Here is a 118,189-nt window from a genome sequence, read left to right on the forward strand (position 1 = left end):
AATATGTTCAGTAGCTGAAGGGAAAAAAAAAATCCTTATATCTCAGAATTTATCCTTGCTTTTGTGTTTCTTTTATGACATGAGAAGTGATCAATAAGATCTTGTTTAGACTGTTTCAGTTTTTTGACTTTGAGAACTGTGGGGCCAAATCTTTTAACTCCTCATTTGTGTGCTTAAGTGAAAACAGTCCATGATAGACCCAGACACTGAAGCTGCTTCTTTTTCTGGATGTCCCTTTTATTCCACAAATTGTGCTCATGACAGAATCAAGCTGTGGAAACAGAAGAAGGGCATTTATCTTAAAAACAACTTGTCACACAAAGATGTCATCACTGCATCCATGACTTAATTAAACTTAAATAACATGGAAATTCTTCTGTTTTCAAGTAAACTAGGATGGTGGAAACTTGGATTCAGGTCTCCTTCTTAACAACAGAAGTGTTAGCTTTTTTAGCTTTCCTTTCAAACACGCCAGAAGTACTACAGGACAATGATTCTTCCTTTGTCCTTCATATTTCTTAGCATTTTTCACTATCAAACATTGACTACACAAAATCACTTTGATCTTTACTTGGAAATATTTGAGGCAGATTGGTTTAATTCCATTTTGCCCTGCACAAAGTTTTCTCTCTCAGCCCTTGCTCTGTGTATGCACATCTTCCTCTCAGCTCTCCAGACCAGAAGTGCCAGTTGTCATGCCAACATAACACATTTGCTGCTCTTGTATTCCTATGATTTTTGCTGTCTTTTTTGGTGGCAGCAGCTGACAACCTTTTTTTAGAAGCACAGGCATATAAAGTTATCCTCTTGTATTTTTTTGCATGTAAATAGCTGCAAAAATTATGTAGTTAACTAAGGTATAATTTGATCCATTCCAAAACACACCCAAGGAAAGTTTTCCTGCTGACATCTAAAATGAATATTTTTGGATAGTACACCAAAAAGCTGAGGCAATTGCATGTACAATGCACAGATTGATACAGGAAGTTGAATTTTGCTATGAGAAAATACTTGTTCTGCAAATCCAGTTTGCACTTGCAAGTATGTTTGGACAATTTGGTGGAAAATATTCTGTATGTAATATCCTTGGAAACCTTCCTACAGGGATTGTGGCAGCTGAATTGCCAAAAGTTCCACAAATTTTTTAACTTTATTTTTAGATTAAATTTTATTTTTCTGCACAGTTCTTTCTTCTTCTTCATAATCATATTTTGGTAATATTTCTAAAGAAAATGAGTCTACACATTGGTGGAGATGTATCATATACAAAATGTTTCATTTTTCTTTCATGCATTAATTTATTAATTTCAGGTAAAAGTTTTATTCTTAATTATATATAAATATAATAATATTTCTAGGACTAGTAATTGTTCATTAATATTTTTTTCCCAATGGTTGCATGGTTTTGGTAGCCATAAGTCAAAAATGAACAAAATTAAGGGATGTTACCAGGTGAATTTTTCAATTGTTTTCAATTGTAATAAATGTATAAATGTAGAAAATTGTTTCAAATGTAATAAATGCTTGTGGTAGGGAAAAAAAAAAAGTAAATGCTTGTGGTAGGGAAAAAAAAAAAAAAAGAAGGATAACAACAACAATAAAAATTTCCAAACCATACCAAAACTTGAAAATTAACAAAAAAGGGCTGAAGGAAACACAGAGTGAAAGATCAGATGTATAATTCTCATATTGTCATTAATCTGGCATTTCCAAACATTTGAAGTCCTATATTTTGAATAGAACAAAGTATTGTTTTAGAATACTTTTCTATATGCACCTAAGACTATAGCCAGAATTTTTTAGTGAAGGTATGTCTTCTGTGTATTTTTACATTACTATTTCACCACATTTCCCTGTAAAATTGTTCAAGAATTTAGTTGTGGACAAATATTGAAAAATATTTGTAGAAAGCCAAGAATAAAACCACAATGAGCATCGGTGGACCATCAATATTTTAGGCGTGCAAAATTACCCAAGTAATTAAAATCCAGAATAAGTCACAATCAATGGATTGTGAATCAGGTACGGCAGAGGAATTACAAAAATACAATGCTAAGATTGTTATGCTTAGTTAACTAATGCATTGCAGAACTTTTCAATCCATTTAGGGTTGATTCACAAAGAAGAAAATGTTGCAAAAAGTCTCATATAATTATTCATTCCTAAGTGTTGGCTGGGCATTTCAGGGAGTAGACATTTCTTTTCCTTACAAACTTTGCCTGCCTGACATCCTATCAAGGTCTTGATGGCAGCAGACAGGCTCACTTGATTTGATTGTTTTTCTGAAGAAATTACATGCCTCTCTCCCAGCACAGCCTGCAAAGGAGACACACACCAACTCTCTGTGATTTTTTACACCCTTGCAGGGAAGTACCAAAAATATGAAGTTGTCATTGTACATTTCCCAAAGTTTATTTTTCCTCCTCAGAGGCAGGTATGCTAAAGTAGTACAGCAGTGGGTGTCATGACAAAGAGTGATGGACCATGGCAGGGTGACTTTTTTTTGTTTCTTTTTAAAGAATGTTCATTTTATGTCTTCCCATTCATAGTGAGGGCCCGAGGACAATTCTGAGCTCAGGTACAGGGTGATTTACATGTTAGTGTGGCACAAGCAGGCAGCAGTCACAACCACTTATTTATTCTGCTCTAACTGAAATGGCATAAATATGCCTGTCTTTCACTTCTGACATTCACTGGTTGCTATTCAGGGAATAAAGGAACAAGAACAAAACCACCAAGACCAGACAGAGCAAAAAGCCTTGTTGGCAAGGTTATCCATGTCCCTGTCAGCCCCATGGAATATCCAGCAGAAAACAGCAGCAATATTTATTTATTTATTTATTTTTAATTTGTTTGTTTGTTGTTTTGCCCAATACAGAGAAAAAGCTCATGATCAGAGCTCAAGGTAGCAGGATGCCATGGGGGAGTTGCCAGGAGCTGCCCAGCCCACAGACTCCCATCACCAATGGTACTGGTGAAGGAAACCTTTAACACATCAGGAACGACTACAGGGCTCTGCAGGGTATAAGGAAGAGCAAGAGGGGGCCAGGGTTGTTCTCCAGATTTTTGGAGTGTGTTAAGAACAATATGATGCAGGTAATGGCTAAGAACCGTCGTATATACATTTTCTGAAAAAATCCCTTTGCCCAGGATTTTTCTCCTGGGAAGCTGAGAAGCCTCAGAGAAAAAGGAAAACAGTTATGATCTCATTTGCTTCTCCTCTGTTGTGCTCACATGTGGAATGTGTTTGGAGACTGTTTACACACAGGTGATTGTTTCATTGGTTTCTGGTGAGTTATTTTGACTCATTGGCCAACCAATCCCAAGCTGTGTCTGGACTCTGGAAAGAGTCACGAGTTTTCATTATTATCTTTTTAGCCTTCTGTAAGTATCCTTTCTGTATTCTTTAGTATAGTTTAGTATAGTATTCTTTAATATAATATAGTATCATAAAATAATAAATTAGCCTTCTGAGAACATGGATTCAGATTCATCATTCCTCCCTGCCACAGGTATCCCTGCAAATACAATAAAGAACAAGCAAAGCTTTGTTGAAATGTAGTTAATTTCCCAAAGTCCCTTACAGTTTGGTTCAGCTGTTCCATTTGGGCTGTTCAGAATATCTGTGTGAGGCTGGTTTGATACAAGATCTGTCTGTGGGAGGTACACACTCACCTGGAGGTCAGGCAGCATCTCAGATGGCACTAAATGGTCACAATTGAGCAGCTGGCCTGAGCCTGTATCCCAGCAGATCAGGCTCTCTGTGTGAAATGAGGCTGATCACCTAAGAGCTTTTCAGTCATGTGATGTGAGGATAAAATAATATTTGCTAGATGACTGTCCTAATAGGTGAATCAGTTAATTAAATTATCTGAAATATATTTAAACTTTTTTTTTTCCTTTTTAACTTATTATTGTACATTTTAAATAGACATTAATGGTTTCTTTACAAAACTGAAGCACTGTGATAACTTACAATTTATGTCAGAACACTAGAGTAATTTTGGTCCTTTGATATGTTTCAGCTTTGACTGACAAACACTCAGCAAATTTCAGTGAAGTAAGGATGTGAGGATATGTCAGAGCCTGCCCAGGCAGCCTGTTTCAAAGCAAGGGGCAGGCATAAGCCCCCATTCCATATTAAACTTTTCATCTTCAAAATCTGGCAAACACAACCCTTGTACTTGACTGCACAAAAGGGAGTTTTCCTGTCAGCAAACAACACCCTCTGTGGGTTCCAATTACTTGAGAAGAAGCAAGACAGCTTGGCAGTCCACTGTTCTTTTGAAATTCTTAGAAGCCAGATGTCAGGGAACTGTACTTTAGCAGCCCTTTTACAGTTCACTTTATATGTCAAATTCTAATTATGGGTCACATTTTAGCATCTTTCAGAGGTTAATACCACTGCAGAGCATAATAGGCATATGTCAGTGGGTTATCAAAAGCACTAAAAGTATTTCATGACAGCTTAGCATGCAGGCTAGAAAAGATGTTACCTTCAGCCAATTTTTCAGCTAGTAAACTTAAGAAACAGCACTGACCTCATTGGAGACAGACTGAGTCCCATTTGCTGCTAAAGTGCCTTTTCATTTGTCTGCTGTGTGCAGAAACAGAGCAGCTGTGGGTGCTTGTGACACACTCTTGGTTAACCAGGATAAAAATGCAAAAGTAGCTGGGGGCTTTGTCTGCTCATTAGCTTTAAATTTGTTTCCCAGAGGTAAAGTGTTGCCTTGGAAGATTTTCATTTCTATGCTTTATGGACCAGTTTTTGTTGCTCCTCTGAAGAACAAAGCTTTCCTCATGGTAAAAGTGTCAGCACACAAGTAAAACAACTTGCAGTTTTGGCATTGGCTTTGTTTCTTGCCAGTTAATGGGGAAAAACTTATCTCAACAGCCTCTTATTATAAGCTTGAGATGTTCTGAAATTAGAAATAGAAGTGAATTTTACATGGCATGGTGAAAGATTTTTTCCATGGAGGATTTTTTGTTTTCAGAATACTCAGGTTTCTTCATGATTGCTTAATTTCTCATGCCTTCTCCTTTTCAATTTAAAGTAATAGTCTCCCAGAAATAATTGACAGAAATATTTAGTTACATAGACCCATGACTTATTTGCCATTTCTTTTTCTCTTTTTATTTTTTAAAACCAAAATATGTTCTTTTCAGTGTTTCTAACTATAAAAGACATTGCCATTCCTTTGCAAGCAGACCAGTAGAAAAAAATTGCTAATTACAAAAACTAGAATGGAAAAACGGGTGAATTTTTTGGTTTTGCTTATTTTTTTGAGGTACTGGGTCTTACAAATCTTGGAAAATAAATAGGTATCATCCTTTTGAAGATGACAGCCTCTTAGAGGCCCTGCAGTGCCTGAGCACTGAAGTAGATTAGAATGCAGTCATGCATCATTTAATCTAAGTTCAGCTATGATAACATGGGTGATTAATGCAATCTAGTCATCCAGGCCCAGCTATAGTCAGGGCATGTGGAAGTGCATTTAAATAATTCATCCCCTCTCAAGAAAAATGTCTAAAATAGTTGAAATTAATCACTCTTTGGAAGCACAGATCTCCCACCATTGCCTACTAGCCTTGACTCCTACTATAAAGACCTAAATTTTAAATGGCTGAAGTTAGGTGAAGTGAGTTTGGACTGGAAATTCATCTGATTCCTCACTTTGTTGTTTGATAACTCTACCTAGTAGTCCTTAATCTCTAATAAATCAGATTCTTCTCACTAGAAAAGGGCTTGTCTAAATTATCCAGCTCTGGTATAATAACAGTGTTATATCTGAGGGCAAGCTATGGCAGCAGGATGTCTAACTGCAATATATTATATGTAACATCACACATTGGGATAGGGTCTGAGCGCTATTGCTGTCACCACAAATTTATTTACCACTCTTGATTGCATCAGACTCAGTAACACAAAAGTTAAGAACCAGTCTTTGATACCTATTGTAATGCTATGGAAAAGTAGTAATCTGTTTCAAACCCCCAGCACAGTAAAGTGTATTTAAAAAAATATTCACAATACCATTTTCAGTTGAAAATTCTGATTTCAGCCCTGTGAGCAAGTCCACTAATTTCTCACAATATGACTGTAGATATCCCAAGCACACCTCAAGGGGTGAGTGCATGGTTGTTGCCCACATGTAACTCATGGCTCTTCACACAATATATTTCTAAACTCAGTAGCTAGATCACAGAAAGGCACACTAATTTTACAGTTTGAGCCAAAAAATCTCCTGGGAGAAGTCACAGATTGAAGTGGACACCTATGAAGACACAGAGGAAAACTGCAGTCACCTAGGGACAGATTGTCTGAAGGCAGTTGCTGCTGCCACATGAAGGAAAAAATCCAAATCCCTATTCACAAAATTAACTTTTCCTGAAGCTCCCTGCTGCATTTGCCGTGTCTTCCCTATTGCAGCCAGCATGGCAGAGGCTCTGCTGCCAAGAATTTCTTTCCATCCTTGTCCAAAAGCCGCTCGTCCACCCGGCTTCCAGGCAGAAAAATACCATTCAAGCAAATAATTAAAGACACCATCATTATGCATAAGCACAGGGGGGCTGAATGCAGTTGCATGGCTTGTTTTGCATAGGCCCTGAGAAAACTGTGATCCTAAAGATTACAGTGAGCAAGGAGCTGATTTCAGTCTGGATCCTGCTGTTAAGTTAATTAGCCTTCCAACCAAGAGAGAGCTTGAGAGGTTGATTTAAAAAAAAAAAAATTACATCTGTCTGCAGTGGGTACTTTTTTTTTCATTTCTATGCACAACTTCACCCTTCTCTTTTTTGTCCTCTTTCTATAATAATATTGACATACCATTTTCAGATTCATGTTCTTAATAGTCATTTAGTTTCTGTCTGTTAGGGAGATATAAAACTCTGTCTTGTTTTGCTTGGCTTGTTTGTTTGGGTAGGTTTTGGGGGGGTTGTTTGTTTGTTTTTACCTAAGGCTGGTACTAATTGGTTTCTAACTTTAAGAAATAAAAGAAACCTTCAGTAAATCTGGTTTTGTATTTTCTATTTATATATTGTATTGAGAAGAGAAGGCAGCTCCTCAGACCTGAAGGTTTGTTAGATTGTGGTTGATTGGCATCCTCACACATGATTTAAATATTCTTTTGTGCTATCTGTGTTACAGATAACACAAAATAGTGTTATCACAATGGAACTGGAGCAGAACTATAGCAGTTTATTGGTTTGTATTTATTGACAGAGTGGAACGGTGTGTTTATTCTCTTCCAAGCAAAACCAATTATTTTAAAAACAAAATGTTCTTTCCTTCTCTTTTCACCCATTTTTCTCTAATACTTTACTGTCTTTCTTCTGAGGAAATTTTTGTTGTGGGTTTTTGTTTCATTGTGGTTTGTTTGGTGTTTTTTTTAAATTAATCAGTATTTGAATTTCATTAGCTACATTTTAAAATATTTCTGTCTTGCAAAAACTATCAAAATGCTTATAAAATTACAGGGAAAATAATCTCCACATCCAAAAATGTATTACTTTTTCTCACAAACTAATCCATTCTTTTTTTGATGTTTATTTGAAACCTTATTCTTCATTCAACAAACTGGTACCTAAGAAAAAAACAAAACAACTGAACAAAACCAACTGTTCAAATCTTTAGGTGACACTGTGCAAACTGAAAAAAGGCCCCTGGTTTAAACTCCTCTTGAGGAGTGTATATTTATTTGGAGAGCCAGGCAAAACCAAGGACTTCAGAAGTCACTGGTCTCTTCCTTTCAGGTGCAATCATTGTATATATGCCAACAAAAATATTTGTATTTCTTAGGTGGGAAACCATCCCAGCTGTGAAGCTCAGTATTAATGCACCTGACAACTTTCACTCAAATAACTAAAGGACCAACACAGTTAGAATTGCTAATGTTTGACAGAGATTAATGCTGAAAGATGAGTAAAGTTTGCTCAAATTTCCATCAATGTGAAATAGAATCTTCTCTTTTTTCCCTCCTCAGAATATTTTCATGTAACATTTTCTGATATTTAATTAACTGTTAATGATAGCTAAATCCAGGGGTATTTCTGCCTCTGCCAGCTAATTATGTTACTCTAATTTTTGCTTCCAAGAATGACACATCTCCTGCTTATTGTGGGGGGTGTTTTTGCCATGTTCTCTTCTCAGATTTGAAGCCTGGGAGGTTAAAGGAAGATCCTAATTACACCCTCCAGGGTAGCCTCATTTGAAGGGTAGGACCAAGAGCTTTGATTTCAGGTCACTCCCTATGTGGCTGCCTTTAAAGTTCATCTAAATTAACATTCAGTGATATTTTTGGCAGCTTTGACTGCCAGGAAAAATCATTGCAGTGGAATAATAATGCAAATAAACTTTGCATAGTCCCATTAAATCATTAAATGCCACATTGTTCTGAAATGGGGATGACATTTCCTTATTTCTAAAGCAACTCTGCTCACGGGCAGTTTGATGGTGTTAATGCTGGTGACAGAACACAGTAACACTGGAAAAAGATACTAAGGGGTCCTAGGGCTCCTATGATGCCTGCAGATACATGAAATTACTCAAAAATACAGACATAAAGGCATCATAAAATAATTTTACTGGGCTTTTTCAAGTGTGTTCAAACATTTGGTCCAGATTATCAATGTTACTCTGTTTTAAATTTGTCATCTTTCCATTCAAAGCAAAAAAGAAAATATTACTCAGCTGTTATCTGGAGAAAACACTTTAGCTTTTAGACGTGGGGATTTTTTTATTTATTCCTCCCTATTTTTATCCTCAACAAATGTGGAAGAAAAACATTTTTACATATATCATACCATGCACTTGACTGTATAAATCCTAGAACCAAAATAAACAAAAAACCCCCATCTATTTTACTTTTAAACACAGCTCTCTGAAGTCAAAAGATTTATTCTGAGAAGAAGGCATATTCTTAAGAGATATGAGGGCAGGACTGCATTCTTCTCATGAACTGTTTAAATGTTTGTTTAAAAGAGGGGGGAAAAAAGAAAATTATTAAAGTATGAAAATTTAAAAAACAACTTAGGAAAATCAGTGAGAAAATCTCACCATACCAAAAGAAAAAAAAAAAAAAGGCCATTCCTAGGGGAGTAAGCAGAGAGAACTTTTTCTCCAGCTGCAGTAGAAATACTTCTTTGAAGGAACATTCCTTTGCAGGACCTTTAAGAACAGCCAGAGTTTAAATGGCCTTAACATTCATTCAAACTGATTGAGACAGAATAAAGGAAAAAAGACCTTATGTTTATCATCACTCTCTTTTCCTGAATCATGAGTAGGGCACAGAAAGAAATGGCCTCATGTTGCACCAGGAGAGGTTTGGACAGGGGTTTTAGGGAATTTTTTTGCCAACAGGGTTGTTGAGCCCTAGAACAGACTGCCCAGGGCGGTGGTTGGGCCATCACCCCAGAGGTATTTAAAAGATCTGTAGATGTGACACTTAGGGACAGGGTTTGGGGTGGGGTTGGACTCAGTGATCGGTACTGATTCTACAACCTCAGGTTTTCTGAGATTCAACAGTGTAAGCACAGAGCTGCAGATCAGAAAGGCAGGTCATAGAACCACGCAGGGATTTCAGCCGGTGTTTCTAGCTGTGAGGAAAAATATTCTCTACACTCCCAGTGAGAGCAGCATTTCCCTCCCAAAAGCAGTTCAGAGCCTGGGTGAGTGTGACAGCAGCGAGCTGGGCAGTCAGTTCCCTGTTGAACACCTTCTGAAAACTTCAGCCTGAAGATTTCCAGGTGACTGTTTGCAAATCATGCCTTGTTCCAGACTTTCAATCCCCCAGCACTGGTATGTCTTTTCCTTACTCATTTTGTGTTTATCTTTCCAGTGTTGAATCATGTCCCTTGGGTTGTGATGGTTATGATTTTTTTTTTCCCATTTTAATGCCAAGGCACAGTTTCACCCTTATTCCCAGTGCCCTACAGCCAGCTGACAGCCCTATGTGCTCAGTCTCTCTTGCTGAGAAAGAAAATTTGATCTGTAAACTTGGTGAGCTGGATACAAGTTTTAAACTGTTGACCTATTTTTGAATGAAGGCAAACTGTAAATATTATTTATAACCCTTGCAATTAGAAAAGGGAAAACATTCCCCTAATGTCAAAAATTATCCAATATTCAGAGTGAAGCTATGTATCCAGGAGAGTCACTGGAAATTGGAGCAAGCTGTATACCTGTCCACTCACACAGACTTTTGAGGTCTACAAACTGTGGGTAAGATATTTTTTTCTGTTATTTTCACTTATTTTTGCCTTGCAGTTGGAAGACTGAAATCAAAAGCTCTGAGAAATTCTAGTACCCACCATGGGGAATTAAAATCTCTTTTTGTCAGAAAAAAACAAACAAAAGAAAAACTTCTGAGGGTTTTTAAAGTAGACATTGACTTATCAAAATTTGAGAACACTGATCTTGTATAAGGCTGATAATAGCAGTCTGACTACTCACAGAAAATGATGCAAATTAAAATGAAAATAAGTGTTAAAAGCAGTTTATGGTCACCTGCAACTGACTGACATTTTATGGACCACTCATGAGCCATCAAAATTGCATATGCTTGCATTATATTATGATTTCTGAGGGCTTGAATGAAAAAGTCAATATCTGGCTAATCCACTTGTGTTTGTGGGATGATGCTGAGCAGAACTGTGTAATAAGTCATGAGATCCAGATTTACACCAGAGATCTGTGCTTCTGTAAGCATTTGACCTACATTTGTACACAAAGCCAGAGACACACCTTCCCAAAATCTTTGCTGACGGGGGAGTATAGAGGCTTCAGTGAACCTTAGATTATTTGACTCTGATCCTCAGCCTGCTTGACCATGAGCCATCCTGCAACACTGCCTGCCCTGTGTGGCTAAAGAATGAGAGGATGCAAACCAGGGAGAAGTTGCACAGCTGTTCTGATGACACACTTATTCAAAATAATATAGATAAGGATGTCAATAAAAAAATAATTACCAAAATAATTACCTTCAGATCTCACAAGGTTATCAAAGCAGCAGGTATGCACAGGCCTTTGGAATTTATTGATCTCTGTATCTCTTAGTGCAATTCCATACCTTGTGTCAAGGTACTTCCACCTCTCAGTCTTGTCATGTCAATGTCTGAGGTAAGGTACTGAGTAATAAAATTAATATAACAACTGAACTGTTTCTAACTAGCTACTAAGACCACTCAGAACCATATATATTAGCCACGTGAAATGACTTTTCTGAAGAATATATCTACACTTTTAAAACCAGTTTTCTGTGAACATTAGATGGTTGATCCTGCCATGGTCCAAAAAGTAGCACACACTTTGGGCTGAGGGTTGTACTTAGATGCTTCACCCAGGTATTTCCCACAGCTGCTGTGCTCCTCCTTCACACTCCCTAGAGTGAGATGATGAGTGCAGCAGTGCAGTCCCAAACCACCTCACATCCTTATGGAAAGGGAATTAGAATCCTCCTTGCTATAGCAGAAGCTCATCACAGAGTATAGGTCTGCTCATCTATTCCATTCCATTGCCAGCCACAAACAGTGTCCTTGAGTTCCACTGTATTTGTCTAATTCCTAAGGCTCGTTGATGTCAGTACGTGGTATGAGTATGAAATCAAAATCACCCCTTATGTGTCTGAAAAACCAGGACATTCTTAAATTAGGCAGAGATTTCTCTCATGAGTGGCATCAGTAACAACCTGTTCTCAGTGCCATGGAATGCCCAAGGCAGCATTGCCAAAAAACGCGCACGGAAAATTACCTCAGTGGTCAAACTCAGCCACTCAGAAGCCTTCAGGTCTGCAATATCATTCAAACTGACAGAATAAAAATGTTTGACCTGATCTGTCACATTACAGCACTCCACATCTATTTATGACTGTCTGACCACATCCCATCGGACAGCTTCTCATGCCTCCAGAGATGCCAGGAAGTCCCACATTGTTTCAGGGTGTTGATCCTGTGCTGCTGGAAGAGTGGCTCTGAAACACAGGCACAGGTATTCACCTGAGAGAAAATTTTAAAAAAGATGTGAGGTTCAGAGAAGCAGGAGCATTGAAGCAACTCAACTGATTGTTTATGAAGCAAAAGCCTATTTTCAAGTGTAACTGAGAGCCAGAAATCCAATCCCTGTTGACTTTATTTACAAAATGAAACAGGATTTTCAAAACAGTGCCTGTAAGGAAATTTCCTCCCAAATTCTGATTTCTTGTGTTGGGAACTCCCCATGTGTGGAGACGCGAGGCTTGACTCCATGTTTCTCAGAAGGCTGGTTTATTATATTATGATATTTTAATATATTTATTAATATATTTAATATAATATATATTTTATATAATATTTATAAATATATTTATATTTAATATAATATATATTTTAAAATACTACATTAAAACTATACTCAAAGAATAGAGAGAAAAGATTCATCAGAAGGCTTGAAAGAACAAGAATAGAATAGAATGCATAACAAAATCCTGTGACTGCTTAGAGCCTTGACACAGGTGGCTGTGATTGGTCATCAGTTGAAAACAATCCACATGGACCAATGGAAGATGCACCTGTGGCATTCCACAGCAGCAGCTCCTCAGGAGAAAAATCCTGGCAAAAGGATTTTTCAGAAAATATCATGGCTACATTCTTAGGTCACCAAAACTGCCATTTGCAATAAACAACTAGTGCTGAGAGGCAATAGTCACTTAGAGTTGGACAATAGTCTGAGGAAACCTGATCTTTTTCACCTGCAGGCAGCAGCCTTGCAAAAAGTGCACACATTTATGGGGCCCCAAGGACAGTGGTGTTTGTCTGGTCCAGCATGTTTTTCAAGGAACAAAGAATCCTGTAACTACTTCAGCCTCAGGAAATTACTGAACCAAGCTCTTGTTCCCTCTGCTCCCTTGTTACCTACCTTTCTCTTTCATTAAAAACTTGTCAGCTCTCATGCCTTAAGACATGGAGAATCTGGGATGTGGGATTCAACAGTTCCCAAATGGGCAAGAATGCTGTATGAAGGGGTCCTCTCCCTGTGCTCCTCAGCCATCTCAAACAGAGCTGATGTCAAACCAATTGAAGGACAAATTCTCTTCCTATTCTGGAAAAAGAGAAAAGTGTGCTGTTTTCACACTCTTTGGAAGCTTAGCAATATCTTTGGCACTGGTTACAATAATGCAAATTGAGTTGGATTCAAATTTGGCTCATGCCTGGGGGGCAAAGAAGGAGAAAAGGAAACACCCACCTGTAAGCAAAAGGTTCTCACCCAGTATAAGTTAGTTTGGAATTGACACAGCTGTCATGTTAGGACCAGAAATCATGGGTACAAAAGCCAAAATTGCAGTGAGAGACATCTCTCATCTTTGAATTCTTTTGATAAAAAACCATAAATATGAACTACCAAAAATAGTGTGTATAAGCTTATGGTGCAACTGGGAAAATATCCACATTGTAAGGGGGAAAAAAAAGGAATGAATTCTTCAAAATTCTAGTTCAGACATAATCATGAGAGCTGCTAAATTATCTATAAAAGACAGAAAAATGAGGAATCATTTTTATGTAGTTCACAAATTGTAGTTCACCTCCTTCTCAGTTTCCAAAGAGTTAAATGAAATGTTCTTTTAGCTGATGTACAAAGGCTAAATACACTCTCATTCTGAGTCTCTGCACCTCTGCTAATGATATTAGTCCTCCTAATCTACAAGTGGTCAGGTGGTGAACTCAGTACATTTGAATCTTTCTCAGTGGAGAGCACTTGAGAACAATTGTTCCTAATGCTAGCCTGGTTTTGTTTTTCTGAACAAGGAAAGAAAGTGAAAAGAGAAAGAGAAAGAACAAAAGAAAAAGATGAAAGAGAAAGAAAAAGAAAGAGAGGAAGAGAAATAATGAAAATAAAAAGGAAAAAAAATAAAAAGGAAAAGAGAAAGATGAAACAGGATTCATCCTTCAGATTCTGTGAACTAGGCAGCAAGAAAGGAAAGAAAGATAAGTAGAAGCCTGTGCTGTTTAATCTCATTGCTTCAAGTCAGTCATCAGTGTGTGACTTTCAAAGCCTTCTTCTCATGAAACAGATATTCTCTCCTCTTTTAATTCTAGAGGGAAAATCTGAGTTTTGCCCACTCAGTGAATTCATAATATGATAAACAAATATTTAGAATCTCTGGATATTTTATGCTGATCCTTCTCTTCCTAAGGACAAAATAAGCAGGATTAAACTATCTCTAAATATGAAATCCCTGGGGGAAGTGTTTACACTAAGAAGTGAACGTGAAAACTGACTAGCAAGATTAAAACACATGGAATCCTTTAAGAAATGGATTGCAGAAATAATTATTAATGAAAATAGTTGATTGAGGTTTTATACCTGCCAGCCTGGCACATTTTCCCTTGTCCCTGGAGGAGATTTAAGCAGAAATGAAGAGAGAATCAGTCTTTACCCAGCCATGAGGAGGTAAGCCACCACTTGAAACAAAGGTGAAGAGCAAACCGACTTGGTTTCTTACCTGGTGTTGCTAAGGCACACATTTGCCTTTTTCAGCACTTTCTACAAGTAATTTCTCTCCTTCTCAAACACAAACCTCTGCAAGACATAGTGTCTGGATTTGTATCCAATATAAATAAACATTTAAAAAACATTTTAAACTGTGGAAGGGAGGAGAAGGACTAAGAAGGGCTTATTGCTGAGTGCCATTAACTTGCTTTAATCAGCCACAAACTGTGGATTTTAGACTTCCAGTTCAAACACAATGCTGTTTAAAATTATCTTACTTTGTTTCTTTACCACTGTTGGTACAATTATATGGCGTCATTGCAATTTCCAGCTTTCCATACCTATAATACACTGAGATTCATGTAAATTCACATGCACACACACACAAAAAATAGGTTACACATAGTCTCTGATTCACACATAAACTAAGCTAAAATGAGTGCTTAGGTAAAGAAGGGCCACGAGGAGTGAAATTTAAGAGTAAATGAAGGCAGCAAAGTGGGTGCAATGTTAAACTGAAGCTGAGCTCAAGGTGATAGCCTGGAATTTTGCTGAGTTTGGAAAGCAAGAATGGAGAGTTCAAATATAAGGCAGTAAGTCACCAAACTCCTTGAGGCACTTTAAATAAGAATTTTTGCAATGGAAATGAAAATAGTAATGCCCCTTCTCACGTGGGTTTTGAAGATTTGACTTCTACAAAAGCTTTCCCATAGAGATGTTGCTCTGGTGAGTTCAAAATAAAAATAAACGTGCTGACAGTCTTACTGTCAGTTCTGATTTTTTTTTCAGGTCACCTGATTTTCCTTTTTTTTTCTTTTATTTTTTTATCAAATATTCTTGGTTTAGTAGTGTGACTTGTCCAAACAGCATACTCACAGCTGTAGCTCCCAATAAAATTGTTCACATTAGGCTTGAGCCAAAAGAAAAAATAATCTGTGAAGCCCTGTGCCCACTTTGAGTAATTGCACATTTGCCTTGCAAATCTGATTAGAATTTGAAGTATGACAGATTAGGATTCAAATTTCATCTTTTCCTGGCTCTCAGTATCTGAAATGAGTGTCTCTGCTCTTCAAGAATCCACAGAGAGTCAAAATGGAGCAGCTCTTGTTCTGCTGCAGTGTCACCAACAGATGGTCTATCAAATATTTACACTTCTAAACCAATTAAAGCTACCACCAAGTGCTTTTCTTGCTAAAGCACTCTTTATAAAATATTATTGAGCCATCTCTAAAAGCCAAGCACATAATTAAACCCTTTGCATTGGTGCAATATGCCTGTTCAGTCCTTTGGTCCTCCTTTAAGGTGTGATATACATCCCATCAGCCACATGGAAGATTCAAGGGCTCCCAGCACATATGGTTTGCTATTTAATCTTCCATAACCAAGACAAGTGTCCTCCTGGAAAAAAGGAAAATACATTATCATTAAATCACAGTTTTATAAGCATGTTGTTAAATAGTTTAACAGTCTGTCTGTCACAAAGGAATAATCATGTATGGATATGAAACTCTGAGGAATAGTTTCTATCCAAATATTGAAGGAAGAAGTGAAGGGGAATAATTTTACTTGTTTCCATTTGCAAGATTTCTGAGATCATCATATGGTAGGACTGAAGAGCAGCAATTAAAAATGCTTCAAGTGGTAAAAGAAATTGTTTTACTTTTAAAGTAAAACAAATGCAGCCATAAATCTGTAGTGCTAGTATTACATTCTTACATACAGTTTTCCCCCAGCCTGAGAATGCTACGGTTTAATGACTGATTTTTTAAAACCTGCCAATAATATAATATGATGTCACTATGTTTCCATACAGTTTATTTCAAAGCTATGCAAAGACTAAATTGGACTCATGAATGTGTTTGATGTAGGTCTGGCCAAGATCAGGATGGTCTGGAAATATTTTGGACAAATTTAAGCTAACAATCCGTCAATCACATCTGTCCACTGGAGAGTGAGAAATTATATTTTCCTCAGATCTATCACCTGTGCATTCACAAACCTGCATATGCCATGAGTATGAATAAGTTTTCTAAAGACTATTTTAACTGGTAGGTGGTACCAATACCTGTTTTCTCTTCATTATTACCTTTTATTATGCACAACCACACTGTTGTCTTCCCTTGGATTTCTGCTTGTTATTTTGGTTTCCTCCTCAGCCTTGCCTGCCAGTTCACTTACCTTTACCTTATAGAAACATAGGTTTCAGTTTGGGAAAAAAGGATTGCATGGATTTGATAGTGACATATTTAAGGAGATCTTGGAAGTTAACACAGGGTTGAGTCTGACCACTGAGAATAGCACAGGGAAAGAAGTAGGCAGAAAAAGCCTGTTTGTCCTCTGCATCCTAGGAAGTCAAATAGATCACACCCAATTCGCACACCAATTGAAGTATGACTTTCCCACAAGGTTTTTGACAGCTTTACAAAACATTTATTACAGATTAGAAAGATTAATACCCCTACTTTAGCAATTATACATCATATATATCCATTTCTGCAGGAGCTGATCCTGCTAAGACCCATATTTTCTGTTTTAAAAAGGATTTTAAACATTCTGAAGAAGCATTGTCTACTCTATTTCAAGTGTTTTCTGTGTCATCCTGATTTATCTCAATTGCCAAAAGCAACATCAATTTTAGCCCAAATTAGACTTTGTTTTTTTCCACTCTTTTAATTAACTTGGTCATCTTAGCTATTTCTTTCAGGAGCTAAGACTATGCCCAGAATTCTTTGAAGTGCCACTTCTAATTATACAAGAAACACATTTTTTTGCCTTTGGGTCAAAATTTGGGGCAAAGGACGTGCCTTCTTTCTCCATTTCAGAAGGGGGATATGTCAGTTCAGGGGTTCACTTGCCTTGGGTATCCATTCTCTTCACCAGCTGTGAAAGCATTGCTGCATTGCTCACAGCCTTGTTTATTTTTAGAAGGATATTGATGGCTTGAAAGCTCTTTGGGGGGAAATATATATCCATGAAGCAGCATTAAATACCCACCATATCTTCTCTCAAACTTTGCAAGGCTGTCGTAGATTTTGGCACCTACACAGATTGTTCAGGTGTATAGACAGCTGTGGCTCTGCCAGTCCTTGGGAAAAAAGGTGGAAAATATATTATTGATAATATAAGAATATATTATTGATAATATGAGAACCTTTAATTGCTGTTGAAATTCCTCCCTATCAGTCAATGCACCATGAGTGATTCACATTGACCAGAGAATACCATTACCAGACATCTGAGCTGGACTTTTTGGATTATTCTGCAACCTAAAATGAAACCCAGAACAACACAACACCCCACATCATAGTGGGTCTGGCAAAAAGACCATATGCTTTTTTTGATCTGATGACATGAATTTCACTAACTTTCTCCTCCACCAGGATCCTTTGTCCTTTAAATTGCAAAATCTTGTTTTAAAGACAAAATAGGTACATGGTGTTTAAGAAGAAAAACAAAAATGTTGTTTTCTGGTTGTTTTTTTTATAGCAGTGAGAAGGAACAAGAGTTTTAGAAAGGGTTTTGGTTCTGATGTCCATTTTAACTTAGTCACAGAGTTGATAAAAACAAGAAAAAAAACCCCCAAAATTACTGGCAAATATTTTCTGTAATTTATCCACTTATTTGCTGGTTTTTCCTTAAACTAAATTTATGAAAAGACATTTTGAAGAAAGCATCACAAATATTTCTGTCTTGTGGCTGTGTCTTAGTCACTCATATCTCTGTTCAATTCCAGCAGCAGTAGCATCCCTGCCAAAAAGTTTATCCCCTTCCTTACCACAGTCTCTCCTCAGCTCAGCCAGCCCCTTTTAGCTGGCTGAATTAAAAACAAAATCACTAAAGTATTTCTCAAATATCTGAAGAACATCAGGACTGTTCTCACCTTGGTTTCTGATCAGATAATTTTATTTCTGTTTAGGAGTCTGTAAGATACATGATAATTCTGACACTGGATGGATCTGCCACTGCTACCTTCAAAATCTTTGTCAGTCAAGCAGCTAAGGTGTCTAAAAATAGAGCTTCTCATGTATAAATCAACAAAAAGACAATAATAGAAAAAGAATAACTGTTTATAGGTGTGGGGGGCATAAATTAGGGAAAAGATGTTGAAGTAACTTCAATATTTTTAATCATAGGGATGTGATACCAACCCAGACACTGAATTGCCATGGAGAAGGAGCTCTCCTAGGCACTGATTTGGAACATGGAAATCATATGCTTTCCTTCCACTAACACTTTCAAGAACAGCATGACAAAATCACTGCCTGGAACATCCTTTTCTTTCCAGTCTTTCAGCTCAGCTGACTTCTAATTTTCACAAGCAGAAGTCTCACAAGCAGCAGCCAGAGCTGTAAGTAATGCAGACCCAGAAACACACACTGCTCATTTCTGGGAACATTCCTTCCGTTGGCAGCAACGCTTCTGTCTCTTACCCTAGACAGCAAGAAAAGAAAATATCTTTCTCATATAGAGGCATAAGTCAGGTCATACCCCTGCCTATCCCATTGAGTATTTGTTGCTGGTACATATATTTCAATTTTACAGCAAGGATGCTCTTATTGAAGGTTAACCAATGCCACGTATGAAGAAAAAAATTAAAAGTATGTAAAGAAAATTGAAAAGAATTTATAAAAGAAAAAAAAAGAATTTGACTGATGTTGCGATATCAGGTTTTAAATTCCACAGGATTTTACTTATTTAAGAAAAAAGCTACAGCCAAAGCAAAGACATTGGAAAGCCAAGAGGCCAGAAAGTAATATAGACCATCTCATAATAACAATGATGATAAACTTAGAATACTACATGGAAATACAAAGTTTTATAGGAAATGACCATGTGCTCAGGTGTTTTCTGTCTCTTTCTACTATTCTTTGACATACCAAAGTTATGTGTAAAAAAACCCAAAAGGTTTGTTGGCTGATTTTTTTTAAATAAGTGATATTTTAAATAAATAATTTAAATCCAATTTTAATGAGGGAAACTGAGATTTTATCGTAAAATATGTTGTCACATTTTAGACCACTCCTTATGCTGTTACAAATGCGCATTTCCCCAGCATGAATAGCAGTTGAACAATCTACATCAAAATGTAGAACCAGAGTTTAGTGGTCCTCAGACCTGGGATTGGAAGGATTTTTTTTTTTTTTGAGACTTGAGATTTCTGTGATTTTGGTTGAGCATTCTGTAGCTATTCCTCATAATTGTTGGGACAGCAAGACCCTTTCCTACTCTTTTTTATCCTATTTTCACTTTCTTCTTCTCTTTCTTCTAAATGAAATTGTTTAGCTGGGAGTTTAACTAATACATCTCTTCATAATCAGGGTCATTTATAAGACAAGGTGGAAATAAGGTTCAGGACTGATTTCCAGCAGAGAGCTTTTTTGCTGTGGTATGGTTTCTCCTGTTGAGTAATGACTCCTTGGAAAAATGTTTGGCAGAGACAGCCTGCATCACATCCCTGAAATTACTGGGATGGAGAAGAAACAGATGCTGTGTTACAAACAGGCATCCACTTTTGTACAACGATGAAGTAGAACCAGTGTTTCACTAATATTATCATCTGATAAACCACATTTTAGGAATCAGAAGGAGCATAAGATCCTTCATGCAGATCATAATTAAGTAAATCTGCTGAACTTTAATATCCCTATTCCTTAATCAGCATGTCATTATACTGTTGACAGATAAGGATTTGAATGCCCAAATTTGCTGCAAATGGCAGAATTGCCACAGATGGCAATCGGCATTTTCATTTCTTTGGTGTTTTGAGACTTTCTTGCCTGAGGATTGCATTATGGACACATTTGATGCATTTCTTCTATTGTTTTTTAGTTGAAAGAAAATTGGACTATTAACAGCATGAGAAAGGAGGGTCATTAGATGAGTTGAAATTATTAAGGAACATATTTCTCCTAAGTGAATCATACTTTGAATTATGAAACAGCTAGTTCAAAAAGACTAGTGACTTATCTCTTCCATTTAACTCTATATTTTTATTGTCCCAGGAATACAATGCTCTTGGATAATCAGTACAGGTCATTTAACATACTTGAACAGATGACAATAAAATTTAACATGTGCCTGAGCAGTCTGTCCAGATTTTCTTTTCCCTTTCCATAAGATAAGTTTGATTTACCTATGAAAAATACTTTCCAAATGTCAGAACAGATTTTAAGTGCCACATAGTTTCAGCTGCCTCACAATGCCGGGTGAAAAGATGGTAAGACTCCCTTTCACTGGTTCAGGTGAGAGCCAGGAAGCAGCAGACTCATTAGCTGGGTGTTTAATAGGTCTCCAATGGAAGATGTTCCCTTAATGTAACCTCACTTAAACCTCAACTTTCAGAGGTTTCCTGACCAGGCTGGGCTGTGAGAGAAGCCCCAGAGGCTTTGGAAGCTCAGATCTCTCTGAGGAGCACAGGATCACTGGCTAGAATTGAACCCCCAAGGACTGATGTGCCTCAAGCCAGGAAATGGCACTTTCTGAGTTTGAATTATCAATTAGGGATGATTAATATTGCAATTAAACCAAAAATATATTTTTTTATGTAACAAGCAGAAGCAGAAGGGATATGATAGTGGTTAGCATAAATTATTGTAGATAACCAAACATGCAGGCACTGTGTTTCTGGAAAAGACTCCAGAATACGATAAACTCCCTTCCTTTGTTCTGAAAAAGCATCAAGTACATCTGAGCCGCAGCTGACAAATTTGTCTTAATATGTTCTGTAAACGATAAGAGATTCAACATTTCTACTTCACTTCTTGCAGAACTTTATTTACCTTGGGTATTTTCTCAGTAGCTAGTCTGATTACTATTTGTTGCAAATTCAACTGAATTTTTTCTAGTCCTGTGCCCAGTAAACAACAGATATCTGTCTTCTCTCTAACTACCTTGTATGTATTGGAATGCTATTAGAGAATAAAATATTTTATGTATCAGAAGATGCATTTCATCTAATTGCTGAAAATATCTCATAATCTTGCGGCTGGAAAGAAAACTAATACTGATATTAGCATTATTTGACCACAGCCCTTCTTCAATGCCATTGCTTTCTTCATAAAAGAGAGGGAATGCTAAAAAGACCTGCTACTGCATTCACATCTATGTTTATTTTAATTTTTATTTATATGTATATACTTTCAACAAGGAACTCGCAAAAACAAGGAAACGTAAAAAGAGCTCTAAATACAACTGATACAATCTGTCAGATAAACTATCACCAGGGAACACTCTCTGAGATCTAAAAACTGAACATATTGGGAATTACAGACATGTGTGATTCTGTTAAAAAACAAACAAACAAAAACAGCTGAGAAAGCTCATATTCACATGTGATTTGGAGAAAACCAGAGTGCTCAGCATAGTTGGCAGCATCTCACTTGCTGGTTTACAGTGAGTACATTAAAAAATTCATGCTGCATTTATGCTGCTGGCTCTGTTCTGGCAATATGTTTCTAAGCTTCAGAGATCCACCAAAGAAAAATAATTTCCTCTTGTGGACAAAAGATGAACTCTTCTGTAAGGGTTTCCTGGCATCAAATTGCACAGAGGGTGCAATTTAAAGCAAGGTAAGTTATTTTTCTTAAATTAAATACAAGTCTACCCTGGGTTTTCATGAAATAGAAGAAAAACTTCAGACATCCAACCCAAGCATCTGTTTCCACCTCTTTTTTAGTAGGGGAGTTGTTATAGGCACAGTTTTGTTGTCTTGCTATTATTGTATCAGCTGAAATCATAACAGAAGAAGCTGTATGAAGAAACTGGCCATAAGCTAATGAATAATTAAGTTCCTAGCATGTAATAATTTTCCTGCTGATGTTCACAGAGGAAAATACTGATAAGAATAATTCAGCTTTACAGACCAGGAAATAAGCTGATTGCTCACAGAAGTAAAGGCACCTGGAGAATGGAAAATGCAGCTCTTATCTGAGAAGGCAGAGCAGGTGTAGTGAAAGACCTGGAAGCTGATCCTGCTGTAGCCAGCAGTTCCTGTGAGCAGCAAGCCTGTCCATCAGGGAACTGGGCTGAAATAAAGAGTGAGGTGGCCTGCTTTGGGTGTGTGAGGTGAATGGAAATGAAAACAAGGCATTCTCAGGGATATCTAAATAGGAAGCAGATTGACCAAGTATATTTACCTTTCCTTTGTTGCATATAGTTGCCTCAAGTGGCACTGAGTGAAGAACCATCCCTGGTGATAATCTCCTGCAAGTGCAGCAAGAATAATCCCCTCCAGTGCTGTTCTTTGTCACTATACTTTACAAAAGAGAATTAGGAAGGTTCTTTTTAACCTTTAAAAAAGTAATTTTGCTAACCTAAACAGCTTAGCATAGAATAGCATTATTTTTATATTTAATACCAAAATGAATGGTTTCTTACAACAACTTCGGGTTTCTTTAAAGAAGAAAATTACGTATGTTAAGGCTGATTTTTTTCTAAGAAGCATTTTCATTGTGGAAGTCTAGTAATTTTAAATACATGAAAAGTTTGCATTTTCTCAAAAGAAAAGGAAATATTGTTTTTTAGTTTAAGTAAAATGCTTTTTCTCCTTCTTATAATTTTTCTTTTTGTTAAAAAATCAAGCAGGGCATTTTCACTGTCTTGACTTGAACTACTTTTATAGATGTCAAGTCCTTGCATAGCCAATGAATTGAAAATTTTGTTCTTTTACTACCATATAAGTTTGAGTCAAAAAGTTGAAAGTTCAGTTTTCCAAGGTTACAGTGTGGAAGTCCTCTCCTCTAGACCACTGACAATCTGAAAAGACAAGAGAAATCTCCCAGTCCTGTTGGCAGCAATGGCAAGGAACAACTCAAATGTCCAAAATGTAAGGAATGAAACGGGACTCATTCTACCTCTTTCAGTTCAGAAGAAGAAGATGAGAAGAGAAACACCACAACAAGCATAAATGTAATCAAAAATGCAATGATCTTGCAGAAGTTTCACATATTTTTTTCCCAAGGTACAGTCTGACTTGCATCTGACCCTCTCTGTGGGCTGACTGAAAGTTTCAAGAATGATGAAGCTTGAAGGAATCTGAGAATTCAAAAGATTTTTTTCTAGCCAGATAATTTTACCACTTCCTGACAAATAAATATCAACAATCAGTCATATTTTAGTTCATTCAGGTATTAGCTGCTTGGTCAATGATGATTTGGTTATATAATTTTCAATAACGTATATACTGTGATAAATTTTTTCAATATATTTGAAAAGACTAGATACTTTTGGCAAGACTAGATAATGCTGTTTCACTTCAAAATCACTGGTAAATTTACTTGCTCTCTGATGTTGATGACAAAGGTATGGCCCTAAATACTAATGTAATTAACAAATTCACAGTAAAATTTTGCCACCAATCTGATTTCATATTTTTCTCTACACATATCTAGCAACCCCATTTTCTTCCCTGAGAACACAGGCTGTAGTTGTGATTAATTCTATTTTTTTCTGAAGAGTTTAGATTTTCTGAAGAGTTTAGAGGTTAGGAAGACGAAGTTCTCCCTTGGCTTTAATGGAAATGGTCTTGGAAAGATAATTCTGCACCACTGCCGTCACTCTCCCTTGAGTCTGGAGTGAAAGGAGATAATTGAGAACTTGGCCTAGGAAGTGTTAGCAGAAACTGAACAGGAATGAGTTTGGGAGGTGCTTTTTTTCCTTTCACAAAAAGAATGGCTGTCCTTTACAGACCCAAATCACCCAGTTTTACTAAAAAGATATAAAGATCCAGCTGCTCATTTGTCCTGTATAGCCACTTACACTAATGTCACTGTCACATTTTCTGAAAAATCTCTTTGTCCGGGATTCTTCCCTTGGGAAGCTGAGAAGCCCCAGAGAAAAATGAAAACAATATTATCTCATTCACTTCTCCTGCGTTTTGCTGCTGTGGAATGTGGTTTGGAGATTGTTTATCCAACAGGTGATTGTTTCATTGGTTGCATGTGAATTGTTTTAACTTATTGGCCAATTAGGGCCAGCTGTGTCAGACTCTGAGGAGAGAGTCACGAGTTTTTGAGTAGTATCCTTTTAGACTTCTGCATGTATCCTTTCTGTATAGTTTAGTATAACATTAGAATAGAATAGAATAGAATAGAATAGAATAGAATAGAATAGAATAGAATAGAATAGAATAGAATAGAATAGAATAGAATAGAATAATAAATTAGTTTTCTAAGAACATGGAGTCAGATTCCTTCCTTCCCTATTGACATTGGGGAACCCAGCAAATACAAGGCACTAGGACCAAACAAACTGGGGGTGGGTGGGGGCAAACTGCCTATTTTCAGATCCATTAATATTTATGCCTTTTTAATGCTCACTTTGTGTATTTGTGAGACTTTGTGCAAATGCAGCAGGACATGCCCAGTTGTGTCCCAGCTCTGCAAACACACAGGCTTTGCTGCAGCTTCAGCAGGCTGTAGTGTGCTTATCTAAAATCAAATATCTGTGTCACTGACTGCTGGCTCGGTGCCTTAGATAGCTAAAATAATGGATATTGTTTAACACCTGCCATTTTCACCAAGGGTGATTGTCCTTATAATTAAACAAGCACTCCACTATGAAAGCGCTTATTTCAAATACCTTTCAGGAATTTGTTTTGTCATCTTCTTCCATTTCTTTCACACTTGCCTTGCAAGCACTACTTTGGAGATTGTATAGAAAATAATTAGGAGGTCTTTATTCAAAAATATCAGTAAATAGACTTAAGAATGGTACTAAACAGAAATAAACACATTTTTTCAGAAGACTTGATATTTATAAAGATTCTGCTTTTCCGTTTTGCAAAGTTTTTAAAGAATAACCCTTTATTTTTTTAACGCAGTTTGTATTTTTTTTACTCAGTTAATAGCCTGGCCAACAACAGTCTCTGTAGAACACTAATTTGTTTTGCTTAAATGGTTTATAAACACCTGATTCCAACTTTAGAAACTAATTAGTGAGCTGGAGATTTTTCATTAAATGGGCCATTTTTTGATATCCAAAGCTGTGCTGAATCTAAATGTCAACATTTTTTCTAATTATGAAAAACACAAAGGGATGTCATGGGGTTAGGAAGCATATTGTGTCTTAAACTGAGATAAAATAACAGGCAGTGTATCATTCAGCCACATATTTTCTTGTTTAATAGTACCAGAAAAACTCATGATTAGTTCTATTTTCTGGAATAGAAGAGTTTAGGGATTAGGAACGGTAAAATCTCTTACTCGGGTTTAATGGAAATGGTCTTGCAAAGATAATCCTGACCCTATGCCATGGCTCTCCCTTGAGTTTGGAGTGAGGCAAGGTAATTGAAGTCAGGAGCCTTCTTTTCACCAGGCTCCTGGTATCCTGCAGGGCAGGATGTGACCTGGGACCCACCATGGCACTCATCCAAACCCAGGCTGGAGTGCTCACAACAGCAAATAACTTGAGACAGCCCACCCTGCTCCTGCCCTGGCTGTCTGAAAAGGGCCAGCAAAATGCTCTGATAGAGTCAAACTGCTCCTGTTCCTGCTGCTGCCATGCACTGCTCCTGCTCCTGCTGCTGCTCCTGCCAACCAGTGCCTGGACCTGCTCTGCCTTTATTTGCTCATGCCTGTATGGGACATTCCCCTCTCAAGCAGTACTTTTCAGTTTGTCCTTCAGACCTTTTTTTGTCACACATATCCATCATCAAGTTTAGTGATTGATTCAGATTGATTTTCCTTCATCTCAGAGTTAACTCCTTCAATGATCTTCTGACAGAATGGCTTATGAACAATATTTATTTAAAAAGAGAAGTGTAAGTGAAAAAAAACCTTGAAGATTTTTTTCTTTTTCTGTTAGGCCTGGCTAAAACAGCTGCAGGTGGGAAAAAAAAGAAAACAAGAAAACATCTAGGAGACAAACTGAGATGCTCTTCTATAACCCACAGTGTTTGCCTATTAAAAAAGTTCAGATTTTCTGATCTGAAAATTCTGATACAGGATCTACACAGATTGACTAAAGCTTGAATTTCAACTCATCAATGCTTTCACAGAAATACAGTTCATTGATAGTGGATCATCTGATGTTACTGACTCATTTTGTGGTGTAATTCAGAAAGTTGCTTCTTAATACAGGAGAGAAGTGGTTTTTATATAGCACTTCAGCTCTGTTCCACTGATAATTTGTTTCAGGGCCCATTAACTCCTATGGGAGCTTTTTCAATGATTTTTAAAACTGACATAATTCAAAAATGCTAACTTCAGCTTTGACAGCTTTTGAGGTTTTAGGAAAAATAGTTTGTTGATGAGGCAAAACCAATGATCTCTGATAAAATGAAACTACATCAAAAAGCCTACTTTCAGGTTTAAAATGTTAGTTCTAAGCTTTCCTGTTCTTTCTTTCTCTCAACAGAAATGACGAGAGATCCCAGAGCCTCAGCCATTGCCCTTAAACTTCATTAGAACTGATGAATCTCCACAAGTTTCTTCCACTTTGTCGAATATAATTCCAGGTAATTATTAAAATATTCTGAGTAGCTCAGCTTGATACATTCTGCAGTGCAGCACTTCAGAGTATCCATCATTCTCATGGGATTATCTTTAGCTTGTCAGTGCCCTTATCAGTCTCACCAAGTGAGAGACATTAGGAGAAGTGAAATGAAAGTCTCTACCTGAGCAAAGAGATTGTCAAAATGCAACTTGGTGTCCCTTCCATCAGTTCTCACTGAATAGAAATAAATATAAATAATGTGAATATTCTCAGGAATTTTTTTAAGCCATGGCTTCTAAAATCTGTCTGACGCACAGCCTTTCCTGTGACAAAAAGAATGCTTTTTCATTTGGGATCAAAGCAGCCAGATGAACTAGAAAGTTATTTCTTCATCTTCTTTATAGTCCAACCAGATGAAAGAGTGGAAGAATTAGAGATGCCAATATTAAGTAGCTGAAAGGCAGATTCTGTTTATCACCACTTGTGGCCATTGTCCAGTGAAGATTAAAAGCTTAAGAATCACCTTTCAGGAATAAAAAGAAGATATTTCCTAGCGATTCTTGTGTCTTTGAGAGAATGGGAGGTTTAACCATTTTTATACAATCCATTTCTGTCGAGGGGCACATGAGAAAGAGGATTGCAAAGACTTTGCAGACTCCAGCTCTTAGACTGGGGAGAATCTGTCCTGAGTTATGATTTACACTGTAGGAGTCCTGTAAGCCTGCCAGTAGGTCTATTTGGAAACATGCCTGATATATTACCTTATCAAAGCTTCTTGAGAGACGTCCAGCCCTGGCTCTGCCTCTGGACACCAAGGTGTTCAGGCTGAGGAAGGAAAAAACACCAGTTTCCTTTCGTTAAATATTTTTATAATTTTAATAAAAAATAACAATACCCAAGTCTGCACTAGGCAATAAGACAGACATACCAATGAGAGGAGGAGATGGCATTGAAGCATTGCCAGCAACACAGAGATCTCTATGTGCATACAGAGGGGAATAGAGCTAATTTGTTTTCTTTCCTGTCAGATTTACAGATGCACAACTCCAAAAAGAGCATTGTATGATAGAAAGTTTTGTCAGGGAACTGACAATGGAGTGCTCTATAAACCCTTCCAGTGTGTTGATAAGGGCATTGCTGTGAAGTGTTCCTTCACACCACAGACACCTTCATTGCAACAGTTGGCCCAATATTGCCAAGGAAAAATTGTTTATTCACTGCTAATTGAACATTAGCAGTGAATAAACATCTTCTGTGTTTACACCCACCTATCATTCCACAAGGACCACATGTTTACTTCTGAGACATGTATAAACTTAATTCACTGCTTCTTGTTTCAGGACGGGATGAGTGGTTGTTAAACACAAAATACAGCAGTAGCTGATAAGAAATGAAATTAAGAATTATATAACCAGCTGAAATTATCACCTCTGATTCTGAACATATTCTGCTACTGGGCAGTGTATGAAAGAAAGTGTCATTCACTCCATACAGAAATTTTAAATATGGAAGTGCTAGTTCAAGTTTTATTGTGAAGTTTTAACTCTGGTTTAGCCCTCTTAGGGACATATTTCCATCAGAAACATGAATTTCTAAATGGTGAAGCAAACCTCAAAGCAGGTTTATCTGTTTCATTGTTTTTCTTTATATAATCCCCCAGAATTATGTTGTAAAATGTAGGCACACATTTTATGATAATCTGTTAAAATAAGCACCATTCCATTATTCACTTGTTCCTCTGTTCGTGCACAGATTATTTCTTTGAGCAAACCAGCTCTTGAGGATCACACAGAATGACACATCTGCAAGTCTGGCCTTGGCTTTGTTTTATTAATCCCCTGACATCCCCGTGATATTTAAATAAATGATATTCTATATGCCTTATACCAAAATGTGCTTGTCTTCCCCAGAGCTGTGCTCAACCTCCACAGGTTGTGTTCAACCCTGACCATGCCCACTTGTGATGGAAGGCTCCACCCTGCTCCACTGTAAGGCAGTTTTGTGTGGAAAATATTGCAGGTCCTGGCTGCAGAGGGCAAATCCTTCCACAAGCTCACTTACAGTTTGCTGCAGCTTAGAGAGCAACTGAACCACTGCTGTTTTCTGCTGAACTGCCAAAGTTCATTGCAGAGTAAAGCTGAGCTGATCTATTACAAGTGGCTTGACCTGGGTGAACTAGGAATTCACTGCTAAATTAGCACTGATGCTTTTGAATATCTGTATCTCAAACATCCATTTTCAAATGTATGAACTTTTCTCAATATCCTGTGTATTGTGTGTCTTATTTTTCTGACCTATTTGAATGCACACCAAATTCAATTTGTAACCTTTCTAAAATTTTCTCTTACGTTAACAGTTTGGAGTTTTTTTCTCTGCTTAACAGCATATGTTATAGCTATTTCCTCAGCAGTCACAAGGGGCACAGTATTCTATGTGTCTTCATAATGGTAGGATTCTTAGTAAGAAAAATTCTCCAGTCAAAGGTTTAAACAAATATTTTACATGAGATATATGGGTTTCTCACACTGATCTTTCAAAGTTGTGTCTGTACTCATCGCAGTAATATATTTCAAGAAAACTAAAATCAAGCCAAACACATACTTCTTAAGCTTTACAGCATCTTATCTTCTGTGTGCTCTTTATTCCACTCAGAGGTATAAAGTGCAGCTTGCCTACAAAGAGCTTCCACCAGTGCCTGAGGTGTCCAAGTTCAGTGACACCAAATGAGCTGCTCTACATTTACACTTCTTTGGTCTTTGTATGGGCTATGAGATGAACACACCTCACCTCCTGTCTTGTGGCTTGTATCACAAGGATATGATGAACACAGCACTGTACCATTCCCAGAGTAGCTTTGTTGGCTTTTCTAAGCACTAAACACATCTCAATAATCTTGCTGGCAGTTGGGAATTTTCCCTAATGACAAACAGCAACCACTAACTTGCAAATAGAACAACAAATCTGTTAGCCCATTGCATTTTGAAATTTCCAAATGTCCATTTTCCACCACCTGCTCAACTGTGCATTGGAAGAAATCAGCTTAGATAAAGTTTAGGAGAAGGAAGGCTTCCAACTGGCTTGACCAGGTAGAGATGCTGCTCAGATAATTTTTTGTTCAAAAAAATTTGGTAGTCCAGCCATAAATCCTCTCACTCACCTGCTGCATACTTTGGTATCCCCAGACCCAAAAAAATTAGTTTTAAGCAAGAATAAAATAATATCCCCTTCCCTGCTAATGGTTCCTGCACAGCCATAGCAGCAGCTCTGGGTTCCTCAGCAAGTCTAAGCACAGAGGCCCACACAGTTTGGCTCTCAGTGTACAACCAGCATTTGGATACAGACTTATTACAGTACCTACAGCTCCAGGACACCTTTTGATAGGATATATCTGCTTTCAAATGTTGGTCTTATTTTTTTCTTTGTATATGGTGAGTTATTACAATCATAACCATTTGAATTACCTTTTCACCACATACTTTACCTCTTTGAAGGTAGAATTCCCATTTGAAGAATAAATTCTAATTATTTCCTTTTAAGAGGAGTTAACTAAATGATATGAAACCTTTGAAAAAGCCTTCCCCCCCCTTTCAAAGCACTGACTGATAACATCCTTATGTGAGCTTTTTCCCTTTAATGAGGAGCCAGAGCTATCTGAAAAGGCATTTGGGAAACTGCATGTGCAGAACAGGAAGAAAGGAAAAAAAAAGGATACATTTTCTTACTAACCCAAGTAAATATATTTTTAGGCAAGATAGAGAAGAGGTTTCCTGGACTAGCTGCAACACATTCCTTGCTGCAGCAGTTTTGGGATTCTTATAGGCAACCTTGGCAATGAAATATATATCCTGTAAATAATATATCGATTTTGCTTAATAGAAGACCACTGGAAAAAATCAAGCAGGAAAGCAACAGCTGGATGTGGATAAATTGCTTCCAAAAGAACACAGTGCGAAGGGAAGGGAAGGAGAGGATCCATGGCAACAGCTTCTTTCTGTGCTGCATCTCCCAAAATTAGAAAACCATTTTGCCAGTGCTACAAACAGGTGAATCAAAACTATAAAAAAATATTTGTAAGGTATTCTCATCTCTGGAAAAGAGGGTGCTAACCACACCTGTTCTTCTGTGAAACATATTTCTCTCTATGCCCAAGCTTAAGAGGTTGGTCTGTGAACAAAAGGAGCCCATTACTCTGGCCAGAGTTTAGACTGGGTCTGCTGGAAACTTCAACCTATCTAAATCACCACATGGAGCTCAATCCCTGAGCTAAACATGGGAGTAGACAGTTATTGCATAAAGATGGATTTTCTCTGAAAAGCGTTGGATCTAAATAAATAATACTTGGCTTTAAGAGAGCTGTCTGGTCAGTTGATTGGCAGCATGCTACTGTTTCTGCACAGAAGTACAAAACAGCACTTAGACCTGCCCAGACAATCTCAATTAGTGCCTGGCCACTGCAGCCCAGGGCTCTGCATCAGTGGGAGAGACACAATGTTCCCCTGAGAAAAAACAACAGACCTCTCACCAAGACCTTAGGAAGCAGATCAACAAGTATCAAAGGCGCAGTTAGATGATTAATAGGAGTAGCAATTGATTGCATGCCAATATTTTGCTTTAAAAAGTAGTGTCTTTTGTCTATTGTGATGATAAATGAGCCAATATTAATAAAGGAAACACGGAGTAACAATAAATTCTTTAGTAAGAGTAATAAGAGCAAAATAAAAGATAGACCTACTTTATTATTCAGCCAGGTGGAGAAATGATAGCTGATTGTGCTGTGAAGGCTGAAGTGTTCAATGGTATTTAAAGGAGTCTTCACACAAAGGATGGCCTAATATGTTTGTTTTTAACAAGAAATATGCAAAAAAAAATTAGATGGAAGAGGTATGGATAAAGGTATGAAATAAACTGAAAAATCAGACCTGGTGAGCTTCACCTGGCAGGAAGAAGAAGCAAAAGGGTGTTCTTGGATGGGGACAATGGCAAAGACCTTCACTTTTGTGGGAATAATCACCCAGCTCAACTGCTTTAGGCAGCAATGGAGTCCACAGCACTGGAGAATTTTAGGGATATTTCAGGGGAAATGGAGTTAGAAGTAGACTATTTAATCCTGCCCTCAGAAAAGGGCAGGATAGAAGTACAAAGATAGAAGTGCTTTTGCAAAATTAATTTTCTAAAAACTGGAAGGTTGGATAACTTTTACATCCACCCTGTTGTGCAGCTTTCACTCAGGCAATGATGTCCACCTTTTCAAAATATCTCATGGCCTGACATGCTGAGTTCTTGAGAAGCGGATCTCTGACTTTGGCACCCAAAAAGACATCAGCACTTCTGGTAGTGAGTCTGAGAGTAGAAATGTTAGCACTGAAGCTCTTGGTGCCAGGAAGGACAGTGCTTGATTGCTGATATATTTTAACTTTGTAAAAAGCAGAAATCTTGAATTCTGGTAATTGTAACTTTACTCCAGATTTGGTTATGGGTTATTTTATACTCTTCTATAGCTACATGCAATCAACTATAACATTTGTACACAAATCATCCCTGCACAGAATAAATCCAGAATGAACTAGAATAAATCCAGAAGGAAATCCATAATAAACTGGAGAGATCGTGCAGTTCCAGTTCTTCACCCAACACCTGCAGCCCCACTCTCACATACCACTCTATCTCAGCTCTTGTGTAAACATGTCTTGTTTCTATGGCAACAGCTACATCAAGTATTCCTTTCATTAAATGGAAACATTCTGAGCCGGGAACAAACATGCTGCATTAGCTGAATTCTTTGTAATTTGAGAAATGTTTGTTCTCAAGAAAAATAAATCATGGGGACCTGGACACTGAAATTTTAGCTTGTATCTTTTAACTTTAAAGTCACCTATAAACTTTCTGCTGAAATGGCTTTTCAAGGAAATGTGAAGTCATTGACCTCAAGACATCTTCATTGAAGGGAATCTTTGCTAAATATCTTCCAAGCTTCAAGAGATCAATACATGGGCTGCTCACTGGGTGTTGTAGCATCCTGAAAGTCTTGGGAGCTCAGAGAGCTTTGGGAAGCTCAGCTGGAGCCACAGACCTCAATATCCCCAGTCCCTGTATCTGGGACTGCAGGACTGTGCATCTGTTCTCAGGGCCTGTGACTCTCAGGTGGGATGAGTCAGACCTTGCATGGAAAATGCTAATTCAAGAGAAAACTGAAAAAGTACACTGAACACTCATAACTTGTGGCTAATTTAGAACAGGTTTTGAGGGTGCTTTGTTCTGCTTTTTTGGGTCCATTTTTTAAAAAAAATTTAAAAATAAAAATAATTTTCTATTAATACAAAATAGAATGTTTAGCTATAACTTGCTGTGCAGCTACCCTGCTGTTATATATCTAATAAAGTAACTTGTGTACTGATTCTTAGACTCATAAATGCCTCAAGAAACAATCCATCCACTGTAATCCTCAGCATATTTTAGGCTTCTAAACTTCATTAGCCATTCCTATGTTGGAATTATACAAAACGAAAATCTGCCTTCCACAGAAGAATTGTATCTTGGCATCAACAAGCAATCCATCATTTTCCTGGATATTCTACTTCGTCAATTAACAACTTTTTGATTAAAAATGTGTCTTTAATTTATAACTTCAACATGTCTGACTTTAGGTTCTAGCAGCTTGTGCTGACTGCTTTTCTACAGAAAGTCCTTTAATTACCAGTGTTCTGGTGGTTTTTTCCCCACATGAAGATACAGACACACTATAAGTAATCCTGCAGTACTTTATTTAGTAAACTCAATAGATTGAATTGGTTTTCATCTCCATTGCAATTTTCTGGGTAAAGTTTCACTTTTATGATTCACTTCTCTACTCTGCAATATTAAAACTGTGGACAGGGAAACTGAGATGGCATGGGAAACTCCTGGAGGATTTTTTTGTGAGAGAGTAAGTGGGGAAAAGAATGAACAAAGGTTGTTTCTGCATCCATCTTATCTAACAAGAAATACATGGACACATGTATTTTTTTCACAGCTATGCTACTAATTCTGTCTGAATTCAAGTTTATGTCAGATTAGTTCTGATTCAACTGTAACACATTTCAAGCTTTCAATTTATCTATCAAATAAGGTTAAAAATTATTCCATTTTTAGCCAATACCATGATGTTCTTCCATTCCTCTGAAGTGCACATGGAGTTCTAAGATTTTTTACATGAAATTTAACAAATCAGAGATCTTTCAGACAATTTTTATGGAATGCCATATGTTGCTTTTTGGTTTATTTTGCTTTGGTTTTTTCCCTAGTTGATAGTATATATCTAAGAAACTAAAGAGTGGCAAAATATTTGTCCTTGTTTATGTGGTAAAAGTAGAGCTCAATAGCAATTTATAGCTAATTTGGACATGTTAATTTGTTGAAACACAAATGATGCCGGGCAGAGAGTGTTTATTTGAAATATCAGACAGCTTAGCTGAGCTTTTATTTTCCCATATTTCCTCTTTATCAGTTTTATTCCTTATTTTCAGGAGCATAAATTAATAAGTGACTGTTCTGGAAAGAAACTGCCTTGTGCTCTTCCCCTCTGAGCATGACAAATAAGGGTTTCCCTCAGCCTACTGCCTCCAACTTCTGTATCCTATACCCTTCCTTTCCATTTTGCCTTTATCTCTTTTGGGGAAAATGAGTGAAACTGTAGTGCTGAGGTAACACATGGTTCACCCTGTTTGTCTGTTGGATTTTTCCATGTACCTGCTGTTGGTTTAAGATGTAACATCTCAGGGAAAAGAAATTACTACCATTTCATGTTGCCAAAATGTCTAGTACAGTGATAGATTGCTGCTTATCTGAGACACATCCTATTCCTTTTCATCTTCGCATTATATGAAAATATACAGAAATTTGCTTGCTCTGGTGAGTGTTTAGGAAACAGACATAATGGGGAGAAACATGATGAGGTTTACAACAGCAATAAAAACAATATCAGACTTTAAATGGGTTTCTTTCACATCCAACTCAAATGAACCTTCCTGTTAAATTTTAGTAATGCCAATTTTACTGCATTCCAAACAGAACTTATGAACCTGAAAACACATCTTGGACTCCTATCAGAGATTTTCCATCTCTTTTCCTTCATAGTTGCATCGTTCCAATTGTGAATTCAGTTCCTCACATCTGTCTCCCTATCCATATAATGAAACTCCTATCTGCTCCAGAAAATTGTTAGCTTTCATCTGACAAAGTTATTCTTCTTTCTCCAGTTTCTTTCAGGTCTTCTCACAGGTTTTCCTTAGAACTAGAATCTCCAACTTCACATTGTTTCTGCGTGACATCTCCACTATTTTCTGCCTTTTTAATTTTTAACCCACATTTCCCTCTGCTGTTTCACAAAATCCTTGAAATTTTTACTGTGTTGTTTCATAAGTCTCAATGTATGTGAACACATATGTAAGTACTTCAAACAGCTTTATGTTTCTGTCAAGCCTTCCATTATCTCTAAGAAGAATTTTCAGGCCAGGGAAAGAAAACAGCTTTTCTACAGATTTCTTCTTTTGCTGTCACATGGTTGTTCCCTAATGCTATTTTGCTGTGGTACTGAGAGAAATATATTTCTGCAGTTGATTTCATAAGTATTTTAAATATTTTGATACTTAAACCACAGTAGAACATATACTGGGTGTCTTTTTTCTTTGAATTGCAGTTCTCACTATTCTTTCACTGCTTTATTGCCTGTTCTTTACCTTTCAAGATGTGTTCTGAACTATTTCATTTTCCCAGGTAATACAATTTCCAAAGCTAAAGTTCTTATTTTCTGCAGTAGAGTCAGCAAAGTCAAGCTTTCAAATGGCAGAGAGCTCTCCTGCTCCTTGGAAGAAGAGTGTTTCACACCCACTGTCAATCATGGCCATAGTGCTTCTTTTCCTACATTTATTACATTCTTGAGTGAAGATTCATGACAGCTGACTCCTCTATCAGCTGAAAAACTCAGGAACACACGGATCCTGTGATACCTGGCACCATGCTCTCAGATCTGGTGACTGGGTAACAGAGCAGGAGCTCTGAGGCTCTAGAGAGGCTTTGCACACACACAGGAATCATATTCCAAAAAAAAAGAATCTGTGGAAACTGCTCAAAGGGGACCAACATGATTAATCCTCTGTAGATTATCTGTGAATACTAAGGAACCTGCGGCACCACTTTGGCTTTCTGAATCCCACCAGCATGGCAGACTGTTGGCTCTGTCCTCAGGAAATGGGAGTTAAGGGTTTGTTGTTTGAAGAGTCTGAATCAGGACATGATTTACCTTTTTGAGAAAAAGAACCCTAATCATTCATTATTTTCACCATTAATTTATGATTAGTAAGTCTGAAATATACTTAAATATACTTACTGTGGAGAATGTTGTATAAAAAAAAAAAAGAAAATTAAAAAAAGCCAACTAATTCCTTATCATTGAGCTTTTTAAATCTATTTCTTGAATAGATTAAGCACTATAGTATGAGGAAAAACATCTTTCACTTGCTTTCAAAATTGATTAATCGGAATTATTTTTATTTTTTTTTACGACTGGTACACTTTGTTTTCTGCCATCAATCACATTAATGTCCTAGAACATTCTGAACACATGTTCTGCTGTCTCTAATTGACAGTGACGCAGCCTAATTAGAGGAAGATACATGCAAAGTATGTCACTTAAGGTGAACACACATGAGGTAATTCCAGAGTCATTAGAATGAAATGAGCTAAGGATGCAGGCTCACAGACTGAGTGGAATGCTAAAAGGAATTCGTAGCATTTGGAAGACATTTTTCACAAATAGGAACAAGAGAAACCACCCTGGTCAGAAGGGCAGGCAGAAATGAAAATATACTATTTCAGCCAGAATAGGCAGGGTATCCACTGATCTGAAACCAGGCAAATCAAGCTTAAATTTTCAAGGTACATAAATAGTTTATCACAATTTGACAGAATCTAGTAGTAGAGGTGTTACAATCAAAAAATAAAGTTGGGAGACATTTATTTCTACAGACTCTAACTGTACTCTGTCTCAGAGTTCTTCAAACAACCTCAAATAACCTCAAACAACTATGTGTTAGTTACCTTAACTTTTATTTTCATATGATTTAAGGAGTTCTCACTTGCTGTCTTATTTCTACAGCACTTTGGCAATATTGCATCCAACCTTCAGAGCTGTTCACTGACAGTGCACATTGGTGAGTGGATTAACTGCAAAATAGATAACTTGAGTTGAACACAACTTTTGAGACTTCAAATGTGCAGTATAAGGTCCTACTCATTCAGTTTGATGATGGCACACATGATGTTAACACAAGATGGTACAGCTAGCCAAGGAAGATGCATAATGTTATATTAAATGGCAAAAATATGAGATATGACATATTTTTGTAGCCAAATTATCAACTACTTTAATCAGCAGTAGGTGGGTCATTTTTCCCATTGGGCCTTCTTTTTAATACATGAAAATATTAGTATGTAGGCATATTAACGATTTATGAAGCATAATTCAAAAGAAATGCTATCTCATTATATTAATGAGGGCACCAAATACTTTGATTCAGAGAATAATAGAATCATAGAATGTTTTGGGTTGGAAGAGACCATAAAGATCATATAGTTTCATGAACAGGAATTCCTCCCGCTAGACCAGGCTGCTCCAAGGCCCATCCAGGTTGCCAATGAGCTTTCTGTCAGGTCACACTACCACTCAGAAGTTGATTTATGTGACATCAGTCAGTAAAGGTGTTGAAACTTGATTTTATAACAGCACTCCTAGGGAAAAAAAAGGCAAAAAGCAAAATCTTAACCCCCTGCATAACATATTTCTTATAGATGTACTCCAAAAATGTCTTTCTGCAAGGTGTGCAGCAGAAGAACCCCACAGTACTTTAAGTGAATGGCATCATCTAAGGCCTTGCTTAATACATTGGCATTTCTCTTGACATGAAATAAGCTGACATTTGTCCACCTATTGCTGCCAAAAGCAGAAGTGCCCTTCAAAAGTACCAGACTATAATGACTTCTACTAAAACAAGGGAATTGGCACCTGGCTGAATTTCAAAAGCTCCAATGAATGCCCTGACTGACAAGTTAAACAGGGTCCCCTTGTGTGTTTGCTGCAGTGTTAAGGCAGGCACAGCCCAGCAAAGAGGAGCAGTACCCAGGGAGCAAGGACACAATGTGGCTGGAGATTCTGTAGGTAAAACCAAATGTGGCTTTGCCATCTGTTCCAGTGCATAAACAGATTAGGAGTGTCATGCTTTTTATCTGGATCAGCTCATTTCTCTCCTATTAAGTCACTAAGGCTATGTAAATCCAGCTTTGCATTGACTAATTTGAATTTAGAACAATATCTTATCTCGCTGGGCCACCCAGGCAAAAGTGATAACAGAAAGGAGAGTGTTTTTCCTGTCCTGTAATTAACATTTCATAGCCTCTATCTGCAAGAAATTATCAGTTCAGAGTCTCTACTGTTTCTGTAATCCAGCCTGCTCAAGCAATTGGTGTATGAGCAGGCATTAATGCAGAGACTGTTTGAGGCACTGTGGCATCATATCTGGATTTTTGAACTTATCTGTGGAAGACATCATCCAAAAACAGAGAGGTAAAATCTTTCCACAGCTCTAAATATTTACAGGATTCATCCAATTTTAATGTGGCACCTGTAATAAGAAAATGCTGGTTTATCTCAGCCTTCAGAGAATACCCAATTCTGCCCTGATTCATGGCGGGATTTCCTATATTAGCCCCTAAAAATAATGATTTGTCTTGCTCACTGTGACAATTTGACACTGCAAGCATGAAGACCTATTTTAAGCATTTTCTAGTGGCATTCTTGCAAAAGAAGCATCTCCCCAACCTCCTTTTCTGTGGCTGACTAACACAGAAACAGGCAAAATGTTCCAAGGAGGGAAAACAGTACTCAATTCCCTCTAAGTGGCTTGGTGTGCCAGAACACTGAAGACATACCAGAAGGAGAAAATTAGTCAATCCACACAAATTGGTTTTGCTTGTGAAAATTCCATCTCAAGGGTGAATTAATATGTTACTTTGGCTTTCACTATGGAAGTCACATCAAAATATTCCTTTCCAAATCAGGATAGTCACACCCAACAAGTTTTCCAGTTTCATCTTCGCATATAATAATGGACGATGTCTCTTCAATGTTCAGCCTGAAAGCAAATGATAGGGATATTGTACATTTCTTTGCTATTCTTTAATATGTCTAGATGAAAAATGCATCTTTCTCTCGGGAATGGGTTTCATAGTTCTTCAATTACCATCAAACTTCTCTTTCCTGAGGTTTTGCAGGATTTCCTTTAAGAATAATATAGTGATACCCAATGAGCTCAAGTTCAATTAGATTAATAATAACATTTTATCTGTTAACATAAAATCCAATATTTTATAATTAATTATAAGTGAGGCCATAAGGATGTCTGATGTCCCCTTGAAATAAGGGACAATTTTAGATCTGATTTCTATGGAGGGATCATTTTGCTTCTAAACACAGAAGCAGGTGACCTTTTTTCCCAAAAAATGCTGATATCCAAGAACTTTCCACTGAAATGAGGACAGTGCAAACCTTTAACAGAAGGAAAAGATCCAATTTCCCCATCAGAAACGTTGCCTATGGAGTGCCTTCAGAGGGTCAGATTTTCATTTCCTCTAAGGCACTCTGACGGAACTGTATTGTAAATAAGAATTCAGACCCTGTTGTACTGGAGATTTGTGGTGTATTAGAGGAAAAACAAACAAAATATAGAAAAAGGTAAAGTTATGAATGCAGCTCTTTGCAGAAATGGGCCAGATTATACCAGGAAAACAAGAAGAAAACTTTTGTTGGCTGTTAGCTGAGGGATAAAGGAGTGCACAGAGGTTGGAACCTGGTTAACAGAAACGGATGATAGCAAAAAAAGTTATATCAGACATACTGATGGAAAAACATCTTTGACAGTAAAGATGCACTTAGCCATTAGCAATTATAAGGGATTTCTTATCTACCAAGTCAGGATGAGGAAAATCATGAAGGGTTCATTAACCACAAATGGCAAAAGCTAGAGTTTGGGTGTCTGTGTGCATGTCATTCTCTGTTTTTCAGAAGTGTTTGCATTGCTCTGAGATGACAGACAATGTCAGCAGGAAATGATTCATTCTGAAAATGAGGATGGTTTTATGCATGTCTCATCAGTGAGTTCCAGCCAAATTGCAGATACATTAATAATGACAAATAATTTGTCCCAGGGGGATTTTAATTATTTAGCTATCAACCCAAAATTCAGAAGACACTTTCAGTATTTTTTGTTTTGCGCTTATCTTACTAATATGTTTTCTTTTAACTATTCCCTCTGCTTACAAATTTGAATTCATTTCTTTTTGTATTCCCCTTTTTATACAACAAAGGAAACACCATAAATATCAGATGTATAAAAAGGCTGTGACAAATCAAGTTAAAATAAGGGTTTCTTATAAGTGTTCTTGCTTACCAATTTACTATTATTCTTTTCTCCTATAATGTCAATAATCCCTTCTTTTTTTTCTTTTAAGAGAAATATAAAGGCAGGAAAGATCTCTACTATCTCTACTATGTATGTTTTTTAACAACTGTTTCATGAGCCATAAAGTCCCAGCTTAAAGAAATCAATACCTTGGGCATACAGTTGTAGAATAAATAAATTAAATTAATTAAATTTAATTAATTAATTAATTAATTAAATAAATGAGATTTCCTTCCCCAGCCCAATATGATCCCTACCAGGGGAAAGAAAATAATGAGACCTGTGTTTATATTTGAAGTGTCATGGCACAGGCCTTATCTAAAATATAGTTACATAAATAAAATACAGTTATTACATATCACCACAGTCTCTGGGTCAGTGCTGTGTTTAAATACATGTGTCAGCTGACTGAACTGAAGGACATGGAAGGTATAAGACATATGGAGATGGTTTATAGAGAAATTTAATTCCTGGACCAAAACTGGATCCTGTGATTTTGCCTCTCTCACCTATACAGTGTATCAACCCTGCTAAATTCTCTAAATATTTACTGTGATGAACATATATCCCCTGGTAGCTCCATGAGTGTAAATAGGAGTGGTTTGGGAAATATCTTTGACAGCCACTATGGAAAGCTAAGCTTAGGCACAGAATCTGCTGTAAGTCTTCAGTCCTTTAAAAGACAGAATTACTACACTTTTGACAAGAGAAGGACACAAGAAAAATAGGTGACATTTCTCCTCAATAGCATTCTGATGGACTCCTAAAGTGCAGCCAATTCTGCTTCTTCACAAACCTTGGTGTGCTGTTTGACAGCAGCATGACAAGAAATGATGAATTTGGCTGTTTGTAAATCAGTGAGGGATTAGGTTGGGCCACATTTAGCATGGTGAGATGACTGCTCCTGGCTCTCAGTTCCAGCTATTAGATACATTTTTGATGACTGGGACTTGAGCACTGTTTGAAGGTAACAAAAAGTACTAATTTATCTTGGAATAAACCTCATGCTCTGCTCACCTCCAAGTTCACACTAAATTGGTGTTTGCTGCATGATCTGCTTTGGTTTCTGGACAAAGGGTATTTTATGTTTCATTTTCTCTGAGGATATGCACCTGTGCAATTGATAAAAAAGTGAACATGTGAAATTAATAACTACGGTAAAATGAGTAGGTACAAACCTCATGACAGCTCTGGCTGTGATAGGAAGAGTTCAATATTGGTTGGTAGTTGGCAAGGGAGGAGTGGCATTATCTCTGAGCAGACTGATGAGCTTAAATGCATTGCTGAGAAAGTTCAGTGGGGTTCTGTGGGACACATGGAGATCAGCTGTAGCCTGCTGGTTGCCTAGGCTTAGCTCAGTGGTGCTGATGTTATGTGGTTTACTCAAGAACTGGACCAAAATCTGCCCCTGTCTCTTTCTGCTGCCTGCCTGTACTCAGAGATGCCATTGCAGCTCACATCCATGCAAGAAAGATCACTGTCCCCTGAAGCCAGAAGATTGATACAATATGCAAAATTCCTCTTATTTAAGTAACATTTACAACATTTCACTGTATGTAATAAGCATTACATTTCGATTTCACTGTATCATGCAACAGTATTTTGAATCAGGGGAGAAATATGTACTTTTTTTTATCCACACCTCCAGTCTTCTAGTCAGTGGAAAGAACCAATCAATTCCCAAATTGAAGGACATGTTTATTTTAATGTTGAGTTTTAGAAATTATAATACTTGAAATTAATTCTACTGTCATGACCTACTCTCACTCAGGGAGTCATCAGAAGACATTTTTATCACATTCTTTTGCTTTTCCTTCTTAGAATGAAGAGTGGCAAAGGAATGAAGAGACCATGACTGCTTTTATATTGACTGTTCTGAATTATTTATTCAGACATTAGCAAAATCCTCACACTTTTGAGGTTAGTCTTTTGAATACAACCTAATGTGGAGCCAACTCTTGTTCAGTGAAAACTGCTCTAAGAAAACCACAGGAAGGATATGTTAAGTGTAATATTAACAGACTGACTCATGATTATGTCATCAGGTTCAACACTTCCTTGATTTATGATGCTAAGACTGTTTTGTTATTTTTTAGAATAGTCCTTTGCTGCAAAAATAATTTGTCCCATTTTTCCACAGCACTCACAACAATATGCAGATCTGTAAGTTACTCCTGCACAGAACATTCATAAAGAAAAGATCAGGGATGTTTGAGGGGAATGACTTCCTTAGTCATGTGGGGCCAGACACTCCGCTTAGGGATATGTAATATGATACACAATGCATTTATCTCTGTTTTAGTTCCCACTGAAAAAAATACCTTCATTCATTGCAAAGGTTTGATAAGTGTGCATCATCCTCCAACTGCACCTCATTGACTGCGAAAATTTTCTTGCAGATTGGGTTATTAGTACACTCAGCCTCCAGTTATCACTAAATGTCTTGGTCCAATATGGTAATTTTAAAGTTACACCACAGAAAGTGCATTTTTGCTCTTATTTGTTCGTCATTTTTCCTATGATCCTGTTGAGTTTCATGGCCAGTTATAGCTGCCACCATTGCAATACTGTTGGTTATGTCTGCACATCTTCCCAGAAACAAAGCAAGTGCTGGTAGCTTGGGAGAGGAGATGGGAGAATACATGGGGGGGTTTAGGGACCGCTCACCATAGGATTTCTCTTCTCTGTTCTGCTGCAGTAGAGGACTCCAACATGCTGTTTTCATACCTGATCACAGTTTGGTCACCACAGAAATACAGTTTGTAACCAACTTCCTCCCTCTGCTATCCTTCTGTGAAAGCAGATGAGAAAGAAGGGACCTGGGCAAGATCCTGCTGCTCTTGTAGGACAAGAATAAATGCAAGCCTGGCTCTAATTCTGGAGCACATCACCAAAGGGAAGGCCTTTCTGCTCCTGCCATTGCAAATGGAATGAGAAAGAGGAGAACAACTTTTGGGTTTGGCAAGGTTCCCCTCTTGTAAGACTGGTCAGCATGCCCTTTTGTGATCTTTAACCAGCTTTACGTGGACTGAACCCAACTTCATATAGTTTACACCTGAGCATGAAAGGGTGGTACAAGACTGTAATTCTGCTGCCTTGTGTCTCAAAGGCCTCTCTCTTCTTCAAGAAAAAAGGCTCCATTCACATTACTAGAATTCAGAATCCTCAAAAGTGGCCAGAGTTAGGGGACCTAGTGCCAAGCAGTAGAGGAGCTCTTCTTAAGGTACATTCATGAAGTACAAGAAATACTTTCTGTGTTTCTGCAGCCAGCTTTATTTCTGATGCAAGAAAAAGGCTTTGCAAAGGGGACAGATTGCCTTGCAGTAAATATATAAATAATACTTTACAAGACACTGGGAAAATGAATCTTTTGTGGAAACTGTGCTGAGAGAGTCTTGAAAACAATCAGGGGGTGAAATGGCAAGTAATTAAGGAACAAAGTATGAAAGCCACAATGTCTGCCAAAAAACAACAAACAAACAAAGAGCTAGAACATTGCTAATCAGTGTTTGGATTAGAACACAAGATAGGGGAATTCATTCAAGGAAAAAAAGATGGGACTTTCTCCAGATAAAACAGCTATTGTTGTAGGATGCACTTTTCTATTTTCCCCGACTAATTCTCGACAAAACATGAGAAAATCACAGCAGCTGAATTACAAGGATGTGCCCTTATATAAAGTTTTCTCTTTTCTTTCTCTAATGGGGGGTCAAGTATTTTGTGCATTCTATACCTTATTTCAAAATATCCCCACATAAGACTACATAGAATTAGCAATAATCAGTCTAAATCAAGGCACCTCATCATCATCCTGAGGAGGTCACTGCTAAACAGTCTCTTGATTAGAGCTGACAATTCCAAACATAATATTAGGCCTCCATAAAACACATGTGTCACTTTGGTCTCTCTCATTTTCCCTGAAAACATATGCTATTTGGACAGCTGTGAAGATCTCATCATTTTTTTACTGAAAGCAGGTATTTTGTTATGTGGGGGTTAATTGGTCAAGTGAACATGAACCCTTCTGTTCATGCTGACCCATTCTACTGTGAGTAACAAGTAGGTCAGGCACATCTCAGCCTTCTACAGCCCAGATGCTGTTGTAAATTAGAGAGGAAGGCTCTTGTAAAACCTTCTGAGTACTGAGACAGACTAGAAACAAAAGCAGTAATTCTGTCTGCTGCTTTTTGCCCTTTATAAGAGCACACCAAGAATTGACTGCAAACAGATGGGAAGTTATCAGCAGTCTATCAGGAGCTATCAGCAGTCTCTGAGAGTTTCAACTCTGCACCTTTGCGTGTAGTGATTGACACCAGTCTCGAGGAGGACTCTGAAGTGATTTTGTGTAAATGAAATAAAAAGGAATAGAAAAAAATGTGTCACTGAGTTGGTCCAGAGGGCAGCACTGCATTCAGCACTGTGGTGTAACAGATGTAGCTACTCTGTGTTGGTATGATGGTTTGGAGAATCAAAGGGTACAGCGTCTGCATAAAGTTACAAATCCTTCAGCCCAGATTCAGAGAGTTACTTAACATCTTAAAGCTCACTGAAATAGATGGTATGCACAACCTCCTAAACCTTTATGAATCTAGTCTGTTCAATCCACCTTCTTCAAACAATCAGTTTTACTTTTGCATACACAGCCCTTCCATTTCCCCATGAGGTTTTTTGAAGAGCTCCTTCAGATTAGCTCTGGGGAGAAGTACATGAGACTGAAATCCCATTAGCAGCTGGGATGCACTAAGTTTTCTCCTGGACACATCATCCAGGTTAATTTCATCCAGAAGGAACACAGGTTTTGTGCTTTGAGACTGCTCTGTGAAGTGAACCAGAACACAACTAAAGGAGACCACTGGGAGACTCCTTCCTCAAATGAATGCATGATCTTTGCTGTAGCTATAATGCAAAGGTTCTTAGGAACGCAGCAAGGATCATAAACAGAGTAGTGTTATTCCAGTGTGGCTCTGCCATTAATGCATACAAGCTGGATGAAAAACTCTGACAGAGGGAGGATGGCTTGTGAAGGACCACTTGGCTGTGTTAAGATGTCATTTATTTTGGAAAGCTATGTTATTTATATATCCTAAATTAATGGACTTTTTTTGTTACATATTTCCAGATAGACATGCTGATTTTAACATGCAGCATTCCTTTACACACAGCAGCTGAATGAAAGGAGCATTGCCTTAAATTCAAATGCATTTTTCCCCATATAACACAAAAAGTAAATATTATTCCATGAGGTGAAGTCACATAACTCGGTGTCCCACAGTTCTACTTCTTTCATTTCTCTCAAGGAATGTATTAGAATGTGGAGCAAGATCAGTATCAGACATTCTGAGGTTACAGACATTCTGAGGCCACCACAGCTTTCCACCTTATGGGTACTTGGCATGAAAAGCAAGAGTGGGGATTAAAATGCTGCTTCCAGAGGAAGTGTTTCATTTCTTGAGAGAATCATTATAAGCTGAAGTATTTTCAGAATCAAACACAAGTTCCAACTTTAACCAGAAAATCCATTAGAAACCACTCAAAATATTCCTGTCACTATGACTTTCTCTGTCCAACATTCTCTCCCTTCCATACATGCATCTGTCTCCACCCAGCTATTTAGATCAGGGAGGATTTACCCCTGGGAGCCTTATCTATCTTGTGAGCCAGGTAAAACCTAAATTAGATTTTCCTAAAAGGAGAAAGTGTTTTAACCTACAAATACAGACCATACACTGAAGCTTACTAGAAGGGGTTATTTGTAACAGAAAGAGCCCTAATCCAAAGGATAAAGAGCCTCCTGGATAGAAACCTGTTTTTCTAGCAGGTAAAAATATAATGTAGTGTGTCATTGATGTGTTATAACAGGAAAAAAAAATCAATAGAAGGAAAAAAATTCAAGCAGAGAATTTAATTTAGATGGTGAAACAATACCAACACTGAAAATATTTGTATCCAGCTGGAAATCGGAGGTGGCTTGCAATTGGATCAGTGTAATGAAATGTAATTTAGATCAATAACATCCAACAGGTACAGCTTAATTCTACATTGTGCTTCAGATTCTCATTTCTCTGTTATTTTGAATGTCCTGGACATCTCTTTTCCCATCTGGTGGCTCTGACTTAAACCATTTCTCTCCTGCATATCTACTGCTGTATTCAAAACAGGAAGAACCCGTGAAGTCAGCTTGCAAAGTGGAGCTAATGGACAGGTAATGGAGGGACTACCAAGCAGTTTTCTGTCTGTATGATGACAATACTGCCTGACTGCTGCATGGCAACCCCAGCTGGCAGCTCAGACACACACAAATGCTTTCTCACTCCTCCAGTAGTATGAGAGAGAAATTCAGAGGGGTATTTCTACCTCAGTGTACCTGCTTTCCCAGTTTCTGTGTGGAATAAGCTCTCATTTCTTAAAAAATGTATATGATCTACATATAATAGTTTGGCATCCCAGAATTTTTCAGCTTTTTGGATGGAATAAAAATAATGAGTAAGACATGATTCAAATCATACCCTATCATTGACCCATCTATTAGACAAAGGTTAAGTCTCTTTTCATGCCATTCAGGCTATTTTCCTTCATTGTTTATGTAAAACATATTCTCCAAGGCAGCTACTGTTGACAGATCCAACATGCCTTCACAGTTTCAGACGTAAACAGACACTGCTGGAAGATATGCCAGAAGTAGGATTTATTTTATGTTCTCGTAATTATCCACATAAAGAACATCAAAGAATGATTCCCAGCTGGATTATTAATACTACTGCTATTATTATTGTTCTTGACAATGATTCAGAGAAATAATCAAAATGTGGATAATAAGTAGCCTGTGTAAGTACAATACTCAAAGCCTTTGAGTGTTTTAACTGTCTCATTTACACTTGCAGACACCCAACATATCTGAAACCCCATTAAATAGATAATAGCTGCATCCAATAAAATTTGAAAAGCCATTGTGCTTGTTTACTGCAGTTGTCTTTGAAGCAAATGCAATTTTCCGTGCCTACTTCATAGGTCAAATTTTCAGGCCAATGTATAGCAGAATTTGAATTATATGGATCTGAACTTACACAGCGTTGTACCAGTCATCATTTTTTTTCAGGTGGCAGAAGTGAACTTGATCTGGTACAAATAACTATATTGCATGTTGCACACCAGTTCAGAGGATAGGGAATTAATTGTTTGGTTAGCTCTTCTTTGGTTGAATGAAAGGATAACAGAGAAGGTACAGATGGGCATGGCCCCAAATCCAGCTCTCTAGGATTTGTTGATAGAATGGGTACAACTCACTGTTATTGAAGTTTGATGATCCAAAACAGTGCCAATATTTCCTGCTGTTCTTTTTATATATGAGAGGAGCAGGGGCTCACAGGCTGCAAAATTTTGTGTGCAAAAATTGCAGTGGAACCAATTTCAGTTAATTAGGACCAAGAATCCTAACTTTTTTTTTTTATCTTCCATGTGCAAATAGCTCTAAAAACGGCAGTGACTGAATGATTATGGAGGAGAAGAGCTAATAAATAAATGTAGGGTTAGAGACAAGGCAACAAAAATATGTTATTAAAGCAAATTCTTCTTAATTCTTCATTAAGAAAGGAAAGAAGGGATTTGTCTTTGAAAATACTTGTGAATGAGGACTTATTTTCCTTCCTGGTCTTATTACTTCTGTATCAATCATTTTCTCTGTAAAAACAATTCCTTAGACAGTCAGTTGTTCTGTCTCACAGTATCTGCTGTTTGAGTCATTTAGAACTGAGTGGATGGACAAGGATGTTCTACACATTGAAATAACTTGAACAGACTAGAGTGGACAGAATCAAGCAGTGCCTCTTTACTTTGTCCCATAGGAGGGTGAAGAGTGGTGGATAATATTCTGAGTATGTGTTCATTGTATGGGGCAGTGCCATTGCTGTTGCCCCAATTCTGGGGACATCACAGCAACGCGTGGAACCCTCTGGTGAGCCCTCCAAGAAGTTTGCTGACTGGTTCAGCTAATATTCTGCACTGATTCCATTGACTGCAGTCCACTCCTCCACATTTATGGAAAAAATGGGAAACTGCAGTGGGAAATGTCCATACCACCATTGTTGCTGTCATAAGTTCCACTGCTTTCACAAGGAGAAATTATTCAATATCCAGCTGTTACATGTGGTGATCACCCTTGTCAGTACATCTTGTCAAATATCTTTCATCCCTAAATTTTCCTCATTTGATCTACTTTGTTCTAAATACTGGAGATTCAAAAGATCGTAAAACTTTGGCTGCATTTATCTTTTGGTCTCATTTTTCTTTTGTTTTGTTTGGATTGTTTTTTTTCCATTGGACTTTTCCAGGCTCTTTCTGTGTTATCCAATAGTCAGTTGTTCAGATGAGTGTTCTGGATGAAATATTTAGGTAAGTAATAAAATGGTTTCCACAGAGGAGCATCCAATATTTAGTAGCAGATAACTGAACTGCAAGATAGCATTTAGATCACAAGTTAATCCTAATGATGTGACTGCAAAGCTTCACAGCTGGAGAAATTTTTGTAAAAAATATTCAGTTGCTAGTTTAATCGGTATTTAGATTACATCTTCTAGAAAGAGCAAAATATATACATGAAGGAAAGGTCAAAATTATCTCTTCTTCTGGGATTTTAGTTCTCTGTTTTTCAACTGAAATTATGAAACCCACTACACATGTCAACAAGGTCAATAAGAGCTTGAAAAATTATAACTGTCTAATTTATGTTGACTAGATAACATTTCATTCTTCAGAAGATGAGGTTGTTTTGTGCGCAAAATTTTAATCCCTGCAAGGTTCATCCATAAAGGATGTACATGAAAAATTGTATTTTCCAGTGTGTGGGAAAGTGAGGGGAATGGACATGAGCAAGACAGGCAGATAAGACTTTTTATATGCAACCTTTAGGCATAAAAAGGCAACTTTTCCTATTCTTTGACTTTGACCAATATGCAAATATCTATTAAACAAGAATATAGTCACTGGTTTGTTTTTTTCAAGGGTAGCATTCTGTTTTATTACTCTACTACTGTCTTGCACCTTCCCCTACAGTCTGTCTTTGGATGTTTACAAAGCTTTGACACATTCTCAGGGTACAATAAATTAAAGTGTGAAGGGGGGAGCTTAAGAAGACATCAGAAATGAACTATGTTCTCTGCTCTCACTGTTTCTCCATCTCTTGGTCCCATAAACCAAATATGAGAAACTGACTCCTTTTTGCTCGTCATCCTATCCAACATTTCAAGGTTTTTGTGGTATAGCTCCTCAAATAATAACACTGACCACTTCAACTTTCTCATTAGTCATCATTATAATATATTACTTTTATTCATTCCAACAGTTTAGGAGTTTCCTTAACCTTGATTCTGTCTATATTACAAGCTGATTTTTGATGACTACTGATGAAGTTGGAACCCTCTTAATTTCAAATATATGTTTCCCTCTTTGGACTGAAATAGTCTTACTATCTCCTGCTTATATTGAAATATCTATTTTTGCATCCATTCAAAAGCCTATTTAACTTGTCTGGTTGTTGCAAAATGTAGTTAGAAAATTAAATTTCTGTATATGTATAACTCCTTTCTTTCTATTTCCTAATCATTGGGTATCTACCTCTCCAACACAAAGGTTAATGAGGAATTAATTAGGTATACTGGCTTGTGTGTGTCTGCAAACTGAAGAGCCAGACTGCCTGTTTTGGATTGTCTTTCAGAATATATGAAAATGTGTCATGCTCCTGAAAGAATCCTGTACTCTAGAAGAAAGGACCAACTGGTTCCATTCAAGCATCCTGAGAAATATCTGCAAACACAAAAAATGGCATTTTATAAGTATATTGAAGCCTGCTTTCAACCAGAATGCTGTCTTGATAATTTTTGGTGCTGAAAACCTCAAAATTAATCAAGGACAAAATGAAGGGAAAAAGCAGAATGAAGCAGACAAAAAAAAATCACTGTAATCATTACAGTTTACTCAGTACAGAAATCCAAAACTACTCCAAGGAAAGACCTGATATTATTTTTATCTAAATATGTCCACACTTCCTCATTAAACACATGCATCACACACTACAGTAAGGACCACATTGGACTATGAGTTTTATAAATATTTCAAACATGGAAACATGATAATCCATGAATAAAATATATTTTCTAAGAGGCTGGGTTCTCTGGAAAGTGTTGTTGAAAGAGATGCCTGAAGGATACTTGCTAATCTCCCAGTGGAACAGCCTGTATTGTGTGACTACATAAACTCTCATGTGTTTCTCAGAAACTACTTTGAGGATTCCTTTTAATAAAGTAACCATTGTACAGTGTGAAACACTCCAGGTAGCCTGAAAAAGGTACTAAAAGGTAAGTCCTGTCCTCCACAGAGTGGTGTTTATGTCTGGATGACAGTGGGCTTAATGTAGTGCCTGCTAGAACAAGTCCAGGAATTAGCTCAGTTGTATTTTCTTGATATTGCTGTGGTAAACAAGAAAAAAATTACCATCTTCAGTTACTTTTCACTGGCTTCTCCCCAAATGTCTCCTTCACCCCAAATTCCCCTCAATTTTAAACAACTCTTGGGATGTTTAGAATAAGATTGCATTTAAATATAAATAAAATTATATTTAAATTAATCTCAGCCTTCTTAAATCAGTATTATCAACATTACTAAGTCCCTTTAGCAAGTCTAAAACAGAAGAATACAATCACTGCAAATAAAAGTTCAATATTTTCCAACTGTTTATCATACTGTTATAGCAATTAAATGTCCCTGATCAGTTATGACACTGCAGCTGCTTTGGAAGAGAGTTAGATATAAAGGAAAGATAATATTGCACTTATTAGTGTTTGTGACTGTGTGTGGCATATCCCTGAAATCTTTTCACACAGAGGAAGTAATGACAAAGGAACAAAAAATTAGAGTAAGTGCAGGAGTTCCCAAGACCGAAGACATAAAAAAGAACAAAGGCTCAAAGGCACAATGCCTTTGAAAAATCAAAGTGTAAATGTGTTCAAAAGTATTTAAAGTTCACTGCAAGATGAGAACCTGAATAGCACCATATCTTTAATGCATGGTTTCTCCTTCAGCAAGACAGTTCCCTTTTCTATAATTCAGTGCTTTTTTCTCATCTAAGTACCCTTGTGCTGCTACCGAGTGTCATGGAAGAGGGAACCCTGGGAGGCAGAGAGCAGATTCCTGATTGCAAGCTACAGCTCAGTCCTACCATCCACGGAATGGAGCTCTTTGTCACTCTTGCAATTGCTCAACAAACACATTTCTGTAGGCATCTATACTGCAGAGCTTAGCATGATAGAGGCTTATTTTATTCTGAAGAAAACATAGTGTCTCTTCAACTAAAACTCCTGCCAACACATTTACCTGGCAGATTTAGAGGCTGCCCTTCTGTTACAAAAATAATAAATAGGCTAACCTTCTTAAATTACACAGAAATTCTGTTGTGCCCATCCAGATCAAACTTCCAGTGATAGCTGTTGTTTCTGTTTTATGATTAGAGTGCCCCCAAAGATGGTTATCATCAGGGTTAAAATCTTTTGATTAAATTTGGAGTTATGCAAGCTTCCACCAGAGAAATCAGAACTTTTCTTAAGGTGCCTACACAGCTTGGTTTCAAAAATCTAGGTCTTTAGCTCAGAAACCCCTGAATTAGTGATGTTGTGACTTAGGACGACTGTATGAAGATATTTTATGAAAACATATGTCCACTTAAGTAAAATGTTTTCTCAGGGAAGGACATGATTTGTTGAGGAACATACAGTGCTTGTGATACTGTAGAGAATTAGAATGATGGTCAGAAAAATCAACATTTCTTGGATGGCTGTAGTTACTAATTTATTAGGGGATTGTCAAGAGACCCTCAAATTCACTTTACCTTGCTAGTGTGCATGTCTTGGAAAGTACCTTTTAAGCAAACCAGAACTGTGAGACAGGAATGATTTAGTGTCTCTTTTCAGTGAATGAAAAATGCTGAATGTTTTCCAGAAGTGAGGGTATCCATAATACCCTTTCAATGAGTCTGTCTTTCTTCTCTCATTTCTCAGCACAGGGTTTCATATACAGGAGAAGTTCATGTTTCATCCTTCTGACTGCCCATGATGCACCTGAATCCTCCTGTGGCTCCTACAGATCCTGTGATTTCATTAGCAGTGAAGAATGCTACAGCAAAATACAAACAGGAGGTTTGAAGAGTAATACTCTCTCCTGTAGTAAATCAAACAATAAGAGTGTTTTTTAATTCACACACACAAAAAAAAAAATCCAAAAAAACAAATATTACAGTATGGCTAAAAAAAGAATAGTTATAGCTATGGGAAATACTATTCATTTTTTATTATATTTAGCAAGAGTCAAGTTAATACTTAAATTCGTGCATTTATTTTATGTTTTTGAATCCTTTCAAACTTAGAAACACCTCTCCTTTTCCAAAAAGACTGTGAATGAGAGTGCATCTCAGTCATTGAAAGTAATTTCATAAAAGTGTTGCTGTTCGTTGTTTTGTATATGTTTGCTTAAAAAAAATTTCTTACAAGCAATAGAAGATAAAAGCATAATGATGTGGGAATAATGTCTTTTAAGTTCTGTTTTCACTGCTCCTTTCTACACCCTGTCATACTGGACAGAATGTGTCATTGAGAGAGCTGAATAAAACTTATAAAATCTTCTTATGTTTCCTGTATTTTTAGTAAGGAAGCACGATGTTTTTCCTGTGTTTGCTTGGTTGTCAAGTTCAGATTGTATCAGTAGACACATACTGTGAAATTAGTAGTTTCTAGAGAAACCCCAAAAAGTACTCAAAAGCAGTTGCATTGCCCTGAAAATACTATTCTCACTAACTCATAGCTTCAAAACTACTCAGTATCAGAAAATGTTAATATATCATGAAATATTCTATTTTCTTTGGGTAAGGGGAATTTTTAACAAGGAAACCTGAGAAATACCTATCTAGGTGTTCAGTATGGTTTCCTCATTTTTAAGCACTTCTTTTGATTAATTTCTGGTTTAAGCTTAGCCATTTGTTACAAAGGTCCATAATGTTGCAGAGCCCCACAGAGTTTTAAAAAATTGAGAGTTTAACTTCACAAATGGTCTAAACAGATGATCTGAAGATTTAAAATATTTTGGAAAGAGTCCTGTAGAAGTCATTAATTTTATTTTAAAATTTTGTCTTAAACTGGTTTATCTTTGATGTAATGAAAGATGAGCTGAATCTTTATCTTCTTTTTCTACTTTCAAACATGCACAAAGTAGGTATTTGAACCCAGACAAAGTAAAAAGTGCAGTGGAATCCACATATACATCAACGTGTGATATGTTTGTTTGATTTAATGTCATGAGCATAGTCACTTTAAGGTAATACCACATTTTCAGCAAGTACTTAGGAATTCTAAAGTAACAGAACTGTGGTTTATACCTTCAATAATAATATATTTTCATGAAATGGCAGGGTGATGTATGCACCTTTCTAAAGTGTGCATGTAACTTTCTGAATGCAGTCTCCTAGCTTTTAATGGCATCTGTGGTCAAAACCCTTGGACATATTTGAAGATGCCAGCATGTATTCTTAAAATGGCTAAAGATAGCATCCCTAAGACAGTTCTCCTTAAACCACATTGCCACATAGCAAGATTTTAGATTTCATAAGAGCAGTTAACTGAAAATGATTCACCATATGATTCACCATATACATCTCCAGTCAGCTGACACAGTCCCAATTGCCAGTACATCATGCAGGAGATATAATTTCCACACCCTATGGATGATATGTATATTAATGTAAATCAAGATAACAAAGCTCTCAAACAACCATCACTTAGCTCCTAGTCCTAGAACATTTTGAAATTTTCTTCTTTGTCTTGAGAACACTTTGCCTTGAGATACTCCATCACTGACATTCCCAAGAATAGACTGGATAAACATCTGTCAGAAATACTTTTGCTGCATTTGATCTTGCCTTGTGGCAAGGAATTGGATTAAACATCTTTACCAAGTCCCTTCCAACCATGTATTTATGACTCTTTACATCTATCTTTCAAGCTTGCTGAATACCAGTCAGCAAATTTCTGAGATGGAGGACTTTGATAGAATGAACAAAACTGTTACAGGCCTGATTCTAACAAGCAGCTTTCCCATGCTGAATCCTAAAACTGCTTGCAGCCTATAGGTGTAAGGGTGGTAAATAAAAAAGAGCAGAAGAGGTTTGTTTTCTTTAAAACACCAGTGCCTACACTTCCTGTCACACCCTCCAGATTAGACCAGAATGTGCAAAACAAGCATTTTGTGATCCCCCACTAAGAACGCCTGAGACCATGCCTCTCAATGAGTAAGGTTCTCCTATCAGTAACAATGACACTGTGGCCTTCTAAATTAAAGCTTTTCAGGAAGACTGATCTGCTAGAGTAACTTTTTCCAAAGTCTAAATATCTGGTGAGTACTTCTCAGGGATCACACCCTTGGAAGTAAAGGGAAGGCTTGGCAATCATTTCTTTGTTTGGTTTGGAGGTTGTTTTGCCTTTTAAAAAAATTATTTAACAATAGATTAAGATCCAAACCAATACGTCGCATATCATGTTAATTTCTTATTGTGGTATGAACTCACATAGATAAAACAAAAGAAACAATATATTCAGGTTCAGAATGCTTTTTCCTGACTGATAGGCATCAAGCCAGCAGTCAGGAAAAATATGTTAAGCACACTGTGTTAACTCAGATTTACTGGCTTCCTCTGGTTGACTGCATCATCACAGGCTGCAGCTGGGTAAACTTATTTAACAAGCAGATAGACACATCCAGTCCGATTTCAGTGGGTTTAGATCAGATATATGAGGACAGCATTCATGAAGGATTTTTTTTCCCATTAATTCCTGGGGCCAATATCCAGCAGTTGAGATTGACAAAACTTGGAGAAAACATGATTTCTAGAAACTGAATAGAAAATGTAGAAAACAAAAACTGAAATAGTCGTCTGGAGCAGAAACAGGAATCCACATTTCCCTTACTAGACTTTAGAGTCTAAATTATTTGGTCAGTAAGAGAGCAAATCCATGCACTCCCTCTTCCCTCTCTTCTGTCCAATGAATATTTCATAATTTCAAGCAAAGGAGAACAGTTCTGATGTGCACAAATAAAAAGAGCCTGTCTCAGGACACTGCACAGCTTGGTCACTGCCAAGCTGAGCCAGGTGAGGATTCAGATGAGACCTGGGCCTGTTTTTTCCTGACAGTCTTTGAACTACAGGGGAAAAAAATTGAGGAGCCAGCAGCAAATGCCCCTTTGTTGTCTTGGGCAGCGTTGGCTCTCTGACACAGGAGGGATGCCTGAGGACTTCTGAGGGATGGAGCCCTGGGGACGAGGCCATCAGAAGAGCACCCACCCCTCCTGTGGCTGCAGCAGGGCTGGGCTGTGCTCAGCCCTGGGGAGCCCTTCTGGGCACACTGCAAGCACAGCTCCAGCACCAGCAGCTCGGATACTCCAGGGCAATGCAGATAAACAGCATTTGGAGAATCTTATTCTTGGTGGGAGACATTCTAAAGCATCAATACCTCCCTTGCTTGAGCCTGCATCCCCTCTGCTCACTTATCTGTGAAATGAGGATTATTTTTGTCTTTGGAAAAAGATGTGAATGTTTTAATGTGTAGCAATTTATTTTTAGCCTAGAGAAAAACTGATAGAGTTTTAGTCAAAATTCTTGCTCTTGCCTTTTCATGCCTTCTCCTACTTCCATTTTTGTTTCTTTCAAGATAAATTGGTATCATTTCACTTGTTCCTTTCCTGCCAAAGACAAATTACATAATTTTCTTTTTATTTCTTTATCTCTTTTAGCCCAGAGAGATTCCCCAGTTTCTTAAGCAAATCATACTTTTAAACTTTTTTTATTTTTGCCTGAGTGCCGTTCATGTACTGAGATACTGTAATCCAGATGTCTCTTCAAGTAAAGTTTCTGAGTAACTTTAACGTACATTGAGTTAGGACTTAGGGGACTAACCTCCATAATGATTTACATCAGAATAACAGCAGCATTAGCCCTACTGATCTATTTCAAAATTTTAGAGATAAGAATCTGTTTTCACTTATATCAGAAGCCTTGTATCATCTCTGCAGTAAAATGAATGTTTCCCCATTTTTTTCTTCCTTGTGTTCTTTTTTCTTGTGTTTAATTTACATTTTCTATTTTATATTACAATTCTTTCTTCTGCAAAAATTTTATTACGCTCCAGTTCTTCATTTGTACACTACAATGATTTTTTTTTCTTACACTCTTTGCAAGTTTGAAACTCTGCTTTCATCCTCAGTTGAACACGAGAAATTACTTATTTGCAACTGTGTTTCAGATAGAGAAACACAGGTTTTTGAGATTATCCCATCTCCTCCCCTAGCCCTGCTGTCAGTATATCTACTCAATTGTTGTGGAGGCTGCAAAGTGCTACTTCACAGCCCATGAGAAGACCCTTCAGTTTCACACAGAGAGGCCACAAGTGTGGTCACGGATATTATGTGCAGTTTCTATTTGGCTTGGCTGCTGCTTTTCACCATTGTTTGAAAATGTGTTTATGTTGCTACGCTTCAAAAGGGCAATTCCAGCCAGTAAGAGAAAAGAGAAAATCGAACAAGCTGGTATAGAATGAGGTGCTGGAAAGCAGTGCCACACAAAGGGACCTGGAGGTGCTGGTCAGTGCCAAGGTGAACAGGAGCCAGCAGTGCCCTGGCAGCCAGGAGGGCCAACCCTGTCCTGGGGGCACAGGCACAGCATGGCCGGGCGGGCAAGGGAGGGGATTGTCCTGCTCTGGGCTGGGACCTCGGCCTCGCCTCGAGTGCAAGGCAGTTTTGGGTGCCACAATGTAAAACAGACATAAAACCATTGGAGACAGTCCAAAGAAGGGCAGCAAAGCTGGTGAGGGGCCTTGAGGGGGAGCCGTACAGGGAGCGGCTGAGGGCACTGGGTCTGTTCAGCCTGGAGGAGACTGAGGGGAGGCCTCAGTGCAGTTACAGCTTCCTCAGGATCTCTGATCTCTGCTTTGTGACAGTGACAGCACCCAAGGCAATGCCTCAAGTTGCATCAGGGCAGATGTGGATTCAATATTAGTAAAAAGCTCTTCACCCAGAGGGTGGCTGGGCGCTCCTCAGGGAAGTGGTCACAGCTCCTGACAGAGCCCAAGAAGCATTTGGACAATTCTCTTGGGCACACAGTGTGGCTCTTGGAAGGCTGGAAGTTGGATTCAGTGATCTTTAAGGGTCCCTTCCAACTCAGTTTATTTTGTGATCCTGCGATTTTGTGACTTTTGTGATCAGGTGTTTTTCACTGATATTAAAAGACATAAAAGAAGCTGTTCTTACAGGTAATGTGCTGTCTGATCCTTTTGTTCAAGAGCTGGTACATCTGTGCCAACTGCTTGCTGCTTTTCAAGCACTGATTCTACCTGATTCAAACAAGAGACTCATGATTCAGGGAATTAGGGCAGTAAATACTGTCCTGATTACAATGGGCAAGAAAAACAAATGGGCAACTTTAACTAGGGAGAAAATTAGACAGCCTTTTGAATTTCAGGATGTAATTAGGCTCATTAAGGACTCATTAAAAGCAAATTATATCTGACACATACTTAAAGCACTCATGTAAATGAATTTGTTCAAAGATAAAGTCACAAATATATTTCACCTTGTTATCTTCAAAGGTTCTTGTACTTCATACTACAAAAGGATACACTTCAGATCTCTTTTTGTTGGTAGTGGTCTTCTTAAAAAGAAAATAATCGCAAGCTAAGGTAGAAGGAATCAGAGGAAGTTATTCAGATATGTTTTGCACTGAACTGTATCAATTGCAACTGGCACATTCTTGGTAGACATCAGCTCAAAATATTGGAGAAAGCGGAATTATAATTTGTCTCTATGTCAGGAGGGAGTAGGTGAACCCTCTCCTTATTAGAAACTAGTGGCATTTCTCACCCATAATAAATTATAAAATCTATAGTAAATATGAATTAATTTCTGGAGTTATTTTTAATAAAAATGGCAGTGAACAGAATTTATGAGAAATTACAACTGATACAAAAGTCATCATTTATTGTCTTTGGCAAAAATTAGCTTGTCTCTGTTATTTTAATAATTAAAGTGTAATCATTTTTAACTTCTTGCACTAATAAGCAAAACAATCCAATTACTCCTCACAAGGATGGGATCTGCTTCAATAAAAAGGAACAAAAAAAGCACAGCTGTAGGAAACCATTTAAAAGAGGTAAAACACACCTGAGTCTTTGCATGGCTTTCAGCTAAGTTGCAGAACTACCTTTAGCATTTGAACTTCCTTTGTACTAACCTCTAAGGAGGATCTGTTGGGCTAGAGGGAACTCAAAGATTAATTCTGATAAAAGTTGTAGCACTTCAAAGTGGTGCTAAGGCCAGGGGAATAAAAAGGCTTTACATGAAAAGCCTGAGATGGGAGAGGATAGTGCTCTGTGTTCCTCTCATGTGCAAGCCTTTAACTAAAGTTCGCCTGCTTTGCCTGCATGCTGAAAGTAGAAATAAGAGGTTGTTGTGACAGGTTACCCAGAAATCTAGCACTTTCCAGGAATGCAGCTGCCTGGGTCCTTGAGTCAGGAACAGCTTTTCAAAGGCCAGTTAGAGTGCTACTGAAGCAACAACTGTACTTGGTGTTAAGGACTGTCCTTGAAAATAAAATTTCGGCCTTCTGGTAATGATGCTGGGAATAAAACCCACGCCATGGCTGCTCTCATGAGAGTCATTTAACACCATGACCTTTGTCTAACAAGTAAAACAGACTCAGAGACTCAGAACTTTATGTGCTGGGGATATCTCATCTGACCACCCAGCAAATAAATTTGCACTGTGGCATTTAGGCGCACCCAGTAGCATGCAGACTTCAGGTGCCAGTGTTCACAGAGCCCCTCGCAGCTCTTCACCCAGGGCACTCCTTAGATGGTGACAATTTCCTGTACCTGTCAGAATTTGACTTAAACCCACTGACATTGAGAGGGAGGCTGTGTACCCCAGATCACTGCAGACCTCATGATGAGGATTATCTCCAGCTTCCAGCTGCTTTGTGTCGCTGATGTTACTTTTAGAGAAATGAAATTATTTATTTGGTTTCAGTGCAAAGCAGAATAGTGACTTATCCTTAAAAATATAAGCATTGACTGGGTCCCATCAGCCAGCCCTTGCCTTTCTGGTGTTTTAATAATGTTTAATCCATAACAAAAAGTTTCTTTTTCTGAAGCCACTAAAATGTGAACTGCTGATCTGAACAGAAGGGAAGTTGTAAGGTGGGATCATAAATTTCCTTTAAAGTGGTTTAGTTCTGTAACATCTAAACTTTTACTTAATTCTGATTTTTTTGTTCTACTGAATTTAGTCAGGAGAGACTCAAATGAGTACAGATTGTTCTTTACCATCATACTGTAGTCTTGAGAACATCACATATGAATAACTTTCTAGGCTATTAAACAGTCTGAACTTCCTACATGATATTTCATTTACTATGCAGTTTATCTGTAAGTGCTTTTTCCCTTGTCAGATTTTGGTGTCCTTAAGTATCTTGCATGTCTGATTCTTGCACAGCTCAGGTTTCCACTGAATGTCCTGACTTTCACATAATGGCAATTTGTGGAACTTATTAACTGTCTGGCACTGATCACTGTGCTGCTAATCTCAGGAGACAGTCAGATGCTGTTCCCAATTATAAATACTGCACAGAAAACCTGGATCAAGGGCTTTATCTGATGGCAGATGACATCTCTATTATAAGCAATAAAGTTCTGATCAGCCAGGATGTAACACTTGATGAATATGCAGCAGGACAGTCAATGAAAGAACATTATGACAACTCACAGAAAGAGTACTTAGAATATTGTTTAAATGTAAAAAAAAAGCTTCTGTTCCATTACTCAACAGATTTCTTTCTGTCTCTCCTATTAATGGCCAATCTCTCTCTTTCCTGCAAACTTTCTTCCAGTTTGTCTTGGATACAAAAGGATTGTGTAAGGGGAATAATGAAGAATAAGACTGTGAAAAAGGTACAGCACAAAGGTCAGCAGAATCCACTAGAATAGAGATAGAGAGAATAAAGTTTACATCTGATTAGAATTTATTGGTGAAGTGATTACGTAGAAGGAAGTGAACTACAATGTTCATTTATAGATCAGGTGTAATTCCAAGCCAGGGAAGAAGAGAGCTTACACTCCTACTGAGTGGCCAAAGTACTGAGGGGCAACACCAGAATTTTGGGAGACAAGAGAAGAAAATTTGTCAATCATATATGTGATCCATCTTAGTGATTTGGTAAATGAGTGGAGGGCAGTGAATATTGTCTACCAGGCTTTCAAAACCAACTCCCATAAGGCATTTATAAAGATGAAGAGTTATGAATTGGATGAACAGACAGTGACTGAGCAGGGCATTTGGACAAGGTGACCTATATGTGTCCCTTCCAGCCCTGACCACCCTGTGTTTAATAATCTGACTGACATGTGGGAGTTGGAAGAAAAAGGTTAACTTCTGTCTGAAGTGGGGACTTCCTCTTTCATGTCCATTTTAATAGTTCTTCATTTGACTATTGGGCATATCCATCAGAGAAATATCAACTGTATTAATCATCAGTGTGGTGCAAATTTGATAGAGTAAGAATACCCCTGCTTTCAGTCACTCTTCTGATCCCAGATGAGAAGTTAAGAAATGTGTTATAGGATACCCACAGGGCATAACAGGATGGTTCAGATGAGGAAAACAAAGTGAACATGGAGCGATGAAGTGGTGTCAGTATCAGATGGGATCATTGCTCTTCTTGATTTCCTGATATCATTCTTTATTAGTCCAATTTTTTATACAGTATGAGAAAGGTCATGTAGGCAATTCCAATTCTGATTGGTCTGAACACTGTCTTGGCAATCTGACACAATGGACATGGCACAGAAATTATAAAAGGAAAAAATATGAAAGACAGAAGAGCCTTCAAGGGTAGGATGAGGAAAGAATGAGGCTGAGGGAGAATGGAAAATCAGTGTTGCAAGTGAGCACAAAACTGATGTAGGACTCTGAAATAAGGATGCAAAAATAGAGAAAACAAACTGGATGAAGAAAATAAACACACTGAGAAATAACCATCATTATTTTCTTACTGTACAAGAGTAAATCACAGTGTTTTGCACAGCATGCTCAGTAGCAAGGTAAGAAGCAGGTTGGAGAAGAGACAGGCATTGCATAGGCACGAAGTTCTTTCTGTCAGGCACCATTTATGAGTTATTTTATGTCTCATCAAGTTGAAGGCAGAGAGGGGAAGAAGAGGTTTCAATCCTGGCTGGGGCCCCTATGTGCCATCATCATAACAGGACTTAACAATCTTAATAGCCATTGTAGTTGTTTTTTCCATCAAAGTGTAAGATTTCTGGGCTTTAGGAGAGCCTGAAAATTCATAATGAATTTTCAAGCTCTCCTAAATACAAGCTCTTTATGCTTTAGTTCAACTAGATTTGATTGAAAACTGACATTCTCTACAGGGTCTTACTGTTCTTAAATTATTATGGAAGAATTAAGAGGAAAAAGTCCAACTTCTCTGCCTGAACAGGAATGAAAGTTTGACAGGTCTCAGATGGTTTGGCAGGCATTCACTGAGCTCCTGGTGTAGCAAGTGTCCCTGCATTGTGATCACTGCTGGCTGACCTGCAGCTATTTTAGCAGCCATTTTTTACTTCCTCCTGAAGGAAATCAGCATGGTATTCATACAGGTCACAATGTTGAAAATTCAGACTGTTTAAGTGTATCTCTTAATGAATAAAGAGTGATTTATTTGTGCTTGGAAAAGGGAATTTAGTAATTGCAATAGAAATGTCTGAGCTTTTTCTGACCAATGAATTGTGCATGTGACATAAGCTATCTCTGATGGGTGCCACAATAAAAATTACATATTTTCTGGTTTTTACCATAAACATTAAAACAAATCCTGATGTCTTGAAAACAACTGAAGTTCGGCAAAAAGAAACCAAGTTCCATGCAGTGAAGTCATGCTACTTACATGCACCTTGAAGTAAATCAATACTTTTTTCCAAACCATCTGTATCACTGAAAAGCTCTTGTCACTAAAAGATTACAAAAAGCCCCTCAAAATCTTCAAACCAGCAGTCCAGAGGTGTCAGGCATGAGAAGAGAACTTTACCACTTGCACAAAAGGAAAGATGTCAAGACTTTTCCAGTCCCGGGAATCTCAAAAGTGTCCTTGGGTCATGTAAAAAGGCTGAAGCTATAGCTTCAACAAGGACAAATATTTCCCCTCAAGATGGGGTAATATTTCTGCCCCTGTCACTGCCTGGCTTTGTGACATGGGGGAACTCGCTGAATTTTTTGTTACCACAATCAGCCTCACTGCAAAATAAATAAGAGAGAGCTGGACTTTTCTTATTGGTGCCAGGAAATGGATAGGGTGGAATGAGCACACACTAAAATAGAGGAAATTGCTTTAAACATTACAAATACCTTTTTTTTTTTTTTTTTAAACTGTAAAGGTGATGACACACTGGGGCAGGTTGTCCAGAGCCTTTGTGAAGTCTCCATTGTTGGAGATTTTCAAAACTCAATTGTATAGTAGGGGAGAAAGACTAGAGAGCTCCCAATGTAGAGGGGCATTCACATCCCTGCAATTCTGTGGTTCTATGATTCTGTATGCAAAGGAAATCTTTTGAAATGTATGAGAAAAAATGACTTGGGTTGATAGGTAAAGAAATGAGATGCTGAAGAAAATCATCAATTAAAAATATTCTCCACTTGATTTGCATGCAGTTGAACTAAGGGATTAAAGAGTTGTCAGAAGAAAATATTCTTTAGTAGTTCATTGCAGGAAAAGATCAAGAGCAAATTTACACACATCTATCCAACAGTCTGCTAATCTATGTTCATTAACCATCAAAACAGTATTTAATGAGTCTGGCTTTTATCTAGACCTCTGCATTCCACCTTGAGAGAAAAAGTTTGTTCTGCTTGGTATATTTCTTGAGTGTTTGGAATGAGGGAAATCAAGAACTCTCTAACACCCCTCGGTGAAGAGATTTGAACACCTGAGAGTTTTTCAGATTCAGGTTTTAGGCTCTATCACAATAGATGACTTCACCAGAATCAAATCAAATGTTCTGTGTTTTACACTCAATGTCATCCTCACGCAAGATTTTGGCCAGACACAGAACACTCCAGGTCCTGCTGAGCACTGCTGTGATTTCAGTGGGACCCCGAGTCAAGGTAAGCAAGAAGACAGAAGCATGGTCTCAGTAGTGATCCAGGTGTTAACAGCATCCAGATGTGCCCTGACTCAAAAGCACTCCACAGAGCTCATGGGAAGGAGAGTGGCAGTCATTTGGCATCCTGACTGTGAACAGCTGGGGGCACCTCTGCCTTGGGCAGTGTCCTGGTTTAGGGCAAGTTTGGGAGATAACCCCCAAAGGGGCTTCTCTACAAAAGCAGATTCAATTGCCCCTCCCCCCTCCAACCGGTTCGGGAGAAAATATCTCCTTGGAGAAAAGTGGAAAGAAACCTGTTTATTAAACAATAGAAACCAAACAATATTAACAATAAAACTTCTCACTGCTCCAAAGAAAGCAAACTCAGAACAGTCCCCTCCCCAGGTTGCAGCTCGGCTCACTCAGTCTCTGATCAGTCTCTCTGGTGCTGGAAACGCCGTGGCCCAGGCCCGGCCAGGGGGGCCACAGGTGGAGCTGCCGGTGCTCTTCTGGGTGTTCAGTCCAGAGCAGGCTTGAACAGGTCCAAGAAAAAAGGAAAAAAATCACAATGCAGAGAACTTCTTTGCCTCAGCTAGCTAAAACTAACTAAAAGCAAGAAAAAGGGAAAAAAGGAGCTCTGTCCGGCTGTCTGTCCATCCGCAGACAACACAGTCCAGGAGGAGGAATGTGGAGGAGTGAGAGCAGTCTGAAAACAAACTGCGCGCTTCTTCCCTCCCCTCCTCACTGTCTGGAAGAGAGTCTTAAAGGTGTAAAACTTATTATTCAGTATAAACAGAACAAGACGATTGGGGATAAAAGCATCATATAGTCAACCCAGGACAGGCAGATTTGCAAAATGTCAGCAGGAGAGGGACAGACAGAAGCTCTTGATCAATAAGATGCAGGGCAACGAAAGGTAAAGCTAGGCCTAAATGAAGTATATTTTCCCTTCATCTTGGGTTCTGTTGTGCTTTGCATTTTTGGAGGTAGGCTAAACATGTTATTTCTTGTAAAGACAGCTTTTCCAAATATAACAATAATAAATACAGCATTGGCAAGCAGCCCATAGCTTGGAATGGGGACATGATACTGGGAGTCAGAGTGGGTTAGGACCCCTTAATTTTATTACACAATTCCTACTGACAAACCTTTCTACTATAAGATTTCTTTCACTGCATATTTTAATGGATAAACAAGGATATGAGAGTAGTTAATGCTCTCTGCCTGGAGTCTGAGCAATCTTGGAGGGCTCTAGAGAGAATTTAAATATTTGGTGACTTCCTGTATGTCTATACCTCTGAATAAATTTGCACTAGGCAACAAACTGAAATACTAAAAGCATGGTCAGCAACACTGTGCAATTTTAATAGCATTCTCATGTTCTCTTTTAGTGTCATTAAGTTAGCCTTCTATTAAATGAAAGCTGGAAACCGTTTGGGAAGCAACCTGTTCTGGGTCCTGCTAGTAATGGATATTACTGTTATCCAACAGTCATATGGATAAAATCCATGTACTTTGATTTATTCAGCATTCCAGCCATCCTAAAGCTCTCCTTGTGCGCTCCTTGTTGCTCTCAAACGTGCCTGAGGGTACCCTTTACATTCTTAATGCATTATATTATTAAAATTCTGTTTTCAGTGAATGAGAAGAATTATCAGCAGAGATTCTCAAGCCTCACATGGTGGAGCAGTGTCTCCTGTGATCTGTGTTATCTGGGGCGCTTTCAACAGACCTCTTGGGTGTAAATGTGTGTCTAGCAAATGACCCAGTACAGCTGGTATGACATTTTCCATATGAAACACCTTGAGAAGGACTCATAAAGCAGAAGGTAATGGCCACTTTTGGATCATGGAAAAGGCCCAGGGACAAGCAAACTCTTTCTCAAAGAATATTTCCAGTTCATTTCAGTAAGCAAAGGTGTGACCCTGTGCAGCTTACATGTAGCAGTCTCTTGTCAACATAAATATGGACTTATGTCCCTCTGACATTTGACTGACATTTAATATGAAGTTCTCCAGGATGATATTTGTCTTTGTGTCTCCAGTTTATAATGTGCTTGCTTTTAATGATCTTTGTCTTTGTATCTCCAGTTTATAATGTGCTTGCTTTTAATGATGTCCTAATCATACATGAAACATCAAAATCCTGATATGCAGATGCTACAAAATAACTCTAATTACTATGATGAAATATTATAGTTTTTTACTTGAGTTGAACTAAACACTTCACGCTCATTTTACTAAACAGTGTACAGTTTGTAGGATTTCTCAAATCTCATTATGTAAACTGCTTATGAAAATAACAAAGCAGCAGGGAATTGCAGTATAATGACCTTCCTCCAGTTAATGAGTATTGTTATTTGTTAAAAATTGTGCTGGTTCAGTTATTCTGTGGCTTTGTTCTTTGACCTTCCATATCAAGTAAGAAATGCTCAATTAATTGAAAAATATGGATAATTCTGAAACCAATATATAAGGCCAATGAATAAGAGGACGTACTTTTATTTACGTACTAATTCAGGTTTTAATTACAGTTAGGCCTAGATGCATTAATATGCCCAAACACAAGCACAGGCACACAGCACACAAGTATGCACTTTCACTGGGTTAACATTTTATCAGGTTTGGTTTTTTTCTTGAAGGTGTTGTGTCTGTAAGATTTCTGTGTCCAACTACTTGAGACCTTCCAGTCAATACCCATTGCCTGCTGTCCCTGAAACCATCAAAGTCTGACATAAGGTGTTATAGTAATAATTTTTGTATTCTTTTTGCAATAGCCTGCACTAAAATGTTCTCAAATAAATATGGAAGTTTTCAAGAGGTGTCTGTTTGTGGCACTTGGGGATATGGATTAGGGATGATCATGGTGAGGCTGGGTTAGTTGTTGGCTAGATGATCTTGAAGGTGTCTTCCAACCTTAATGATCCTATGTTTCTCTGACGTGGCTTTTATTTTTCTTGTATCATGAAGTAGTGGCTGGGATTTGCAGGAAAAGGGAGCATCTTGCCTCTGGAGTGCAATAAAAAACAGACCACATGAAAAAAAAAGCTTACTGCACATTAAACTCCCTTTTCTGATTGTGTGGCATTTAAGAAACCTTGACTCAGAGGAAGTGTACTGAAAGCTCTCTCTGTTTACATAATGTTAATGTTTTTCTTCTCAGTCCCACTTGCACTTCCAGTGGGGAAAGGCTCACAGTAAGAGAATTGAAACAAGGTTCAAAAAGGCACTGTAGCCAGAAAAATTTTCATTTTTGGCCAGAAAAGTGTTGACAGAAATTTATTTGTGGTATCAGAAGAAAGGAAGCCAGAGCGGAGAGTAAAAAGAAGTTGGAAAATAATTCAAATTCTCAAAGACAGTAATAGCCAAGAGGATGGAAGATGAGATCCTCTACAAAACATACAAGATCATCCAAAGCTCTTTTTTTGTTGTTGAAATTGGTTTTTTCCCAGTTTTATCAAAACAAACAAATGTAATTTGGCGTGACTAATTGCATGTCACTTTAAATAATATGCTTCAATTTGCCAGTTTTACTCATCACAACATCTGCAAAGCCACTGAAGTTTGGGAACACTTGCTGCTTAAAATTCCACAGTGGCTGCTAAATTAATGAAATTAAGATATTTTATAAATTCTTGAAGCTATTAGAGACAAGTAATTCTTGAAAAATATTATCCAAACATAGAGAATGTGCTGCATGAACACTGGGGCACGAGGGAAATTAAATATTTTTGCTGAGTGTACATAACATATCACTTTGCTGCTTCCAAATTGCCTCAGAGCAATCAGTGCAGTGACTGGTTTTTCAATGAACAATAGTTTAAACAGATCTGTTCGGTACCTTGTAGTGATGTCCCTTGCTGATACAGGGAAAAATATCAATCATATTTCATATACATACCAAATTCTCACTTAAAATTACTTGGATTTCTGCTGTAGGAAGGATGTTTCTGAAAGTCTGTCCTCTGACTACTAGAAGCTGTAAACTAACTGTCAATATAACTGTGTTTGTATTTATCTAGCTTTTACTTTCCTCAGGCCCTTATTAATTAACATAAATTAGTCTTCTCCCTCTCTCATGTTTAGTCCATGCAGTTTCAGGGATTTGCTCAGCTGATTAAATAAAAGGTTAATTAAATTAAATCTAATTAAAACTTAAAGGCTTTCTGTTCCTTCAAATTGTCTTTTTTTTTGCCTCCATGGCATGAATTCATCTGGTTTGTTTGTTTCTTTCTTTCTTTTATTTGGAGCATCTGAACTCCAAAAGATAATTTGCTAGTTTCTCATATGAAGTCAAGGCTTGACATCATGGCAGGATATCTACTGTCAGATTGACACAAAAATATTTTCTTATCTTAATCCAACATCACAGCAGGAGTTGCAGACAGATAGCATATTCAGAGTCACCATCTGATCAACAGGTGCCCTCAAATCTTTCAGCCCCTTTGTATTTTCTAACTGGTTAACTCCTCAGTTTTCATTATTAATTTCTCAATAGAGGTATTTCCATTTACAGTGGAAATTTTATCTCATTTTTTTAATAATTAGATCTTTATGTATCTAAACAACAAAATGAATGGACTCTGCAAAAATACTGATTTTTATGCTCTATGAGAGCTTAAAAGGGTGTGTGCAAATTAAGGTCTGTGTACCAGTCAGCCACTGCTGTGCAATTCTGTGCCATGTGCTCTGAGATCACCTTCCTTGAGCAGGAAAGTTGGACAAGATGATCCCACATTGGTCACTTCCAACCTGACCCATTCTGTGATTATGTAATTCTCCCTCCATGCTCTGTATTTTGAACAAATGCAATCAGTATTCTTTTTTAATAGTTACTTCATTGAAAGTATTTTTTTTTAAATTCAAGAATTGTAGTAAATCTTCCTAATTCCTATTGCTATGCAGTATAACTATCTTCCCTTCAGCCTGTTTCTTGCTCATTTTGCTACCCATGTAATAATCCTAATGATCTCTCATTTTAACAAAATTTTCTGTAATAGATGTATATTGAAGAGCTCTTTTTTTGTTTTACCTTTGCAGTCTTCTGATTGCTGCTCCCTGGTTTTTATTTCCTAAGGTTTAAGAAATAAAGGATCAAGAAAGAAGCAGTCCTTGTGTCAATGGAAGCTGTTACACAATTATAGAGGGCGTGTCAGGACAGGAGAAATGAGAAAATTTTCTTGATTAGGTGTCTCTAAACTTAAAACCTTTTACAGAGTTTGAAATTAAACTCACAATACTTTACATTATAAAATAGACCCACACTACTCCTCAGATTTGAGCACACAGTTTCTAAGGCATCTGAATTCCACACTAATTACACATTTAGATGTGGATTTCATACAGGTGTGAACAACTTATTTTATAGTGCAATGAGCCAGAACTCATGATGTAAGCAACAACCCCTCTATGGATGCTCAAAAACTGGACGCAGGGTTGGGTTTTTTTTGCTTGATGTCCACCTGCATGATACAGTAATTGAAAATTCTTGGCTTATGAATGCTGGGTGAACATAAATTACATAACTTGAACTTTTAAGTATTTTTCATAAATGTTTCTCTTCCTTCCTCATTAACCATATGAGAAGGTTTAATAAAAGCTGTGTCATCTACAAAGGGAGTTTAAGGTCTTTCATTTTATTGTGATGTGGGATATTTTAAGAGTCAGGGAAGCAAGGTCTAACTCACCTGCCTTGAAAATCCCATCTTTAACAAGACCACTGCAGTTAAGAACTCTTAGTTACTGACCAGTGGGAAAAGCATCCCACATACCCTTGGGCTCTCTGCTCCACAGGGAGAGGGTGTGACTTAATTACCTCCCTTTCCTGAGGGCACAATCAGCCTCCGTGGATTAGAGACCACCACAGGGAGTTTTGGTCACTCTCAGAAGAGATGAGTGCCATTCTCTTTAAAAATTCTTGGTGCTTTTGAGGACTTGATATTAAAAGTTCTGAATTTAATTTGAAGTTAAAAAAATATCCCCTCTCCTTTCATTGTACTATTGCAGGATGCACCAACAAGCATCAATGGACAATCATATTTGGAAATTCCTTAATAATTTGTTTTAAATACCATGCACCTCCATGTACCTCCACAGTCATACTTGCACATTTATAGAGCCTCCAGTTTCTGAGTCTGCAATAATAAATTAACTTAATAAAAAAGGCAATAAGCAGCTGTCTTGTTTATGATGTAATTATCAGGAAGGACATGTTTTATACAAATAACGGGGCTGAGAATATTTCTGTGCTAATGGAAGATGCCTCATAATCTAATTTTTGTTTCATAATTTAATTCCTTCCCATCCAACATCCTTAAAACCATATAGATGACTTTGTAGGTTATTCAGTATTTTCATACTGAAAAATGTCAAAGAAACACAATTTTTTCCCCAAACTGTTTCAGCTGGTTTTGTTTTGGTTTCTTTTTTTTTCTTTTTTTTTGAGAAAAAAGGATTCATAGAAAATTTAATTTTCTAATAAAATTTTAATTTCTTTTCATTAACAGAGGCTTATCAATGTGTTCTTGCCTTTGATATTTTAACATTTTATAAATAAACTAATTAAGTAATTTTTAAAACAGTAACAATTAAACACATTAACTATATATCAAATAAACTTATCCTCAAGAAAAAACAATAGTCAAAATTTTGTCAAATGGCCTGAGGCAATGTAGAAAATATGTCCTACATTGAAGTAACAATTTATTATTGAAGTTTATGTTTGTCTTAGCAGCTTGAAAATATATTTGGTAATTTTGTATTTGGTAATTCTTTGGTAATGAATATTGCAGACTAAGACCAAAGGTTCAGATTCAGAATCTGAATCTATTTTAATCTATTTTTCCTTATGAAACTGTTGAGACTAAGAGGTAAAACACATGGCTAGTAAGGACTGAATAAAAATACAAAGTAGAAGTCAAGAAATGGGAGTTAAAGATGTTCTGGAAAGTAATTTTAGACCTGTTTTTTGGTATGGATTTACTGTCTCCAGTGACAAAATGAAGGGCAGCCTCACAGAGGGAGAGCATCTGCACTGAAGCGAATGAGGCCTGAGTCCTTCATCCACATCATCAAATAATTTCTTGTTAAATTCTCATCTGTGACTTCTGGACAACTCCTCTGATCCTGATGGGCTGTACTGGTTGTCACTGTGGAGAGAGTTCAAAGGAAACCCAAGTGCACAATCCCATTGCCAGACTTGTTCAGACTCCGTTGCTCTTATTAGTCATTATCATATCCAAGGAAGACAAACCTCAGTTTTAGATTTGGTATCCAGATGTCTGTCCAGACAGAGTTTTCCCGTAACCTGGAGATTTGATCCCAAAATATCCGAAATTTCATTACATCAACTAAAGTATTTATTTTTCAGAAAGATCATTTTAAACACTGCATCACTGTAAATTCTTCTTTATAAATTACATTTTATTCCACATTCAATATTTTCAATCTACTCCCACAGATTCTTTTCATAGATTATGACATAACAGAGCACATTTTCTGAGTAGCCATGAAAGTTAAAAACTTGGTTTCTCTTTTGTTTTTCTTTGAAAGGTGGCAGGTGTAAGGTCAAGCCAAGGGCAGTCTACATTAGAGTTTTAGTTCAGATCAACTGTGGCTCCTTCTGAATTTCTTCACCTGGTCATCCCCATTTTCTGCACTTTGGTTCCCACCACAGAGTTTTGGAGTGCATGACTGGTTTCTTGTCAGGTGAACCTGCAGCATCACGAGATGAGCTTGTTATTTCAGATCAAACTGAACTGGAAAATGCTGACCAAATGTTAGTGGGCCATGGTTTAAGAGTGCCATAAGTCAAGGACATGGGATCACAGTGGAGCCCTGCCTCTGGCACTTCCCCCAAAACCGTGTCTTGTGTGTTCACTGCATCCTCAGCACCAGCAGTTCCAGCTCTAAGATCTTCTCCTTTTGAGTCATGGCAATTTGTAATATGCCTGAGATTAAAATTTACAGGATATTTTGATATCTGTGGGACAGAAATAGAGTTTAAGAGACCAGACTCAAAATTCCCACTTGGACAAAATTTATTCTCATCTAAGAATAACAGCCATTTGGGGGAAAATCACACATTGAACTGCTTCAGATTTCAATTTGGTTTTGTTTTTTTTTCACTGAACGCAAATCAATGTATTCCAATTACATTCATTTCAGTAAATTTGAGTTATTTTGAGTATTTGAGATTGATAATTCATATTACACACAGGACTAATGATAACTTGTCCTATAAGATTAGGGTTGGTAAAGACACAGGACTGGTTTGTTCTTCTTCTAAAACAAGTACTTTATTCAAAGAGAATCTCTCACTGTAACAGGGAGAACAGCCAGAACACAAACACTGCCTGCAGCCAAGGCACAGGACTGAAAGGTGTAGCCCTCCAGAGCATTTGCTTTAAAAAGGTCAGTGAACTAAACCCAGAAATCTCAGGCTGTCTCCTACTGAGCTACCCAGATGAAGATAACAGTAAAGGAGAGAGCAATAAATGATAAAGAGTAGATTTGGAGATAAAGTATTGCTCCCGTTAGCCTGAATTCTTATATCTTGTTTAGGATTATGAAAGATGAATACAATATTTTGTCTAATGTGATGTATAATACACATGGATATTATATAAAAATAGGGGTGAAGTAAAGAAGATGGGATCAGAAATCTCACAGTGTCTTGTTACAGCAGAGAAATGGTATATTCCCCATGTCCACTATATAATCACTGGAAAATGGGAATACCAGTATATATCTACAGCCCTATCATTTGCAGAGGATCAATACAGCACTGCTTTTGTGACAAGTAGATCTTTAAACAAAAGAACATCCTGTCCTGGTAAGGTTTCAATACTGGAGAAAGTTTTCTCCTAATAATTCAAACAAAAGGAGAAAAACAATCATCCTTCAGGAGGGGAGAAGTGTGGACAGAGCCATTCTTTCAGGCTGAGAGCACCCAGCAGCCACTGCTCTGGCTGGTGTTTGTATAGATATAAATGAGCAAGCACTGCACTGACATGGGTATTTTCTGCAGCGCTTTCACAGCACTGTGGGCTTCAGTGCAGTCAAGAAAAATTAAGCAAGAAATGGAATTTCTTCATAATCCATACTGATCTCAGCTGATATCTATAAGAATCAATAAATCTGAAGTTGTAGATATGGGTGACAAAAGGTTACTAAATCAGGCTGTTACTAAATCAGAAATTAGCAAATCTTAACTGCACTTAGAAATCATGAGCATAAATGTCCTGAAACCTGCAGATAGAAAAAGGAAATATTCTGAGTTTCATTCTGTTTGCCACACTTACTAAGTATTCTTAATTACAACTATTTAAATTTTGTGAATAATTGCATTTATAAAGGCTTGTTGAGTAATTAGGGAAGTTAAATATGCTTGAACAGCTATTTTTTGTGAATAACAGGCTCATTTAGTTATTTTTGCTACACTTAATATCACTGACTATATTATTTTACATTCTTCTAAAGAAAATAATCTCTTCAGTGCAATTTTCATTAAGGACTTAGCATAATGCTAACATAATATAATTTTGTTGTAATAACACTTTATCAATCACTATTTAGCTATGCTGTCATTGCCAGCCTGCTCCCTGTAATTAAAAGTTCATTTGAATACAAACCTGAAAAAGCAGACATGAATTATCTGTTCTGAGCCTTCTACTGTTCTAATGAGCAGATAAAATTTGCTCAGATATAAGGGTAAAGCAGAACTAATATTGAAAAAATAATCAAGAGTTTTCTGTCAATGAGATATTAAAGGGAATACTTTCAAGTAAAAAAAGACCCCAGCAAACAATGATTCTCACCAAAAAAAAAAAAAAAAAAAAAAACCACAAAAAATTTCCTCAAAAAAGATCTATATATTAAGTCTTCCAAGAAAAATGTTAGTCCCATATTTCCATGAATGTTGGAACATCCATATTATCTTCTCATCCTTTATTTCAAATTGGAATAACAGTATCATAAAATCTCTTTCATTCTTTCATATGAATGTTCTTATTTCATTGTTCAACAGCTACTTTTAGGGCCACTCTAATATTTGAGGGTTGATGTCCCTTTTCTCTTATCAGATGCCATTTGACATTGTAGATAAGTTGCCCAAACATGGCTCAGAAAGGTCTGGTTCTGTTGCTCCTCTGAGAATTTATGGGTGATTTCTGTTGTTCAATTAGGGGGTTTTCTGTTTGTTTAAAATTAGTAAAAATTAGTTTAACATTAGTTAAAAAAAAAAAATAAAAACAAGAGGCAGCTGCATTGATGATAGTGAAAGGGGCTAAGGAACCTGGGAGAATCTTTCAAGACAGAGAATCCACCTGGCTGCCTTCTGTCTGCTGACTTTGGACTTCAGGGAAAGGAGGTTCTTGTTCTGATAGGTGAGAAAGGATTCATAAACCAGATATTGCTAAAGCATGGCCTATAGTGCAACATTCTTCCTGGAGTGGGATGTTTTTAAGGGGTACAGGGGTATTCTGTTACTTTTTGAAAGAACAGCTGATGAATTACCTTATTTTTTACACATCAGCATTACCAGTCATGCATAGGGCTCAACTTTGAACTTCCTCTAAGCTGGTATTGTGCCAGTGCTGTGTTAATTTGGGTTCTCTCTCCTCTGGAGATGGCATTTCTCATCAGCAGCTTTCTATTTGGCCATTTTTCAGGCTCTCAAATATATCTCAAAAACAGATTTCCTTGAAAAGCTTTTGAATGGATAGGGTTCCTCCAACAGATTGCTCTGTAAAATATTGAAATGTGTTAAATTCAAAACTTATTGTGTCTCAGTAATTTTACATTGCTTCTCATGATGTGTTTGCATCTTGCATTGCTATTTTTAATGGTGAAATGGATAACCAGTAAAGTAACTGGAATGTGATTTTGTTAGGGGTTTTTTTCTTTCAAAATCATGATGGAAAAAATTGCTCTGTAGGTCCAATTCCTAAGTAACAAACAGTAGGGCAAGAGGAAATGACCTCAGGTTGCACCAGGGGAGGTTTAGATCAGATATTAGGAAAAATTTTCTCACAGAAGAGTTGTCAAACATTGTTCAGGCTTTCCAGGGAAGTGGTTGAGTCACTGTCCCTGGGGGTGTTTGAAAGACATGTAGATGTGGCACTTAGGAACATGGTTTAGTGGTGGGCTTGGCTGTGTTGTGTTTGTGTGTGATCTGGATGATCTTGAAGGTCTTTTCCAACCCAAATTATTCCATGATCATTCCACTTGTATTTTAGTGAAGGAGCTTGACACTAGCTAGTTACAGAACACTTAAGACAACACTTTACCATTAATAAAATACTAGAAAAGCACAGAAAATAATAAATACAATTTTAAAGAAATTAATGATGATGTAAAATGAAAATTTTTATAATCCCAAATAACATAGTGGGCACTTAGATATAAATGTCTGCAGAAAGTCATTTTTCAGGGAGGACTTAATTTGTATTCAATTTAAATTAGAAACAATTTTAAGAGTTCTCTATTTCCTGCTAAATGATAATAACCAAAATGATGACTTTTGATGGATTTAATCAAAATATCATTTCATCAAAATATAACCTAGTTTCATTTGGGATTTTTCCTAATTTTTAAATTCAGTATTCCTGGTGTCCATACATATCAGGATTTTAATTAAATTTTGACTAAGTGGACTCAGATCATTTGTCTACCAACTCTCTCTTGATTGATTTATGGGTAGGGAAAAAGGGGTGTTTTCAGTCTCAAACAGAGACCTTCTCCCTTGCTTAAACAAGATTGGACCCTTAGAAGGCTGTAGAAGAATTAGCAAATTAGGTTTTTTTGTTAGTTTTAATTTTCAAATATCTTTTGTGTCTTTGAATGTTCTTTGAAATAGAATAGGGGGAAAAAATAGTGAATTAGCAAGAGATCTATGTGATGTTTCTAATTTGGGTGCAGCCAGGGTGATCTGCATATGTCAAATGAAAAATTTCATAATGTATACTATGATGGTGATGCTGAGGACCTAAGTGTTGAACGGTTTGGAGAATTTGAACAAAACCTTCAAAGACTTTCTGGGTTCCTCATAGCAGTTTATATCACATGGGCTTAAAAATAAAGAGTCCAAACAGCATGTTTTGAGGGACATCAATAAATTCATGCTGTCAAGAATCCATCTTTTTTCTTGTATGGCCACATTTTTATCATAGAAAATTTATAGTGCCATTTGTAATGGATGTTCGTGTATTAAAAAATGAAAAATTGACTCTTTCAGAGGAGGCTGGTGTCCTAAACCCAAACCCAAGTCTTGGAAATTGTGTTTGAGCCACCATTGTACAAGGGGGCAGGGAGAGCCCTGGAGAGATATAATATACTGGAGGTAAATACAAGTAGAAATTTAAAACATTTTTGAGAATTTCTCTATGAAAAGTATTTTCTTTCTCAGAATTCAGTTACTCTTTGGCCAAATTATTGAAAATAAGATCATTTCTTCACTATAATATTCATATATCTGACCTTTTAAAAAGAGGTAAAATGTTTTCCATTTCTAATTGGAATGTGGAAGGCTTACAACTGGCTTCTTCTCAGCAAAATGTCTGAAAAGGTCCAAAAGGTCCAAAAGGTTAAGGAAGAAAAAAGAAAGCTGAAAAAGTAATTTGAGGAGTTTGTGATGCCTTGAGCTAGAAAGCAACAGTTTTTTCTGAAATTTGGAGAAGGTTGCAGAGGCCTTTTCATCAAATATGGCAGCAAAGAAATCCCTGAAAATCTGAAACAAGCAGAGAACTTTTGGACTTTTGCTTCCCTGATCAAGGAAGAATGAAATGTTTTAGCTGAGGACTAAGACACCTCAATCAAGGGAATAGCAGTGTCCAGATCCTGACATTAAATACACAAGATAAACATAATATCATCATTTGCTCCTCCGCACAGATTTCAGCAATAAAACACTTAGTATTTGTTAAAAAAATGATGGCTTTTAGTGTAGTGTTTATATTGTGCAGGCTTAATAAGAGTATAAAAGGTTAAATATCTGTTTTGAACCCACAAATGGAGAACAAGGAAGGAGAAGGGTGTTTTAGGTACCTGAATTCCATGCATGACATATTTGAAGGAGACCCCAGAGACAAGGTATATATTATTTACTTTCTGTGGCATATGTCACTTTGCAAAATGGAAAGCTGACAACAATGAGGAAATATTATTGCCTCTGATAATGGAATATGGCTAGAATATTAAACAGTAAATGCTGCTATTAAACTCTGCAGAAACCAGATCATAAGAGCTTCATAAACTATCAGAATGTAAGCTGCTTTGGTGCAAGAAGCGGAAATATAAAGCTAAACAGGAAAAAATCTGAGCTCCAGTCTCCTGCTATCTTAGAGCCCTCAAGCTTACAGTCAAGAGTAATACACCTTAAAAACAGCAGCATGGCTGTTCCCCTGATGCATCTTCCCCAGTTCAAACAATATCTTCCCTCGGGTAGTTTGGGGGCAGCAATCAAGGCAGTCCAGTTTAATTGACTTTGTGACTTGCACAAACACTAATGTAGATTCAGGGCTAACCACAGAGCACTGAGCACAGACTGAACTCTTTTCCACAGGACATATTAATATATCCATAGTTGGCAGCCTGTTTTTACTCTGTCATAAGAATGGACCACATACAAGACTTGGGTTTTCTTGGCAAACCTGGATTAAGCTAGAAAATAATTCAGACTTTATTATAAACAACAGATATGTGCCCTTGCAGACACCAAGAATAGGAAACTAGACTGAAAGAGAACAGATAAAAAACTGCAATAAAAGTTCAGCTTTAACATAAGCTGGAAATTTCTCTTTGGCTGCTGTTATTTGTGCCAAGTTTTTAGGGTTTGGTTTGTTTTCTGATTCTTTAATGCAACTATGAAAACAATTCCCAGAAGAAGTGCTTTGCTTGTCTATCATTTTCTGATAGCTCCTTTTCTTCCTCCTTAAGCAAACAAAACCCTTGTTATGCGCCAGAGAAGCCCCATCTTGTGACCTCTGCAAATCTCCATCTGGTTGTAACTGAGCAACACAACTCTCCAGTACCTTTGCCTTTGATCTCTGCTTAATAGATTACAAGTAATACTGTGATTTAACAGTTATTTCTTCTACTCTTCCTTTGCAAGGCATGCCAGCACTGCCTGGTTTATGAAGGAATTGTATTAAATGTGTATCATCATTTTTCAGTATTTGGATATTTTATTTCCTACTTATTCACGCTCCAGAACTCTTGGTAACCCAGATCTTAGTAATTAAATGTACTCTACCATTGGCATTTTAAAAGCAATTCCACTGGCACTGTTTGCAGAACAAATTTATGCAGAAACGGGATATTTTCATTACAATGTCTCGTTTCAGTTTTGAACAGAGCTTCTGTCAATGTTTTGCCCAAATTTTCTCCCAGCTCAGAATACTTTGGGTGATAGACAGTAGGTCTCCAGAGTTATCCTGAGTTGTGCACCATGTATGGCTCACCAGGCTTTAGATGTTTTCATAACAGAGGTTGTTATTATATGCACCACTTCTGGCTATGGGGAATAGGTCTCAGCCACAACTTAGTGGCTGTTTGATGCTTTTTCTTATTGTTTTTAACTTCTTCCCTGCACAGCCAGATTCCTGGTGCTTCTAGAGCTCTGCAGTACATTGGTATGGATGTCAGGTGCTGCTTTAGGTCTCATTCCTTCACAAGTCATATCCAACACTTACATTTTGTGGCCAGCTGGTTCAAAGAAACAACTTTTGGTTTTCCATGTTTTTATTACTGCACCTCGCTGCTACCCATAAAATCTTGATAGTTGCCTTCCTAACAAATGTTTGTTATTATTATTACTTGAAATCCTGCAACAAAACAGTCACTCTGAGAGTTAAATTGAGTTTTCTGTGCTATTAAAGCACAGTTTATTCTTTGGGTGGTTTTTTGGCCTCAAAATGAGCAAAGTATCTTACATGTATTAAAGCTTTTCCTTGTTTCTCCAGTCTTCCTTTGCGTCACAGGAGGATCATCAGGAAAAAATCCTGCAGGTACAGAACTGCATTGTCCTTACCATTCCTTGGAGAGCTGCAAGCAGAACAGTACAAGTTGCTTTATTTATTAAATTGTCTCTCCCTCAGCCCATTAATTTTCTCACTTTTACTCATCCTGTGCTCTCCCCTTCCCCCTGGAGGGGAGTGAGTGGGTGCCTGTGTGGGGCTCAGTTACCAGCTGGGGTTAAACCCCAGCACCTGTCTGCTGCCAAAATCCTCATTTATGGTTCCAACATTTGAACTGTGATATAGGAGCTGTTCTCAGGTGAGTATTCCCAGATGGATGCTCATGAAGTGTTGTTATACCCTCTTCCTCCAGGCTCCCCAAGCAATGAATGCTTCTCTTTCTGTACGAGCTGTTTCCCTCTGCTTTTTACAGTGTTCTGGGGTGATTCCACTGGTGTCTTTACAAAGAGCAGCCATCATTTACCCCCTAATTTTCTTCCCCAGAAAGTCAGAAATTTCTGGGTTTTCTGCCTTTCAGAGCTGGCTAGGAAGGTGGTGTTCACTGTCAGAGCATTCCTGGCCCAGTTCATGCTTCCTGCTGGCAGGTGTAGGACAGGTTCAGTTTGGGAAACTCCATCTCCTCATCTCTTTTCTGATGTGATTTTTTATTTGGGAGCTAAATACAGATCCATTTCTGGCTAGAACCTTTTAATGATTTAATGCTATTCTCAATTATAACACTGCTAATTGCTCTAGGGAATACACCCAAATGAATTGAATTTCATTGAATCATCCCCTGATTTTGCGGTTCATTCAGCTGAAGTTCAGAGACCTGTCTGCTTGCTGCATAGGTAACACATGCTGCACACATAACAGAGAATTACCTTTAGGTTCACCATTTCTGTGCCAAGCCCAGTTTTTTGTTTTCTTTCTGAAATACTCACTCAACATGTTCAATCTGCAGTTTAAACAGGTAGACTCAGCTTATGCCCAGCACAGGGTGGAGAAGGGAGATCATTCCTTCTCCATTATCAGCCAAGAGGTATTTGCATATTGTAGGTGTTAAGGAAACCTCCCTGCATGATATATTGCTTGCTGTTTAAAAAATATATATACATATTTCCTTTTTATTCTAATATAAATTTTTGTTTTGCTTGCATCCTCAAGACCAGATGTAGGTGGTCTCATACTTATTTCCATTTTCTGTATTTGGTGGTTGGTATCCTTAAAGGTGCTCACAATCCAAATTAGCCATATAAGAATTTATTACAGCTATAAGAAAATTGTGAGTAGAGTCCATCAACTCAAATTTACTCCCCTGCAGGAAAATAAGTACTCAACCACTTTTCACTGTGCTTCTCATTTTATAACCATTAAAGGGATATATAATCCTTGTACTGCTTTTATATTTATAGAAAATGTTACCATAAAGTCTACTATATTGTACTAATACAAAACACATCCCATTATTTAGACCATTACATGTTGTGTAGGAAGTCTTTTCTCTAAGACATTATTTAGTTCACCTCCAGAGAGACATTTCAGTCATTGCTTCTGCCAATATCTGATCTTTAGTGGGTCTCCATAATCCTTCCTCTTTTTTCTTCTGGAAGCTGTTTCTTCACCCTCAAATAGTAAACTTGAACATCAGAAAAGTTTTCTGAAAAACAAGTTGCATAATATTTTGAAGGCTACCAACATATTAGACAGAAGTATTCCCTGTATGTATCCTGATAGATTTCATTTTATTTGCATGAAATATTAGTAGAAGTCTATTTGTTTAAAAGAAAAGCAAAAATCATAGATAGATTTTTTCTTAGTGGTTAACTATGTTTTTCTGATTTTCTTCATGGGAAAAGCATGTAAGTCATTGAAAATGGCATATTTTAAACTACAAAGCTGTAAATTCACCCTTTATGTGTCCATATCTTCTAAAAAATATGTGCACAAGTATTGTTACAGTGTAAATATAAACTGAAAGGCATCCTGATTTTCCTTAAATTGTCACTTTCCAAAATTATACTTATTCAATGTGTTGCTTTTTTCTTTTAAAAATATCTTCTTTGTTATTGGTTTTATCTTTTTGTAGTTTTACCAGACATGGCGAAATAAAATAGCAGCAATCCTCAAAGAAGTATTGACAGAACAATCTTTTGTTTGTAGAGATTCCTAAGCAATAAATTCCACCATCTCTAACTGAAATAAAACACTGCAAAAAATCCAGATTATAAGCAAAGCTCAAATCCTGTGCCTCACCATATGCTTCTCAGAACTCCTGAAATTGTAAGGAGGAAACAGGCCACTTGTGAAAAATTTAATTGGTATCTCTGTTTTTTCTCAATCTAGGAGTGGACAGAGACTGTGATATATGGAGACTTTGATAAAGATGTTTCATGTGTTCTGTCACATAAATTTCAAGGTAGTCTGGCTCTGAAATTATTTTCATGGACTTCTCTGATCTGCGGTTCCAAATAATTATAAAAGGCTTCTATTTCTTTGGACTGAAACATATTTATCTGCTGAAAATAGCAGAGACACCCAACAGGAAGGGGGGGAGAATAACTAACATGTTGAGCTGAGTGAAACCAAAACAATTGCTAAGTAATTTACACTAAATTATTAGTTATATTGAACTTCTGTTACTTCTATCTTTGTGGGGAAAAAAATCAAATTCCTTCATATCTTTCCAAGGTACCTCCAGCACTGCATATTTTGTTATGCAATCCTTCTGTCTGTTTTAGCTGCCTCCTTTTCCTCCCCAGAAACACTGGGAGGATTTATTTCTGGGGAGCTGTGAAGGGTAATAGAACAGTGTGAGCCCCTCACATGTGGTGTTTGAAGGAAAAGCTCACCAGCAGCGCTGCTCAGTGCTGTGCCTGGCTGCGTCCCTGCACCCACAAATCCTGCTGGTTTTCCTTCCACCAGGCAGCAAAACTGTCAGCAGCTCCCTAATTCTGGATACACTTTGCCTAGGAAATATTTAATATTTACTCTTGAATGTTTGAGGCCCTGCTGGAAACAACCTGGTGTTTTTCATTCTTTGGGTGTGAGATGTGTATCATGTAACTGGTATTGAACAGCCACCTTAGCTGAGATGTCAGGGCCTGAGTGCTCTGAGGTATCTGCTGCTTTATCCTTCACCTTAGATCTTCACCAGGTTGCCATGAAAAACCCTTCTGCTGTCCCTGCACTCCTTCTCCTTAGGTCAAACACAATACTTGCACCAAGGCTACAGAAGATTCTGTGTTGCTTCTGCCTTTAAAGGAATTGAATATTGGTTTCCAAACATGCAGTGATACTTTTCATGGGAAGGATTGTAGATCAGATTTTATTTTCCATTACAACTTCCCAGCACTCACCTAACTGAGAAATCTCAATTGACAAATAAATTTATCTTGAGTCTCAGGCAATGAGGCACAGACTCTTGCTAACCAAGTCACTTCTCTTCCTGCCCTGGTGAGGTTCAGAGATTAATTTTAGGGGAAGATTTCTTGCTATAGTGAATGTGTACAATTTGTGCAGTTCAGAGCAGTTGTTCTCTCCCATGCTGAGATCACAGTAGGCAAGTTGTGTCCCTCTACCCCAAACTAAGAAAAAAAATGCAATTAATTCCTAAACAGGACAGCAGAACAGATTGACCTAAGCATTTTAATGGCTCAAAGTGTGGTATATAGGGCTGCAGAGATACATTTCCTGCAGAAATGCACATTTCTGCATGTGCAGTTAATGTTGCAGCTGTCTGTGGAGGTGATTGTAAGTGATGGCCCTGACTTATAGTATGCAATTTAAATGAATTTCAGCAAACCAAATCTTAATTCTGTAACTGGCAGGAAAAAAAAAATCATGCTTTCATCAGTGAAACCGTGTTCCTCTTTCAAGCCAGATAATAAAATATTAAGGCAACATGATCTCCATATACTTTAAACAACTCATGCTAGGACTTTCTTGATGAATATTCCTAGCAGAACTCTCCACATTCTCAGCTCTTTCTTTTTTTCTTTTTTTTTCCCTGGTTTATATCCTTCCTGGAACCACTTTGCCATTGTCATTTTTCCTGTGTTGTGTATGACCAGTCACTCTTACACATACAGTTACTCTGGTCATGTCCCTGAGTAGATGAGAGTATGTGGCAGACCCAGGAGAATTGCCACATTCACCTTATTAAAAGGAGAAGTAAATGTTGAAAAATCTGAGACTGCAATAGCTGGGAGTACCTTCAGATGCAAGAATAATTCTATATTAAGTATCACACAGCTGTTGAGCCAGAAAACTAAAAAGAACATTCTGTTTCAGAGTCATCCTCCTTCTTAACAGTCTTCAGTTTTCCAAAAGATCTGTGGTCCTCCTCTGTGTTTGAAAGTACCATAGCTACAAGTGCTGTGCCATAGATATGTGAGTGGGGACAGGCATTGTCAAGCCAATTTTACAAATCAATAACCTCAAACATTAAGTGTCTAAAATTCACTGCAATCAAAGCTGAGAAAATTACCTGTTTCTCACAATAACCAATGTATTGTCCTACCCATTGAACCATACTTCTGAGACACCATGAATCACGGTGCTCAAGGTGCTCCTGTAATTATATAGCCACATGCTTTCATATGAAATGTTTTGTTTCATAATTGCACAGAGGATGAAGAGTCTTTTGCAAAATCCATTTGGATGTCTCCTGCAAGTTGTTGTCATTAAAACTTCATGTAATATTATGGGTATTTTAAGAACCCATGAAACTACATCTTTTTGTCTTAGGGAATATAACACAGCACACACTGATATTTTTACCCCATTTTATAACTTACACATCAAGGTAATTTTATTTTCTCAACAACAATCATTATTTTCGAAGGTATATTTTGAAAAGCAAACAAGCACTTATCATGGCCAGTTTAAAGCCTAAAAATTTTCATAAATTCCATTTGCAAGAATGGAAATTAAATATTTTAGAAAGACAAAGATAGCTTGCAGAAATGCAGGGCACTTCTGTCTCTATTACTGCTCTTCAGCAATTTTCCTGTGCAAGTACCTAAACACCAGCAATAGAAAGAAAACAAAGAGATCAAGAGGAGCATTGTAAGAGACACAGTGAGAAAGGAGCAGCTGAATTATTGAAGAGAAGAGCCAGGCTACAGAATTATCATGATTTGTGGTTTGATATAATGTAGAAAGTCAAGACTCAGAGGATCATGGGGGATAATCTTCATTACAAAAATTCCCATTTCCAGGTTAACTCACAGGAAGACAGAGAAGGTTGTTTTCCTACCATTTATGAAGATTAAGAAGACCCTAAAATGTTAGTAATATTAACATTAGTAATTATTATCCTTATAATGTAACCAGAATTGGGCTGAATCAGGTAATATATCAAATGTTGATAAAATCTCATCTGGTGAAACAGAGAGAAAACAGTAGGGAAATGTATGCTTGAAAAATATATAAAGTGTCCTTGTTGTTAAAAGTAAGAGACAGGCATTTTATCTAAATCTGACTTTTGCTGGGAGATGAAAGTTCTGCAGAGCATGGACTCTCTGGAGGTGGAGTTCTCTAGGAAATTCATGTTGCTTTTCTTGACAGCTGATTGATGCCAGCAGAATTAATCACATTGAAATGAGATACAGCAATATATAGAGCCATGCACTGTTAAAAAAAGACCAAAAATTAATTAAGAAAACCTCTGAAATGCAAATTAGATAAATAATGAATTTATTGCTGATTTATTGTGGCTTGAAATGATAAAAAAATAAATTTATGTCATGAGACCCTGCCTGTTCCTGGTTTCAAAGACAAACTGACATTCTTTTCCTCCTCCACTTACTTTTTAATTGCAGCAAGTAACTTGTTAAAGTGTTCTGGTTGATGGAACTCTGCCAGCCTATTTTATTATAACACATTTTGATTCACAATGAAAGAAAAGGTTATTGCACATGTCATATCTTTATTGTACTTGACAAGCTGGAAAGCATGTATCCCAAAATGAAACAGAACGTGAAATATCAGATTACTTTTCTATTATCCACACCATGAGCTGAGATGTGACAAAACTCTGCTGAGTGGACATTGGCATTCCACAGTGATTCATTTGGGTTTTGCATTTACTGTCCAGGAGAAGGAATACACAATACACAGAATCAAATACACAATTCCACAGGAAAACCTGACATTGATGCAAGTGATGTCCTAAGTGTGAAAAGCAATCACACTGTTGTTGGACTTGCTTACACAACTTGAACTGGAGAGAATGTCCAAAAAATTAGCACATTTCTTATTACTCTGAATAACACCTTTATCCCTATGTCATGTTATTACACTTTTTTTTTATAAAATTGTGAAAAAAATTTTTGAAATCCCTTTATCAAAATATGGAATTATGTTTTCAATTTTAAAAGATCTTCTGATTATGTACATGTGTTTATGCAACAGTATAAAAAAGACCTGATTTGATTAAGATCTCTGAATGTTACAAAAGTATTTACATTTTTTGTATCCTAAACTCAGGAAAAATTACTTCTAGCCACTTGTGAAATTTCTTCACCTACTGAGCAGACTAGCCCTTTGCCCTTTTTCTTTTTTTTTATTTTTAATTCAGATTTTGCAAATGTAATCTCCATGCATATTCACCCTATGACATGAAAAGATAAAGTCATGGAGGTAAAAACTAAACCCACAAATTAAAAATTATCTCTGTGTATATTGTTCAGGAGACTGGGGCATGAAATTCTAGTAGTTCCCTTAATTTTCAGAAGGATTTTTATTTGGTCTCAAAATTTTACTTCTACATTCACCTACTAAATGCAATGAATAATTGAATATTATAATATTTTAATATCAGATCAGTAGAAATTAGCTAAAATGATGACATGAAGAAAAGTTATTTCTCCTGAAGACAGATGATATTTGAAAAGAAAATATAGATAGCAAAGATAAGGATGCATGATATGTAGTTCTAGGATTGACAGCAACACATTAAAAAGAAGAAGAACAAAAAGGAAGACTGGACTTTGGCAATATTTCATCTCTGCAGTAGAACTTTTTATTAGATGAGTTTTTAATTTGCAATAATGATCAGGAACAGCACAGTGTCCAGATTAGCAGGCATCAGTGCTACCCTAAGTCTTTTTAAAACAAGACAATTCTTCAAAGAAACACTAAACTTGTCAGTGGTCCACCTTTAAATAGCATTTAGTATTCATTTTCATGCCACAGGAAGAGCACTTAGAAGGAAATATTTCTGCATGAAAATCATATTTAAAATTCAAAAAAGAATTCAAGAAAAAATCAATAGCTACAGTATATGAAGAAGTCAGACTGTAATGATCTCTTTTTTTCTGGAAGGAAATAGAAAAGGATTAGAAAATTCTGTCATTTGGTTTGTTTGTTTTGGCAGCAGCAAACCCTGGCATATAACCAGCAAAGGAGACTCATAAATTTGCAAGATTTTAAATAAGAAATGGGAACACATATGTCATGTATATCTTGAAAACAGCACAGAAAGTTTCATGAAAACTTCAGTACTATGAGAACCTGCTTTTGTAAGATCCTGAAAAAACAGAGCATTTATTTTAGTCATGGTTATTTGTACAGTTCCATTGATTTAATTGCAGATTTTTATTAGAAAAAAAAATGGTATGACAGTCTCAAAGAGCAAGGGTCCGCAAGCCAAGTGTAAATCACACATTCAGACATGATCCGTGATGACAGGAGACAGCCCTCAAACCACAAAAATGCTGAAGGAAATAACATAGACAGTTTTCTTCCTGCCCTTTTGCATTCACTGAGAGGCCATTGAAAGAAATTTTTCATGAAAGTTCAAAATAGAATGAGCTGCTTAATGATTCCTTTTCTTCACAAAACACAAAGGACAAAATTTATAATGATATCTTAAATGTCTTTCTTTGTGAGTACTGGTACATTTTATAAGGTAGCAGTATTTCTTAGGCATTTTTTACCTGGAATCAGCTCCAAGAAATCAAAGAGTAAGAGAAACTTGTGCCTTTGAGTCGGTCATTTGGACAGCATCAGTCTTGTGGCTTTTTCAATGTGTTCTGGAGTCTTCAATGCTGCATCAATAGCATGTGAGGGACTGGATGTGTCAAACCTATTCAATCACACAGCTGTCGAACGGACCTCAGGCACTGCTGTTCTTGGCTCTTGGATATTTATTTGCATGGAAAAGGACAAACTTGGCCTCTGTAGATACAAGATTCTGCCTGCTATAATTTACAGATGAATTTCACAATATTTACATTTTCAAAGGAGATACCAATGTTGAGCAAATACCTGAGTACCATCCATTTCATCATCTACCCTCTGGTTTCCACTAGCTCTCTTTTTTAGCCAGATGAATGTACTGCACAAAGTTGTGTTCTCATTTTCAAAGGTCTCTAACTCCTGTTTCTATTTACAGACTAAGAGGAGATTTGATGGACTGTAAGACCTTTTCTTGTGAGGAACCAAGCTGTGCTCCTGCAGAAATTCAACTCCTTTGACCAGCAGAGAAGCAAAGGCGAGACTGATTACATGGAAATTTCCTCTTTTCAGGTAGTGGGAACCCCGTTTTGGAGGTTCTTACCCTGATGGTCTCTTTTGGGCAATGCTCATGTCCTCCAGTTGGAATGGGACTGTATCTATACACATGAATTGAGACATGTGTCTCCATTTACTTTGTTTTCTGCTCCTTTAATCCACTGGGCAAAAATAAATACACCCCACAACCAGTCCCCAGCATTTCTCAGGTGACTGCACCCCACTGAGTTGTGATAACCTTTGCTTACGTACTTGCATAGACTCCAAAAAGCCTCGCAGCCACAAATCTGGGAGCTGAGCAAAGAAATTTTATTCTAATGGCTGTGCAATGGAAGTTCTTTCAGCAATGCCCCTGGTGAGGTTAGATGAATTCTATGCTCTCTTTGTGCTAACACAAATTACTACCTGTAGTGTTTGATGGGAGAGCATTTGTTTGGCAGCTGACAAGTGTCTCATCTCTCCCTTTATTCTAGTTTGGGGTGGAATTTGTGAATGTTTTTTTCAATTTCATATAGAATGTGCTGAACCTGCCATAATAAAAATTTATAGGTTAGTGATTACTGAGGTTTCCTTCTCTCACAAATAGACATTATTATTCTTCACATACAAGTAAGCATATTCACTTGTGGCAGCATTTTATAAAATGTTCATGATAACCACAGACCTGTAATTGTCCTTAATCATTTGTTGATTCAGAAACATCATTTGCTACTGCATTGCTTCACCTACTCAGATGTTTTCTGCTGGCACATCTTGGTTCAGGTGTTTGAAGGGTTAGTGACTGAGGAAGTTTGTGCTCTGCCAAAGCTGCATGGGATGGTTGCTTGGTAACAATACTTGTGGCATAAAAAGCATTGCGTCAGGCACATGCCTGTTCTACCTCTTTATAGGGGACAGGGAAGAATTATAGAGAAGATATATTTTATTTAAGGAGCCTAGGAGATCTAGAAGAATTGCTGCCTGAGAGACAAAGTTGAAAAGGGAATGCTTTGAAACCAATATATCATTGGAGACTGCCTTCAGTAAACCACTGCAGAATTAAATTAAATTCCATTGGAACTCTCTAGATAGCTGTCATGGTAAAATAACCTGCTTCCAGCTGCTTGCTGAAAATCTCACCCCTGCAAGGCAGCCAGCTGCTTTGGGGAACCATTTGTGCATAAGGTCTTCCACATTTTGGCCTCAGAAGGCCTTCCAAAACATTTAAACTCCAAGCCAGACCACATGTTGCTGTCTGCTGCTGTGGCAGTCACCAGGCACTGCCCAGCCTGCTCTCACAAGGGCAGACACAGCACCACACAGCAGCCTGAGTGAGTGCTTGGGGAGAGCTTCTCCACAACTCCCACTGCTCCCATGACCCACAGACTGGCCAAAGCAGTACCTGCTGAAGAGATTAAGCTTTATTAAATTGCTCTCAGGGCTGGATGGGATCTGTATTATTTCCTTCTCATCTTCTCCACTGTTTACTAGCAGGCTTAATCCTGTGTCTGTGCACTTGTCAAGCTAGCAAAGTTCAATTCTTTAGTAATTAATAAACACTAAAGGGGCAGAAGTACCCAGACAGATTGAAGGGGTATTTTGCCTGCCAGAGATCATAGGTTACTACCATGGCTGTCAAAATGCAGTTCGGAAAACAACAAACATCTATGAAGAATCTGTGAATACCTTTACAGTTTACCTTACCTTATCAGCTCTACTCGTTTTGGATGGGCAGAGAGGTATGCTGGTCCCAAAGAGTAAAGATTACATGAGCTTGGAAGAAAATGTGTTTTGCTAAAGAACCACTAAACTGAGATGGGAAGAGACCTCCAGAAATTGTCTAGTCCAATCCCATCACTCAGAGTGTCAACTAGAACATGCTGTCCAGCACATTGTCCAGCCCTTATTTCACAGGAACTCTAATCCATAGCTTTTACTCTTTTCAAGCCTCTCTTGAGTCCTCAGAAGTTCACCCTGACCTATAACATTGATGCCTCAGGTTTTAGCTATTGTATTTTTCAGGTTCTGTGCTGCTTTAGTGTGTAGTTCTGAGCTTCATATTGAGGGATGGTAAGCTCTCTTCACAGAGTAGGGAGACAAAACAATTCCTTCTCTAGCTGGGGACCAAGGACAAATTATCCAAATTTCAGGCCCAAGAGCATAAACAATGTGAACACAAGAGAAAAGAAAAGAAAAAGAAAAGAAAAAAAAAAAAAAAAAAAAGTCTTCATAAGCTGAAGCTGAAATTGGACAATTTACTCCAATATGCAAATGGACCAGAACTTATAAAAGTGTGAGACCCTGTGACCCCTCATCCATTTTGTGACATTCTGGGTTCATCTTGGGTGTAGCCCTGGCTGGGCTCTTTTGCTGTCCAAGGTGTATCTATTGAGCCCTTCTAATAAATACCTACTTTATTCTTTAACTCTGCTTTAACTTTAACCTTTTTTATTCTTTAAGTCTGCCTAGCGTCTATTCTAGGTCAGCCTTCACAAGGCATCACATAAAGCCAGATGTGGCAATGTCAAAAGGAAGAGATAGGGTTTTCTAGCCAAACTCCCTGTTCATTACAGTCAGAGATGTTTGTCTATTAATTGTGGCATCAAGTCCAATAACCTCTGGCTGATAAGAGCAAGTCTTTCAAGATGACATTTTAATCTTCACTCTAAAACTCTGAATGACAGAGAAGCTAAAAAACCCCTTGGACAAATTACTCTGATGATTAATTGCCCCTTCTATTAATAATAATTTTTAAAAGACAGTATTTGCATTTTTTCATGAATATGATAAGTGTGTCTGCTAGATTAAAGAGACTTCTATTTCTGTGGTTTTTCCCCCAGATAGATATTTATGCACCATGATATTTATATTTTTATATGCTCCTTGCTGATACATTCATAGCAGCCATAGCATAATGTTCCACACCATTTTAATAATCATCCAATCACTGTTTTGCTCTGCTACTATGGATTTGATCAAATAGATTTTATATGATCCATCACAGTGTATTCTATAAAGAACTGAAAGGAAAGTAAGTACTGGTCAGCTACTGTGAAGTGAGGAAAAAGATCTAACCCTTGAAATGGAAGTTTGTCATCAAATCTTCTGCCTTCTACATTTTGTTGTCGTTAAATGGAAACTTAATCCTGAGCACCAAATGATTTAAAATAAACGGCTGTTGAGCACTGTAGAGTCAGGAGATTGTGTAGTGCTTGTGTGCTCATCTTTGCTTGAATTGTTTCACTTTTTGTTGCTAACCCAGTTTAATCCAGCATTACTCATGTTTTATACTTGCAGAACCTGGATAAAATGTGTCTGGGGATAAGTGTATTCTCTCCAGAGAAAGGAGCCATGCAAGCAGAGCCAAGAATCCATCATACCTTAGCACCTGCCACTCCCCTTTTTCCTAACTCCCTCCCTGTGCCAAAATACTTCAGTCACATCAATAGAATCCTGCAAAAGTAGGCCCTGGATATATATTAAAGTTGTGACAGCAGACTTCCTGACATGGCCTGCCCCTTCCTTCTAAATCAGACTGCAGATTTTTGGCACCAGTGTGAAGCCCGCTTTTAGAGAGCTAGGAGCTTTATAGATTAACAACAGTAATTTATTCCTTCTGGAAAAACCACCAGGTGTAGAACACCAGATATCTGAATTCTTCATAAATTAGCATCTTCCAAATAATGCTGAAATTGTGATAACCTCTCCAATTCCTTACTTATTTGAATACAAGACCTACATACTTGTATGTATATCTAAAATATGCATATATTTTTCATCTGCACATATAAACATTTTTATCAGTATGTTACTGATGATATATCTTACTATCATACTGCTCCCTTCTCTTTGTGTATTTTTCAGTATTTTGCCCTGCAACATTTGTAAAATAATCCGACCTTGTTTCAAGGATAGAGCTCTTGGTTTAGCAGAGCTAAACTGGCAGTAGCAGAAAACCAAGAGCAGTTGAGCCCATGCTGTTCACTAAGGCACTGACCCAGGACTAACACAGGCCAAGGCTGGTACAGAACTTTACCATCCCCATGAGAGTTTTGTAGCTGTACCTGCGTCAGCTGCCTGGTGGGGAGGAGTTGCTGGCTTTTTGCTGTGTCCTACATGGATGCAAGTTGCCCACAAACCCACATGTGGCTCATATAATTACTTACTCTTACCAGCAAAAAGAGCAGAAAAAAAAAGATTTATCAGCAAAAGTTCTGCTTTCCCTTGTTTTGGTTTTAGTTGGATAAGTGAGCAAAGATAATAAACTACATGGTTAATAGGTAGAATTTTCCATCCAGCAAAGCATATGGCAAAATCCAGCAAAGGTCCCCCAAAAGAGACTTTGCCCTGGACAACTGAGAGTCGGATAAAATACTGTAAAAACAGACTGGTGTTTTCACACTTTCTTATGGAACAATAAAATCTGAGATTCCCTATTACTTCTTGCATCCTCCTGTTTGCATTATGTTTGTTAAAGGTCAAGCTGACAAGCAAATTTCTACCACTATTCTCTTCTTTTTATCCCCCATCTGATCCTAGTTTGGTTTTGGTGTTTTTTTTTAATATTTGGGGTTTTCAATATTTCTATGTACAAACATGAGAACTGAGCAATCCCAGAGGCTGTTTTGCTAGGTGCTAGGTAGATATTTGAAAGGGACAGAGCCTAACTCAAACTGTTTATCAAAGGTAGATAAAAGAATAAATAGAAATAAATAATTTCCTCCCCTTAGCCTTTTTCTGTATGTGCACATGTCTTTTGAGGTCTAGACATCTCAGAAAACGTAATGGCTTTCCTAAATCTATGGAGGAAAAGTATTATAGAGCCATGGAGAGATTCAATACCCACTGTCCTGCTCTCAGACTTTAATCACAAACCAATCTTTCTCTCCTTGGTACCTTTCCTTTCAGAAAGATCTTTAGGGATCAGGACACAGGCACAGCTACCCAGTCATGTTTCTTGTCCTCAAGACAGATAAATGTTGTTAAAATAGATACATACGAAATTTAAGTTTGCTTTTGTTCTAAGACTAATATAAGAAGAGATTGGGTTGGACTTCTTCCTCAAAAAGAGCCTCAGGACTCAGATGCCATGGGGAGTTGTGAGACAGCAACAAAGAAATTCTGGAAAGGAAGTTATTAAAGCCGGAAGATTGTTCTGCTTTCCTGATGGTCTCTATCTGTATTTATGAATGTGTTTTTTAGAGTGACTTCAAGGATCAAATTGTCCAGCATGTTCAGATTCCTTTGGGGCTTTGCAACTTGTATATGAAGTTAAAGTTACCACTCGCTCAGACTGACAAAAAAAGAATTCAGTACAATGAGAGACAGACAGCTTTTCCCACATCTGATTTCTTTGCAGGTTTGGTTTTTTTCTGGGTTTGGTTTTTTGGGTTTTTTTCCCCTCCATTGTAATCTGTTTATTTCAAGAACATTCTTAATGATGTAAGACTTGTCCTCAGGGTAGTTCTGAGGTCTGTCTAACCCAATAGTCTGTCTTTTCAACAGCAGATCCCTCACCAGAATGGACAAGAAAGCCACTAAACCATTCTTTCTAATTTATGCAAGAATTTGGTCAATTACTGTAAAATAAAGGTTCACGCTATTGTGAAAAATTTATTTTCCCCTGTAGCCTGCAAATGTTTTGAATCTCCCCTTAGCTTTTGGTTCCTGTTACAAAAACCTGAAGTAAGAAATTCCTATCAGTCTTCCTTCTCTTCTGCTGTTTCCATGTCTCACATTTATAGCTTTTTGTTTCTATATAAACCAGTCTAGACCTATTTGTACCAGTCAAGAATTTGTGTTCCACATGAACACTGGGTATTTAAACAAAATTCTCACACTAACGTGGCAAATTTTCTCTTATTTGTGGAGAAATTAATTTGTTTTCATAATGCCATAGTTCAAAGCAGGTGGGAAGCACCTCCTGTAACCCATAAGAAAACAGTAAGGACAGAGCATAAACAACTCATTACTTCTGATGTTGAGCATATCATTCACACCCCATTCAGGGAAGCTGAAGAAAATATCAAGTTTTGAGGAATATAAACAAATTAGTCCAAAGCATTATTCTAAATGACCTAAAATGCAGATTTAAAATATCAAGTGGTGCCATTTTTATAAGGAAAAGGGGAGGGGGGAAATAATGCAGCAGCATTCCATACACCACCTGGGAAAATCATACACTACATATGCATGACTTTGGGTCTCTCTTCCCCATCCAACCTCTGCAAACCAGTCTCTGGCAAGCCCAAGCAGGTTGATAAGCAGTCTGGCATTAACAGGGACCTTGTTAGTTGCCACTACCCAGAGTCACTCTCTAGTTCTCAAGCTTGGACAATGAGGAAAATAAGAATAGCATTAAAATATTTATTACTTTCCCTCTCAGCAACTCCTTGCAATTGCAACTGAGAACTACAGAACACAAAGACTGAAATAGTCAGCTTAAGCAGCTGACTATAAATTTAGAAAACACGCTTTCTTTCCCTGAAAAAGGGAGATGAAAGCAATGATAATATTAACACCTTTACCTAGAGAAAAACAAAATAAGTTAGGAGCAACAGTTCTCTGTGAGAATATTCTAAATTCATAAAATTTCTGTTTAATAAATAATAAATAGATTTATTATTTATTTCTAAATAATAAATTGCTAAAGAGCCAATTTTAAGAAGCTGTACAGAAAGAAATTGACATCATTATTCTTTCTTAAATAGACAGCACAGGTACTCAGGCCTTTAAATAATTACGGAGGATTTAAACAATATTGTCTTCCATTAAGGAGCAAGTGAGGAACAGTTTCTTTTTAGGCAATTGCATTCATTTAAAGTGACTTTTAAAGATTCTTTTTTCTAAAATTAAAAATTCCATTCACAAGCATCATCAAAATTAATTCCACAGTGATAGAGAACCTGGCTAAGAGCCCAAGTTTCATATTCATTTGGAAAATTGGTTTTTACATAGAATCAGGAAGCTGTCCAGATTAAATAAACAGAAATCAGTACACAAAATTTGCTATTACTGAATGAATTCATACATATTCATAGATATATATGTGTGTGTTTCGGACCTCCAAATATACCATTCCATAGGCCACTACAGAGAATTCCTTCTTTACCTGTAACCCAACTCAGGTGGAAATAAATTTTAACCTCTGCAATCCTGAATGAATTATTGGTAAATCACATCAAGGTTTACCTGCACTCACTCCACTTATATGAGGGTAGAAGGTATGCCTGATAGCATCTCTCTGTCATTCACAAGGGATGAGGCAACAAAGCTTTTAAATTTTTCAGTCAAGCTTTTAAGAAATGGGAGAACAACACATGAGGATTCTTGCATAACACACCCCCTCAACACTCCTGGCTTAAACTAATATTTTCCCAAGTGATTACACCAAGGATTTCATTGTAAAAGATTAAACTGCTACTCTTCCTTTCCCAATCTCATTTTTTTTTCTCTCCTGAGAACATATAATGCTGCAAAGGCATTATTTCCCCTAGAAATGTAAAATTTAACAAGTGGGTGAGCATTCTTACACCAGGACATGTAAGAGGGTGAGGATCTGAATAAATAAGTCCTTAATATTCAGAGTCAGGTTGGACAGGGCTCTGAGCAACCTAATCCAGTTGAATATGTCCCTGCTCATTGCAGGGGCTGGATTCAGAGCCTTTAAAGGTCTCTTCCAGCTCAAACCATTCTGTAATTCTATGGTTGTACAATACTGATTCTATTCTCTAATTAATTTAAGAAGGTATGTCATAGCAATTTCTGAGGGAGAAAAATTCAATTATGGGTTAAAAGGAAGTGTATTTGAAGTTATTACAAATCATGATGAACCTGTCAGTCTAAAAAATGAATCTATGATGCTCTGGTTCTTCCTTTAAAAATACTGTTTACAACACCATTCTGCATAGCAGCAATTAGTAATTTGTTTGTATCCCTATCTTGCCTCACCTGTGGATCAAAAGGCCATTAATTCAAGCAATTCTTCCCATTACCATTTCAAATGGATTTGTACTAGAAAAATGACAGCTGATTTTTTTTAATACAGCCAGAAATAAAAATCATTTATGGTTTTATGAGATAAATACAGTGATATTAATCTCTACCCAGAAATGAAATGTACATCAATACAGCCTGCAAGATCTTCTTTCAGAACAGCTTTCTGGTCAGTGAACACTTTGAATAATTCTGGCCTCATGTCCTGTTCAGCTAGTTTATATGCACTCTGTGTGTTTTTAGAAAGTTCTAGCTTCAGCTTTTTCTTGGCAAAATTTTGCTCTTAAGGATGAACAGATAATACAGGACTAGATCTGCCCTTTATCTATATCAGCAATGCTCCAATAGCTCAATAGGCAGTATATTGATTTATGTGAGTTGGGCATGTCCTGTAGTCCCTGAAATTGTCCTCTTTGTTTGATCTAAAGACAAATCAGAGTTAATGTGCAGTAGATATGTCTGAAAGCTAAATTTTTCCCATTATCCTGACATTCATCACTTACCATGCCCTGTACACTTTAGATTGTTTTCAGATTCCATTAAGTCGAGCAAAACTTGTAATTAATGATTGATTCCATTTGGGTTTTGGCACTGTACCTGTAGGGTTGCTGTGAAAGGAGTGTTGCTGTATTACACTTTTACTTATTTATTTACTTCTTTCATTCTCAGTGCTTTAATGAGCCTGCACTGCCTCCAGAAAACTGATGGCAAGACAGAAGGAAACATGACTGCTTGGAGGGACACAGTTTCTGGCATTTTGTAGCCCAGCCTGCTGGTAATGCTCTGGAACTTGTGCATGTGCACACTCGTTGAAAGAGCAGAGCATCTAACTAAAATTACGGCAATTTTAAAGCATTTACTTTTTTGAATTAAATTATTACCATTTTTGAAAGCACAGAAGTATTTAAACTATTTTAGAAACCAAAGGCAGCTGCTTTCCCTACATATACACAGTAAGCAGTAAACACAACGCTGCTGTTTCTCACAGATGTTAGGGAAGGTAATATATGCCTTTAGACAATCTCTGGGACTGGGAGCAGCAGTTTATATTTTGTTTGCTCTCAGATTCAGTTTTCCAGGTACATTAAGTCAGCATTTATAGTGAATGTAGTCAATGCCAAGGCCAGATTTTTAACAGCTCTAAAGGGTTCCTTTGCCTCAGTTGCTGATAGATCTGTCTATAAAGTCATTTTAATCCTTGTCTTTCTACAATTATGCAACTGGAATTTTATTTCCATGAATGGCCAAAGTGTAACTAGAAGATGAGAGAATTTTGCAAAACATGTTTTCTCCAGCAGCATTTTCAGGAAAGGTCTTAAGAGCTTTAAAATATTCCTCGAGTGCTTAATTTATTTAGCAAGCCTGTTGAGAAATTACATACCCACTCTGAGTAACTTTACAGAAGCACATGTTTTAAGGAATTTAAATATTGGCTAATTTTACATTGAAGCTAAGTGTAACACATTGCTTCTACTTGAAGCCTGATGAATTGAAAAGCACAGTCCAAATAACAGTGTTACAGAATTAATATTTTCTTTATATTTGATAAAATCCTAACATACATATCTACAGTATCATTCCCGCATGACAGTCTGACATTTGCAATTGAAGAAACTCATGAAAAATTAGTGTAAATGTGAAAACACAAATGATAACTCAGATGTATCTGCAGCCTACACACTGATCTTAAATGTCCTTTTGTCACAGAACAGTCTCTGCAGATCAACTACAATATAAATAGTATCTAAATATTTTGTTTTAGTTAAGGCAATAAAAACACACAGGGTCACCATGAGGAGATGTAGGTTGGTGCAATGTCCCAACCCACTGATGAAGCTAAGGAAAGAACAGTCAGCTTAGCCTGATGTAAATTCCTGAAGCACCCACATGCTCAGGAAGGAGCTGCAGCTCCACTTGCTTGAGCAAATGGAAAGAATTTCCCAAGTGTTTTAGGGAGTTAAGTGCTTTAGAGATTCCCTCATCCTTTCTGTGCAGTAGAATGGAACACCATTCCCATTTTTCCCTCTCCATCTTTGTAGTTGCCTTTAGGAATAGCATTACTGCAGCCACCACAAAAGACATCAAATAAATTAAGAACTGGAGGTGGGTTGCAGTTTGAATGGGACCTGTTTCTCTGCTCATGACCTTGACCTCTCCAGATCATGACAATTTGAGTATTGAGAACTCTGAATTCTTAGCCTATTTTATAGGAGGAAAATTCTCCAACGGAGTAGCAAGATAACCATTATTAGTTCAAACTCATAATTTCTGTTTCTCTGCATGAAAATTACCTGTCAAGGGAATAATAAGGCCCTTTGTGCTTCTAGCAGTATAAAGTGTTGCTATGATTTTAGGGGAAAGTTGAACAAGTTCACCTTATTTAAACTTCTGTCTGCTTAAATTCTGAGAAGCACTTACATTTCTAAAATGGCATTCGGTGGATAAAAAGCAAGAAGATTGGAGGAGTGAAGTTTTTCTGTCTTTACCTCTAAAGTGCCAGTTATTTCTCAGATTGCATGCTATCTGCTGAATCTGGTGAATCATAACCTTGAGTACCCAAATGCTCACCCCAGAATTGCAAAGACTTGGTTTGTAGCAGAGTACCTAGAGGAATCTAGCCAAAACCCAGACTTAATTTAGATTTTATCATTTATGAGATTTAAAACTGTTTTCCACTGGGGTAGAAAAGCAGCACACAAGCTAACATGCTAAGACTGAACACAGAACACAAATCAAAGTCCAACTGAAGAGTTTCAGAGCATTCACCCTCCAGAATGGTCTCACTCCTTGGTTATAACAAAAAAATGCACCACGAAATTTTTGAATGCTGTGCTTTGATCCTTCCGTTTAGAAATTCAGTGTCATGTTTCTGAGCTTGTAATGGAGAAGCCAGGAATAAAAAGGAAAATGCTGACAGCTCCTTCAGTTGGAGCAGTTGTTCTCTGGGAAGCTGTGCTATTCAGCATGGTAGTGCAGGTGCATATGAACACTTCCATAGTCATAGCAGAAAGGGAGAAAACAGTGATTTCCTAAGAGACAGGAGTTAAACCTTTACACTTACATGATCTTAATGGAAAGATGTGCATTGAATCAAATTGACTGAGCCTTCACTCATTCATGGCCTTAACTCTTCAACAGGGAATCAGGAAATCTAAAAACCCCCCCCACACTTAATAATTAATAACCACTCATAGTGGAAAGAGGTGCAAGGACCAGCATTCTTACCTAACCAGAACGTGCTCCAAGTTTTTTATTGTTTCCTTGGCTACTCTATGATTCTCATTTCTATGGAGTTCCTTAATTGAATAGTCCTCACTGTGATCAAGGCTATTCATTATTAATGATATGATTGCTTCTTTAGTCCTCTCCTTTGCTCAAATGGCTCTAAATCCTAATCACAGAAGACGTAGTTGCGCAAATTCTTATCTCAGTAAAAGTGTCATAAACCAAAATATTGAGTCAAAGAAATTATTTCAAATTAATAAAGACCCAAAATAAAATTTTGACAAACTATAGCAAAGGTAACCAAACATAAAATTCAGTGCTGCATCCTCATGAGCACACAGCAAGCTACAAAGATCTGAGGACCTTCTTGAATAAAAAATAAATGAGTGGGTAACTGATGCAGAAACAAAACAAAATTAAAACAACCTTTATCAAAAATATGTTAAAAGCGCTGAACTGCCCAGCACATAAAAAAGACCACTACACACAGACAATATCATTGCTTCAAATGAAAAAAACCCCATGAAATCAAAGTCCTCTATGAACAAAAGGGGCTAAAAAGTAAACAAATTCCAGTCCAACCAAAACAGAGCATGGTACTGAACAGATCGAGGGAAGCAGGTAGACTCTGAAGGTCAGGAAACACATCAATAAACTCAAATATAATTTTGAAAATATTAATTTCTAAATTGAAAATTTTACCACGTTTCAGTAATCTTTTGTAGCCTATACTCTCACCCAAATTTAACCCATTATGTATCTGAATTTTGGGACATCGCCTACATACCACTGTACATAAAAAGCAGCAGCAGGATGATGTAAACCCTTCTGACAAATGTGGCACTCAGTAGATTAAACACTATGCAGCTGCCTGTGGTTCTTGGATAAAGAAATCACACAAGAGCAAATGGCAGCCTAAAGATGTGTTCCTTTCTTCGACTTGGAACTGTCAGGAGAAGAGTTTTATCTGTAGACATATAAAACAAAGTCTGCAAAGGCCTCCTCTTCCTGTACTGGTTAGATTGGTAACCAGCTTTCCAAGATGATGATCCTGACCCTCTGTGTCACTCAGCATTGACTGAAAAGACAGAAACTACATCACAAACCTGCCAGAGAATTTCTTTGGATCCTTGCAGGATGTTCTCAAAGCCAGTCAAGGCCCTGAAGAGGTGCTCTTGCTTGCTGGGCTGCACTTCAGAGGTTAATATGGTTGATGTGCCTTCCTGGTTGTTGGAAATGTTTGACTGCTCTTGCTTGCAGACAGTGCAGAAAGTAAGGACTCTCCTTGGCTCCTGCAGATTGTCTCAGTGCGAGCAATTTTTCTGCCACAAAGATCACCTTGCTGTGATGAACTTTTAAATCTCCAGCATTTAGGTATCTTCTGGGAAATCTCCAGATGATTAGTTATCCTGACATTCCAGGTTCTTTCTTTCACCACGATCATTCACAGCAAAGTCAAAGATCAGGTCCCTGACCACCTAACAATGCCCTCTGTGGTTTTTGGGTTCAGACTTTATTTCTTCACTATTTTTTTCTGATATTTTTAGAAAGCATTCTTTTTAATTAAATGAAAAATATTTGCTTGTTTATAAAATCTATTTATAATTCAAGATTTAAAATTTTCAAGCTTTGAAGAAAAGAAATAGAAGAATCACTTATTTATTGAAAGTCAGTCTGAGAGGTTATGCCTGTTCTGGACTGTAAGGAAGGCTTAACACCATCCAAAATTCATTTAATTTTTGTGTTTAATGCCCTACATGAGCTCTTAGATCTGTCTTTTCCCATCTCTGATAATACATTCTTTCCTATACCACAAAATACAGATTATGCTGCAGTTCTTTCATTACAAGTTTAACAGGAGCATTTTTTAAAGCTGTCACTTTGTTAATCATTTTACAGAATCTATAGCAACAGATTGAATATTTTTTGTTTCAGTTGATTGTGACAGACATTTGGAAATTACCATTTACATTTAATTTTGTCATAAGCAATACCACAGCAACATCAAATCAAGTGATTTCATGTAACAGATTATCTAATACCTGCACCTGGGGTTTTGGGCAAATCTGTACTGACTACCCATAACTTGTAGAAAGCCTTAGATGCAGAAAACTTCCCAATTCATCTTTTTCCTGTCATCATGCATGGAATGAGCATAATTATTTGCTATTTCCAGTTAAAAGGATTTAGCCCAGACATTCAATTGCATTCTGCAGTTGCCAAAATATCTGAAGCAGAATGCAGCCATACTGGGTCTTCATACAAAAATTATATAATTAGATTAAATCCATTTTTGCCAGTTCTACTTTTGTTTCCAAATACTTCCTATTGAAGCTCTCAATCTGCCACCATGCCCAGTCTGTAATAGTTCCTTTTCCCACTGCTGGTCACAAGCAAACTGATACATATCATGGTGTGATGGGTTGACCCTGACTGGGTACCAGCTGCCCACTAGAGCTGCTCTATCGCTCCCTTTCCTCTGCTGAGGACATGGGAGAGAAATATCCAAGTTTACCCTGCATTTTCTCCCATTTGTTCAGTGTATGTCGTCCTGTAATTTTCAGCCAAATGCTGCAAGTGTTGGTAGATTCTGGCAACCTCACTGTCACTAGAACAGGTCATTACTCTTAAAATGACCAGATCTTTTTCCTCATTGCCAAATCTGTACTTGAAGAGCTACATAATGTGATGCTTCATATGAGTAACCAGAAACAGCCTTTGTAGAAATCCTGCAGAAAGGAGCAATCCTGTCTGATGCAAACCTCTGCTGTGGAAGATCAGCAGTGGAAAGCTTATGCTGTTTAATGGATTCATAGATAGATGGACTTTGTAATGTTATTTAGCAGATATTGCATTCGGATGGACCTTAGTTTGGGGAAAAATTTTTACATGTGTATAAAATTTGTACAAGGATTTATGTCACTGCCCTTGGACAGGCAGTCCTAGTCCCAGATCAGAAGTTCCAGAGCACCAAGGTCCCTGCTGGGCTCCTTGGAGCTGGTCTCAAAGCCAGTTGCAGTCCCTGTTCCTGGCATTAGCACACTCAACTGCCTTTCAGAAGGACAGGCTTAGATTATTGCTACCATACTTGATTGCTCTTACGTACTTATAACTGATTTGCTTACCTCAGTACACTCCTCCTGTTCCCTCACTGAAGCACTGTAACAGTGTTTTCTTCTCTAGCCACCAATGATTGGTGGTTCAATTGTTTTGCTAAACTGCTGTTAAGGTCAGTAGCCAGAGAGCTCATGAAACCACCAGGCTGCCAGTCTCCTCTAGTATTTATTCCAGCTGCAAAACCCCTTACATGATTTCTTTGTTGTGCCAAAATTGGGCAAGGAAATAATTTGCCACACCAGAGTGAAAAAATTGGTTTAACTGGGGTTTAACAAGCCCTCAAAAGCTGCTTACTTGCTTTTCCTCTCCTTGTCAACAACGATTTGTAAATGGAGACAGATCTACAAAGAGTTCTGATCATTGCAAGGCTCAGTACACCAATACTGTCCTTATTTTGGGACTTGGCCTACAGTGAATGGTCAACAATCCTCACTTATTTGTTCCACCTTAACAAAAAAAGGGAATCAACTGCAATAACTCCAGTTTAAATTATACACATGACTTCTTTACAATGATTATAAGAAAAATCTTTATTTTCCATTTTGTGATGTAGATCTTCTGTGAAAAAGCAGGCACTAAAAGAAATTTAAACAATTAAATTCTCCATGGAAGAGTTTTATTTTCTTCACATTTCTGAAGTAGAAATGCTAGACTCCTGAATATGTCCACACTTCTGAAGGCATTGGAGGAATGTAATATTAATAGAGCTGGAAGTCTCTAGATAAAGCAAAAACAAGTTTCAAGAGCAGAAGCCTTGAAAATTTTATTGTCCTGACTTTTGGGAAAATTAACCTCCTAGGAGCACTGTCTGGCTCACAATGTGCTCTTACATCTATAATATGGTTTTACCCATGCAGGTGGACACCATTCTTCTCTCTTCTGCTGCCTGATGTGGGTGGCATCCACCTGATCATGAGGAATAACAAGTAGCTCACCTAGAAGGGCACATTTCATTTCTCACTCTTTTAAGTACAGTACTTTGTTCCTGTATCAAATAGAATAATGAATTCTGGAACTCATGTAGAAAATTTTGCTATTGCCTGTAAGGAAAATCTCATTCTATCTTGCCTGTGTACATAATAATCTTGTTGCCTCATCAACCCAGAGTCAGTAGCAGGAATTTGACTACAATTCTTAGCAGCAGAAAGGACAGGTGAGCTTTGAAAGAACTTGCTGCACTAGTTTGAGGCATGACAATGCTTAAATATTTAATTCAGTCTCTTTTCTTTGAGTTACTGCTTTCTAGCCCTCCAGCAAAAATTGGCAGGGGGCTGGCCATGATTCATATTCTTCCAGTCATTGTTTAGGATCAGCACTGAGGGTGGGTTTGCACTGTGCCCCTCGACTGGGAAGCAAAGGGGCCAGGCTGTGAGCACACAAGAGCAGGGTGACCTTGCCCTGCTCCAGGAAAAGGCTGCATTGCATTGCTTTGGTGCTGTGATTTAAAGTTTTATTAGAAAATATGCAAAAATAAGTGTATGTTATAGATTCTGATTCTGAGCCTAAAATATGAGCTTCTGGGGAACAAGATCTTTTTATCTCTTCTTTTAATTTTTAATTACAGGTATGGGCCTACTGGTCTGAAGAACCCTGACTCTAGATCAGGAAACAAAATTTCAGGAGGGAGAGGTCTTTTGGCAGCTATTAACACAATTAATTGGCTGTAAATCAGGAAGGTTGTTAGAAGCTGGTGGACAAAGAAGGATCTTGCAGTCTTTTTCTGAAGGAAGTGCAATGAACTCTCTGTGTTTGTTGCACTCTTTCCAAAATACTGGCCAGGTAGATAAGGAGCTGGATGGACGCTGGCATTGAACAGTTTGACAGCAGTGTGACTGCACTCCTTTGTTATCCTTATCATGCCTGTGCTGGCATCATTAGGTTAATATGAATATGTACAAAAGAATGTGGGACTTGGGACTTTTCTCCTGCTGAAATATTTGCAGTGATCTGTGGCAGTAAAGACATACAATCTTACACCACACTCAAATGTAATTCACAGATAGCAAGGATTACAAATGCCTAGTAGCTACTCTGAAGGCATAAAAATCCTCAGTGGACTGAAATCCATTGAATTATTGAAGAGTTTGGGTTGGAAGGGACCTTAAAGGTCACCTGGTTCCAGTCCCCCTGCAGTGGGCAGGGACACCTTCCACCAGAACAGGTAGCTCAGAGCCCCATCTGGCCTGGCCAGGAACACTTCCAGGAATGGGAAACCCAAAACTCTCTGGGCAACCTGTTCCAGTGCTTCACCATCCTCACAGTAAAGGATTCATTCTCTCTTCTCCAGAGCTGGGAAAAAGCACGAGCTTATCTAGGAGCAATGTTATTTTAATTCTGTTCTAGAAATTAGGAAACAGGACAAGTTTCCCACATAACTGTTAGATAAAATTGAAAATAACATGCTTATTGGGACATATCTGATTTGAAATCTAATATTTCTGACCAGTGAAAATGTCCTAAAAATCTTTCTTCCATAAACTGTTATTTTAAGGCAAGTTCTAAATAGAATTATAGAAGATGGAATTAAAAAAAATATATATGTGTGTGAGTAATAAACATGCTCGTTTATTACTCAAGAGCTCAAGGTATGTATTTTCTTGAGGTAAATGTGAGCACAAGTTTGGTGTTATGAAAGTTCCATCTCAACACAGGGTAAAAAAGGTGCCAAACAACACATGGCTAATTTGCCTTAGCTTGGTGATTGTTCTGCTTTATGCTTACCATAAAAACTAAGCCATTAAATCTCTAAATCTCTTGAATACAGATTGGATAAAAGAGTGCAAAGACCACAGTTCTGCAGATGGCTTTGTGCTGACAATCTTCTGCAGCTACACAGAGTCCCAGCAACAGAGCTCACATAGAGAAAAATTTACAGACTAAAATTTTTCCTCTTTCACCAACATATTTTGTTTAAGAATAAAGATTAAAATAAAATTTAACCTTATAATGAGTGATGTTTGCAAGTTCTGTCATTCCTTGAGAAGCCTAAAAAGCCCATTCTGTTGGGGCATCTATCAAAGCTTGTGCACATTCAAAAACATATTTTAATGTAGCTGGCAGTTACAGTTTCTGCTACGTTCCCACTTTTATTCATTTATCTATGCAGGTGTAGCATCTTGGTATAAAAATCCACATAAGAGCATTTAGAGCTCTGTTTGGATGAGGGCAATTACATATATATTTAAGTAGGAACAGACTTTTGTTTGAAAAATCATGTTTTCAGTACTGTAAAATGTGTTGTGTTAGTAAAAAATGGATAAAACTCTTCTCTTCTGGTATTTTATTGTGTGGCTACTGTAGATGCTATTATGCAAAACAACAATTCCTCCAGCCATCATTAACATTTTATTTTTCAAGTGAAAATAATTAAGTTCCTTGTAGTTATTAATATTTTAACATTATAAATGTGTATTAAAACAATCAAAAGCTATGTTGTTTGCTGTTGAAAGAGATGCAGACCAAATTATTCCTGGGCAAAGAGTGTAAAATCGTTTCTAAGATTAATTTGCTCTACAATGCTTATAATCAGGAACCTTTTCGTGTTTGACTTTTACAGCAAACATCCTTTTGGCAGAAATATATAAAGCACTGAACTTTAAGTGACCACTGGAGAATATTTGTGGAAAACAAACTTAATTTATAAACATAAATATTCCATTCCCACCCTCAGTTCATCAGGATACGAAGCTTCCCATCTAATCTGAATACACATTTTAAATCAACCAACACAATGCAAATTTCAGCTTTTGAATGCTCATGAGAAACTGCTTCTGCATAGTTTATGGATCAAGAAATACTAATGAAAATTAATAAGATATCTAAAGTATATATATATGTGTGTATATATATATACACATATATAAAGATTTTGGGTTGTTTGGGCACTAACTGCGTTACAAGCAGTAGAGCACATAAGAAGGATGCAGGATGAAAGCATTGGTGTTGAGAGCCCAATGCCCCTGTCACATTTTTAATGAAGTTTAAGGTGGTTCCCTGATGAATGAATGAATGAATGAATGAATGAATGAATGAATGAATGAATGATGGAAGAATAATCAGTAGTGGATTTACGATGTTAGGCACACTCCTGGATCTCTCCTTCAGGGTTCTTTGCCTTAGAAAGGAATCCAATTCCTAACTCTGAGAGCACCCCAAGATGCAAAGTAAAGCATGGAGCAAGGGAACAGCTGGAATGGCATAGGTGATCTGAAACACAACCAGGGCTGCAGGTGTGTCTTTTGTGTCCAGTGCTTGCTGTCAGAATTTGTACTGCAAGGTACTTCCATGCAATATGGAAAAAAATCACTCAGTGTTTCTATTCAGCACTTATGTTTCTGAAGCAGTCCTAAGTATTATTGCAAGAGCCAAAAATGCTTGCACATAAACATAAAATACTATACACACATGGATGTTTCAAAGAGCATAACCATGTGTATGTATTTCTTTTTGGGTCACAGTCTTCAAATATAACACATAATTTTATGAAACACATTTAAATTACTTTGTGATAAAGATTTTTTTCCCCACCAATCAATCCAGAGCACAGACTAGCTTCCTTTAACGAGAAATTATCTGTTACTTTAATTTCACAGTATGTACTTTTCTGACATGGAAGAGAGATAATATAATAAACTTTCTTCTACTATGATCTTCAAAGTCAATACCTAAATCACCAGGGTTACATATTTGAAACAATAAAAGCCTTGAATTATGTCACACAGGGAGACAGGACTGTCTAAACTTTTAGAGTTAGCAGCATGGTAGATTAGTTTTCTAGCTTTTCACCTCTACAGAAGCAGCCTCACATCCTGGTGACAATTTAGCTCAGAAATAAAATGAGTTTGCAATTTTCCTGCTTATACCCAGTGGTTAGTCCCAAAGAACTGATGCCTGGTTCTGGATGATTACCAGGGCTAGTTTAATAGAAACTTATCACTATCATAGCAGGGGGAGTGCCATATTAATGACACATCAATTATCAGCACACCTCGTCCCTTGGTCTCAAATATAGCGTGCTGGAGATTAACCTCAGCATGGCTAGCTTTCAAGGAGTTATCTCCAGTGAAGAATTAGCATGCAGATGGAATTTCCTTCTTCTCCAGCAGATCAAATTTGAGTCACCCACTGGGAAAGCCATAAGAAAATTTGCTGCCTTGGTGTACATAATCTGTACATAAACAGTAGTTTAGCATTTCACAAGGATTTTAAAGTAAAAGGTTAAAAATGTGTAAAAATGTGTAAAATTGTCTTTGGAAGAAATAAGTAAAATTCTGTGAATTGATTTTCCTTTCAGTGCAGATACAAAAGAACACACCTCCTTTTCCTGGGTTTAATCCAGACATAATAGATGACAGACAAACATTTCCATGTAAGCATAGAAGCCCTTTGTGAACAAAAATTAAGTGTTCATGGAACACTTTGTCTGTACAAAAGCTGTGGGCTCATGTTACTAAGTAACATGTTACTTTTTAACTCAAAAAGCATCCATTTTATAAACTACAGATACATAACCTAAGTTTAGAGACTTGTGGGGGGGAAAAAAAAAAATAACACCAAAACCCCAAGAAATACAGCTTTCCTTTCTATTTATTGAGCAAAATGGAGCTCTTATATAACAAAATAAAATATCAAAAATTTTCATCCCTTAAATTTGTTGCATTTACTTGTTACTCGCAGGACCTTGTAAAAGTCTTCTAAGTGACACAGGTTGATTCTTTTCTTGAATTTTATTTAAAATAAAGTTCATTTGAATCTGCATTTTGATTCATGAAAGCCAATATAATCAAATTGTTTTATCCCGATTTACACAGCACTGATCTTTTTATGATGATGTGATAGCTGCGTTCATTAGGGTTATACTGGTATAAAAGCTAGAAAAAAGCTAGTGAGGAATCAGGACCCTTTTTCCTCATATACAGATCAGTTTCTGCTGGAAACAAGACCTACATGTTTTCAACTTTACATATTTTAAATTAGCTGTACCAAAAAAGGGAATGATGTCTCTTACCAAGACTACACACACTATTCATTATATCAAGAAAGAGAGGACAGGCTCAGTTCATTACAACGTTGTTAAATTTTTTATTAGACCCTGGCTAGTTAATCCATTAAATGGAACAAACTTCCTTTTCTCAAAGTTTAATAGCTTGCTTACATCACGCTGTGAAGCACATAAGAATGTGCACAAGAGACAGCTCAAGTTTTGAAAAGTTTTATCTTTTCATAGAGTTCCTTATCATATGAAAGAGATGCAAATATATAGTAGCCTTGTTTAAGGCACAGGAGAGCTTTTAATGAATACTTTGCCTCATGTTTAGTGTCTTTTATACATTATTTTGATCTATGATTTGTTCTGAGTGCCCTCTACTGAAAAGTAAGACGAAGTGCTTAATTATTTAGTACCCAAGATGTAATGCTAACAAAAAACAGTAGAGAGTTGTACATTCTTAAAAGACACATGTATTGATACATGAAAGGCTTTAGAGCAAATTTACTGCTTTGGAGACAAATGCATTAAGTGAATGTGTTTATATGTATATTAAAACATGGTGTATCTGTGCCTTCTGCTTTCAGCTCTCTGAAAACATTTTTTTATTATTATCTAAGATTGCATAACAGCAGGAATCCAGTGCATTTGTTGAGTAGCAGGCATCTCTTGAGAGTTTGCTCCAAAATCCCTGGAACTTAACAAGAATCTACTCATTATTTCAGGTGGCTCTGGATTGGCCCTGAGTAGGTACTGTATAATATTAATCAGGTACACAAAAAACTTCAGGACTGTTCTGCTACTGTAGGACAACAACAAATTAGAGGAAGCAAAAGCAGCAGGGGGCTGAAATTTGGACATAAAGAAACCAGCTTTAGATGCACATATGTATTTTATGCATATACATATATATAAATATGCAAATCTGTCTCTCTAAACAGCTAAAATGAAATGTTCATCTTGAATGCTAATTGAATCCTTACTGTTCAACAAGCTCCCCATCCACTATGAATTATCATGGCTTTGCTCAATAGAGATTACACAAAACTCATACTTTAAAGTGCTGAATTATTATATTTTTTAGGTTTTTTATAGCCTCTTGGCATATATTTTTTAAAAACAGAGTCCTTTTTGATTACTCCCAGCCAAAGGGCATACAGATTTTTCATTGAAGTAAAAAAAATAATAATTTTAAAAATTGCATAATTTTCTGTTTGATAAAACCAGAAAAATATGAAGCTTCCTCATGGTATTGGTTAGTAAATGTGGGTAAGGGATTGCTATCTGGTACTGCCAACCCAAGAGTATGAGCTAGAGATCCCCTGCCAATAAAGCTCTCTCCATCCCACTGTAATAAATATGATGTGTCACCTGCTCCTGAATCACAGCTCAGTGCTTCTGAACTTTATTGGCCACCTTCACCAGTTGTCTCTGGACTCAATGCACTGCTCACAAACATCTGGGTGTCAGTCTCACCTCCTGTTCTAGCCTGCTTTTCTTTTTCAGTTCCTCTCTTAGCTTTTAAGCAAAGTTTTCTGCTTTTAGGGGGGATTTTTGCTAGTCAGAGCAGGCATAACTTTAAACTTTCTTTTATGTTTTATTTCTCCAGTTTATTTACACTTTTTTTTATTTTAACTTCTCCAATATGTTTCCTTGGTTCCTCCGAAGAATTTCTTGCTGTTAATTCTCACTCAAGTATCTGACTAAAACTCAGATCGGTCTTTTTTCTATTTTAGACTCTATCTTCTTTAGACTTGTTCACAAAATATCATATAAATATTGTGCACTGGAACTTTTCCTAAATTTTTTTAATGGATCTCTTAAATATCAGTCTCCCTTACATCCTCATAATCCTTCTTCCACAAAAACTGCTTTCACCACCACTGCCATAAAAAATATTCTTATAAAATAATTAGTTCACTAGCTCCCAGCTTTTTGTTCTCTCTAATGAGTTCAGATTACCTTCAGATTTAGAAATTATAGAATGTCATTTTGTTGATGATATAGAAAAATTGCTACAAATATAGTTTTTATTTAGGTTTGCTCCTCACACAGAATGTGTACAACACATACACAAGTGAATTTGCAAGTGTGCAGAAACACACAATTACTTTATTCTTTTATTAAGGATGTTCCAGTCCAGAGCAGTTTGAGTTCATTTTTTGAACAGATTTACCACTTCCTAGAGGGCACACCTGTATGCATTGTAAGTAATTCCACATACCCACACAGCAATATCAGCTGGATCTGTGGATGTTTCGTGAATCATATTCTCATGTAGGAGACCAGTGGAAGGGTTCTGGCTTTCCAGAAGATGGGTAGCTGAAGGAGAAGGTTCTACAAGAAGACTCCGAAAGTCATTTTGGACTATGACTCCCATCACAGATAATGTTCATCTTGAAAAAAATCCAAAAACTCCCATGAGATCAATGTGTGTGAGAACTGGAAGGCTAGTGAAAGGGGAATCCCTTTCCCCAGAACCTCTTACTTCCATAGTTTCACGGAATATTGCAACATCTTGATGCTTTCTGTGGGTGCCACTGTCTTAGAAGACTGAAATTCTAAATCTCAGAGTTGGATTTACTGCCCTGTACTGCAGTTCATGTTTCTGTTCAAGCTGGGCATCCCTCCCCAGTCAATGGAGAATAGGTATGCCAAAAGAAAAATTTATCTCATCTGAAAGTAGCAAGTAAGAGGGCTCAGATAACTGACAGCACAGGGCCCACTTCTGTCCATAAGCTCTGAACAGATGACAGATGATACATCTACACTCTAGATAGCTAAATGCAGGAAAGACAAAGAAATTCTTCTGCACTCTTCTTTTATAGGCTAAGGCCTTCAAACCTCAAGAGCTCCGATTTCTATCAGGCAGAATGGATTTACTATCTATTGGTGTATACTAAAAAAAGATTTTAGGCTGCTCTGAAATAGAGCAAAACATGAAATCTTCATCAAAATATGAATATAGTACCAGTCTTACAGATAGACCTACGAGTGGTTTCTTTGTGAGATTCTTTCCATTAAATCAAATGACAATTTGATATGGAGAAGAGTGTAGCCATATATTTATCCTTTTTGAGCAGAAGAAATTGCTGTCTACAGTGCCTGACTCAGAATTTATGCAAAAGCTTTTATGTTTACAAAAAAAAGCTTATATTTTTTTTCTTCTTTTGCTTTAAAACCTGCATTTTTAAAGTTCATTGCCAAGTTTTCTCCCTAAGTGCATCATTCACAGTTAGGAATATGAAACACTCCATGTTCACAGTTATTTGGCAGTGATTCCCCCCTAAAACTGTGTCTTGATTTCTGAATTTTACAGTAAATGGAAGATGCTTTAATTGCAGTAGTCCAGAATTCTGTTCTCAATCAGGTAATATGTGACTTTATCAAAGCATCATTATATTATTTTATAATTATATTTGCTGCCTTTGACTATGTGCATTGTAAACCATTCGGGAAAAACATTTTTAAAAGAAAAAACACTTGTGAAAACTAATTCTGAAAAACAAATGTAGCATTTTGCAGGTATGGATTTTCTTTTGAAATGGTAAAGCATCCTCTACAGTGCTGTCATGTTCTTTCTCAGATAATTATTTCTGGAATTAAAGAAACACTGCAACACCTCCCTGTAAGGACACAGAGACCAGCTATCAGGAGAACCTTCCCATGAAAGTTAGTGAATCACATGTTTTAGAGACTCAGATGTCCTACCAAGAATGACTGAAACTGCTCTCACCTCTTTCATGTTGTGCCTCACCAGAATTTATTTATTTAAATGCTATTTATTCATATTTTTATATATACACTATATATATATGGTTCATATATATACAACATGATTATATGACAAGTTGGAGACCCATGATATGAAATCTTGATGAAACATTCATGATTCAGACACATTTCAGACATGATTTTTACATGTTTGGGTTGTTCCTTGTGGGTGTACTTCCCTATATGCTTACTCTTTCCAACATCCACATATGCATCCCAGGACTCTTACCAATGTGGTAGGGCAATGTGCCAGCATATTCAAACAAGATGAAAAATATTTTCTTTCCATAAACACTAAAAAAAGTGCTTAAAATAAAATACCCCTAATACAGCCTTAACAGTTATTAATTGCTGTGACCTTTAGTCAGGTTCTGCTGCTGTCAATCTCCCCAGTGCTCACACACCAGATGAAGAAATTTGTAAATATTGTACTTTGTGATATGTTTACTAACTCAAGATGGGTAACCAGACTTCGGGGTGAGGTGGAAGGCATCAGCTTCACTACCATTTATTTAAGCCATTTGCAAAGCCTCACTTGTGGGTCCCCACCAGGAAATGTCACCTCCTTGAGGCTGAAGGCAAAAATTTGCAGCACACTTTTTCTGGTGTGGCAGACTTGCCCATTTTGTCAGTCTGTGCAGGAAAAAATCTGATGCCACAGCCCTGTGTGCTCCCTTCCCATCCCTTCTGGGAAGCTTTGCACACTGCCAGTCCCCAGCCCTTCTAAAGACTCCAGTCAGCAGCAACTACACTCTGCAGGTGGAAGACCCCATAAGTAGCTCTCTGCATGGTACTAATATATTGTCTTTGGGTATTGTGTCTGATTTATTCCCCTGACTGTAAACAAAAGCAGCTATTCAGGGCTAGGAATAAATCCCTGAATTGAATGATTATGGAAAATCAGAGTTGTGTTAATTAGAATTACCAGGGATTAGCTCCTTTCTCTCACTGAAAAAAAAAAATTAAATTACAAATCTTTAGAGAATGGAAAAGGTCATTTTAAACCCAACAGGATTTATTTACCATGACCCAGGTGGGAAACTGGCTCCCTGAGAACCAGAACATGAGATATCACTTTAAGACTGGGCATATTGCTAAGGTTCCACGACCCAGCCAAGATATTATGCAGCAGGAGTTATAAGTGCAAAGGCACAGCAGGGGCAATCAGATTAGTTCTCAATTACCTAAGAGGACTGCTCTGGTTGAGGATGGTGAAGGACTACTGTGCTCTTGCTACCACTATCAGACCTTCCAAGAACAGCAGACCTGGCTTGCAGGACGTGTCACACACCCCTGTCAGCAGGCAGCTCTGCCTGTCCCCCAGCAGAATGTGGGGCAGGTGACAAGGGCAGGAGGAAGGGAGCAGGGTGAGACTCATCCCCAGATGTGTGAATGGCATCTTCTCACTCTAAAAGTTAGTTTTCTTTGTTTATATTCCAGCACCTGTTGTGAGCAAGGAAAGTTGTTCCTAGTTCCATCATCCACTGGTTAAGAGCTGAGAATCGAGCGAAGTCCTGATGCAAATGAACATAATTCCTATTGTGATTAAATGACACTGTACCCACTTAAGCCAAAGCTGAATTTGGCCAGTAACATACACCAAGCTGCAAACTAGTGATGACAGAGCTAATTAAGAAATAATGACAGTGGAATAGAACAATGTCACAGGATAAAGGTCTCCTTGCTCTCAACAAATGCTGCAATGAGGCTCATTTATCATGAATGAATGTCGAGGCAGAGATGCTGTCTTCTAAAAGCATGGAGCTTTACTCTTTTGACAATGCTGAGTAGTAATTATTTGTTTCATTTATGTGGAACTTAATGATTTATATGGCTGTAATAATTTTATTATCTACATATACATCTCTACAGTGGCTATTGATAGTGTAGGTGAACAGGTGTTTATTCCATAATAGTTGATCTATTTTATTCTAATTATCTTAGGATATGAATTAAATGCATTGCAGCAAAAGTGTTGTCCTTCTAAGCACGTTTTTTGCTGTAGCTGCACTACCACAAGTTATTTCAGCGAGTTTTGTGCTGTTCCATTAGGACCTAATCACACATTCACTGAATAGTGTTGCTGTGAGAGCAGGATACAACCAAATGGGCCACAATACCCTTAATTTATCAGGATTTTTAAATTAAGTATTTTTTAAGCAGAATAAATTTGGAGCTGTTATAGGAGGCTCTCAACCATGAAAATCAAGTACAGAGGAACAAAACTGGAACAAAAATTATATTCACCAAACAAACTTCTTGTGTCTGCGTTCAGGTTGATAATAGAGCTTGAAAATCATTAAGGAGCATACTCACAAGCCGTATCACTAGAAGGCACACAGAGACAGAAATTCATTAGGTGCAGAGGAATAGCCCAAATTAATCAGCAAAACCTGGCTGCACTGAACAATTCTAGTAGCAAAAAATACCTTATTTCACCAAAGCTTAGGGTTGGTTTGTATTACCAGAGAGTATAGTATTTTAAGAAAGTTGGCCTTCAGGAAAAACTTTGAAAAGTATGCTGAGAGAAGAAAAATATTTTTTTCCTGTTATTCTATGGGTTCTTCAAACCAACCAACTTGGCAAATCATTATTTCAGTATGATATCTTGTCCTGAAGCTGAAGAAAGCTTGTTAATGCCAGTTATAACCTCATTCCTCAGTAAGAGCAACTAAGAGAAGGAAGGGAAGGTAACAGGAAGAAAAATGGTGACAGAGATGCTATGATTCAATAGAACATGTCCTTTTAAGGCACCATGTCACACACACATGCTCAAACACGTTGCTTCTCTGTGACCTTGCTTTTCTTCTGCTTCAAAAATTAGGTGAAAATGATAAATGAGAGGCTGCGTGGATACAGCCACAGAGAGGAGACAAGGAGGCCCTTCAGCTGGGAAATGGCAGATATAAAAGGTTGATTGGACCCAAACATACTTCATCCAGTTAAAAAAAAATTAAATTAAATTAAATTTTTAAAAAAACCACCTATCAGAGGTGAAAACTGTCTTTAATTTGCCCTTCTTACCTCTTCCAACAGTCTGTTCAGTGGACACACCAAGTGAGGACCAAATTATATCTATTCTCCCCATAAGCCAGGATGAGCTCTAGGGATCTGCTGGCTTCCCAGCTGGCTGCTCTGCCATTCCTCCTGCTCAAACAGCCATAAAAAACACCTTACCCCATGCTTAGGATTTTGCAGTTAAAAAGGGATTTTATGTAATTACCTGCTAGTAGCTAAAAAGCAAACAACAACTCACAGTGGATGCAGGGGTCCAAGACACCAAAAATTTGTCAATGTCATGTATCACATAAAAAACACAATTTGAAATAAAATACAGTAGTAATCACTTTGTCCTCTGTCCCTAACCAATTATTCTGCAGAACTTATATTAAATCTTCATAAATTTTTCCAAGCTATACATCTTTTAAAAATGTTTTCACAAAACTGCCAACATTGTTAGCTGCTGGCTCTCAGAAGTGGCTTCATCTGTTTGTGCAGGTCCTGAAGGACTGTCTTTGCTCAGATTTGTAGTCTTAAGTACCAACTGCACCAAATCAAGTGGAAAAAAAATAAAGTAACAGTTGCTCAGTATTTCTGAAAATTGAAGAAGCATCTGTTTGGACAAAATATGGGGAGCTCTCTTTATGATTATGAGTTTTATTCACAGTAAATTAGAAGTTGGAAGAAGAAACTCAGAGGAGGACTCTGTAGTACCACATATTATGAAACAGTGGAAGCAAGAATAAAAAAATATAAGAATGGTAGAAAAAATAATTTAAAAATTAGATTTTTTTTAATTATTACTGCTTAAACTAAGGAAGAGTCCCTGTTCATATGTGCTCATGGTAGACTTCCTTTCTAATTTGCAGGTTAGGAACGTTCAGCTTTGACTGGCTCCTGGACTGCTGTATACCTTTTCTTTTCTTCACTTCTTACTCAAAAGTATAGAATTAAAAACATGTAGATAGAGTAAAGCAATCTTTAATGTTTCAGGGTTTATTTTGCTGTTTACAAGGAATTTACAGAGATGTTATCGGGAGGGAGGGGAAATGTATTTAATGTATTTGTAATTGTCGCAAAGGTAAACCGTGTTTGTAGCCCATAGTTTCCATCTTTTCTTCTACTCATAACTTCTTAAAAGCTGAATGCTTAAATGTCTCTTTTCCCCCAGCCTCAATGCTTTTTTTTTTTTTGCATCCTTATTGGATTTCAAATCAGGAGACCAAGGCCAAAAATTTTATGTGTTTATATATAGGCTACCTATATTGCCTAATCTTCAAAACCACAAACACAGTCCTCCTTAAAGGATACTTCTCACAAAACTGAGCATTTTGCCATGTTTTTCCTGTCCAGAGCATAGTACCCTTACCTCTGGTTGGATACTTCTTGGACAACATGAGGATGTGAATACATGCAATTAATTTGAAAAAAGAGGAAATTTCTCCCATAGTCAAGAGGAAGCTGTCAAGGCAGTATGAACCTGGTAATGACCAGCAGTCAGAACAGCAAGATCTGGTATGGTCTGGTATGATGGCACTGCCTGGAACCCATGAGGCAAGAGGTTACTGTGCCCTAAAACACCCTATGAGACCACTCCCACAGGGAAAATTAATGGTCTTTGTGGATACCAGGGCACACGATGCAGCTGCACATTAATTTAAAAATTGCCAGGCTATTGAAAATCAAAGCAGTGGGAGTTGTAGCTAGAAAACAAGCTGTTATGTCCTTCCATATGCAGAAAAAGTTGTTTTCACTGAAGGAACATATTGGAGAAAAATGCCATGATTGGTAATCTGAATTTATATTTAAGACCAAAATCCTCAATAGAAAAGAATCTTCTTCATCAATAACTGGATTCCAACAATAAAAGTTGTTTCTGGAACTGGTTTAGGACAAGTTAGTCAGCATATCTCACCAAAAGGATCATTAATCTTCTAGTGTAACGAATCTCATAGTACCTAGAATGAGAAAAACTATTCTATTAATTAAGTTTATATCCATGCTACTTACTGAAGAACAGGATTTAGATAATTTAGATGTCTCTGATAAAGGTACAGTAATACTGGTTAGTGTGGCTGGTGTTTGCTATATATCTAAAAGCATTTTTTTTAATATTTAGGACATCTAAGAGAGATGAGTTGGTATCCACTTCCAGATACCTACCTGACAATCTTCAAAAACAGGGAACTTTTTTTTTTATTATTTACTGTAGAATACAGCTGTTTGTGCAATTTGCATCTATGTATATATCAATAATATCAGTAACACCAAGGTGGTGTAATTTTCACTGAAATGAAGTTCTTGTGTGCAAAGACAAGCAATAGAGAAATGCACCAAAGTCTCACTACATAAATGAAGAAGTGGGATAGCAAATTGGTCTATGTGTGGAACTTTACTATAATCAGTGGCAAAGCTGCCATTCATTTCAGAGACAGAAAATTTCATTAATGGGCTGTGTTATATGTTCATGGGCATAGTCTTTTTCAAATGTGAAAGAGCTTAGGTCTCAGCCTTTAAATGCAGTCCTTGCTCTCATTAATACCAATTTCTGATTAAGACCCTTTCTATGTATATGTGTCTTCTGTTAGCTTTTGCTAGAGTTCTGGGTAAGTCTCAAAGATAAACAGACTGCTTAATTATTAGTTGGTGATGCATGACAGAATTTTGGGAACAGGACTGTAAATGTCACACAGACAGTAAATATGTTCATATTTTGAAGTTTGGATGTAGGCAGCAGTTGCCTTCACTCTAATGAAAATATCTACATACATTTTTATTGCTAGCAAGACTATTTTAATAATTATACAGATTTAGTTCCCTATGAGGGTGAAAGGAGTCTTCAAATAGACCTCCACAGTTCTGTACCCTGCTTAGTTATAGTCTACACATTCTAAGATTTGACAGAACATTTTGCAGCATTAACAAAGGGTTTTGACAGTGCTGGTTTCAGGAAAGGCGTTAAATGGGGAACAATTTCTTTAGTAGCATCTGATATTTCTGAAATAGGTGTTATATCTCTGAAAAAAGTCTCTGTGGAACAGATTTTGTGTTGATGTTGCAGTTTGTGTACAACTCAGTCTACTACTTCCCTAAGATTGTGAAAAGTGCATGTGCATGGATTCATCTGTATAAATGCATGCTCCTTCAAACCACCAAAAGGCTGGGGTTTAGAAGTATCTTCTGGAGTTTTTAACAAGTATCTATGCTATATAAAATATAGAATTTCAGAATTAAGACTGAAATCATAATTCATTTTCTTATTTTGTAATTCAACTGTCAAAGGATGGTTTTAAAGTTTTCAACTGTTAACCTGACAGTTTGCTAGAGATATTTATTTACAGGTAACAGATAAAAAATTCAAAATCCAGAGGGGGAAAAAAGCACAGCAGCATGGAAGTTAACTTCTCATGCCTATGAAACCAAGACACCAAGCAGCAGAATACAGGCAGTGCTGCTAAGTAAACTGCTGGCAGACATCCTTCCATCTCTGCCTAGTTAGAATTAAGCATTGCAAGACATATGTATGCCACCGAACTAGAGGAATTTTCCCTCAGGAACAAAAAATTGTGTCAGAATTTCAGTAAGTAGATGAACAAGTTAACAGATGAAGCCTGATTCAGCTCCACAGCCAATAACTGAAACAACCACTACTGGTATACGCTGCTCTGATTTTTAGAAGTATATTCAGACGTACACCGTAGCTGCAACTTTTTTTACCTATAAAATAACCCAACTTTACAGAATTTGTAGAGGAAACAGACCAGACAACCGTAAGGTTCCTGTAACTCCTTTAGAAGTTAAAGAAATTGACTGAATCAACCGTCCGCTGCGGAGAAGCGGAGTGGAGACGGTGGTTCGGTCAATGAAGTTGCTCTGAAGCCCGCGCTGAAGATCAGCGCGCCGAGGTCACCTCGGAAAAAACGCTGGGGGAAGAACGAGCGGAGCGGTGGGGAGCCAGCTCCGCTTCGGGCTGGCGGCGCGATGAGCGGCCGAGGAGCTGCGCCCGGAGCGCCCCGCTGTCCCCGCTGTCCCCGCTGTCCCCGG

General features: G+C 37.4%; 4 long non-coding RNA genes across 7 annotated transcripts; 2 read left to right on the forward strand and 2 right to left on the reverse strand.

Annotated features, from left to right (window-relative positions):
• Positions 1-14,750: 14,750 nt before the first annotated feature.
• LOC135300911 (uncharacterized) lies at positions 14,751-24,358 on the reverse strand. 2 transcript variants are annotated; one of them, XR_010362657.1, is made up of 6 exons: positions 24,218-24,358; positions 23,133-23,215; positions 22,597-22,714; positions 17,613-17,727; positions 17,456-17,546; positions 14,751-15,859 (listed from the first exon to the last, which is right to left on the reverse strand). It is a non-coding gene; the product is annotated as an uncharacterized LOC135300911 (long non-coding RNA). The 2 variants fall into 2 exon arrangements; XR_010362656.1 differs by lacking the exon at positions 17,613-17,727.
• On the forward strand, positions 21,903-91,141 carry LOC135300912 (uncharacterized). 3 transcript variants are annotated; one of them, XR_010362661.1, is made up of 3 exons: positions 21,903-22,029; positions 26,816-26,915; positions 86,951-91,141. It is a non-coding gene; the product is annotated as an uncharacterized LOC135300912 (long non-coding RNA). The 3 variants fall into 3 exon arrangements; XR_010362659.1 differs by lacking the exon at positions 86,951-91,141 and adding an exon at positions 30,770-31,129; XR_010362660.1 differs by lacking the exon at positions 86,951-91,141 and adding an exon at positions 28,646-29,268.
• LOC135300910 (uncharacterized) lies at positions 63,463-66,413 on the forward strand. The gene is made up of 3 exons (XR_010362655.1): positions 63,463-63,776; positions 64,440-64,582; positions 65,235-66,413. It is a non-coding gene; the product is annotated as an uncharacterized LOC135300910 (long non-coding RNA).
• Positions 71,175-80,143, reverse strand: LOC135300913 (uncharacterized). The gene is made up of 3 exons (XR_010362662.1): positions 80,076-80,143; positions 78,526-78,637; positions 71,175-71,308 (listed from the first exon to the last, which is right to left on the reverse strand). It is a non-coding gene; the product is annotated as an uncharacterized LOC135300913 (long non-coding RNA).
• Positions 91,142-118,189: the final 27,048 nt, after the last annotated feature.

This window comes from Passer domesticus, chromosome 5 (genome assembly GCF_036417665.1).
Source record: "Passer domesticus isolate bPasDom1 chromosome 5, bPasDom1.hap1, whole genome shotgun sequence".
NCBI classification, from domain to species: domain Eukaryota; kingdom Metazoa; phylum Chordata; class Aves; order Passeriformes; family Passeridae; genus Passer; species Passer domesticus.